At 33.1% G+C, this 144,179-nt stretch overlaps 1 protein-coding gene across 15 annotated transcripts; it reads left to right on the top strand.

Moving 5' to 3' along the window:
• The first annotated feature begins 35,155 nt into the window (after window positions 1-35,155).
• On the top strand, window positions 35,156-130,637 carry RBM26 (RNA binding motif protein 26). Of its 15 annotated transcripts, none has more exons than XR_012487788.1 (25): window positions 35,156-35,312; window positions 48,175-48,293; window positions 48,658-48,794; window positions 49,384-49,680; window positions 54,169-54,257; window positions 55,674-55,891; window positions 58,068-58,328; window positions 59,544-59,783; window positions 63,125-63,265; window positions 64,044-64,199; window positions 73,441-73,552; window positions 74,680-74,839; window positions 82,050-82,214; window positions 82,839-82,970; window positions 84,146-84,217; window positions 92,160-92,288; window positions 98,622-98,696; window positions 99,726-99,893; window positions 101,837-101,941; window positions 104,737-104,937; window positions 107,653-107,739; window positions 119,250-119,363; window positions 121,017-122,224; window positions 123,296-123,351; window positions 127,663-130,637. XR_012487788.1 is itself a non-coding variant. In XM_074299327.1 (23 exons), exons 1-23 carry the CDS (start codon window positions 35,242-35,244, stop codon window positions 127,696-127,698), a joined length of 3,282 nt encoding a protein of 1,093 aa, XP_074155428.1. In that variant the 5' UTR covers window positions 35,156-35,241; the 3' UTR covers window positions 127,699-130,637. The 15 variants fall into 15 exon arrangements, 10 of the variants coding, with proteins under 10 accessions (XP_074155428.1, XP_074155427.1, XP_074155426.1 ...); XR_012487787.1 differs by having other exon boundaries at window positions 123,293-123,351; window positions 127,666-130,637; XR_012487786.1 differs by having other exon boundaries at window positions 123,293-123,351.
• Window positions 130,638-144,179: the final 13,542 nt, after the last annotated feature.

The raw sequence follows: 144,179 nt of genomic DNA, 5'->3' as shown, positions 1-144,179 counted from the left end.
TAGAAATTTGATCTGATTTTTCTAATTACTTAGAAGTATATGGAACATTTTACCCTCTGAGTTATCAATTTCATTTGCTGGATTTGTAATCTGGATCAGGAATAACTCGATTTTTTTTAACCTTACCTTCAGTCTTACTGAATTCTTTCCTCTTTCCTGTCTCCCTACTTCTAACAAAGGCCCTCAGTGTTTCTAGGTTATAAGTATTCTTTTCCAAGTAAAAGATACTGTAATTTTGCTTTCTTTGTTGATCTTATTTGCATACTTAAAGCCCATTTTAGACAGAAACATATTAGAAGTCTTTTTTCATTCTTCAATGCAATCACTACCAAATTAAATTCTGGCTTATCTGTTACCTAAAGGTTACATTCCACAACCAGTTATTTTTAGCTGTTGGCAATTTTTCTCTGTAGTCTTTAACCTGTCATATCCTATTTCCTTCCTTCATTTCTTAAACTGCTTATATTTTATTTTGTTTTATTTATTGATTCTATAAGACAAAAGTGGTATTTGTGTGATCAGTTATTTCAATTTTTTGTTAATCTTAGAACATGAAAAGAACCAATCATCATGTCACCTCCTACAAGGCAGGGAAATCTAATCAGTTATGTCTTGTGAATTAGCTATCAAGGTTGGCCTTTGGTTCACTATGTGATCTGAGACAAATCATTTCATTCCCTTTTGCCTAGATCTTGCAATAATCTCTTTCCCTGGTTTATTTTATAAAGTAGAAAAGATTCACTCATAATTTGTAGATAACATTTGAAGTCTTCAGATTTTAGGTGTATAGCACCCTAATGGTTGCCCTTCAGACTCTCAGGATAAGTCCTTCTCAGGAATGGTTACCTCAGATTCAAGGTATTTAATGAATTTATACTCTTAAAACCATGGCATACAAGCCCCACTGATTTTTATCTTCAATATCAGCAATAGGAGACAATTAAATCAAATCAAAGGCACTTCCTGGTGATGGGGGGAACCCTGAAACTGTCTTCTGACCTAGGGGAGAGAAACTCTCCTCTGAGAGAGGCCCGCTTCAGGGAATCAAGATTTAATGGTTTAAATTCTGTTATCTTGGTGGGACTAGCTGCACCCTTTACTGAGCTAAAAATTAGTCCAGGACCACTCCTACTTAGTTCGAACTTAAGTGGTCTCATTCTACTGGAAATCTAGGCCTGGGGGCAGTAATCTCATTCAATTGAGCTCTCATAAAAAAGGCAATTTTAAACTCATAATTTGCAGAGGTCCAAAGTGGCTTAGCTGCCTACCAGGACCCCTGTCTGCTGTGAAGAGACACTCTTTTCTTGGTGTTAACACCTCTGTTTATCTCTCTGCCAGGATTTCTCTTCTAGGACCTTTATCTCTCTGCTAGGTCCTTGCCACTGAGGATGTCAGTCTCCTAGCAAAACTGACTTCTGCAGTTTCAATAAACTTCCATTTTGCCAGTCTAATGTTTTGGGTTTGTGAATTTTTCACATTGAACCTGCATTGACCAAACGGGGATTCTTACTCTCTGCACTGCCACTAACAGCATCATTTTGGTTCCCTGACCACATCACTGGACAGTCAGACTTTAAAGGAATATTCTACTCTTCTGCAAATATACATATTATCCCTAGGGAAAGAGAGCAAGTATAGAGATTGTGCGTGAGGGCCCCATTTGTGGAGAAAATATGTGAATGGGCAGCTCCAGATTCAGGTTGAGATGAAATCCACTGCTAGGGCATTACATTGCCTTTCTGAAAGGGTCAGAACTCTACCTCTGGGAATATCATGAAGTTTTCTTCTGGCTATAGAGTTTCTGTAGGAGTGAGAAAAAATTCCTATAATAATGTCTTTGAATTCCCCTCTCAAAATGTAAATGCTTTATAATAGTTCTGTTGGAAACTTCCTTGCAGATGGATGGAGAAAGAAATCTCTTGCTTTAAGGCATTGTGATAGAAGCCCTCTTTAAGAGTTTTCTGAGGCTCAGATTGGTTAAATTCAAGGTAACAAAGCTAGTAGTAGAGGCAATATTTGAATCCTGGCTTTCCTGATTTTCAATTAGGGGCATCAGCTAATGGGGATGTGGAGGGTGGAGAGGGGAGTGTAAAGGGAAGCCTTACCAATGCTTCCAAAATTACATAAGACTCAATCATATGAAAGAACGAATACTTTAATTATTGGAGAATGAACAAACATTATTTGAGCTCTTTTTTTTAATACTTAAAATGTCTTTTAATCATTTCCAGAACTCCTCCTTGTAACCCTTGTTTTTAGAATGTCTTATTTATATGATAAGTAAAGTTATCAAGCACTTAGTTATATTTTTAGATAATATATCTTCATGTAATATTACATTGAGCAACATTTATTTTTAGATGAGTTTCATATTTGTTTAGATTTTGACTAGTATTTGGTTTCATATTTGTTCTAATAGTTTTTAGGTGTGTATTAAATTACACCTGGTTTAATAACATGAGACTTTGAAAGTAGTTAATATAAAATATTGCTTATTTACAAAAACAGAATCACTTCTCAAAAACAAAATAATTCTTTTATTTATTTATTTATTTTATTAATTTTATAATTATAACTTTTTTGACAGTACATATGCATAAGTAATATTTTACAAAAACAAAATCATTCTAAAGAAAAATAGATAATATTTTTCTTTCTCCTCTCAACTAAGATTTGTTTATAGATAAAGCATCAGGAGCTTAGAATAGACCCTGAAGGGATAAACATCTTGAATTTTTTTTTTTTTTCACTAGATGATGGAGTTCTTTTTTTTCCTTTCAAGTTAAATATTGACTACCTCTGTGATATTCTTAGCTTATCTCAATTTATCAACATTTTTCTTGCTATACTGTCTCTAATGGCTAAAAATGGTTTATTTCTTTTTATAAATGTATTGTCAAACTGGGGATGACAATCTGGGGTCCTGAGGAAGGATAAGAGAAAGAAGAGGGCAAAATCATGGAATTCAGAGACATTAAATAAATGTAAAAATAGGGAAAGAATGGAATTTTAGAATTATTATGATTATTACAATTCTGGTAAGGACCCAAGAAATATTTTTTGTTAGTTGATAAGAAAATATAAACTTCTTCCTACACACAACAAATGCATTGATACTGATGTCACAAACAAAAATTGTTATGGACAATAAAAGAAAATTTAATAGAAAAGATATTCCATTTTTCTGTAAATGTTCTTTTGATTTGCATTTGGCTTTTAGGCATATGCATTATTTGGCTACATCAGATGGATCAAATTAATTTTTGACTTGGTTTTTAAAATTTTATACCTTAGTTTTTCAAGAATTTATAATTTCATTTATCTGGTTACTTAGTTGTAACTACAAATTAATGTCCCAGCATTCTTTGCATATTGTATCACAGAATATTAGAATTGAAAAAGAACCTTAGGGGCTCATCTAGTTCAATCCTTTCATTTCACAGCTAAAAAAAACAACATTATAAAAAGGTTAAGTAATTTGCACAGTTTATAAGCAACAGAGATGCAACCCAGCTTTGTGCTAGTCAGCTTGCCTGGAGAAAATAGGTTGTTAAATTTTCAGAGTAGGCATTTACACTTAGAAAATTGCAAAAATCAGAGCTTGATTTAATTTACTGTCTTGTTGTTTGTTTGGACTTAAGAAAGTGTGGAAGAGAATGTTAATAATATAGATTAAACTAAAAATATGCTCTGAACTCTCTTTTTTTTTTTTTTTTTTTTTTTTTTTTAAAGAGCTGATTGTGAAAAATTTACCATCAAATCCCTGGGCCTAATATGGATTCTGAATCCAGCTCTTTTTCTGCTATATCACAATTTGTTTTTATACACAAAAGATACATATTATAAATCTTTCATATATTAGTAACTACTCTTGGCAATCTGATGTGACTGAAAATATATTTAAAAAGTGAGAGAGAGGAAGGGTGATAGGAGAGGAAAGTTGGACCTGTTATTTTATTAGTATAGGGACTCTCCCAGTGTGGAAACTCCCTTTACTACTGAAATTCAGCAGCTTATTTGTCTGTAACTTATAGTATTAGAGTTCTCTAGGAAATCTAAAAGTTGTTGCTTGCTATTGGTGACAATGGGTCCTAAGAGGACATAGTCCCATAGTTTCCTGCCTCCAAGAATGATGCTTTAAATATTGCTATGCTACTTTCCTCAAGTAAAAATTTTCTGTGATGAAAATAAAATATCATATAAATCATATTTTATTTTCATATTTCATGAATATTTCATATTTCAAAAGAGAGGAGATTTCTTTCCAACAAAATAAATCTGTCAGGTATTTTGTCTCCTATAAATTGGCCCAAATTAGCTGCTAGGTTCCCCCCCCTCTTTTTTTTTTTTAATATTTTTACTTAAAAAAAAATTACCAGATAAATGAAATTATAACATCTTCTTTAAGTGGAAGGAAAAAGCCATAAAAGTATCTACTAATCACATGGAAATATGTACCATACAAAAATGTATATATATTTATTAACAGAGACTAAAGGAGGTATGTCAAAGGGGTATAATCTAAACTGATATGAATGAACAAAGTGAAAAATAAAATCAATAATGATTTTAATTTTAGCAATTGCCTGCTACTCAAAGGATTTGGAATTTCTTCAGTGTGAATTTTCCTCTTGACAGATTATAACACTTATATACTCAGTAAGTGGTCTTTAAATGATTTGCATTATCCTGCAGTCTACCTGTGCATGACCCTCTCTAAACTTAATCAGGTTGGTCCTCAGACAACAACCATGTGGCTGTGACCAGCTGACACTTGGAGCCTTTTCAGTTGGTAGAACTTGCCTGGACTTAGGTTCAGTGGACAGTTGTCTTCATTTATGCCTTCATCAGAGTTGCCCTTTGGTGGATCTAAATAACAGGCTCTATTGTAGCTAGTAATACAAAAATAAGAATATATAAAATATTTTATTAACATATTTACATTATACTTTAATGATAATAATATTAGTTTTCAAGACTTCGAATGTGCATAAAAAAGGAATTTTGTATGAAAAAAAATTTAAGTACATACTTTGGGCTCCCTCTGCTGGCTGTGTACAGGGAAATGCAGCTATATACACTGAAAATTAAATGGTTTCATTTCTTTATTTCTTCCTAAACCCCCTTAAATAAAATATCAGTCTAATATCAAGATAAAAAATAAAAATGGAACTAAAACCTGTGAATAAAAAAGATAAAATTCATCACAATATTAACTAACACACTTAGACTTATATGTTGCACCAATTAATTGGCAAGTATTTATTAAACATCAATTAAGAGCTAGGTACTAGGCATACAAATAGAGAAACAACCTATCTTCTAAAAGATCCTATATATAGTTCAGTCAATCTGTTCTACCTGATTAGAGAAACAACCCATCTTCTAAAAAATCCTATATATAGTTTAATCAATTTGTTCTACCTGATAGGGTTCACATATACTACACATGGCACTATAATCTTTGTGATATGTACCCTGTGTTTTAAAACTTTATATTTCAATCACTATCAAATTTATAACTTTCTATTAATCAATGCATATATATATTTTTAAATTTTTTAATTTATAAATTTTTTGACATTATATATGCATGAGTAATTTTTTAAAATAACATTATCCCTTGTATTCATTTTTCCAAATTATCCCCTCCCTCCCTCTACTCCCTCCCCTTGATGACAGGCAATCCCATATATTTTACTTGTGTTACAATATAACCTAGATACAATATATGTGTGTAAATCACATTTTCTTGTTAATGCATATATTTCTTAATGAATTCTTCTATTGGATTATTCTAGAAGAACAAGGAGTATTAAAAATACTATTTTTAGTTAAGACAGGATTTAAATAATAATCTTGAAAAGCTATACATTTCATTTTGCATTTTTCTCTTCTGATAGGATCTTGGCTTGCTCATCTATTTTTAATCCATAATTGTTATATTCTTGTCGACACCCTAATGAAATTAGAAACTGCCTTCAGTTGATGTCTGTAAAGTCAATAAGTAGAAATATAAGTCCTAGACATTTCTGGCTTGTTCCTTTCTCTATTTACCTCTCTCTGGACTTTTGACATCTACTCCCATCATTGTGGTTCAACATCTACTGTTTGAAGCTGCAGTTTTCCTACCAAAGTGATATTTCTAAAATACAATACTGTCATTACCTTGATCAATGAACTTTGCTGATTCCCTATTACATCGTGGATTAATTATAAACTCCTTAGTTAGGCATTTAAAGCTTTTTGTAACCTGCCTCCAGCTTACCTTTCTGGTTTTATTATTTATCATTATATTTATTATTGCTTCCCATCATGAATTTCAGCTAACCTGGCCTTCCTGTTCTTCACCTATTGCATTCCATCTCTCATTTCCTATTCTATCTGTTTTTGTAGTAGCTGTCCCTCTCCCCACTCCACTCCTATACTTGTCTATTAAGGACAGCAGGAAGCCTGGACATGAGGCAGTCTACAGTGTTTAGGCTAACTCAATACCCAAAGTGCAAAGTAACATATTAAGAGTAAGAAGAGAAGCTGAATAGGATCCAAGGACAGGAATTCTTCAGTTGAGCTGCTTTTGGCAATGGCACTGTGCTTCAGTAATTTACATAAGCCCTGGTTCTTATTAGCTAGAAAATATGTGGTTCTAATTATCTCTCCCTGCTCCATTCAGATTGATAAAACTATCATGGGCAGAGCAATCTTTATTTTAGAAAGATTAGATGGGTCAAGGTGGAGTTGGAATCTATTCTACAAGTATATCTTAAATCAACTTTTTCCTTACATAGGGATAAATGTAAAGTCCTGGTTTGGGACATGAAAAAAATTGCATGAATACATCAAGGAGCAAATATGGCTAAGTAGGCAATTCCTCTATGGAAAAAAGATCTAAGGGTAATTTAGCACACTGTGAGTCAAAGTCAATTGTATGATAAGGCAACCAGAAAAGGCAATGTTAGCTCCATTCAAAGAGTCTTAGAAAGAAGAAAGCCCTATTATGTTCTTCCCAGGTCAGAACACTTCTGGGTGGCAGAAGCTTCAGAAAAGAAAGCAGAATTTAGGAAGTAAACACAAGTGGCTAAGAACAATACAATTCCTGGCACAAAGGAGATAATTAGCAGATTGATTAAGATTGATTAGAGATTGATTAAGGGATACAGGACTTGAGTTACTCCAATACTAGAGTTGTTGATTCTACTGCAAACTCACTGAAGTTCCTAAGGGCTGCCACAATTCCCCTTGATGATTGGATCAGATTTTGAGCACTGTCATATTTAATTACTTGTTGGAGCCATTGGGCAGTGAATAATGCCTTCATATTGGGGGCATCTGTATTGACTATAAAGGAATGGTTAAGTCTAGCTAATTTAGGAATTACACAGGAGCAGAAGCCCTTTTTGATACTGAGAATATTTCCTTCCTGCCAAAAGACTGCCCAAAGCTGGACCAGAGAAGGAGATGGAACAGGAGATATATGGAGTAACATAAGGGAAAGGTGAAACTCACAAAAAAACTGTAATTGTAGCTCCCAAACTCTGAAAAGATTCAATTCTCTAATTTCAGTATTTTAACACTACACTCATCTAAAAGTCATCCATAAATACTCTCTCCTTCAGGACCTATTTCAGTAAGTTTAGCTTCTTCTGCCTAAGCCAGCATGTTTCCATTTGATGTACAAATTAGTATTCCAGAGATAACCTAGAACTTCCTCAGTTGGATTATCAAAGGGGCCCATAGCACCAAAAAAAAACCAAAAAACAAACAAACAAAAAAGGCTAAAATGGCTAATCTTGTCCAAGTTTCTTCATATCACCGATAAAGAAACTGAGGTAAAATGACTTATTTGATATTATACAGTGGCGAAATCTCTGTGACCACAGCTCTGTGAGGTCTGGTCCTTCATTGACTCTGTGTGTGTGTGTGTGTGTGTGTGTGTGTGTGTGTGTGTGATGCTTCCTGCTGATGGAAATATATCCGAGGTTAGATTCATATATTAATCTTTCCTATAAATTGTTACAAGTCTTAAGGCATAACATAAACTCAAGGATTTGGGCAGTGATGAAATTGCATCAATATAATATTTATTGAAAACCTTCAAACAACTCATCTATTCTCTTAAGTGTGTCTGTATCTGAGAGGAGACAAAGTCTCAGCTCCAGGTTAGTTAATACAACAACCTGTCTTGTTCAGCAGAGCAGGAATTAAAGTCAGGGTAGACATTTAGATTGAATCATTGAAATACCCAATATTTGGGAGGTGGGGGAAGGGAGATGGACTTTGGCAAGAAAAGTAGAGCTAGACAAGCTCAAAATAGAGACTGACCATATTGAGATAAAAAACTATCTAAATTTCAGTTTTTTTGCTATATATGGGACTTTTCTTTATGTCTTTGTATTATATGCTCAATAATGGGATCTCTGGGTCAAAAAGTAGGGGCATTTTAATCACCTTCAAAGCATAATTCCAAATGATTTTTTTCAGAATGTTTAGTCTAACTTACAACTTCTTTTTATAGTTTTTCAAAATATATGCAAAAATAGTTTTCAACATTCACCTTGCAAAACTTGTGTTACATAGTTTTCTCCCTCCGTCTCATGTCCCTCCCCTAGACGGCAAATAATTCAATATAGGTTAAATATGTGTAATTCTTCTAACCATATTTCCATAGTTATGATGCTGTACAAGAAAAATCAAATCAAAAAAATGAAAAAAAAAAAAAACCAAGCAAACAACAACAACAAAGTGAAAATACTATGTTATGATCCATATTCAGTCTGCATAGTCCTCTCGCTAAAGGCAGATGGCTCCCTTCATCACAAGCTCTTCATCCCAAGTCTATTGGAATTGTCCTGAATCATCTCATTGTTGAAAAGAATCAAATCTATCACAGTTGATCATCACATAATCTTGTTGTTGCTTTATTTATACAATGTATTTTTTGGTTCTACTCACTTCATTTGATATCAGTTCCTGTAAATCTCTCCAGGACTTTCCAAAATCATCCTGTGATCATTACTTATAGAACAATAATATTTTCATTACATTCATATACTTTAACTTATTCAGCCATTCCCAACTGATGGACATTTTCTTTCCAGTTTCTTGCCACCACAAAAAGAGTTGCTATAAACATTTTTGCATATTTTTGTACAAATAGGTCCATTTCCCTGTTTTAATGATCTATTTGGGATAGAGACCCAGTAGAAACATTGCTGGATCAAAGGGTATAGTCAGTCTGATAGCCCTTTGGGCATGGTTCCAAATTGTTCTCCAGAATAATTGGATCAGTTCACAACTCCACCAACAATGTAGTAGTGTCCCAGTCCCAGTCTTCTCACATCCTCTCCAGCATTTATTATCTTTTCCTATCATCTTAGCCAATCTGAGAGGTGACTCACAACTCTTACTATATTCATCTGCCTTTTTCCTCATAGTTCCTCCACTATTGACTGTTTCAATTTTATTCATCTTTGTGGTCAATGAAAAAAGGAAGGATGGAAGAAGTGTGGTAACTTAAATAACATGACCTTTCATGATTGAGAGGAAGGTTAGTTATGGATTCAAGAATGAAGAGTTCCAGGAATTGTGAGTTACCTTTTATCATACATGTATCTTATATCATTACTATTATACTACAGGGGTGAGACCTCTCTTCTTACGGATACTATGGATATTTGAAAGAAAGCAAACTTCATGGTTCTTGAGCAAAATGTTTTAAATCAACTATACTTCTTACTAAATGCATCATCTCACTAAATGTCTTTTAAAATATCTTAAACCACTAACTGATTGTTCTTAGAAAGAATACTAAGGGACTTCCTGAACTTCTGTATGAAGTATAGGCTCACAGTTATTCATAGAACTCTGAAAGTGGTAATTAACTACCCTCTGGGAGATCTAATCTACAAGGGAGGGTGCAAGATTGGAGAAGTACAGCCAGAAAGGTTGCTATATCCAACAAAGGAGGAAGTTCAGCTAATTTAAATTGACTATTATAATAAGGAGACCAAAAGAACATTAAAAACATGCCTTAATTTAGGGCTTCTTAAACTTGCAATCCCTTTTCAGCTGAGAGATTTTTACATAACCCTAGGCATATGGGATATAAAATAGGTATTCAAATCAAACATTTTGTAATAATAAATCATAATTTATTATTGATCACAAAATAGAAGATTTTGATTACATCAAACTAAAAAGTTTCTGTACAAATAATACTAATGCAAACAAGATTAGAAGGGAAGTAACAAATTGGGAAAATATTTTTAAAAACAAAGGTTCTGACAAAGGTCTCATTTCCAAAATAGAGAACTGACCCTAATTTATAAGAAACTGAACCATTCTCCAATTGATAAATGGTCAAAGGATATGAACAGACAATTCTCAGATGAAGAAATTGAAACTATATCCACTCACATGAAAGAGTGTTCCAAATCACTACTGATCAGAGAAATGCAAATTAAGACCACTCTGAGATACCACTACACACCTGTCAGATTGGCTAAGATGACAGGAACAAATAATGATGAATGTTGGAGGGGCTGTGGGGAAACTGGGACACTAATACATTGCTGGTGGAGTTGCGAAAGAATCCAGCCATTCTGGAGAGCAATCTGGAATTATGCCCAAAAAGTTATCAAACTGTGCATACCCTTTGACCCAGCAGCGCTACTACTGGGCTTATATCCCAAAGAAATACTAAAGAGCGGAAAGAGACATATATGTGCCAAAATGTTTGTGGCAGCTCTTTTTGCTAGAAACTGGAAGATGAATGGATGTCCATCAGTTGGAGAATGGTTGGGTAAATTGTGGTATATGAAGGTTATGGAATATTATTGCTCGGTAAGAAATGACCAGCAGGAGGAATACAGAGAGGCTTGGAGAGACTTACATCAACTGATGCTGAGTGAAATGAATAGAACCAGAAGATCACTGTACACTTCAACAACAATACTGTATGAGGATGTATTCTGATGGAAGTGGAAATCTTCAACATAAAGAAGATCCAACTCACTTCCAGTTGATCAATGATGGACAGAGGTAGCTACACCCAGAGAAGGAACACTGGGAAGTGAATGTAAACTGTTAGCACTAATATCTGTCTGCCCAGGTTACATGTACCTTCGGAATCTAAAGTTTATTGTGCAACAAGAAAATGATATTCACACACATGTATTGTACCTAGACTATATTGTAACACATGTAAAATGTATGGGAGTGCCTGTCATCGGGGGGAGGGAATAGAGGGAGGGGGGATAATTTGGAAAAATGAATACAAGGGATAATATTATAAAAAATATATATATAATAAAATTTTTTTAAAAAAAATAATAATAAATCATAATTTTATGACTCTCACATTCTGTTACAAGACCCCAAATAGAGTTGAGAAACGGCTTAAGAAGCTGGGCCTTAATTTACAAATACTTCATTTACTTGCCAAATAGTGACAGTAGACAAATATAACTCTGATTTAGGATATAAACTCAATTTTAGGGGCAGCTAGGTGGTGCAGTGGATAGAGCACCAGCTCTCAACTCAGGAGGACCTGAGTTCAAATGTGATCTCAGATACTTAACACTTCCTAGCTGTGTGACCCTGGGCAAGTCACTTAATCCTAATTGCTTCAGTGAAAGCAAACAAATAAACTCAATTATAAAATTTTATATTGAAAGATAATATATCCTAATCAGTATCAGATTAGAGAATACAAATAGTAGAGAAAGCTAAAACTAGTTTAAAGAAAGTTTTTGGGGAAAAGATTTTAGGGATGTGGCACCAAAAATGAAATGGTAGCTACTCATTTGAGTTTTCAACCCTTCCAAACACCTTAAAATAATGCCATAGAACAATTCCTGAAACAGCCAACCCGTAAAAGAACAGGGTGAGATAATTTTCCAGTCAAAGATAACTTAAGTCAACAAGACAGTTCTGTGTTACCTGGGTGAGAGTAAAGCACAGTCCAGCACAGGCAGCACAAGCACAGACCCAGCCCTAACAAACCAGGAGCATGTTTTAAAAGCTAGCCGCTGTTTCCAGAGCTCTTGTCCACAAATGGTGAGGTGGTTGAACAACTGGTTAGGAGGAGTTATAGGGGTCTTTTTGCTAGCACTGGGGCAAGACTCCATTGTTTTGCCCATACTCAGATCTGGGACATAGTCCTGGGTGGCAGGAGGGTGAGGAGGAACACTAGCACACAAGAGCTTGTGGGAGAGGGATGCCAATATAGAGTATAGAAGCATGTATATCTGTAATATTCTTCTCTAAATTATAATGTTCTCTGAGAGCAGGTTTCTTGGGGGGCTTCTGGGAGCAACCTTCATTTCAATTCAGTAATCACCCCAAATGCAATCAGGAGTTAAAGTTCAAATCCTTTATTGTCTCCTGTAAAGTCTTGTCTTTTTCACTTGGAGCTCAGCTAGTTTTCTGGGGGCCTTCTGAAATCTTGGTTTCAGTGGGGAAGCGAAGGAGGAGAGCCTGCTACCGAGGTGGTGTGAGATGGGATGAATCTGTCTGAGTCCGAGTGTTTGTGCTCCAGACTTCAGCCTCCAGCCTTCAGCCTCCAGCCTTCTCTCCGTTTGTCTCTCTCTCAATCTCCCTGGCTGAAGCTTCTAGCGTATATGTCCCACATTGAGTACAAATCAATCATTATATTACTAGGAAACCATTATTTGTTATAAAATTAAATGAATTAACTAGATTTAACCATTGTCTCCTCAATTCCACTTAGTACCTTGTTTCAAGTTCTGGCCCATAACATCTCCTTGTAGGATCAGATCAATCATACTGAACCTTGCTAAATTTGATAACTATTGTCTCTATCAATTCCTCTGACTTAGTACCTTGTAAGAATCCTTTGTTTCAAGTTTAGAGTTCTGGCCCATAACACATATCCTTGGACCTAGCAATATCACTAGTAGGTCTCTATATCCAAAAAAAAACATTTTATTTTTTTTTTTTAAAGGAAAAGGACCTATAGGTCCTTTTTCCTGGTGGCAAAGAATTGAAAACTGAAAGGCTGCGCATCAACTGGGGAATAGCTGAACAAATTGTGGGTATATGATTATAATGGAGTACTATTGTATTATAAAAAATAATAAGCAGGATGCTCTCAGAAAAACCTAGAAAGACTTCCATGAGCTTATGTAATGTAAAATATACTGTATACAAAGTAACAGCAATATCTCAGTAATACAATGTTCCAAGACAACTCTGAAGGACTTATGATAAAAAATTCCATCCATCCCCAGAGAAAGAACTGGTAGTGTCTGAATATTGACTGAAGTATACTTTTAAAATTTTCTTAATTTTTATTGCAGTTTTGTGGGGGGGGGTGTCTATATTTTCCTTTAGAGAATGGCTAATATGAAAATGTTTGCATGATATATTCTGTCAATAAAAAGTTGTAATAAAACAAAGAAAATGTTTGCATGACTACACGATATAATAACTAATACTGAACTTGTTTGCCTTCTCAGTAGGGAGTGGAGGGTGCAAAGGGAGGAAGGGAGAAAATTTTGAACTTAAAATTTTTTTAAAAACTAATGTTAAAATTGGGTTTTTTTAACACTAAACCAAGGGAAAATAAAATACTAAATAAATTTTTAAAAAAATTATTCCTCCCCCTCCTCAAAAATAAATAAAGGAAGCTCCGTAGGAGACCTAACTAAACAAAGTCATTCGAGTGGTGTTTAAGGATGAATGGAAGGCAAATGATATACAGATAAAAGATGGAAAAGATCTGAAAAAATTTTTTTTTATATTTCACCATAAAGGAAAGTGGAATTCTTACTCTTTGATTCTAACATAATTCCAAATATGCTGATAGAGGAGGTAGAAATGGTAATAAAGAGAATAATGATGAAAAATCTGTCTGAATTACACCAATTGATTAGACAAATAGAATAAATATGTCCTAGAGATGACACAATTTTGATAGCTGAAAGACTGTCACAAGGTACTTAAAGAAAAGGGGAAATACCAAAGGCATTGATAAAAGTTTGGCCTCATTAAAACAGAAAAATGAGGTGATCAAGAGAATACTGATCTCTTGATACTGATATACATTTTATATATATATATGTGTGTGTGTGTGTGTGTGTGTGTGTGTGTGTGTGTGTGTATATCAATCATTATATCACTTTTCTATCTACATAAACTTGTTTTTTGACATCTGTAGATAACTAATTTTTTATTAATACCTTTTTGTTTTTCAAAAAAACATACAAAGATAGTTTGTCATTCACCCTTATAAAACCTTGTGTTCCATATTTTTCTCCTTCCCTCCTCACCTTCACTCTCCCCTAAATAGCAAATAATATAATATAGGTTAAATATGTGCAATTCTTCTAAAAATATTTCCACATTTATCATGCTGCATAAGAAAAATCAGCTCAAATCAGTTCAAAAAGAAAAAAATTGAGAGAAAAGAAGAAAAAAAAACAACAAGCAAGTAAACAACAACAACAAAGATGAAAATACTATGTTGTGATCCATACTCGATCCCATAGTCCTCTCCTTGGATGCAGATGGCTTTCTCCATCACATATCTATTGGAATTGGCGAGTTATCTTATTGTTAAAAAGAGCCAAATCCATCGTAGTTTATTATCACATAATCTTGTTGCTGTATACAATGTTCTTTTGGTTCTACTCACTTCACTTAGCCTCAGTTCATCTACATGAACTTTTAAGGGAATAATCTTACATGTTCATAAGCCTAGATATAATTGATGAGGACATTAGTAGGGAACAAGGAAACTTTTATAAAGTAAAAATTTGAAATAGATCACATCTTTACTATCACACAATTAACTGAAACATGCAGTACATAATCCCACTCATAACATCATTAGTTGACTCTAAAAGAAAAAACAAACCACAAAACTTTTGCTTTGCTAGATTAGCAAGGTACTACTTCAAAGGTTTTCTTACAAGGCGTCTCTCATGATTATGTGAAAATTATGCAAACTCTCTTCATAGAAATAATAGACATTGGCTGCCTAAATGAAGACAAGCCACTCACTTCTCCTAAAAATCAACTTTAGCAAAAGCTAAAATTATCAATGGACTGCATAATAATCAAGAAATTCAATGAAAAACAACAAGTGACTTCTTCAACCCCAGAATCACACAGAGTTCTATTCAGAAGACCCTAGAATATCAACAAAGCCTGCAAAATTTTAAAGTAAACACATGATCAGAGAAGAGCAAGAGGTATATACAGTCTATAAAACTGTATCAAGAGTTGGAAAGAGGGCTCCTCTGAGAAAATTTCAAAGCAGCTAACAATCCCTCAGGTGGGGACCTTGAAACCCTGTGGAACAGCAATTCTCAGATCAAAACATCCTAGGAACAAGGACTTTAAAATCTCTGACACTTTCTGAATTTCAAAGATCTGAGGAAGTTATAAACTAGAGGTCAATGGTAGAGGTCAATGCAGGAATACATGTAAGTCAGGATGAGATCAAGCAAGGCCAGTCACTGTCTTCTTCTCCCTCCACACTCCTACCCTTTCAAACAAATAAACAAAAGAAAAAAAAAAACAAATATATCAAAGAGTGACAGAACCCTGACACAAAAATCCTAATTCAGAAACTAAGGCTGGAAATATAAATAAAATAAGATTCATTGAATAGACATATAAGCATATTGGAGTACACCTCTAGTTTATATTACCATTGGCTTTTCATGTCAGGTAATGCACACCTAAGTCATTTAATTAGTATATCAACTAGAATTCTATCTATAACATATCCAATACATGGGCATTCAACTTTTGCTTGAAGACCTTCAGGGATTAGAAACCTACTCTCTCCCAAGATACTCCCTTCTAGTTAGGTAAACTTTAAATTTGTCTCTTTTAAATATGGCAATTGCATTTCCCTTAAGTCTTCTCAAGATATAGATGCTATTTTTTCAATGGACTTTGATTATGTATATGTATATCATGATCTTGAAGTCTTTTAGTATTTTGTTTTCCCTTTTCTATATTCCCTTTAGTTTTTTTCCTAAAGTGTGGTGTCCAGAACTGAACACAATATTCCAAGAGGGAATTATCACTTCCCTAGTTTGGCCCCTAGGCCTTTCTTAATGCAGTTGGATTGTACTATCTTCTGGCTGCCATATCACACTGTTGACTCATATAAAAACTGGAGTCTGCTTAAAACCCTCAATCTTTTTCAGACGAACTATCGATTCCTCCTCCCATATTGTATTTGTGTAGTTCCTTTATTCCCTTTAAATTTCAATGTATTAGAATTGACCCAATAGTTTAGCTCTTTAAAATATTTTTAGAGTCTGTTAGCTGCTCCTTGCAATTTTGTGTCATCTGAAAATTTGATATGTCATCTGTATCTTTTTTTTTTTTTTTCTGAGGCTGGGGTTAAGTGACTTGCCCAGGGTCACACAGTTAGGAAGTGTTAAGTGTCTGAGGCCACATTTGAACTCAGATCCTCCTGAATTCAGGGCTGGTGCTCTATCTACTGTGCCACCTAGCTGCCCCCTGTCACCTGTATCTTTAACGAAGTAACTGATAAATATATTAGTCAAACAGAGCAAAATAAAGATTGTTGGGATACTTCATTAAAACCCTCCATCTAAAGAAATGTAAGATAAATACACTGTATATCCACAAAATTTGTTTAAATATATAGTCATGCTTCAGAGGTGTTATGCATAGCTATTTCTGGAATCTAACCAGATTCTCTCTTAGGAAAACTTGAATTTCTGCCTTAAGAGAAGTAGGAGAAACATTCTGTACTTGTTTCTTTTCTCTGAGGAAGTTTGAACTAGAATAATATCTCCTCATCCCCTTAAATATTGGTAGTTTGATTCAGAAAGAAAGCCATTTCTCTGATTACTTTTTAGGGAGAAGATAGCCTTAGCTTATATTCATCAATATAACTCCTTCCAAGTAAATACTAGTTACATAAAAGATCATCACAAATAATAAACAAGTAAACCTATTTATTCAATTAAAGTATAAACAGATGTTAGAGATTAGATTATACTAAAGACTATACAAGAATGAATGAACTGGTTCAATATTATATTTTTGCTGGATATAATAGTTTTGGTCACAGGCCCAGTTTTTTTGTTTGTCAGTGGATATGATTCCAGGATTTGCAATGTTTTATTGTGGCTGCTGATAATGCCTATACAATTGTAATACATGTAGCTCCACTTAGTTGGAAATCTATTACAGAAATTTTAATTATATATGGGGTATGTGTGTGTGGATGTGTGTGTACATATAAGTACACACATATATATATACATATATATGTATCATATATAATATGTATATAATACACACACATACACACACACACACACACATATATATATATATATACATGTACACACACACACATAATATGTCATTAGAAACTGATACTATTTCTTCCAAATATGTCCTTATCTTTCTTCTTTGTATTATTCCATGGGAAACCTGGGACCTTAGAGGTAAACCTATTAAACAATAAGAATTTTTTTCAACTTTTTTTTTATTAAAGTTTTTTATTTTCAATCATATGCATGGATAATTTTCAACATTCACCCTTGCAAAACCTTGTGTTCTAAATTTTTTCCCTCCCTTCCCCTCCCCCCCTCCCCAGATGGCAAGTAATCCAATATTTTTTTTTAGTATAGCTTTTTATTGACAGAACATATATGCATGGGTAATTTTTCAACATTGTCCCTTGCACTCACTTCTATTCCAACTTTTCCCTTTCCTCCCTCTACCCCTTCCCCAAGATGGCAGGCAGTCATATACATGTTAAATATGTTATAGTATATTCTAGATACAATTTATGTGTGCAGAATCATATAGTTCTTTTGTTGCACAAGAAGAATTAATCCAATATATGTTAAACATGTATAATTCTTCTATACATATCCATAATTATCATGAGGCACAAGAAAAATAAGATCAAAAAGGGAAAAAAATGAGAAAGAAAACAAAATGCAAGCAAACAACAAAAAGAGTGAAAATACCATGTTGTGATCCACATTCAGTTCCCATAGTCCTCTCTCTGGGTGTAGATGTCTCTCTTCATCATAAGACCACTGGAACTGGTTTGAATCATCTCATTGTTGAAGAGAGCCACATCCATCAGAGTTGATCATCATATAATTTTGTTGCCATGTACAATGATGTCCTGGTTCTTCTCATTACTCAGCATTGGTTCATGTAAGTCTCTTCAGGCCTTTCTGCATTCATCCTGCTGATAATTTCTTATAGAACAATAATATTCCATAACATTCATATACATTCATATACTATCATATACATAACATATATATGTTATACATATAACATTCATATACTCATATACATTCATATTTATATACTATTCAACCATTCTTCAACTGATGGGCATCCACTCAATTTTCAGTTTCTTTCCTCTACAAAAAAGGCTGCCAGAAACATTTTTGCACATGTGGGCCCCTTTCCTTCCTTTATGATCTCTTTGGGATATAAGCCCAGTAGAAACTCAGTAAAAGTATTTTAAATGCCAGTATATGCCAGATACTTTGCTAGGTAATGGTAATATCAAGCTAAAAATAAAAAATTGCTGCCTTCAGGGAACTTAAATATTATTGGAGGATTTATTTCTATGGTCATGAAATTTATGAAATGGTAATAATCAGAATCAGATACTTGTACTCTATCTCTTGGCTTGGGGCACTCCTATGGAGCTAGGAAGGAGTTCTTGCCCCTTCCAAAGGACCAAGGATATGAATAACTAGCAAACCTTTTTTGGTCCTTGTGCTGTTATAGTGACTGGCAACAATATTAAATAGCATCAGAAACTGGGACAAAAGAGTCACATCCTCAACAGGATAAAAGTTTTTTTTTAAGGTCCTTTTTTGTTAGTTTTTTATTTACAAACCATATGCATGGGTAATTTTTCAACATTGACCCTTGCAAATTTTCCCCTTCTTCTCCCTACCCCCTCCCCTAGATGGCAGGTAGTCCAATATATGTTAAATATGTTAAAATTTATGTTAAATCCAATATATATATATATATGTATATATATATATATACATATATATATACACATAGCTATACATTTATCTTGCTGCACAAGAAAAATCAGATCAAGAAGAGAAAAAAAAAACAGAGAAAGAAAAAATGCAAGCAACAACAGAAAGAGTGAAAATGCTACTATGTTGTGGTCCACACTCGGTTCCCATAGTCTTCTCTCTGGTGAATATGGCTCTCTTCATCACTGAACAATTGGAACTGGTTTAAATCAGCTCATTGTTGAAGAGAACCACGTCCATTAGAATTGATCATCAAATAGTCTTGTTGTTGCCATATATAATAATCTCCTGGTTCTGTTCATTTCACTTAGCATCAGTTCATAGAAGTCTCTCCAGGCCTCTCTGAAATCATCCTGCTGGTCGTTTATTATAGAACAATAATATTCCATGACATTCATATAAAAAAGTCTCTTTTTTGATGTGCAATTTTGGACTCTGCCTGGTGTCCCTTAGATTTCCAGAAGAGTATAGGAGAGAATTTCTTTCTTTGCCTTAGCAGCTATGAGCATATGGCATCAAGAACATTTGGAGTATTTGCTTGACACAATGAGCCAAAGACTAGATCCTATTTATTCGACTTGCTAGTATCTTTTGTCTTTTCTTCCTGAGCCCTGGTTATGTTTCAATCCCAGGAAATAGCTTCATATGTTCAAGAAATAAGGAATTTCCAAGTCAGTGTCAGTTGTCTAGTGGGAGGTGTTTCTGGCAATTGCACTGCTTAAGGCAGAAGTCATCAACACTAAGAGAAACCACAAGAAGCATACCAAAACTGAAATGATCAAAAAAACTCAAACCATAGCCCGGATTTCTCAAAGATCTAGACTTGTGAATAACATATTCAAGACAAGTGAAAGTATAATAGTTGTTCATCAATCCCACTAAAATACCATTATCTTAGGTACTATATAATAATTATTTTATGTTTTAAGTATTTCTTAATATGCCCTTATTAGATTTTGTTGTTTTAAATATTTTTGTAAAGAAATAAATATTTGTCCTATACCTGAAATCTGCTTTGTACCTTAGATATCCTTTCTATGCTATACACTCTTAATATCTTTTAAGGAAAATCCTAGGTATGAGTCAGCTTTGTTGCAGAGTTTTTTTTTTTCCCCTCCTAGAACTCCAACTTGGTAACATAATGAGCCAGAGAAAGAAATAAAACCTATGGGTCCTCTTTGGGATCAGAATCCCTGAAGACAGATCTTGGTGAGTAGAGCCTCTTTTGAGAGGGAATCCCCTTGGGCCCTATGTAACACAAATACATTCAAAATAATTAGAAGCTAATTGGTATATAGCAAGCACACTAGTACCTTGGAGGATCAGGAAAAGCTTTCTGTAGAAGGTGGCATGAGACCTGATTTTGGAGAAAACAGGTATGGTGAAGGCAGAATGGGAGATTTTAACAAACAGAGATAGGAGATGGAATATTGTGTGGGAAGAACAGTAATACTACTTAGTTTAGATGAAGTGCAGAGTATAAAAAGAGGAATAGTATATAACAAAGTTGTAAAGATAGTCTGGAACTAGGCTATGAAGAATTTTAGAAGCCAAACAGAGGGATTTATTTGATTTTAAAGGCAATTTGGAAATTACTGGAATTTATTGATCAAAAGAGTGATAAGGTCAGATCTGTACTTTAGTGAAATCACTTTGGCAGCTCTTTGTCAAATCATTAATAGCTAAAGAAATGAGAATTAAAATAATCTTATATCCATCAGATTGGAAAAGTTGACAAAAAAGGAAAATGACAAATGTTGAAAGGGTCGTGGGAAAATGAACATAACATATTGTTGGCAGATCTGTGAACTGGCACTGATAGTTTAGAAAATTACTAAACTATGTATATTCTTTGATCTAGCAAAAGTACTAGTAGGTATATATATATATATATATATATATATATATATATATATGTATGTATATGTATGTATATATATGTATATATATATATATTTCAAAGAGGTAAAAGGAAAGAAGGAAATTAACCCCATGTGCAAAAATATTTATGGTACCTCATTTTGAAACAGTAAAGAACTGGAAGCTAAGAGGTATACCCATAAAATAGGGAATGATTGAATTAATTAAATACAAATATATAATGAAAAACTATTGTGGCCAGAAACTGGAAACTACGTAGATGCCCATCAATTGGAGATTGGCTGAATAAACTGTGGTATATGAATATTATGGAATATTATTTTTCTGTAAGAAATGACCAACAGGATAATTTCAGAAAGGCTTGGAGAGACTTACATGAACTGATGCTGAGTGAGATGAGCAGGACCAGGAGATCGCTGTATACCTCAACAACAATCTATATGATGATCACTTCTGATGGATGAGGCCATTTTCAACAATGAGATGAACCAAATCAGTTCCAATAGAGCAGTAATGAACTGAACCAGCTATACCCAGCAAAAGAACTCTAGGAGATGATTATGAACACTACATAGAATTTCCAGTTCCTCAAATTTTGTCCGCCTGCATTTTGGATTTCCTTCACAGGTTAATTATGCACTATTCAAAGTCTGATTCTTTTTGCACAGCAAAACAACTGTTTGGTCATGTATACACATATTGTATTTAATTTATACTCTAACATATTTGACATGTATTGGTCAACCTGCCACCTTGGGGGGGGGACAGAGGGGAAAAATTGTAACAAAGGGTTACAACAATTGTTAATGTTGTAAAATTACCCATGCATATATTGGTAAATAAAAATTATTAATTAAAAAAAAAAAGAAAAGAAAAACTATTGTGCCATAAGAAATGATTAAGGGGACAATTTCAAAGAAAACTAGAAAGATTTTTTGAATAGATGTAGAATGAAGTGAATAGAGCCAAGGTGGAAATTTGTTTTTCTTAACTATGTACATTTATGACTTTTAATAATAATAGCATTACAAAGAACTTTAAGACTTATAAAGCACTTTTGAAATATTAATTTGATCCTCATAACAATCCTAGGAGGTAGATACAGGTATTACCTAAAAGATGTTGGATAGGTATTGTTAAAAGAGGTGTATGAGAGAGTTGGGAATTGGAATAGTCATGATACTTAGAGCTCAGACAATGGAAAGGGAAAAAAATTAGAGGTACATTCTTCAATGAAAAGATCTTAGGACTTATGCTAGGGAACTCAAAGATAAATTGGTTATAAGTTAAACTGAATAAGTGAAGAGGAGGGAGAAATTCCCTCAAATTTAAGGAAACAGGTGAAAAGTGGAAACAAAACACAAGCTTATTTCGAGAGTGTGGGACATCTAAAGAAAAACAGACCAAGCTAAATAAGATTTATTAATAAGAAAACAAGGATAGATAAACAGGAATTAAAAGTACTAAGAAGCTTCAAGTAGACATACATGGACATGAGTTGTGGCATAACATGGAATGATGGTGTGTGGCCTCTTAAAATAATTTCTTCTTTGATAAATTTAATAATCACTCAACAAATAGAAACTTAAAAAAACATAAAGTAAATCCCTCAAATCCTAACTATTTACATTTCATTTTTTAAAAATGAGCATAAATATGTATAATCTTTTCTCCATTTAAAGTCTCTTCTGATGCCATATTGTGGAATGGTGCTAATTGAGCTCCAGTATGCTGTATCAACAGGTAACAAGCTTTGGCTATTACTGTCAAGCTGGAAAAGCTTTTAATTTGGGCTCAGTGACCTACTGTAATTTTTTTTTTTTTTTTTTTTTTGGAGAACCAGGTTAACTAAATTCAGGGAAGTTCATCACCAGATTGATTGCAGTGATGATTTTTTTGGTCCATAACAAATCTAGAAAACTTCCACTAAGAGATGGGTGGGTTTTCATCTAATTAAGTAATGGGGGTATTCCAAAATAATGTAATCAGTTTCTTAAAGTATTGAAATAATATTGAATATTTTAATGTCTTCTCTTGCATATGTTAGGAAATTATCCTGTAATATTTTAAAAATTGGACCTTCTCATATATGTTCATTCTAGCACAAAGATGAAACGTTTGCTAACTATTCCCTTATTCATTTCTTATTTTTTGGTGTTACTATTCTGTTTGAATAGGTCAGATTGGAGTCACATTTTATTAACCAAATTGTTAACAATATAAAAATTTATATATTAAATAATTGTATGCCATATCTTTTTCTTAGCTGTATAGGTTTGTTTCCCACCTCCCACCTCCAACTTGGTATTTATTTTTTATCACCGTTCTAACAAATTTATAGTTTTACTATATACAAATAATTTAGAAATTACCTCAATATTGATTACCAGTAATTTCCCATAAATTATAATAAAATCCATTTTATTGTTAGTAATATTGTCTAAATGATAGTATATAGAACATTTCCTTACACTCTTTTAGTGGATCATATTCACATTGGTGTGAATATGATCCTAAACCTGAATACTTTATTCTCCCTGTTATAGCTATAGGACTGCTTCTTCCATTCATCCTTTGCCTTACCATGTCCTGAGCCTTTGTATAGATCCCACTTAAGGTGCTGTCTTGGGTCCTTTTCTCTTCTCTTCTCTTCTCTTCTCTTCTCTTCTCTTCTCTTCTCTTCTCTTCTCTCTCTCCACATATATGTAAAGGGCTGAAACTCTAAGGGTATGCTTGAATCAGACAACTGAGTATTTAAGGCTAATGACCTATTTCATGTGAGACAATAACTCTATTAGCATATGTTTGGATAAATGGCTCTTCTCACCCAAAGTGCTTGCTGAATGTTAAGATAATCATAGGCAAGAATTGGAAGGCAGAAGGAGAGGGGTCCGAGAGTCATTTGGAGGCAGGAGGAGGAGGAAGAAGAGAGAGGTTGGTGACTCAGGACTCCAGAATCCCGAGGGATATTTGGCAAGCCTTGAGGCAGTTTGAAAGCACTTTTCCCTCTAAAGACCAAGGACTTTCATTTATCCTGACTTTGGCTGACCCTCCCCTTCCCCCAGGCCCTCCAGGGAACTAGTCCGTTCTCTCTGTCTCTGTCTCTCTGCTCTCTCTATATATATTTAGGTAATCTCATTAGATTTATATATTTATTATCTGTGTCCTGATGACTTCTAAATCTTTATCCAAACTTAATCTCTGTTTCATTACAATTTACTTTTCCTGATCCATTGGTTATTAATGGTTTCTTCTTCAAATTACGTGATAGCTATTTATCTATATAAAATTTGCATTCCCTAAAGAGATTGTAAACTCTCTGGATAAAAGGATTGTTAAAAAAATTTTTTTGTACCTCCAATACTTAGCATGGTTTCTCATACATAGGAGGCAGTTAATAACTATTTGAGCTTAATTATATGACTATGGGCAAAAGGGTTCTGTGTAGTATTTAAGCCTTAGCATTTTTAATTTATTAATCCAGGGCCATATTTCCTAACTTGTTTTTTCATCATTTTATTCTATGCCCATTTTTTTTGAAGTCAACAAGTATACATACATTAATATATGTTAATTTAAAATAAAAGGTCATACCAAGTTTTTCAGAGAATTTCTCTACTTTGTTATTCTTTGCAAACAATGCTAGTTAGATTGCTATGGTGTTCATGTTCATCTTTTTGTTTTTGCTCATTAGAAATACTACATAACAATAGTAACAAAATCTACTAACTTCTTTATTTATCTATGTAAGTAGAACTCATGAATCACCTTTTCATTTAGCAGCAACTTCCACATCTTTTGGCTTCTTTTGTAGTGAAAATGCCAATTGCTGATGTGATTCAGTTCCTCTAATAGTATGCTGATTTATTAGATACTGGACAAGGTATCACAGAATATCAACAGTAATGTTAAACACCTCCATGTTACAAGATACCAGAGTAGGGCTTTTATGGAAGAGAATGAGAAACTTTCACAAAATTTTAATACTAAATAACTTTTATCTTATACTGATGGATTTGCAATAGTATAAATGAAAATCTATTTACTTTGTATAGAATAGGACTTGGCTTGGATAGGATATGACTGAAACCACAGGAAATTATGGATCCACATAAAATCATATAGTGTATAAATATAGTATCCCTGCTGGCTAGAAGTGTGGAGATGAAATCCCCACAATAAAAACTTCTGAAAAGTAGCTTGAGATTGAATAAAGCAACATCTTTATATCACTCCCTATATTTTATTTACTGAACTTTGGCAGCACTTCTGAGTTTTTGTGTTCTCTAACTAATCCAGGTTCTCCAATCCCATATAGTTCGCTTAGATGTCAGAATCTCATAATCTGGTAATATAGAGTAGTTTGGCCTCTTTTCATCTTTACTTTTCTTTTTCTTTATGAGATTACTCTTCTTATTTAGTAACTTTTTCATCATTTATAGAATATAAACTCCTTGAAAAAAGGGATTATTTCATTCTTTGCATTTGATTGCTTCTTTCTCTCTAATAGCATAATCATTAGTACATAACAGACACTTAATAAATTTTTGTTAGCTTTTGTTGTTTTTTTTTTTTTTAGTTAACAAATCTTTTGAAAAACTTGGTAATCTGTCAGTTACAAAATCATTCCAGAGAATGTGCTTTATAGTATCAATATATCACAAACACCTGTTGCTCATAGTGAGCTGTTGATCAGGAGATTGGAGCAAGAGTTGCCTAATGAATTTCTAAAAAGGGCTAGTACAATAATTAGCAAAACCACCTGTTGCCCAAAGGTGAAGGAGGATTTCTGGTGATCAGGGAATGGGAGGAATAGAGTGGCTAAGAAATTTCTGAGAAGGGCTGGTGTCATAGTTATAGATGGAGTGATGTAATCATAATGTAAGCACAATTCTTCAATGTGAAGATCTAGACCATCATATAGAATCTATAGAAGAAGAGAAAATTTCATATGGGCAACCTCTTGAAGATCAGAGAAGTCAAATGAAACTGTTCAGGTCTGAGGAGAATCTGTGTCCAAAAGGGAGACTTAAATGCAAAGACTAATCTTTACTGCCTAATCATCTCTGGAATTCTTGAAGAAATGAGCATCATCTATAGAGTCAGAATCACTAGGGACTTCAAATATTAATAGCCAACCTAGTCCATCTATAAATTCAGGATTAAAACTGTAAGCCAAGGTATCTAAGTATACTAAACATATACTATTGTCAAGAGGTCTTTATTAAGGTTGGGATGAAGCATAGTCTGAAACCAGTTATACATATATATGTGGATATATATGTACGCATGTGGATATTGTATGTGTGTGTATGTTATTTTGAGGTGAATTTTCATTCACTAATCATTCAGGACAACTTAATTCCAAGATGAAATTCCAAAACTAAATGAAATAACTCTATGTGGAATTGTATGTTCTTTGAAGTTCCTGGTCCAAAGAATTACTGTCCTTGGAGAAGAAGAGACAAAGCAATTGATGATGTTTATGATGTGCTCTACATACTCTACTTATACACTGTGATGAAATTTTCAAGGACTGTTATTTTTTTTAAACTGGGAAAAGAGTATAGGAAAGTCTGTTATACAATTTTGCAAAACAAAGGTTCCAGATTCACTCTACTATTCTGCAGTTGCTAAGTGAAGCTCTAGGACAAATCATGTGATTCTGATGAGAGTTAGGGAAGGGGAACCCACTTTTGGGTCGGCACAACGATAGTCGCGTTATGGAGCAAAGTCCCCTGTAAAAGGAATTTACAGGCCCAAAAAACTAGATTGATAAAAAGGTTTATTGTAGGGATTTGGAAGTAAAGTTAAAGGTACAAAGACACCAGGGCCAGAGGTGGTCGCTGGGCGGACAGGAACCCTCACATGGCTGGAAGGATACCATGTTTGGGGGGAAGGGCTCCTGCAAAGAGAGAGCTCCAGTTCACCTCTTTTATACCTAAAGGGGCTTGTGGGTGGTATCCCAAGTTGGCTCAGATCCTGTGGGGGCTGGAGGACTAGGATTTGTGAATCAAAAGATCCCAGCTTAAAGGGACCTCAACTCCCATCAATTCTATTAGTGATCAGAAAATCTCAAGACAATAGTTTTAGAGCTGAAAGGAATCCTTTGTAAGAGATCATTTTGTTTAACCCCCACATTTTATATGAAGAAATTTAGGTCTAGAAAGATGACTTGCCCAAGGCTGCACAAGTAGTTAAGTAGCAGAGTCAGGTTCTCTCTTTTTTTTTTTCCTGTCCCACAAGGAGCATGGTGGGAATTGAAAGGAACTTAACGACAAAAATATCAAGAAAAGATATTTCTTTTCTGGATGGAGGAAGAATTCTTGATGAAGAGGAAATAGGAGACTAGAAAGACAGATCCATTTTGAAGTACTCTTTGCCATGCTGACTAGAGCATGGCCATTTTTACCTCATAAAAGAGCTGAAATAGCCTTAAGGTCATATGTTGGTTTGCTAAAGAATTGTAGATATTCTTATTGAGAAAGAAGTAATAGTTGGCAGTAGAATTCCAATGCATAAGTAACTTAGCAGAAAATTCAATGGTGAGGCAGTAAGTGGAAAAAGGAGACTAGCAAATAATGTCAGAAGCTCTTTGGGAAGAAGTGAATGGAAATTGCAGAAAATGTGTTCCAGTTAAATTGAAACCCTAAAAATGAGAACTGCCTAGGCTTCAAGTTTTCCCTATCCCACTGTTGGCTTAAGGAGAAGGAGCAAGGTGTATCTTTGTATATAGGAAGGGAGAAATTTCCTCATTATTTACTTTGATGTTCTTTTTAATTAAATTCCATTGCTTTGAATAATTTCTCCTAAGGTTGGTTAAGTAAAAAGGAGACATTAGGTATGTGTATATGAAGGTAGAGTTATATATATATACCCATCCACACATATATCATTTCCAGAAAACCATATTAAGAACAACTTTGGTCACATAAGTAAGGTATTAACAGGGGCAGGAGAGAATAGCTTGATGTCAAAGCAAGCCTATCATATTAATAATATATATATAACAGAATATGAATGCATTGTGAGAAAAGTAATTTTCTCAGGCCCAGGGAAAAGGACCTGTATATCAATCTATGCCTATTTCTGGGAGAGTCACCTGGAAGTAAATAGCAAAGTCTAGTCTTCTATGTCTAAGGATGCTCTGAATCTACAAAAGAAATATGTTTTCTCTTTGTTTGCCACTTTGATTGCCTTGCAAGTTAGCTTTTCCATAATGTAACCGACTGACTTTGATGCATAAAAATGTAAAGAGAAATTGAAGGAAATGCTATATGGATAAATGGACAAATTTTTATGACAAATAAATAGGGTAATAGAGTGGATTATAACAAACCTGATGGAAATTCTCTGGGGTTATTGGCACATAACAAAAAACTGAACATACTTGCAAAGGTCATGGCCACTAAAGTTTTAAAGTCTTGACCAGATCCCTATGACTTATTGTCAGGTTGTCATGGCAAAGGAAGAAGATTGTTCATTGAAGTTCACTATGAAAGATGTTCAGAAAGGGGGGGGAATTCATGATACCATCCAAGATTAACCTTCCATCTGGTGCAGATGAACCAATCTGGATATCTGACAGGTAGTTTTAAGTACAGATATACCAGAGTTTTGGGGTTTTTTTTTTTAATAGCTTTTTTATTTACAAGATATATGCATGGGTAATTTTTCAGCATTGACAATTGCAAAACTTTTTATTCCAATTTTTTCCCTCCTTCTCCCCACCCACTCCCCCAGATGGCAGGTTGACCAATACATGTTAAATATGTTAAAGTATAAGTTAAATACAATATATGAATACATGTCCATACAGTTTTGTTCTACAAAAAGAATCAGACTTTGAAATAGTATACAATTCACCTGTGAAGAAAATAAAAAATGTAGGCGGACAAAATTAGAGGGATTGGGAATTCTATGTAGTGGTTCATAGTCATCTCCCAGAGTTCTTTCACTGGGTGTAGCTGGTTCAGTTCATTACTGCTCTAATGGAACTGATTTGGTTCATCTCATTGTTGAAGAGGGTCATGTTCATCAGAATTGATCATCATATAGTATTGTTGTTGAAGTATATAATGATCTCCTGGTCCTGCTCATTTCACTCAACGAGAATTTATGTAAATCTCTTCAGGCTTTTCTGAAATCATCCTGCTGGTCATTTCTTACAGAACAATAATATTCTATAATATTCATATACTACAAATTATTCAGCCATTCTCCAATTGATGGGCATCCACTCAGTTTCCAGTTTCTGGCCACTACAAAGAGGGCTGCCACAAATATTCTTGCATATACAGGTCCCTTTCCCTTTTTTTAATATTTCCTTGGTATATAAGCCCAGTAGTAACACTGCTGGATCAAAGGGGATGCACAGTCTGATAACGTTTTGAGCATAGTTCCTAATTGCCCTCCAGAATGGCTGGATGTATTCACAATTCCACCAATAATTATACCACAGTTGTTACTGGTGAATTAATTGTAGTTGTTCCTGTTGAAGTTTAATTATTGCAAAGTTAGCTTTTGTAGAAAGATCAGTTAGGTGACATACTGTATATTCAAATTAGGGTTTCCATGAGCATAACAGCCAATAGATTCAGGTTTTCAGGAATATAGATGACAGTGAATTTGAATTTTGAAATAATGGTCTTTTAATACATTTCTATTTAAATGGCTTCCTTAAAATCCCATGTACTTTTATAATTAGTCTTTTTTCCAATCTTTCTTACTTCTTGCTTTTTTTTTTTTTTTTTTTTTTTTTTTTGCTTACTTGCCCAGGGTCACACACAGCTAGGAAGTGTTAAGTGTCTGAGATCCTGAGTGCAAGGCTGGTGCTCTATACATTGAACCACCTAACTGCTCCTGCCTACTTTTTTCTTTTTTAAATAATTTCCTATTTGACCTGTATATAGTTTGATAGTACATAATTGTTTACATGTTTTGCAATATCTCACCCTTTAGATTATAAGCTCCTTGTGGGCAAAAACTCTTTTGTCTTTCTTCCTATTCCTTTGTATCCCTCCCGCACTTAATAAATTTTTTATTGACTGTACTTTTGCTTTTTATTTTATTTCATTTTGAAATATATCCCTGCTACCTCTCCTATACAATTCAATTTGATAAACATTTATTAAGCATCTAGTATACCCCAAGCACTGTGCTAAACATGGGGATATAATCAGTAAAGAAAAAACTATCTATTCTATGAAGGAATTTACAGTCTAAAAGAGGAAATGATACCCAAAAGAAGATAAGAAATTAAGGTGTTTTGGGTAGAATAAGGAGATTGGGAGTACCCAGCATAGAGGCATCCTGTTCTATGGAGTTAAAAGCAGCAGATACAAAGTGGAAAGAGTTGAGAATTCAATTTCTGCCCTTTGTCAAGAAAGGCACTGAGAGAAGTTTGCTACACCTTAGTTGAACTATCTATTGTAACAAAGAAAAATAGAGACAAAAGAAAAGCAATTAAGTAAAAGTATCCAATACGTTAAAGAAGGTGGAAAATACAGGCAATGGTCATAAGATCCTAGATTTAGAGAAGGCCCTTAAAGTTCATCAAATCCAATTCCCCTCATTTTAAGAGGAAACAGGTTTAGGAGCTGCTAAATGGGGGATTGGATAAACTCCTATATTCAGGTGGCTCTGGAATAAGGAGAACCTAAATTCAAATCTGATCTCTGACACTTAGTATTTACTACTTATGTAAACCTGGGCAAATCACTTAACTCCAATTACCACATTCACACACACACATAAAAGAAGAAACAGGTCGATAAAATTTAAAGGACTTGTTCATAGTCAGAATTAGTATCTGAGGCAGGATTACAAATTCATGGCTTCTAAACTTCAAGTACAGAATTCTGTTTACCATGTCATCTAGTTGTCTTATCCATAACATACAGGGAAAGTATATTTTTTTCAATTATTCTTTTTGACCAAGATCAATAATTATATTTACATAATACCATTTCATATTTTTGCATGTTAACTTACTAGTCATTATGTATATTGTTATTTCTACATATTTCACTTTGCATCTATAAGACTTTGCATACTTCTTTGAATTCCTCATTTTTTCTTGGAATGAAATATTCCATTATATTCAAGCACTACAACTTGTTTAGCCATTTTCTAATTGATTGGGATTTATTTATTATCACAAAAAGTACTATCATGGACAGATTGATGTAATTGAAACATTTTTTTCTGCCTTTGGCCTTCTTGGCTCTTACCTTTAGCCACATCTCAAAGTTAAAGGCTATGGACATTTTAGTCATTTTCTTTGAAAAATTCCAAATTGCTTACCTGAGTGGTTAGACCAATTTATACTTCTACCAATAATGTCGAATAACTCTGTTTTTCTGCAGTTCTTTATGTATTATGGTTGCTCTGCCCTCACTCTCTGGCCTTATTACATTTTATTCCTATAGGATTCTCTGGTACTCTGAGTTGGGAATCTTTTTTTCTGCCATAGCCCCCAGTGAATGTTTTTAGCCCTGTTTTTCTATTGACTAGCACTGCATTCCATTTAACCACTTTATTTCTAAGATATAAAAAATAAGAAAATTCAACTATTCTCCCTCCATTCTCCCTCTCCCCTCTCCCCCAAGATCTCAGGGGAATAATCTCTTCTTTATCTATCCCCTAGATCTTTGAGGAATAGAGAAAATTAGGTTCACAGTTTACCTACACAGCATTACCACTGCCAAGTTTAAGTCAAAGTCTATATCTGAGCTAGTGTCTCTGGACTCTTACTTCTTAGGGCTCTGTTATTAGGTTATAGCATTTGGCCTGGTTCCTGAACTTCCAGAGTGGGTGCTCTCCTCCCAGAACTTAAAGCAAAAGAGAATGAAGTAAAAATGCCAAAATTCCAGACCCATTTTTAGGGCCTTGTCTCTAGGAGTAAGGGGAGAAAAGATCCTAGGGTCCTCTCCTTTACCACACGTTTAAAAGAACTAATTATATAGTCATAGTCAAGGAAAAGAGAGGGAGTTAGGGAGAAGCTGCTTTCAATTAAGTGGCAGGCCAATGCAGAATGCCCATGCATGTACTAGTCCTACATACCCTTTCAGGCAAGTCCCCATTGTCTTCTAAGTGATGAATACTACTTTTGGTCATCTAGGGTCTGTGCCAAGCCCACATTAATTTCTGGAATGACTATTTTCATCTTTTGTCTTTATCAATTTGTTAGTGTGAGAGAAGTCTCAGAATTGTTGATTAGTTTTTTTATATGGTTAAGAGTTTGTAGGTTTTCTTTTGAGAATTGTGTGTATCCTTTGATCACTTATCCACTAGGGAATGTTTCCTGGTCACATATTTATTAGTAGCCTATGTATCTAGGATATTAAAACTAGGATATCCTATCAAACTCTATGCAAAAAAAATTTTCTTACTTGAAAGCTTCCTTTCTTATCCTCGCTGATTTGATTTGTTTGTTCAAAAACTTTCAAATTTAATGTAATCAAAATTATTTATCTTTTGGGTTAAACCTTTTTTTGGCTCAAAACTTTCCTCCAAACTCTCTTTTCAGAATCATTTCTTTGAAAGGTATCTCATCTCATTCTCTCCTAATTTTTTTTTTTAATGGTGTGACCTTTAAATTTAAAGTCTTGTGTCCATTATTAACTTTCTGTGGTATTCTTCATTTCCTATCTAGCTGCACTCATTCTGGATTTCTTTGGTTTTTCTGATTGAATTAATTTTGGACTCATTTATTTGACTTTTCCATGTCTCCCACTGGATATTTTTCTCTGAACTCCTCATAACTTTTTTTTTTATGAATTGTCTTTTCCCCATTAAAATATAAGCTCTTGGAAGGACTTTTTTTTTTTTTTTTTTTTTTTTTTTTTTTTAATTTGTATCTCCAGCATTTAACAATGTTTTAGTCTGGCACATAGCAAGTGCTTAATAAATATTGACTACTGACAGTATAAAATGTTGGTCTACATTAATTAACATGCTTTTCATTTTCCCAGTTTTGTTAATTATATAATTCTTCCCCAAATCAATCAATCAATTAATCAATCAAGGATTTATAAATTACCTACTAGGTGTCAAATGACTGCTAAGTAGCATGCATATTAAAAAGAGGCAAAAGAGTTCTTGCCCTTAAGGGGCTTATAATCATTTATATAATTGAATTTATTGGACCCTGGCTTATTGAGTTAAATTATTTCTGATCTGTTCTTATCTAAACTGTTCCATAAATCTACTTTTCTTGTTTTTAACCATTGTCAAATAATTTTGATGATAATTCCTTTAATTGAGGTCCTGAAGTGGTTTGGCCCTTTTATTTCTACCTTTTTTTTTGTTTACCATTTGCTTTAGATTCCATTTTTTTTTTTTCCTCCAAAGTTGTCCCTTGGTAGTTTGAGTAGTATGGAACTAAAACTATATATAAGTAACAATTATTGCTTCAATTATTTCTCATTTTTTGAGACCTGACTTTGCTTTGATACACTGCTAGACATTTTTTTGCATTTTGCAGTAATTTTCAATGATTTTTTTTTTTTTTTTACTATTTCTTCTTTTTGTTTTTGCTATATAGAAATGGAGATATTCTGTGGATTTATTTTGTATCTCACTACTTTACAGAAGCTATTATTGTTTCAATATACATCAGTTTATACAATTTTCATATGACTGTTCTAGCCAGCTTTTCCAGAACTTCCAAAATAATAGCCAAGATCAAGAGTATCCTTATCTTCCACTTTTGGTAACCTTTTAGTGTTCTCCATTGCAAATAATGGTATAGATTTCAGAAGCATATTGTAGGAGCTTTTTTTTTGTCTTTACTTCTTAAGGTTTTAAACAATTCACAATTCTATCAATTTCCTTTTCTGAAATTATCTACTCGTTAATTTGTTAATTTAGGTTTTCCCTATTTTTGTAGACCTCTAAACAAGCAGGGGAAAGACAAATCTTGACCTGTAGAGCATTAAAAAATGTGTATGACTAGGTTCTTTTTGAGGTAAGCTACGTCAAAAGGTATCTCCGAGGAACTGCATAAGGACAGACTGGCCCGTTAGTACATCTGCAAATTAGCCGAATCTTTAGAAGCTTGTTTTTGTCAAGGTACACACTTATCTGACCATTTTGCCAGTCATCTCCAACAGTTCGGCCACCGCTGTCAAAACACCGGATTAAAAACCACAATATGACCCGTTAGATTTACAGTGTGCAAGTCATGACAATTCGAATTAAGGGAGGGATAACCAAACAAGGGCAGGTGTCGAGTTACAGGTAAAGTAACGAGGGAAGGCGGCGGGTTTAAGATAAGCCCTTTCACTAAATGGCCCTAAAGCTGCAAGGAAGCAACAGCTAAACAAAGTCTTTCCCCAGGGCATGGGGGTAGACGATAGAAGCTTCCCAAGTGTCCCACAACAGCCAGGGACCGTAAGCAGGCTTCCCGGCTTCCGCCCGAGCCGGCCTCCGCTCAGCTGCCCAGGATCAGAAGCCGAGGCGAAGCGCAGCTGGGTAAGGGCGGAAGAGGCCGGGCCTAGAGCCTCCGACGTCGCTTCCAGAAACCCAAGCAAGGGCGGACTTGACGTCCTCCCTGGCGCAGCACGCGTCACCCTACTCAGGGAGAACGTAGAGGCCCTGAGGCCAAAACTTCTCCCAAGCACGCAAACAAGTCTCCCCTGCGGGCTCGGGAAAGTGACTGTCCAACCAAGCAGCTAGGCAGCCCACGCTCCCTCCCTCGGCACCGCCCCACGCTTTAGCTCCTCCCCGCGGGTCCCCCGGCAGTCACCGCGAGATCTCATCACCTCTCGCGAGGCTTACAGTCAGCCATCTTCTTGGGGGTGCTGCGAGCCGGGAAGCCCCCCGGAATCGTTTTCTATTGAATCCTCGCGCGTTCCCTCGTCGTCCTCTCTTCTGCCTTCTCGGTTTTGTCAGTACCCTAACCCAGGGAGCCCCCGCGGCGGGGAGGGCTGCCCGGGGCTACGCGCGCGTCCCTTTCCTGACCCGGGGAGCGCCGGGCGCAGAACCGGGAAGGGGGAGGGCCTAGGGAAACCGCCGCGGCCGCTGCCTCCGCCCCGGTTAGGGGCTGCTTGGGGTAGGGAAGGGGAACGGGAGGGGGGAGGGGAGCGCGGGTGGCACCCCGAGGTGCCCGCGACCTCGGGTGGCGCCCCGCGCGCCTTTTCGCTAAGCGGGGCGAGCGGGATCCTGCCACCGGCGCCGCCCACCGCAGCCCACGCGGACGGCGGCGGCGCGCGGAGGGGGGGAGGCGGCGGGGGCCGGGCAGCGGCGGCGGGGTCCTGGCGTGGGCCAGCAGGGAGGGAGAGACGCGGGCCGAGGGCCACAGTGGATGGTTTCTAAAATGATCATCGAAAACTTCGAAGCGCTCAAAACCTGGCTCAGCAAGACCCTCGAGCCTATGTGAGTATCCAGGAAATATTTTTCTTTGGGGGAGGGGTGGTGGTGACTGAGACACGCGTGACCGTGGATGTATATAGAGACTTACACCGCCGCCTTTCTCCACTATCTCTTCCTGGATTCTGCCGGGAGTGGGGTGGGGGAAGGAAAGGAAGGTGGTCGGGGAGAAAAGGGAAGGCAAGCCTAGGTTCTGGGGCTTCATGGACCTATGTACCTTTCACCTCCACTTCCACCCGCGGTCCATGTGATTCCCTAGGTTTCGAACTGCCTTCTAAGACCGGAACAGGCCATCTTCTGTCCCTCCCGTTACCCGCAACCTCTTCCTCCCCTTTATCTCTTGTTTCCTGCCACTGAGTGGAGAATCCGAGCCCACCCTTTGCCCCCTATCATCCAGTCCTCCTCCCCGAAGCCGTTGCATACGGACGTCCAGATTGATTAGGATCCATGAGGCAGGTGCGGAGCGAAAATGGTTTGGACTTTCAATTCCGAGGGTTGTCATCCTCTCTCAGATTAGCAATGATGCCCACTGCAAGGCCATGTCTTCCTTTTGCCTTTGACTCCTCCTTTCTTGGCTACTAGATGTAACAGGTGGGTAGTTCTGAGGTATCCTCTCTAGAAGACCCTCCTTTTCAGATTTCTCACCTAGCGATGCTCTCCGCATTTTTCTGTCCCTCTCTACCAAGTATCCAACCTATAGGTTTTCCCGGAACATAGAAAACAATTGATTTCTTTTGACATGGGGGAAGTGTTACATTTAGGATATTAAAATAAAGACAGTAGGTGTTTTGGCAATGCAGGAGAATTTTAGCTAAGAAAGAAAATTTAAGAAACATTCATTTGAAAATTTGAACTGAAAGGAAGAAAAAGCAGACACTGAAGAAAGTATTTTTGTCAGAATTGTTTGTCATAAAATAGTTTTCGATGCAGGATTAAATATTATTGCAGGATACTTGATTTCCCCCTGCAAAAATTGAGAATGTTGGCCTAATGAGTATTTTTGTAGTTATTTTTAGTGGTGTGTCCTCCCTCCCCCCTTTAAACAGAGATCTTGATTGTTGAAAGGTAAAAATAACTTATTTCAGTTTATTCACACAACTCATGTTCCTTTAACATTTAGTGCTTATTACATATATTTACACAATTCTAGGTACTGGGGAAAGTACCCTTTTAAATAAAAGATGACACAATGTAGGGATCTGGAGTGCAGCATATAATCCAGTAACTAACATTAAAAAAATGTTCAAAAAAGAGGTGCCAGCTTAAGTACTGACAACAGTTCCAGTTCCCTTTTTAAGCCTTACGCTTTCAAGTGTCTTGTCAGTTTAACAAACTTGCTTTTCTTTCTTAGTGGAAGATTATTAGTTATTTTATATATAGTCATAATTTTTTAAATCTCAGAGAAATCCTATTTTTCAAGTGTAAACTCTTAGTGGCATACTAATAAGCCTCTATTATCATTGTTTTTATTAATAGTTGAGATGTGTTTTAGTGTTGACCTATAATTATTTTTGTTCACTTTGAGTCTTACCATCATCATTTCATTTTATTGTTACTTTTTTTACTTGATGTGTCTTGTTCTTTTATAGTAGTGATTTTCTACCTAAGTTTATCAAGATGTCCCCAGATTCCTTTTAATATATTTCTGTTCATGGATATGACTGTATACATATATTTTATAGATTTTGTATACATATTGTATACATATTTTATATAGATTTGTGTCTTAATTTTGAAGGGAAATAATATAAAAAATAAAAAACCACAAAGATGGGGAGATTTGCTTTAGAGGTTGGACTATCAAAAGCATATGTTGGAATATTTAGTACAAGTTTGCTTTGCAAGTAAAATCTAATGTTTTTTTTTTTTTTTAATCTTATTTGCATATGGTAATTGAGAGATTTTATGCATATATGTATGTGGGGGGAACCAAGGTGTAAATTATTTGAGAATGCTAGGTTGGATTTGGGTTTTTTAAATGTGTTTTAAGCTTTACTTTTTTACTATTATTTTCTTGGAATTTATTTCATTTTATCCATTTTCCCAAGGATTGAGTTTGTTTTGCCTTTTTAATTAACATGTAATTCCACATCAAAAAAAGAACTGACCTCTTTTGGGGGAGGAGGAAGAAATTGTTGGAAAATTTTCTCTCTCTAGATTTTTAAAAATAGTTTTAAATTGAGGCTTTTTCTATGCAGAAATTAAGAAATTAATCTATGAGAAATTAAATGACTTGTCCAGTTCTAAAACTAGCTTTTTGATAGAACCTGAGCCTATTGACTTTACTATGATTCTGCTTAATGCTTATTGATAAATCCCAATTTTAAAAAGTCACTCTTTTTAGTGTTTTGACAGGATAGTTCTAATGAAATTTAATAGGGATCAATATAAAGACTTACACTTAAGTCCAAAAATTTAAAACTTTCTGACTTCAGGATAAGGTCTGTGGATTTAGGCAAATGTTCTAATGAAAAAGAGCTAGAGGGGGCAGCTAGGTGGCACAGTGGATAGAGAGCACCAGCCCTGAATTCAGGAGGACCCGAGTTCAAATGTGTTCTCAGACACTTAACACTTCCTAGCTGTGTGACCCTGGGCAAGTCACTTAACCCCAGCCTCAGAAAAAAAAGAAAAAGAGCTAGAGGTTTTAGTAGATTGCAAACTCAATTTGATTTGACTTAATGACATAACCAAAAATTGATTGCAAACTTTGACTACTTTCATAGAAGCACAGTACCTGATAAATTTATGTGAACATAAATTTGCAGTGTTAATTTTCACAAGAACTTTTGAGAAGCTTACACAGTTTAATCCAAGCATGGACACAGAATAGTCCTGATGATCATGACTTAAAACAAAGAAAAGTTTAAGGAATTTCAAATATTTAATTTGGAGAAGAAAAAAAAAACTTAAAAACGATGATAATCTCCTGGTATTTTTAGGGTGTCATGTGGAGGTGAACTTGTTCTCTTTGGCCCTAGGGAACAGAACTAAGTTGATATTAACCAGCCATTAAAGCTATCCAAAATGGATAGTGGAATGGGATAACCCTGAATGTAGTTTGTCTTCTAGAGGTTTACTGGTGACTGTTAATATGTAATAGGGATTTCCTGCTTAGGCTTCTAGGACTATATATAACCTGTTAAGTTGTATGGATACTTCGTTGGTTATTTTTCTCCCTTGTTGCTACACCTTTCTTACCTACTATAAAATGACCATCTATCTAAAACCAGTTCCAAGAATATTTAATGTGGACTGTGTATAAACACCTGACCCTAATGACCTTTAAGGATATGTCAGTTTCACATCTTTGTTATCTATCACCTTTTCTCTACTCACATTGCCACTACTTTTAAGTTCAGCCTCTAATCATCTCTCACTTAAGAATATTGCAGTAGTCAACTACTTAATTGATCTTGCCTAAGTAATTTTTCTGAAGCTAGGTGCTAAAGATACAAAAATATAAATAAACAGTCTCTGACCTCAAGGTAGACAATTCTGCCAGATTTCCAGGACTTGTGTTTTTCTTTGGATGGTACAGTGAATGGATAGAGTACTGGACCCAGAGTCAGAAACACCCAGGTTCAGATGTGTCCTCAGCTGCTTATTAGCTGTGTGACTCTGGGCAAGTTACTTAGCTTCTGCCCATTTCCTTAACTATACTGGTAGCTCCTACATAGAAGGGTTGTTGTGAGACTCAAAGGAGATATATGTAAATTTAAAGACACTGCCTGGCACACGTAGTATGTACTTAATAAAAATCATTCTCTTCCTATTTCCTTTCTTCCATCTCCTCTGGAACCTGACTACATAAATTGTTCTTCAGTCTAGTTTCTCCTTTGGCTCCTACATTTTTTTGTCTAGACGTACTCAAATCTTCATCATAAAAAGCACAGATGAAAAACTTTCTTTAGCTTACCTTAGCTTATTTCATCTATTCAATCGTTTACCTCTCTATTATTAAAATAAATTTTTGTTGTTGAATCTGTACAACTCTTGTTTGCTTTCATAGACTGATCTCCAGATATCTTTTGCATTTTGTAGATAGTCCTTTTCTACTATGTTTTATTTTTATTACATAGAAATGTTTTTGCTGATTCCCTAGGGATTTCCCAAATATACTATCATCAGAGAAGTAGTTTTATCTCCTATTTACCTATGTCTTTATTTTCTTTTGTCTTTTGGCTATTGCTAGCCTTTAAAGAACTGTATCAAATAATAGTGGGGAATATAACACTAAATTTTCTCTATTTTGCACAAGGCTAGTTACACTACACTGCTATTTCCTTATTCTTTTCCAGCTAGTACCCCAAAGCACCTTACTGTTCATTTTGGGGAGGGGGGCATTTTTCTTTAGCCTTTGAGTTGGAAATTGCCTTAAAGGCAATCTAATCTAGTTTCTACAAAATGGGCTTTGACTTGACTCCAAAGGGATGTGTGATTAACCATTCAAAACTGGAAAGTCTTATGTTTGTTTTAAGATTGCCTCCACACTTACTATAATCCCTCTTCCAGTTTTTCCCTTCACCCAAGTTAACAATCTCTCCCTGTATGGTGCAGTTAAGCCAATGATAAGGTAAATCATCTTTTAAGAGTGATCAGTGATCAGTAAGAGCTTCATCTTCCCTTCATTTTGGGAGGGTTGCACAGGAAGAGCAGGCATGTGTGATTTTCATAATGCATCAAAGATAATATTTTAATCACATTACCTTTCCCTTAAATTCTCCCTTTCTATTTGTCTTTAAAATGTTGGTGTCTGACTCTTTACTCTCTTTTACCCTATTTATACTTCCCCAGTATCTCTCAAATTTGACACAGCTAGCTACTCTCCTAATGTAGTTGTTTTTGTTAGCTCTTACATGGATTATTGTAGTAGCAATCAATTAACAAGTACCTGTTAAGCACTTCTGAAGAAATTGCTGCTCACAATGAGCTTGCTTTTTAATGGGGAAGAAAAGTATGTATCAAAACAGATACAGCTTAAATATAAAGTTAACATAACATATGCAAAGTAAATAAATATACCAGCTAGTTTAGGAGGAAAAACACCAGCAGTTGCAGGGATCAGGAAAAAAAACTTTTAGAAGGTGGTACTGCTGCTTTTTTAGAGTCAGAGAGGGACTCTCATTAGAGGCAGGGAAGATAGCCAATGCAAAGGTATGGGAGATAGAGTGCGCCTAGGGTGAAGAATAAAAAGAAAGCTAGCTTATCTGGATTGGAAAGTATGAGATGTGAAGTATACTGTCCATTGAGATTGGAAAGGAAGAATTAGGTTGGCCTCTCTTTGACACTCCAATTCATCTTATAGTCATCTTATAATAGCTGTCAAAGTGATTTTCCTAAATTGTAGGTGAGACCATGTCTCTCATTTTAGACACTTAGCTCTTTAGCGACTGTAGGATCAATTACTTTATCTCATGTATTATAAATACCTACTTTTGAGTTTTGTAATGTACTAATTATTAGTACAGTAGGACATATACATAATTTATAAATAAATGTAAGCATTAGGGGGTAAAGATATTTTTAATGGTAAAGATGTGATCAAGACATTTTGAAAAACACTGATCTGGCCTCCCTTCCCCCCCAGTCCTCCAATATATTTGTGCCCTTTATAGAGAATCTCCTTATGAATAATCCTGGGTCACTATGATTTCTTCCAGTAATTGCTTATTTTCTTTTTCAGTATAGAAAGGTTTTCTTAAATGCTTACTATTTACCAAATATTTGCTATTTGTCTAAGGTTCCATTCTACATTTGGATAAAAAAAGATCAACTTCCCAAATAAAGGCTGGGCAAAGCATGATAACATTTTCTTGCCCTGCAAATTCTAGTGTTTCCTGATTAATTTAAAGTATTATTGGGCATTTAAAGCTCTTTATGATCTAGCCCATTCCTACCTTTCCAGTTTTAGACTTTGCTTCTTTCCATGCATTTTCTGATCCAGATATACTCTACTTGCTGTAGACTCTATAGTTATAGCTGCTGTTCTATATCCTAGGCTCTTCACCTTTTTCTCTGTCACTCATGTTAAAAATATTCTTACTTCCCACTCTTTGTTTTCCTGACTTCCTTTAAGATTCAACTTAAATTCTACCTTCTGCAGGTGGTTTTCTCCTGTCCTCCTAGTTTACTAGTATCTTTCCTAGTGGGAGCACCTTCTGTTTGGTATATGTCTTGTATACCTAGTAGTTTACATGGTTCTCTCATTAGAATATGAGCTGCTCATATTCCTCAGGGGGTTCTGCCCTAAACTTGGGCAGGGATTGTTTTTTTTTTTTCCTTTCTTTGTATCTTGAGCACAGAACTCTATGCCAGATAGTAAAAATCCATTATAATGATTGTTTGTTGACTGAAGAGATGACGAGTGATGGTGGGGAGGACAATGATAGCTTTCTCTGTGTGTGTGTGTGTGTTTGAATGGTTATCATGAGACATATAACTTACTCTGCTTCATTCAAGAGAGCGAATAGTAATGGGTAGAAATGGCATGTAAGCAGATTTTTGACTTCATTAAAAAAATTTTTTTTGTTTTTATATTACCATTACTCCCTGATATATCTTCTAATCCTCTCCTCTCCTGCTGTCCCCTTGTTCCGGTCTTTTTTTTTTTTAACAAGGAATTTAAAAATTTTTTTTTTTAGCAAAATTAACTAACAAATATTTTACCAGTATATGCTATGCTCCTCATTCATGGTTTCTTATATTAGCAAAGGAAGGAGAGAGGAATTTTCTCATCTTCTGATCAACCCTAAGTATTATAATTAATTATGCAACATTCAGTCTCTCTTATATTGTCACACTGCATTTTTTTTTCCTGGTTCTGCTTTCTTCACTCCATTTCATATAAGCTTTATGCTTCTCTCAATTCTTAATATTCATTGTTCCTTATTACAAAAGACAGTACATTATGTTCATATACCACACATTTTTAGCCATTCACCAAACAAATTTTGTTTCTAATTCTTTGTTACACAAAAAGTTCTGTGCCTATTTTTAACTTTTATTTTGGTGCCTATAGGACTTATTTTATGACTTACATCCTTGGAATTGTCAGAGTTGTGGAGTCTCTGGTTTAGAGGGTATGTTATATATAAACAACATGCACAACAATTTTAGGCACTTTCTTAGCCTAATTACAAAATGCTTCCAAAATAGCTGAACCTGTTTATAATTCCCATCATTGTATCTTTATGTAGCCTCCCTACGTTGACTAATTCTATATTGCCTTTGCCAATTTTTTAAATTGTTAAGTAAAATTTTAGAATTGATTTTTTTTTTTTCATTTCTGTTATCAATTCTGATTTAGATTAGTCTTTTCTGTGGTTGTTAGTTCATTTCTTTTGAGAATTGTTTTTGAATATCTTTTGACTACTAATCCTTTGGAGAATGGCTTATTCTTGTCTTGTTCCATATGTATCTTGGATATCAGAACTCTTTATCCCAGATATTTGGTGCTAGCTCCCCTCCCCCCAATCAGCTTCCTTAATCCAAAATGCAGTGATTTTTGTTCTTGAATCATTCTTTTCAAGTTTCATACATTCAAGTAATTGAAATTATCTTTTGTGATCATTTCTAATCCTTGTTTTGAGCTTGATTTGAAGGAAATTTCTTTTTAAAGTAATTATTAGTGGCTAAAAGTGTCTGGGTTTGCTTTTAACTCAGTATTCACTCTCTTTCCTTTTACAGTCCCTTAACATCATTCCCCATTCTGTATTTTTTTCAGGTTTCTGATGGAGATGGCTGTTATCTTTTTGATGGGCTTTTTATCTGTTTTCTTCTTCTTTAGAAAATTATTTCCATATTCATTTATTCTCTATAATTTTCAGTCTGTCCCTACATACTGGTTTCTCCCAGCTATCAAATGCCCAGATTTTCAACTTTCACTAACACCTATTATTCCATCCAGCTATCTCCTTGTTTTCACAGCCAAAATCCTAGAATAGCTTTTTTTATTCTGTTGATAATATGATAATTCATAGAAGCTGATAGGGTTACCAAGGGAGAACATATAGAGGGAGAATAGAGTCTCTCCTTGGGGGAGCATTTACAGTCAAGGTAATAAGGAGGAAAACCAGAAGAGGGTAAGTGTTAGGAAAACTCAGAAGTAAGAGTGTACTAGAGGAATGTCACTCATGACAAATGCAACAAATAGGTAAGAAGGATGAGAAATTGGGGGGGGGAACACAAAAAAACATCATATTTGGCAGTTAAGATATCACTGGAGACTATTGGAGAAAGCCGTTAGATTTAATGATGAGGTTGATAGCCTGTTTGAGTATTGAGGGGTAACAGGAAGAGTGGAGATCAGAAGCGTAGAGAAGTGTTTCCAAGAGTTTATCTGGATAAAGGGAGGATATATATATATATATATATATATATATATATATATATATATATATATATATATATATATATATATATATAATACCTCAGAGGACTTACAAAGTTGAGTGAAACTCTTTTAAGGATGGAGGAACTTGAACATGTTTGAAGGCAGTAGGGAAGGAATCAGTTGAATTTGAAATTTTGCTAATAGGATAATATGGGGGATATTGGAAACAAGTGCACATGTAGTGAGTGATGTTGACCTTGGCAGAGAGAAAGACCTGTGTTCAAATCCTAAAATACTCATTCTAAATATCAGTTTCTCCATTTGTAAAATGGGAATGATAAAAGTTATCTATTGGATAGGGTTATGTTGTTTCAGTCTGATTCTTCTTGACACTATTTGGGATTTTCTGATTAAAAATACTGGAATGGTTTGCCATTTCTTTCTCCAGTTCATTTTATAGATGAAGAAACCTAGGGGAACAGGGTTCAGTGACTTGCTCAGGGTTACACAGGTATTAAAGTGTCCGGGGGGGGATTGATTTGAACTCAGAAAGATGAGCCCTGGCCCAGCACTCTACTTTACCATGTAACTGCCTTGTTAAGATTATAATGAGGATCAAATAGGATAATAAATGTAAAAACATTTTGCAAACTTTAAAAGAATTATAAAAGTTTTAGTTATGTGTTATTACTTGGGTTGTTGTCTGAGTAGAGGTTGTTATACTCTGAGCTTTTAACTTCTACACTGTAGTATTGGTATTTTTCAAGTTGTTTTCAATACTTCTCCCTCCTTCCCTCCCCTCCCCCCAGCTAGGCAGTGATACAAAATTCATGCCCCTTAACCCCTAATAAAAGCCCAAATTCCGAAAGCCTCCATGTGGGGGGTGGGGGGGAAGGTCTTTTTATTAGAAACAGGTACTTTAAAAATTTTTTTTTAATCTTAGTTTTTGTGAATTCCATCTTAAATTTAGTTGTTTTTTAAAAAGTATACTTTTAAAACTATACAGTTAAGTAATTTTGAGGCTACACAATGACTAGAGACTTGGTTTTGGAGTTATGGACATCTGTTTCAAGAAGTAATTCTGCTTCAGAATATCATGTGGCTATAGATCACAACTTCTTAGTGCCCATAGATAGATATCTCTTTAAAGAGTCAGAGTTTGAATGGTTCCTGATCTGCATTAATAAGGGGAATGTCTATATTGGAAATTTAATGAAATTATAGGTCTGGGCAATAATAAATAAAATGTAATATAATTTTAACTTAAAATAATTGTAATTAGTTATAGGTTCCTTAGGTGGTTCTTTTCAATATTTTTCTTTATTTTTGAATGATATATATATATATATATATATATATATATATATATAAAATATTTTATTTTTTTTTTTTTGCTGAGGCTATTGGGGTTAAGTGACTTACCCAAGGTCACACACCTGGGAAATGTTAAGTATTTGACATCAGATTTGAACTCAGGTCCTCCTGACTTCAGAGCCGGTGCTCTATCCACTTAGCCATCTAACTGCTCCTAAACATATTTTAAAAAGTCTTTTTATTTTATTTTTAGTTACCTAGAAATAAAATTGCTATTTTTGCCTCCATTCTTTGTTTGGTTAAGAATTCATCTTTTAGCCTTAACTGTGAAAGATACTTCATCTTATTCTCTTCTAATCTGTTTATGCTGTGTGCTTTAATATTCAAGTGATAAATCATTTTTGTGTTTGTAGGATGTGGTGCAAATTGTTGGTCTAATCATAATTTTTATCAAACTGCTTTCCAGTTTTTCCAAACAATTTTTATAAAATAGTGATTCTTCCCTCCCCTCCCCCAAGGGAATTTTGTTTAAAAGTACCAGGTAGTTTTTAAATAGTTACTTATTTGGTAGAATTTGAGGTCTGAATATATGCAGTTCTTCATTCCTACTTTAAACATAAAACAAAACAACAACAAAAAAACATTTTTGTAGGTGTTTTCCTCCAAATTAGTTTTCTTATTTTGTCCAGATGTATAAATTATCTCCTTGATATTGATTGTTTAAACAAATAAATCTTTTGATTAGGTAGTTAGAGAAATGTTTCATTTTTGAGCCTTACATTGTGAACTTTTATTGGGATAATTTTTATTAAACTTAGCTCTCCATTCATACTGTGCTTTTTTATATTAAAAATACATTAGGAATGCAACTGTTGTCTCTTAGTTTCATCATGATTACTGTAATCACCTTTTTTTTTCTGGCAAGAAATTGGCAATATTGTAGGAAAAATTCATAATCTATCACGAATGGCTTTGGGACATAACCATTTGAGGTATAATATTTGGAAGCAGTTGAAATTTGTTGAAATGCTCTTTTTAATAATAGTTTTTATTCTATATTTTGGTGCTTTGGGAAGTATTCCATGATTGTGAGGAAAAAATCACTTTTATAGTAGGATTCTTGGTTAATGGAACCCTTAACCAGAATGTGCTTATAACAGCATGCAAGTTGCCAATTTGTAAAGAACTTTTGAAGCAAATTATTTCACATTTCGTTTTGAACAAAACTTCTTGGGTTAGTGAAAGATTAGGTGAGAATGGAATATATATTCTAAGCCTGGACTAAGAAACCCTAAGATTGAGGAAAGGGTTCTGTTTTATTCTTCAATAGAAGAGGCAACAATAGAATGGTTGAAAGAACCCAGATGACCAAACTTTGGAGTGACTACGTACTTATCTTAAGAGGCTCTATAGAATTCTGGAACTTGAAGCAGAATTATAATGTCATCTTCCAGTAAATGTTGAAAGCATCATAACCTATAGCAGCAGTCCTTAACCTGGGATCTGTGAAGTTTCCCCCCCCCCCCTTTCCCTTTATAAATCTGTGCATTTTATTGTATACATTTAAAACCAGGGATCTAAAAACTTCATCAGACTTGTCAAAAAGTTCCATGACACAAAAAAGTTATGGAAATTATCTTTCCCTTTGAACTCCACTGCCTTTTTTCTGTAATATAGTAGACACCTGTATTTGCCATAACTTTTTACATTGAGATTTCATTTCACACATTTTGAAGCAATGATCATTTTGCATTAATTTTGTAGATTATTAAGAGTATAGAATAATGATGCAATTTATATATCAAAATAGATAGAAAAGATATATTAAATTCTTCCCCATGGTTATGTCCATCTATTTTAAAATCTAAATCATGACTATTTGGAGGAAGCATAACATGACCACAAGTATTTGGAGGATCATGTCGTTAAAACTACTTATCCATGTCTATACTTGTGTAAATGTGTACATAGTATATGTATATGTATATGTTATCTACATGTGTACATGTACATATAGAGGTATGTATGAATAGATATCTGCATATCTATATCTATATATACACACGTATGTATATATACAAGTGCATATATATCTATGTACCCATCTATCATAAATATATAAGAACAAAATAAAAAGTGTTTAACAGAGAACAAAAAAATAACCTACAAGGAAGCAAAGAAAAATGGACAGTCATGAATATATTTTCTTCTATTATATGTGCTTTCTTGAATGGAAATTTATTATTACATATTTTGAAATTCTTCCTGATGTTCTGGGCACATGACAGTGTTTTTTAATTTTTCCTTTTCTGGCTTTTTCTAATTTGCTTAAATACATAAAAATTTAAAAAAGTAAAAATAAGTAAAAAAATACTACATATTTATAAATTGTTTCATTTAAATAAACTTGGTGAAAAGATTGTAGCTACTAGGTCTTAGATTCATATCATTCTATTGAGAGAAAGAGAATCATCTCTGGATTTCTTACATTGTCTTAGTTATTCAGTGGTGAAATAAAAAATATAAATATATACTATGATTTTTGTCCATATTTTATTAGGTTATCAAGCTATTTTAACAAACTAACTTCTTTTTAAGTTTTGCTTTTGGTCTCTTTTTCACAGTTTTTTGATTATTCAGTTATCTATGTTAGACAGGCATAGCCTGGACACAGGTTGGAGGGACTTATGTGTAATATCTAGAAATTTTATCTGGCAACCCAGAATAAATGAAATCTCATCCTAATGTTATAGAAAAAATTTGTAGGATAAAAATATTACCAGATCTCAGCCAGAGGTCCTTTTTTATAAGACTATAGTAAATATTCTTTGTCAACTTCTAGAGGTTATGACCTATACAATTGATATTTAAATCATCAAGATAAAAACTTTCCTTCATTCAGATTTTTGTTCTTTATGTGGTATTGCATAAAAATCTTTCTAATAGTTAAAGTCCTTATCCTTCTTTATATTTCAAATGTATTTTGACAGAGGACCTTTGGTCATGGTTTTCTATTATGGTTATATATCCAGACTCATGTTACAAATAGAATATTGTAAAAACTTAACGAAGGAAACACTATTTGCACACTAATTTCTACTTACCATACATACTAATTATTACATGATAAGCCCATAGAGAAAGATATATGTAATTGAGTTGATTTTATATCTGCAGATGTTTTCATTCATACACATATTGAAAATTCTTTTTTATTTTTAGCTGTGATGCTGACCCATCAGCTCTAGCTAAATATGTTCTTGCTTTGGTAAAGAAGGATAAAAGTGAAAAAGAGCTGAAGGCTTTATGTATTGATCAACTGGATGTATTTCTTCAGAAGGGTGAGTGGGAATTGTTGTACTTATTTTAATAAACTTTAAAAAAAAGAAAAAAAAATTAATCAACTTGAAATATAGGTGGGATACAGTTTTAATAAGCAGCAAATAATAGCATCACTTGTCATATTTAAATTTTGCTGACATGAAAGACATTAGCCTCTCTAATCATGGTAATATGTTTTTTTCAACTTGGTCTTTTTTACTTAGTTATATGAAAAAACCTGCTGAAGCTATAAAAATGTAATATTTAAAATTTTATTGATTAAAAATTAAAAAGCATTGTCAGAATGCTGGCATAACTAATATTGGATGATTAATAGCTTATTAATATCTCTTAACCCATAGATTTTCTGATTTCTCTTTTTAGAGACACAGATATTTGTAGAGAAACTTTTTGATGCTGTGAATACGAAGAGCTACCTACCTCCACCCGAACAGCCATCATCAGGAAGTCTAAAGGTAGAATTTTTTCAACACCAAGAAAAAGATATAAAAAAGGAAGAGGTAGGAATTTGGGTCATATCTTACAAGCTGTTTAAGTTGTCCATATGACATCAGCATTTAATTATATGAATTTTATTTGCCATATCCTGTTCTTTGGAGGCTTATAATCATATACCATTATTATATATTTTAGGATCAGATTTTCAAAATACCTTTTTTACTTTGTAGTATTATTAGATACACATATTTTAAGAATCTCTTTTTAGTAAAAGAGCCAAAAAGTCAGGCCTAATGTCCAAGTGATGTAAAAACTCTTAACTACACATGTAAAGGATCTCTGAAATAGCATTTTTCTGTTTAGTTTTTTAGGCTTTTTTTCATTTTATTTAACTGCTGCCAGTTAAAACTGAAATTCTAGTAGCCACTTATTAGTTTTTGAAGATTGCAATATTAATTCATGATAATTGAACCATCATGTGTGTTCAGGTAGAACTATTATGTTATTAGATTTTTAAAGAAATATTTGGGGCCAGAGGGATAGCAAGAAAGGGGTAGGCCCCTTGCTTGGGGTGGATGGTATGTTGTTAACGATGGCAGAGAGAAAGTGGAACTACTCAACTGCTATTTTGCTTCCGTCTTCTCTGTCAAGGAGAATGATCTTCAGACTGGAAAGGATAGAACAAACATGGTTAAAAGGGAATTGGAGCCAAAGATAGGTGAGGAGATAGTGAGAGAGCACCTAGCGACTCTAAATGAGTTCAAGTCTCCTGGCCTGGACGAATTACACCCTAGGGTGCTGAAAGAACTCACAGATGTGATCGCTGAACCGCTGTCGGTGATCTTTGATGAATCGTGGAGAACGGGAGAGGTGCCACGGGACTGGAGACGGGCAAATGTCCCAATTTTCAAAAAGGGGAAGAAGGTGGATTCCACAAACTACAGACCGGTGAGCTTCACGTTCATCCCAGGCAAAATTCTAAAACGGATTATTAAACAGATGGTTTGTGAGCACTTAGAAAGGGAAACAGTGATCACTATGAACCATCATGAGTTCACTAAGAACAAGTCATGCCAGACTAATCATTTCTTTTTTGACTAGGTTATTAGAACATGAAAATGCTATAGGAAATTATATATCTGGATTTCAGCAAGGCATTTGACAAAGTTTCTCATGATATTGTTGTGGACAAGATGGAGAAATAAGGAATGGAAGATAGTACAATTGGTTGGATTCAGACCAGGTTGAACAACTGAACTCTAATGTTTATTGATTAATGGATCTCTATGAATCTGGAGCGTGGTCTTTAGTGACTTGGCCAAAGAGCTTTGTCTTCTGCCCTTTTTTATTCAGCATTTTTATCAATGACTTGGATGAAGACATTGATGGCATGCTTACCAAGTTTGCAGATGACATGAATCTGGGTGGGATAGCTAATATACTGGATCACAGAATTGGATCACAGGATCCAATATTACTCTCATTGGGTTGGAATTATCATCTGAATCTTAATAAGATCAAATATAAAAGATACACACACACATATACACATATATGTATAAAGGCTTGCATTTAGGTTGAAAAAAATTAAACTGTACAGAAATTCAAATTGGGGGTAAATATAATGACTAAAAAGTAGTTCAAGTTTTTCTTAAGAAAGCTCAATGTGTGTTGATAGTGTTATTTGGCTACCAGAAAAACTAATGCTGTCTTAGGCTGCAATAATGGAATTATAATGTCGTGCACAAGTAAGGGGCTAGTTCTACTGTATTCTGCCCTGGTCAGACCTTAGCTTCAGCATTATGTTAAGTTTGGATGCCATGTTTAAAGTTGAATGAGGCAAAGTCATGGGGTGTCCAGAGAATGATAACTAGAATAGTAAGGGCATTGGAAACCATGTCAGGATAATATGTAAATGAATTGAGGGTGATTAGCTTGGAGAAAGAAATACTATGATAATTGTCTTTACATAGTTTTAAGAGCTTTCATGTAGAAGGGAAATTAAATTGTGTGTAGCTCAAAGTACAGAACAGGGAACAGAGTAAAAGGCAAAAATATTAAGGAATCATATTTTGACATATAAGACATATGTCTTGAAAGGAAATGGGCTTTTCAGCAAGCTTCTCATCACTAGCTATATTCAAAGCAGGTAAATCATTTGCTATGGTGGTCACAGAAGAGATTTTCTTTAACTTCTCTTAGATTACTAGTCAGCCATTGTTAATTTCATGCACATTTGTATCCCCCCCCCAAAAAAAAATTGGGCTGGTCTACCTTTATAATTTTGACCTTTGCAGATTATAAAACTTGTCAAAGGAGAGCCTGATGGTGTATTTCAGTATCTTAAGATAGTCATTAATTACAGGAACTAAAATACTTGAAAATGCTAACAAATGTTTATTGAAAGCATTAAGTAGAACAAATAAGAGTTATTTATTTCTGGGGTTAGAATTTAAAAGCCTGAATTTAAACTATAATTTTTAAAAGTTAGGAATTGTGATAAAATTGCAAAGATATACAACTAAATAAGTCGATTCTATTGAAGAGGTATCATGGGTAACTTTGGCATTTGTTCTTTCTGGGACCCCATTTAACTCAAATTCAAGGCTTAGGGGAATTGTCTTCCCTTCAGTCTTCTAAGCAACATCAGCTTTAAGTTTCCTATTTTCTTTGAGTGGATAAATCACTTTTTTAGCTCGTGTCTTCCTAACCATTCCCTTTAAGCAGAACCTCTGCATGATCTTTTAGTCTGCCTTCATGTCAAAAAGTAATCTGAGCTAAAAACACCAAAAAAACTAATGGCCTTTGAATTTGACTTTGCTAGTATTGGTTGAAGAACTGGAGGAATGTAGGCATATCACTTTACACAAATAGAGGAAATAGGTCAATGCCAGTTGACATAAATAAAGTAAGTGCTGTGGCAGAAGCTCAAGTGGGGAACAAGTGGAATCAGTATAGAGTTGGGTTTTTTGCTTCCCAGAATGTGATTAAGTTCTTTTGAATTTGTATTCAGAGATTCCTCTTGTGAGTTATCATGCCATGAATTCACACTCAGCAATGCTCTAAGAATTGCTGCTTTTGGCACTCTTGAAGTTAGGGAAAGAGACAAGAATGATTTTATCAAGAATTCAGATGCAGATTGAAGGGGTCAGTGAAAACCTCTTGGGTGAACACGATTTGGAGATGTAACTATGCTTTGAGAAACTGTTCCTTCTGCCGAATTATTTATCAAAACCTTTACTTCATCTGAACTGTTGATGTTTATTTTCAACTTTTTGGCTATTGTTTTAGTCCTGGTCTTTTTATCCATTGCATTTTGAGGATATCAATATTAGTTGGCTATCTGGGCTAACCATTATGAATTGTTTTTGATATGATTAGTAGAAATCCTCCATGAAAATTATTTTTTAAGAGCTACTGATCTAAATTATCTCTTGAATGAGGCTTTGAATCAGAACAAAAGAGGAGATAGATTGAGGTGAGTTTTCTGAGTAATTTTGCATGTTTGTAAGAGCTTTCTTTGTCCCTAACTTCAAATGTGTTTGGAGATTAAAAATACAAAAGAAGATATAGGGATGGAGATGAAAATAGATTGGCTTCATAGTTACTTTCCTTGAAGAAATTAAGATTTGAAAAGTAGGATGGCTGAGATTAGCTAAAGGTTACTCTTAGTTGGAAATTATGAGTTTGTTTAAAGAATATAAAAATGATGACTCTCTAGTCATGTAGACATGATGGCAAAAATAATAATTTTCTAATTGCTATGTGTTTTAAGAATAACAAATATGGCACTTAACTGTAAAAAGTGAATCAAAATAATCATTTTTGAGTTTTTTTTTCTCAAAGACTTCAAAGTGATCAAGTTTATTTGAATAGAGGAGTAAGAGATTTAATTGGTGACTGTTTAAAAATATCCTGGTAGACTGTCTGTCTTGGAGTTGTTAACTTTATTTAAGTATCTGATTTTTACCATATTAAATTCAGTAATTCTTCATTTGTTCTAATCTCTCCCCCTTTTGTGGTTTATTTAGATTTATATGTGTATTAATGTCCAACTCCAGAATTGTAACTTTTTTTAAAAGCCTCTCTTTAAAATATAAATGCACTTACATAACTTTAAATTGTGAGCAAAATTTACTTTGGCCTAAAATTAAGAAGTATCTCATTAAAACAAAACCAAAATCTCAGCCATTTAAATAATTCTTTGAAAAGAATTATTGTTCTTTTAAAAAATTATTAAAGTAATAGAATTCAACCTGTGTTTTCCAACAGTTTTCTCATTTTTGGAGAAATGTTGGCAAAATGTGTCACTTTTAGAGGATGAATGTTGAACAGAACTAAGCTAAATTGTATTTATATTTTTAAATTGTCTTTTCTTCTCTGACTATCACACTTCTGTAAGAAGGCTTATATTTCCCTTTCCCGATGTAGCAACTCAGTACCTACTTACCTTACCATATATCAAGTAAGGGATAGTTTACCTTAGCTCCCATGTTATTAGTTCCATCCCATCTATAAGTTGACTTCAGGACTATCTTTTTCTTCATCTTTTGCATGCAAATCCTTGTTGATTGATTGGTGTAGTACCCTTATCCACTTGCCCAGTAATTTACTTTCTGTCCCTCTTACCTTGCCCAAATATATCCTTTTCCCCTCCTTCTCTCTTTGTAACTTCCTAGGGAAAGAAATGAGAGATAGGGAAATTACATGGCACCAATACAATGTGGAATTGGAATTTAGAACTTACATGGAATTGTATGGAAACAGCATGGGGAGTCTTTGAGAATCAGGATTGGGTTGCTAGAGAAAACAAAATGTTAGAGGAGAGTAAAGATTAGAGGAAAAAAAGTGCCCGATTTGAGCTTTATATGAGGATTTTTTTTTCTCATTGTATCATGAGATGAAAGCCAGCTAGAGGATTGATACTGGATCATCGTGGTATATTAGTTGTTACACCAGGACTGCTTCATATTAGGTACTTTACTATCTTGCTGAAATATTTATTTTATGATAGTCCTACCAAAAACTAATTCTTTCTTACACTTCCCTTTATGTGTTAATGAATTTGTCCATATCATTAAGGCTAAATGTTCAAAAATATTTTCTTTGTGAAGAAATGAAGCAAAAAATTTCCTTAAGTATCTTTGAAAATATCTTCACTTTATTGTCCTTACTAATTTTTATGATATTTGTTGAGTTTAATTATTTTTAGATACTTTTAAACAATTAATTGTCATTTATCCTTACAGTTAATTAACTGAATTAAATAACATGCCTAATAGGTAATTAAGTGTATATTTTCATTTAACGTTTATTGTAAAGTACATAAAATTGTAAGTTACCTTATTAAAATTTTAATTTGGTAGTATTCATTGCTGAATTTTTAAAAATAATTTTTGCTGAATATTTTTTGAAAAATTCTTTCCTAAACTGCAGATCACAAAGGAGGAGGAACGAGAGAAGAAGTTTTCTAGAAGGTTAAATCATAGTCCTCCCCAGTCAAGTTCCCGGTACAGAGAAAATAGGTGATAAATTCATTATAATTTGTTAAGCTCAAATGATTAAGATTGTTGAATCCTTATTTTAGACTTAAATTAGCTCTTTATATATAGAAGTTAGTGATTGGGAGTTTAATTGGACCCAAAATATCTGGGATTTCTTTCTATATAATCTCTTTAAGAACTTTCAGCTTCATATTCTGTGATTCATTAATTTGTTCCTTTCCTTAGAAAAGATGGAGATGATTTAGACATGGTCTTTGCTGGCATGAAAGGTCTTTTATGCAGCCAGATTTATGTATGCCAATTAGTGGCAGCTTGGGTAGAACACCAGGCTTGGAGTCAGGATTTAAATTCAAATATAGCTTCAGAGACTGCTTGTGTGGCTAATAGTTCAGTTAACCTCTGCATATCTCAATGTCCTCATCTGTAAAGTAGGGATAATAATAGTACCTGCCTCCCATGTTTGTTGTGAGGAACAAATGAGACAATTGTAAAGCATTTTGCAAAGTTCCCTGGCACATAGTAAATACTATGTATTTAAAAGTTTATTATAATTAGTTGCTTATACTGTACAATAAATGGTAATACAATAGCTATGCAATAAGAATCCTGTACGTTAAAGATCATCTTAGACAAATTCCTTATTTTGTAGATGAAAGAAAGTCATGAAGATCTAGATAGATTAATCAGTAAGATTAAGGAAGATTTCTTGGAAAAGTTGAATTTTGAATTGGTTTTTAAAGATGGGTAGGATTTCAAAATAGTTTAGGAAATTAAGGTATTCTAGACACAGAACAGCATGGAAATGTTATCTCTTATAATTATATTTCTATCTCTAGGGGACCTCTAGGTCTTTGTTATATTTCTTTCCCACATTAAATGCCAATCAGTATTTTGAAGTTTGGGTTCTTATTTTCTTTTTTCCATTAGGATAAGTAATTTTTTAAAAATTTAATTTAAAAAAAATTTTTAAAAATGATCCCATTCTAGGATGTGGGTAGTGGAATATAACTTTATTTACATAATGGGAAATTGAAGTATAATTTGTCTTATATTTTAGTTCAACTAAGAATTAGTTATAAAAAGAATATCTTTAATACCATGAATACCAAAAGCATGAATTTTGTATAACATTTATTTAGAATTTCATATTATAATGCAACATTTTTTACTTCATTTGGCCTACATTTTTCCTTTTCAGTATCTTAACTATGAAAAAACCCAAAACATTTTAGAGTTCTATTTTATATGATATGTAGAAGTGTAGACTATTCAACTTTTTATTTTGGATCATCAAAACCTTATCTATAATTTGATTGTAGAACTGGTTAATGCTTTAGATATGAAATTTGGTGGTAAGTTTTAGATTTTTAACTGACAATTTTGTATCTAGTAGCCTAAATTTTTAAGTATCCGAAAAATTAGTAATTTGGTTTTTAGGAGCCGTGATGAAAGGAAAAAGGATGACCGTTCTCGAAAAAGAGATTACGATCGAAACCCACCGAGAAGAGATTCCTATAGAGACCGGTATAATAGAAGAAGAGGGCGGAGCCGAAGTTATAGTCGAAGTCGGAGTCGGAGTTGGAGTAAAGAGCGCTTGCGAGACAGAGATAGAGACAGAAGCAGGACGAGAAGCCGAAGTCGAACACGTAGCAGAGGTAAGTAAAAATAATGAATACCCTTCTTTCTTTATTTTTCTCTTCATTTTGGCTACCCAGCATTTTATTTTAGATTTTGATTAAAACTTCTATTAGCCCTTCTTCATATTTACAGCAAACATTTACAAACAACATTTTCACTCTCAAGATATAGTTTTTATAAATTTAACAGTTTGTTAAGAGAGTAAGATTACTATTTTTCTTAACTGATTACACATTGGGTAAAACCTTTGCATTGGTTTTTAGTTGAGTGAAATGTGTATGTTTAGGTGAATATAATTCTCAATAAACTTACCTAAATAATGAAAAAGTATGATTGGTATCATCCACTGTTGATTTTATTTTTAATTTTGGTTATGCATTTCTGAGCACTTTTTCTTTTATAATGACTTGGTTCTCTACCTTTCTGTTATTTCTTTTTGGAGTATTCTCTTCTGGCTCAAGACTTACTATGTCACTTCAAAACTTAGGGGAACATGAAAAGTGATTTAAAGTTACATGGAGCAGTGAAGGAAAAGGAATTAGTATAATAGACTCACTTCTGTTTTATTCCATTTTCACTTTTTTTTAAAAGCTTGAAGATTGTGAGTGGGGCAGTATATTCAGTTGTTCAAATTACATAAGAAATATTTTCTGTCTTTTTATCTCTTGTACTTTGCAAATAAAGAAAACCTTAAATATGAATACTTGACATTTTAAAATGTAATATATTTAGTTTTTAAATGTGAATTTCTTGTTTCAATTTAAAATTGCTCATTTTTAGATGTATGGGCAATAGCCCTTTCTTATTTATATTTACTTATCATCTATTTAGTGTAGTGCCTTGCATTTAGCAAGCATTTATAGGCTTATAAGTTTTAGGACTTGAAGGATACTCAAAGATGATCTGGTTCAGTCCTAACATTTTACAAATGAGGGAACAGGCCTAGAGAGGTCATGTGGCTTCTTCAGGATTATAAAAGATAATGGTAAGTAGCTCAGCTAGGAATTGAATTCTAGTCCTTTTTGACTCCATTACACCATGCTCTCTCTCTTAAGTAAATGTTTGTTAAACTGATATTGAAAGAATTAATAGTTGAATGAATGGATGATAAAAGTTGTGACTCTAGAAGTTAATGTGAAGTCTCCAAAGCACATTCATTGGAAAACTTTAAAACAAGACTTTTATAGAAAAATATATATAGAAAAATTTTATAGAAAAAATCACTGAAAATAATTGATTGTTTTCATAAATTATGCAGGCAGCTAGGTTGTGTAATACAAGTGTTAGACTTGGAGTCAAGAAAACCTGAGTTCAAATGTGATCTCAGACACTTATTAGTGGCATGATACTCTGGGAAAGTCACTTGATTTATCCATATATCAGTTTCCTCATCTGTAAAATGGGAATAATTGTACTAATAATTATATTCCCCAGGGTTGTTCTGACAACAAAATAATATTTGTAAAATGCTTTGAAAACCTTAAAGTGATACATAACTGTTAGCTGTTTAACTAAAAGGTGTTCAAACTAATTAACGAATATTTCTTCTGAGAAGTAGCATGATGGTAGTGGTAGAGGACCAATTTTGGAATCATGAACCTGAAGTAGTCTTTTTTTTTTTTTTTTCCCCTTAGATAATTGCGGTTAAGTGACTTGCCCAGGGTCACATAGCTAGAAATGTTAAGTGTCTGAGACCAGATTTGAACTCAGGTCCTCCTGGATTTCAGGGCTGGTGTTCTAAAGCTAAATGCTCCTCTCCCGCCCTTTCCCCCCCCCCCTTTTTTTTTAACTCTTACTAATTGTTTGACCATGGATAAATCACTTACCTTGTTTGTTAGTAACCCAAACAATTCTTTTAAGACAATTTAAAAGTCAAGGACGATTTGATTTGCACTGATGAAAGTAATTTCCATATTGGGAGTTTGTCTTGTCTCTCACTCCCATAAAATCAAGTATTGCTCTATCTACCTTCATCCTGTTTAACATAAATGATTACACTGAAGTATGGGTAAGAAGCTTTAAAAAGTTTAAGAGGAGGATGTTACAAAGAAAAGAGAATGATATGTATGAAGTTTTGAATTTTTGTTCAGTATTTATATGGTGTTAGAAGCATAATATTGTTCTTGAAAAGGACATTTTTTCCTAAAGCATCTTTTACTATAATGTATTTTTGAAAAAAATGTTTTCTTGTAGAAAGAGATCTGGGAAAACCAAAATATGACCTGGATAGAACAGATCCATTAGAAAACAACTATACTCCAGTTTCTTCTGTAACTAACATTTCATCCGGCCACTATCCTGTTCCTACTTTGAGCAGTACTATTACTGTTATTGCTCCTACTCATCATGGTAATAACACTACAGAAAGCTGGTCTGAATTTCATGAAGACCAGGTGGACCATAACTCTTATGTAAGACCTCCAATGCCAAAGAAACGTTGCCGAGATTATGATGGTAAGTCTTTCAGCTTTTGTATGCTAAGTACATTCTACATGACATAATACGTTATACATATCTAATTCAGATACATGTTGCTGATAGTGGGAATAGTTGAAATTAGTGTTGGTGAAATTCCTCTTTTATTAACCCAAAATAATGTTGTCCCTCTTAGTTAAATGCTTCTTGAGTTTTGTCTTTTCCCCCTTCTATTGAAGCAAATGATTGAATGTCAATTTTTTAAGTACCATTTATTTTAAAAATAATGCTGCTTTTTTCCCCCAAACCACAGTAAATTCCTATGAATGTGTTTTTTTCAAAGGAACTGCTACTAAAACATTTTTTAATTAACAGGGAAAAACCTCTTAGGAAACGGGAAATAATATACACATATTGGACCTAGACATTTGAGTGTCTCCTATGTATAAGAAAAGAGATGAGAAGGTAGATGAACAGGGAGCTTTGGAGGAAGATTTTACTGTGAATGCCAAACTTCAGTACTTCAAAAGATCTGTTATTTCATCAATGTGGGTACTCCCTCCACCAACGCAGATGGCACCCCTTTATGCCTTAGTGTAGAGAGTTTCATGAGCTGCTAGGGCTGAGTAAATTAATCACCTAGTGGTCAACCTTTTAGTAATGTTTCTTAGCTAGTCTGGTCCTCAAATGACATTATGCTACTGGGCCTCTTTTTGAAGCCCTTCTATCTTTGTAAGGATTATGCTAGAGCTCTTGTTCCAGTGGCTTAGCCTTTGACAAGCTAGGGTCATTCTTACATGATAATTAGCCATTGGAAAAGGGCTTTAGTGGAAGAAATGCTAAGCACTGCCAGAAAATGAATGCTTGATTTTTAAAATTAGATACTATGCTTGCATTAGAACTAATATGTGCTAGGTATTCTGCCTTATTTATATTTATATGTGTAAATATTTGTCTTGTTTTTTTTTTTTTTTTTTTTTAGTATTATATATAAAACACTTAATTGATTGGTCTTTTATCCTTAAGAAGCATTAGGGAAATGTTACTATTTGAAATGACCGTTTATACTTCCCCAATTAAAGTTAAAAAAAAAACCCCACAAAACACCCATGCAGAACACATTTTTAGAACACTTCTAATATGTTAGCTCACATAAATTTTTGCAAAATGGTTTCAAAATTACCGATGTTCTTTATTCACATTTTCTTATGGCTTAATTAATAAGGCTTTTTTTCTTTTCTTTGTCTCTCTCAGAAAAGGGTTTCTGTATGAGAGGAGATATGTGCCCTTTTGATCATGGAAGTGACCCTGTAGTTGTAGAAGATGTAAACCTTCCTGGCATGCTGCCATTCCCAGCACAACCCCCTGTTGTTGAAGGACCACCCCCTCCTGGACTTCCCCCACCTCCACCAATTCTGACACCTCCACCTGTGAATCTTAGACCTCCAGTGCCACCTCCAGGTCCATTACCACCTAGCCTTCCTCCTGTCACAGGTAAATAAATGTGTTTGTGTAAAATTTATGTGTTTATATATCTATATACTCTTATATAGCCATATCTAGATATAGCTATGTAATGCCTTTATGGACTTTGTTATGTACTTTGATTTGTAAAATAAGCTCTTTTTGCTAATTGATTTTTTTACTTTTATTACTTTTTTTTTATTTTATTAAAACTGATATTTAATGTTTTGAACCTCAGGAAAATTTTGAAGAAAATCCAATAATACTCAATTTTAGGGAAATCAGGAAGGAAAGCTTAAACTCTACTCCCTTAGTGGGATCATTTGACCTTATTTTATCTTCATGACTTTTTCTGTTCTGGATTTTATAAAATATTTAATCTCAGTTTCAGATTAATCATGTCACTTCTTTTCTAGAGAAAATGAATTTTTAAAAATTTTCTTTATGAAGAATTCAGATATTAGACACATTAATAAATAAGGGTAAAATTATTTGTGGCACCCAATTGAGGGCATTGAATTAGATACTTAATAGTTCAGATGAGTGTTGAAAAAACAGTAGTTGTGCTATCAAGCTACTTGTTTTTCTGATTATCTTGCATTTTACTCCTGAAAGAGCCAACCAGTTTCATAAAAGATGTTTTTATTTTGTAATAGAATATTCTGATCATCATGGAATCCTAGAGTTGTAGGGGAATGCAAAGGGCATCTAGTATAACTAAGGCCTATGTTTTGCATCCCTTCATGTTAATCCTTCATGACTTCCATGAGAAACTTTGGATAAGTTTTTTTTCTTGATGTGGACTTGAAATCTACTTTCTTTTTGCTTCATCCTCTGATTTTGTAATCTATTTTTGCATATGATAACTCTTCAGATACTTGGTCTTTTTCTTCACATGTTCTTTCTTCCTTCCTTAGCAGTGTTTTTGGTTTTCTTAACATTTTGGGAAGTTCCTAACTCCTAATGGACCTTAGCTTTCTTTAGTTATGCTTTTGTGGTGTCGTCAGCTGCTTTTGCCTTCCTTTTCCATTCAGGTTCTTTAAAAAACAAATTATAATCTTATTATCAAGTCTTAAACTTGCTTAGGAACTATTTGCATTTCTATTAATTTTAGATAATAGAACTTTTTTAGGCATTCCTTCTTTGTGCCTCCATCAGGATTCTTTATCCATTCATTCACATATTCTATGGTTGTTTCATTATACTCTGAGATTCTTGAGACAGATATTACCTTTTGCCTTTCTTTGTATTCCCTGCTCTTATAGTGGTGCCTGGTATATAGTAGGAACTTAATAATGCTTATTGATTGATTTAATGTAGTTCTTTTTTACCTTTTTTCCTCTGTTCCTCCTCCCACCCCCATTTAATTTCTAATACAATTTACTTTTTTTTTTTCTTGTCTTAATGACACTTATAGTCAATTATAGTATTGTATCACCATTTATTCATGCATTAACTTGTTATTAGATTGCTGCTTGGTTTTTTGGTTTGTTTTTTTGGTAATTAAAAATACTGCTACTATGAAAATTTTGAAAGGGTTGTGTTTTTTTCTTTTTTTTTTTGATGGCACTTTCAGTATATACTATTATAAATGAAATTTAGGTCAAATGATTTTTTTTGCATATCTTTATAAAAAATATGAGTTACTTTTATATTTCCTTTTCAACCTCTTGGTCTTATTTTTCTTCATGAAATTTCCTTGTACTTGATTTTGTTTTTTGAGAGCCACCCTTTCTTTTGAAATTCATTTCCCATAAAATGTTTCAGATATTGGGTTCTTCACTATACTTTGAACTCTGAAATCTAAATTTGCTATAATTTAAAAATCTGTTACTCTATTTTTATGAAGCCTTCTAGAATAGCATTACCACTCTCTTCTATAATTGTTATTTTTACTTCACTTCCCTATTTCTTTTTATTGATCAGAATCAAAACCGAGTAGCTATATATCAAAAAATTTATCAGATACTCTGCTTTTGCTGAGACCATGTTTTATAGTGGGAAGACTTGGAATTGAAGTCAGGACTTGGTTTAACTCTCATTTCTTAACACTTAATGGCTTAGTAACTTTGGGCAGCCCTCTTCACCTCATTTCTGGACTAGTTCAGTAGCACTTGGCCTTCCTGACTCAATTTTTTCCCCCTCTCTCTCTCCTCCCAAAGTTATCAGCTTGATTTTCTGAAGATATAGATCTAATAATTATATAGCTCATCAAACTTTAGTGGCTTCCTATGACTTACAATGATCAAATATAGGTTTCTCTGGCTTGAAGTCCTTTACATTCTGACTGCATCCAGCTTTTCCAACTTTATTTATCTGTAGTACTTCTTAAATTTTAGCAAAAGATGCCTTGGTGTGGCATCCTGTGTCATTTCTACTGATTTCAGTATCTGTTAACCAAAAGCTGAAAAGGTACAGATTAACGTTAGATGGCGATTTTTACACCATCAGTTCCCCATATCTGAGATGTTCTACTATTTTATCTCTGTTTTAGAATACATTGTTAATTTCAAATCCAAATGACATCAGAGATTTCCTCTGCCCCCTACTTTTTAGTTAGTTGCTAGTTTTCTTGTGTTATGCTCCATTTACCTTGTATTCATTTTGTATATTTTTGTTTGTATCTGTGTTGTTTCCCCAGATAGAACGTAAGGTCCTTGCAGGCAGATACTATTTCATTGTTGTAGCCTAATTGTTTTGAGCAGTGCCAGGTGCATGGTGTTTAGTAATTATTTTTTGATTGATTATACTACTGTCTGTTGTCCTGTTTTAATTAGGTGGTGCTGTATTCATCTCAGTGTCTTACTCAAGATTATTAGACTCCAGTGAGATGATTTATGGCAAAATTTTGGCAGATTACAAAACATAAATGTCTGTTGTTTTGAGCCCATCAAGTCTCTATGATGACTTATGAGCATACTCCATTGCTTTAAAATTTCAAATTCTGTTCTAGTTCCCTTTATTTCTTAGCCATATGTTGTGAATTGGTTTAGTGACACATGAGACTTTGACTTGCGTCATTGTTCCTCTATTTGGATATTGTTTCTTTTGAATTATTTGACAATTCTGTTACTTGTTTTTGTCATAGTTGTTAATGTTTGCCAAGTGGCTTGCCTTTCTTATCTATGGATAGTTTTCTTTTTTTTTTTCCTTCTCAATTTAAAGCCCTTATGATGAAGTCTAGAATTCTCTAGATACATATTCATTTCTTAGCAAAGAACTCATCTTTGTCATGTGTCAAAGAATAATTTCATCTTGTTTGTAATATTATAGGTCATATCAGAACAATGACCTGACCAAAGGAAATATTTTGATTAGCCTATATTTAGTTTATTTACTTTCAGTTGATAATATTTTATTAACTTTTATAGGACCACCACCTCCACTTCCTCCTTTGCAGCCATCTGGAATGGATGCTCCTCCAAATTCTGCAACCAGTTCTGTTCCCACTGTAGTAACAACGGGTATTCATCACCAGCCTCCTCCTGCACCACCCTCTCTCTTCACAGCAGGTGCAGTATGGACTTAATAAGATTATCAGTTCAGTCATAGAATTTTAGGATGAAAAAACTTAGCTATTATCTAATCCATACGTGGAAAGTCAAAAGTTATTTGTACAGGATGACAATTCATATTGTACAATATACTATTTTTACAGCTGGGGGACTGTCTAGTTAGTCTTTTTACTACCAGTAAAGTAATCTAAACCCTAGAATGGTTAAGAGATGTGTCAAGGGTGTCTATTATCATGGATGATGAGGTATAGAGTTGCAGTCATTCATTTTTGTACTGTTTGCAATTATATCTGGAACATTATTCTTGGTAAAATTTTATACTGCAGTATAAAAATTGTCACTCTTAAGAATTTTTGGGGGGACTACACACATGTGCACATACATGTGCACACACATACTCTGCTACATAGAACATAGGATGGAATGTTGGACTTGGAATCAGGAAGATCTGACTTTAAATTTGGCCTAACACACTTAGTAACTATGTGATCCTAGTTAAGTCACTTAACCTCTTTGCCTCAGTTTTCTTACCTGTAAAATGGGAATATAATAACATCTGCTTTCTAGGATTGTTGTGAAAATAAGCTGAGATAACATTTGTAAATCTCAAATTGTTGTATAAGTGTTTTTATTGTGATAGTGACTGTTTTTGATACTAGTGATGAGTGAATTATTTTTTATATCTTTTCAGTTAACATTTCATTTAGTATTTTTTATGTTAACTATATGACAAAATGTTTCAAAGTGGAGTTTTATAATTGTTGTTTAATTACAGTTTTTGTATTACCAGATACATATGACACAGATGGCTATAATCCTGAAGCCCCAAGCATAACAAACACTTCCAGACCTATGTATAGACACAGAGTGCATGCCCAAAGGCCTAATTTGATAGGACTTACTTCAGGAGATATGGATCTGCCACCCAGAGGTATTGTGACTTAAGTTTGTTCTTTTCATCTTCCCAACATCAGAGATGAAAGGACATTACTATTTGTCAGTTGCAGGTCTCGGGTCAACCACTGGAACTTTGTGCCATAGCCAGTTATTTGTGAAAGAAGCATGTTTCCTTTTATCAGTTGTGAAGGATCAGAATGAATTGGTGGTTATGCTGTTGCTCTACATTCTTCTGTTTTGATCCCACAGAAGAGTAAATATTGAGTGAATTTATTACTTTTTAGTTAAAATTTTCTGCTTTCACACACTGGATTTAATTTTTTTAGACTACGTATCTTTCTTTTTTGTTTTTTTTTTCTTCAACTTTCTATGAATGTTTATCTTCTGTTAGGATTTTCTCCCTTAAGATTATAATGGAACATCTTGAACAAACATCTCTTTAAGTATTTTTAAATTTATTTTTTACCTTTAATTAATAATATTTTACTTTTTATTTTTATATTAAATTAGAAGTAGTTTCTATTTAGGAGGTGACACTCTGTGCTTTATTCTGTTTCTTGGAAGAGATGGGCATTTACCATAAGGTAAAATATATGTTCACTATCATAAGGGAAAATATTGAAAAGTTTCATCCTTTTTTCCCTAATCAGAAAATGCCTCTTATATACACTTTTATTATAATTTTCTTAAGCTGTCTCTTGAAGTGTAATATCTTTCTTATTCCACATAGCCAGATAAATCACTTTTTCATATTGGAGAGGAATAAAAATGCATCTGACCCTAAACAAGTTATAATAATGATAATTATAGTAATTTTTTTTTTATACAGAGAGAGAATAGTTTGCTCGATTTTCTAATGTCTTGGATATTAATTCCTTGATTGTTCTGAACTTTTCTGTAGTGTCATATGGCTATGAACATTCAAAAAATACACGTTATACATATTTATTTTAATTCAAATGTAACTCTCTTTGAGAAAATAGGAAATCATGTAATTTATGTGATTTGGCTTGTTTATACTGCATGGGGAGCTAAAACTAGTTAAATATACTCATTCTTCTTCATTATTGTTGATCTTACTTTAAAATAGTTTTTCCCCCTTTTTCCTGTTTGTAATGCATTTTTGAGATAGAAAATTTGTGTTTGACATATATCTCATAGGTTTTTTTATACATGATAGTGTTGGTATGTTTTATACTTTGGGTACGGGATGATTCTTCCCTCCTTACACCACAGTTTCCTATTCCCTTTTGGTTCAGCCTTAACCAGTGACTTAATTAGGGTAGAGTATTTTTGTTGTGGAAACACTTTAATATTGTTGATCATGGACATATGATTATACTTCTCAAGAATCACCTGGTGATTTTGCTTGGGCAAAAGACATATTCATAGGGCCTAGTATATGTTGGGGGAAAGTACTTTAACCCAGTAACTTTTTGGCTACAAAGTTATCTTTCTTATCTGCTATTACCATGCTGTCAATATGGTTGGCAATCACTAAATGTTTATAGTAACATAATTCTTTAGATCGAGTATTCTGTGTAAGATATTGCATTACAGCTAGGAGTCTCATTACAATTGTAGAATTATTAGTGTATTTGTAATAAACTACAAATTGTTAAATTATATATGTTCATTTGTTCATTCCCTTAAAACTAATTAAAAAAGAATTCTGAATGCTTTTACTTTTGAAGTATTAAGTTTTGGTGTTAATTTAAAGTAATAAGTAAATTAGGAATTAATAGCTAGCTACTAACATACTTCAGGAAGTATTTCTACTAAATATACAATATAATAAATGATATATATTTGGTATATAATAATATAATATTATATATGTATGTATATAAAAATATTAAATAGAAAATACTTATATTATATTTCTTGCAGCTCCTTACAGTGTCATTGTGGCACTGAGTGGTAAGTGAGAAGGATTGAGAAGAGTGGAGTACTACATTCTTTTTACATATTCCTGAAGAGCTTTAGATTCTTTCACAGAGTCTGAGTTGGAAGAGATCTTCCCTATTAGTTATCTAGTCTGACCTACCTTTAACATGAATCCTTTTCATAAGAACCTGGTTGAAATAATCATCTAGCTCACATTTGAAGTCTTCTGGTAATGGAAAAATTAGCTTATTTTTGAGATTTTGGGTACAAGAAGTTCATTTCATTATTTTGTAAAGCTTGAGTCTCCTATCATTTTGGACCATAATTCCTAGTTTTGCCCTCTTGGATCAAGTAGAGCAAATTTCATTCCTTATCAATAACTCAGATTCTTTAAAATATGCTATTTTATCCTTCATATTTTGGATTTTTAAATTTAATTTTTAAATATAAACTTGTTATAAAATTACAGAATTTCTCAATGTATTCTTTTCCCACCCCCTCCTAGATTGTTACAAATGTAATAAAAAGAGGATACAGAATTGGTTTTGCAAAGCCCAGAGGTTGTCTGTGTGCTATGACTTCTCATTATCTTTTTATTGTAATCACACTTGCTCATTATAATCATAATTCAGTTTAATTTGTTTTTTTAATTCCTTTATAATCCATTTAATTCCTTTTGTAATCCTACATATTTTCCTAATTCTGCTTGCTTTTGTCTATTTCTATGAGTCTTTTCTTGTTTTTCTGTATTTTTTCATATTTAGCATTTCTTATAGTATGTAATAGTATTTTATTACACCCATGTGCAACAACTTGTATCAAGTCTCTTTGATTTATGGATTAAAGTAGATTATGAAGAAGAGTTCATAAAAGAATTAAAAAACTATTAAATTACAGTAAAGAGTGCTCCAGGTAATAAATAATGAGAGAAACATACCACATTGGTAAAGGCTGAAGAAGAGGCCAGAGTAGGTAGATGTTATAGAGATTTTGAAAAAAGGCATATTAATACAGTCTTGGTGAAGCAATGAATATTCAACAAATACAGGAAAAAATTTGGAATTATTCTTAAGTCACTGATACTCTTTGATCAAGAGTAGGCTTATGTTTTATCTCGAAGGAGGTCTATGCTTATAAAAAGTACTTTTTGTATTAGCAAAGAAATAGAAAAAAAATAGATGCTGGTCAATTTCATAATGACTCAAATTAGTTATGGTACCTGAATGTAATGGCATATTTCATTTGTTGTCTTGCATGGTTTCTAGTCCTCTCAGTCTCCTGGTTTACTATGTATTATGTTTGTCATTCTTCCTAAAATTGTGGATCCTAGAACTAATATTGTGGATATGATCTATCTGATAAAGGAAGAGTACAGTAGGACTAGCCAAATTTGAACAGGCTTTTTTTTTTTTTTTTTTCTATTATGTCACCCTATTAAAATCAACAGTTCTAGTTTATTTTTCATCAATAGAGTGAATTCTTCTAACAAGACAACATGAATTATATACTGAGAGGCTGTTAAACAGTGTCAGGTAATATATTTGAGAGACTCTAGGAAGAGAAAGTTCAATTTAGCAAGCATTTATGGAACAGGTGCTTATATAACATTGTGCTAGAATTTGGGGGAAAAGAGAATTTATATTTTAGTGTGTAAGATAAGAATTGTACATAATGACCTATAATAGAAATTTAAAAAGTACCTAAAAGATTTTTTTAAAATGATAGAAATAGAATTTGGTTTTAATACCGCATGACTTTTTTTTTTGCAGATGATAAAGTTCATTGTTGGGGAGCGTTGAAGATAGTCTGATTTTTTTTTTTTTTTCTGCCGCCTGAGAATCCTGAGCAAAAAAATAAAGTAAAAGGACTATCATAGTGCCATACTATTTCAGTATCATTGATTATCTGAAAGATGAGGGAGAGTTGAAAAGATGATAGTTGAAAAGAAAGCCTTTTTATTTCTCTGTAATGATTTGGAATTTTGGGATTATCTATTTGTAGCCATATAGAAGAGTTCATTTCTGACAGTTAAAAACTCTTTACCTGAGAAATAAAGTAGGGAAGGAATCTCATTTGAGTATATAAATCATACCAGAGCAGTGGAATTCAGAACTGAAGTTCATATAAAAGGATAATTTTACAAAACCCTACCAATCTCCCAGGAGTTGGCTCCTCTGCTTCTGAATCTATTAGTTCATACTGTCATGTCACATTAAAGAGATTACTTAAAGATGATATATAATTATTGTTATATAAAAACATCATGTATAGAGAAAAGAGCAATAGCTTTGTGCACAGGAAATCTAGAAGAGTTCTTGGAGGACATTTGAATCCCTTAATTTTACAGACCAGGGAACTGAAACCCAGAAGGGAAATAACTTGTTCAAGGTCACATAAGTAATAAAAATTGAATCCAAGTTCCCTCACTCTAAATCTAGCATACTTCATTTTTAATTCAAATTATGACCTCATCACTTTATCTGTTACTTAACCTTTCTAAGCCTTAGTTTTCTCATTTGTAGTACTTGTGTAACTGCTTTTTAGGATTGTATTAAGGAAAGTAAGTACTTTATAAACTTACATTATTATTTAAGTGGGAATTACTTTTACCTATATCCATTTTGGGGCTTCTTGGTATATCATAATGAAAAGAAATATGGATGACACATCTATAAAAGTACTTGATAAATAAATGTATGCTTTACTTTTAAGATCTAAATATGTATAATTTGGAAACGAGGTATTCTCATACAATGGACTTTTGTCCTAATCTGGAAAATGCCTTTATATTTAATAAGAAGAATATGATTGTAGCTGTAACTGGAGTTATACATCCAATTCCTTGGAGATCTCTGAAGTAGGAGCTATTGGATATTGGTTCATAACTATTTGCCCTGCCTTTTTTTCCTGCCATGTAGGATCATAGATCTTATGGGAGAGGCCAGCTAACCCAATCTTTTTAATTTTACAAATGAAGAAACTTAGGTTTATTTCATTATAGGGACCTGCTCACTGTCACAAAGACAGTAAACAGCACAAGTGGCCTTTGAATCTGGGTTCTCTGATCAAAACCAGTGTGCATGCCATCACGTTTTTTGTAACATGAGGAAATGTGTGAGAACATACCAGGGCAAAGGGATAAATAGACAAATATCATTTAGTAGAAGTTCTTACTATTTTCAGAATTTAAACAAAAATTGTACCTCATCAATTTAATAAGACAGCTATCATTTAATGATTAATTATGGACTATTGTAGATTATAGTATCTTACTATATTTAGATATACTTAAGGTAGATAAGAATGCTGAACCAATACTATTACTTGTTACCATTTTCCTTGGAATATGGAGGCTCTAAATATGTTAGAAAAGATAGATTTAGAACCCTCTCTAAGACAGGGTTCTTAGACTTCTCAAACATAATTTTAAATATCCTCACTTAGCCTATTTAAATATATAGCATGATTTATATGACTAAATATATAGTCAGTCAAAAATCTGAAAGGAACTGAGGTTTAAGGATTGCAATTACAGAAATTCTGTGATAGACTTGGGTTTCACATTCTTTATAAAAATTAGTTTTGACAGTATCTTTTATTGTGACATTTCAAATCTTTTGTTTTTTCCTTCTTTTTGTTTTTTACATATTATATAATCATAGCATGCCAAAGAATAAGTAAAAAAAAAAATTTCTAGTGGTATAAAATTATATCTTTTTACTGACAGATTTTATAGTAAGCATATTCATGTTTTACAGAATTTCAATGTCTTTAGTCAGATTTATTCAGATTTTAATTATTAAAAGATACAGTTCTCTTACCTTTGTAAATTTTGAAATTTTAATCTGATTATGTTAAATTTAAAAGACATTAAACAAAGTTTCTACTTTTTATTCAGTTAGGAAAGGCTCAGTATAAGATTTAATAACCTTAGAATACCTTAAAGGAAAATTGCCTTTATAAAGCAAGAATTCTTAATCTGTTTTTAATCCAGAAAATTTCCATAAATTGGTACTAATTAGCTTTAGATTTTAGATTTTAAATTTAAAATCTTTTATTCTCAGAGGAGTGCCCAAATAAGTAATTTACTAATAAGCATTTGTTTAATACTGGGCATGTCTAGACCCAGTCCCAAGTGTTGAAAATGAAGAGACAAAAACTGATTGAAAGGTTGCTGAAAGATACCCCAAGGGTTGCATTATAAAGCTATGTAGAAGAAAATTGATTTGTTCAGCTAGGTGACAGAGTGGATAAAGTTCTGGTCCTGGAGTCAGGAAGACTCTTGGGTTCAAATCTGACCTCAGACACTTAATTATATCTATGTTATACCTTAGGCAAGTCACCCAACGCCTATTTGCCTTAGTACCTCATCTGTAAAATGATCTGAAAAGATGGAAATGGCAAACCTTTATGTTATTTTTGCTAAGAAAACACCAATTGGGGAATGAATTGGCAGGCATGACTGAAACAATTAAACACCTCAAAATTTTGTTTAGGAAGCACAAAGACTCCAGAAAGGCCTCATCACTATTATTGTTACTATTATTAGCCTTTAGTTATCTTTTCTTATGTTCCTCAATACTATTTTATTTTTCCAGTACATGTAGATAACCTTCTTTCCTTTATCTTTCCCAAAATAGCATGTTATCTGAAATTGGTTAAATATGTACAATTCTTTTAAACATAGTTCTATATTTGTCATGTTGTGCAAGAAGAATTAGACCAAAAGGGGTTGTTGATTACTATCAAGGTTGCAGTAAGGTCATATGATACATCATGGATGGTTATTGCCAAAAACGTCTCAGATTCATTATGTGCTTGATTTTGTATTGATTTTTGGTCATTGTGTTCAGAAACCTTTTATTGTTGCAAAAGTTTTTGCTACTAACCCCATATTCAGTTATTCCAAGGGTTACTTTTAAAAATCTTGTTAATAATAAATTGATTAGACATGGCTTGGGTTAGTATTGACTATTTTTATCAATGTGTTTTCTTCAGTTCTACTACTTGGAAATATATAAGAAATAATTGAGCTTAGTATAACTTAATAAAGTGTCTTATTCCCCTAAAAGTAATCAGAAAATAAAAGCAAGGAACAGCAAAGTAGGTCCTGGAGTCAGGAGGATATGAGTTTAAATTTAGCCTCAGACACTTAACATTTAATTGTGTGATCCTTGGCACATTTAACCCTTATTGTCTTGCAAAAGAAAAAAAGAAAGTGTAGTAAAATAATTTTTCTTTCTTTAATATCCTTCTCCCCAATTCCTGACCTTGCTTTATTTTATCTTTGAACATCTCTGGGTTTTTCTTTCTATAATTATCATTTGGTTTTTCTTTCAGTAATTATCATGGTTTTGTTCTTTTAAAAATGTAGTTCTTCAGTATAAATTATGAAATGTATATATTACTCCTTTGAGGGCATCTCTATGCTAGAAAATGTCATTAAAATGTTTTTAAAATTATATTAAATATATCCATTTAAAAACAGATAAGTTTTGCTTAATAATGTTTTACTATATTATAAATTAAACTTGTATTTTTTTTTTATAATGGCCTTTTATTTTTCCAAATATATGCAAAGGTAGTTTTCAACATTTACCTTTGCAAAACCTTGTGTTGCATATGTTCTCCTTCCTTATTCTCCCTTCTTTCCTAGACAGCAAGCAATCCAATATAAGTTAAACATGTGCAGTTCTTCTAAATATATTTTCATATTTGTCATATTGCGCAAGAAAAATCAGATCAAAAGGGGGAAAAACACAAGAAAGAAAAAGCAAACACAACAAAAGGTGTGAAAATAGTATGTTTTGTTCCACATTCAGTCTGCATAGTTCTCTCTTTCGATCAGATGTTTCTTTTCATCACAGGTCACCTCATTGTTGAAAAAGAGCCAAGTCCAACACATTTGTTCATCATATAATTTTGTTGCTGTATGCAATGTTCTCTTGGTTCTATTCACTTAAGATATCAGTTCATTTAAGTTTTTTTTAATCAGCTTGCTCTTCATTTCTTATAGAACAATAATATTGCATTATATTCATATACCATAACTTACTCAGCCATTCCCCAACTGAGAGGCATCCATCTACTTACTTTCCAGTTTCTTGCTACTACAGAACATTTTTTTGCACATATAGGGTCCTTTTCCCTTTTTTATCATCTCTTTGGGATATAGAACCAATAGAGATACTGCTAGATTAAAGGATATGCATAGTTCGATCAGTTTACGATCCCATTAACAATGTATTAGTATCCCAGATTTCCAACATTTATTATCTTAGCCAATCTGAGAGGTGTGAAGTGGTACCTCGGTTGTTTCAATTTGTATTTCCCTAATCAATAATGATATAGAGTATTTTTTCATGACTAGAAATGGCTTAATTTCCTCCTTTAAGAATTGTTCATATACTTTGATCAGTAACTTAAACTAAATATGTTTTATTATTCTTTATGTAAAATACCTTATTTCTATAAAATTGTTAAGCTTTGCAAAACCAAAAAAAATTTGTTCAAGCTATACTGTAAACAAATCTGAATTCTTGATCAATTATATGTATTGAGAGATTATTGTTTCTAGTGATTGTTATTTCAAAACAGCCATTTCTTTCATTTCCTATCTTAGTTTTCTCAAACAAGGAAGGTTTTTAGTCACATGGCTTTATGTGCTATAAGGATTAAAACTGCAAATAATTTAACTTGTGATAAAGGAAGTAACATTTGAATTAACATAAGTTCATTGACTATAGGAAGCTGATAAATGTAAATAACACTTTTGTTCTTTTTTATATTTCCATGAACTTTTTAGGAGTATAGCCTGAGTTTTCTCCTTAATCTACAAATGGTTACATTGTGAAAGATTTTTTTATAATATAAATAAATAACTTTTAAATCAAGAAAAGGTCTACTAGATTGATCACTGCTTCTCAAAGAGTAATGTTTTCAAGTTTGTCTTAATTGTTCATTGAATTCTCTCTAAGTGCTAGTCAACCAAAAACACTTAGGTTGAATTATGGTGGATTATGTGATAGTAAATTGTTTTATAATTCCTCCCCCCCTTTGGTTATAATAAAAGGAAATAATGATATAACTCATTGGGCCATTTTCCACTAAAGAATTAATCCAAAGAGAGAAAAGTTTGGGAACTTCTTGATACTGTAAATATATGTCCATGAGATTTACTTTCTGCATTGCAAATTAGCAAATTGTGGTGGAAATCTAAAGGATAGTTCATTACTTTGAATTAAAGAAATTTCTGTTTTGAGATCCACTTATTTACCTTTCTTTTTCTTTTGCTTGTTCTTGAATTAATCATATTTAATTTGAATTTAAATAGTTGGATTAATGATAAGGTAAAGAAATGCCAGTTGATACTGACTCTCTCCCCACAGAAAAGCCTCCTAATAAAAGCAGTATGAGGATAGTGGTTGATTCAGAGTCCAGAAAAAGAACTATTGGATCAGGGGAACCTGGAGTTCCTGCTAAGAAGACTTGGTTTGACAAGTAAGCTGATGGGGGTAACATTGAGAAATACTACTTTTTATTTACTTTCAGACTGTTAAAAATATTTATATAAAGGTACAACTTTTTTTGGAAACATTTTAGATTATATAATCATCTAATCTCTAGACTATTTTTTCAATGTGAATTCTATGTTTGGAACTCTGAATACATTTTTACCTGTATAAAAGTGTTATAAATGGTTGTAAGCTTCTCAGACTAGTCCACAAAAGTTTGTTTGAATCATACTGTAGTTGAACTATCTTAAATCCTTTAAGCTATTTTGTTATTATTTGTGTCTATAGCCTTTTGGTAAGATTTCTAGGGTGAGTTTGGGGATAAGTATTTTATTGGCAAAAAATCCTTGGAGCATCAAGTTAGAAGGCTTCAGAGGCCTTTCTCCTAAATTTTCCCTTTCCCCCATTTTGTTTTTTGTTGTTTTTGGGGGGCTTTCTTTGTTCTTTGCTTTTTTTTTTTTTTTTTTTTTTTTAAATGTAGTTGACATCAGAGTATAAAAAACTCCTTTGGAACCTAGGACAAAAGATTTGTAAGATATAGTAACAACTTTGGCCTAGTAGTCATAACGTTCATATAAATCTTATGTTCCCCATCTCCATCCTAATATGTTGTTTTTTGAGATCTTTGGGTGGAGTTAATCTAGCTGTTGAAAATAAAGTTGTTCTGAATTATCTATTCATGATGCCTTTGAGAGCTTAGCTTCACTCAAGGTTTAAGGCTTTGCTGAATGAGAGAAAGTAAAAGTTAGAACAAAGCTGGACAAGTCATTATGTGTTTTGTGTGAGAAACTTTTGTTTCTGAATAGATTTTTGGAAGTGAGCTAGTCAAATCTTACTTTCCTGGTATATCATAGCACTGTCATTTTGGTAATATTCATATGAGACACAAGAAGGGAGTTGAGATTTGGAGAAAATAGATCTGATAGCCCGAAGGGGTGGGATAAATACACCAAGGAAGGCCGTGGAAGTGATCTAAGGCTAGTACAAAAACACATAGTGTTGGAGAAAAATCTTTTTCCTTTGTGGCTTTCCATGAACAGTGTTGTTATCACCAATATTGAGTAGAAAAGTCTCTTTATTTTGCACATAAAATAACTTTATATTTTGTTATAGGCCAAACTTTAATAGAACAAATAGCCCAGGTTTTCAGAAGAAGGTTCAGTTTGGAAATGAAAATACCAAACTTGAACTCAGGAAAGTTCCTCCAGAATTGAATAATATCAGCAAACTTAATGAACATTTCAGCCGGTTTGGAACTTTGGTCAACTTACAGGTAAGAATTATAAAGGAATTTCATAATCTTTAGTTGTCATTCTCAACATATTTGTGCTGATAGCACTGTAATCTCACTGATACTGATAGTTTCTATTAGTGCAGATTACCATCTTTCCATTCTTTTTCTTCCTATGTAATCCTTAACCATATTCATCATATCCATAGTGCATTCATCTAGCCTTATGGAAGCTTTCTTTAGGACATTTTGTAGATGCCAGTCTCAATTGTTTAAAGGTGTTTTTTTCCCTTTATTTTGTTAATAATCACTTCCATACATGGATCAATTAGTAGACAGGCCAACAGATGTTTTATTTAGTACTTACTCTAATCTAGAACAATGCTTAGCATTAGGGAAAGAAATAGAAACAAGGGACAGTTCAAAGAGCTTACATTCTCACAGAGGTAGACTACACAAAGAATTGGAAAAGGATGGTGGGGTGGGTAAGAGATTTGGGAACTCACTGTAATATGTCATTGAATGGGCAAGATGAGGCATAAGCTGACTCATCAGAGTAGAGGGGTCTAGAAGCATTACTAGTTAGAAATTAGGAGAAGGTGGATGGGATGGTTTTCTTGGATCAAGCCAGGAAAACTTTTTTTCTGAATGTAACTTGTCTTTAAGTCTTGTATGCTATTTCTTGAAGGTGAAAAAGTATTGATAATGATTTGTACCTCTTCTCTCCTTTGAGTCAACTGTTGTGAAGTCCAGGTTAGCCCCTTGGAGGCCCCAGAATTAGCTGGAGTCAGGATAAGCAAAAGTCCTTGATCTTTTAGGGAGAGAAGTGAAGGGGATGGAGAAGACTGCCACAAGCTCTCCACAACCTCCCTTCTCTTGGACCACCTCCAAAATGACTCTGGCTCATCTCACTCCACCCCCAATCAATCCTTCCTTTACAATTCTCCTTACCCCAAGCATTGAGCTAGCATTAACTGTGAGAAGAGAAATTCCAAACATGCTAATAAAGTTATTGTCCAATAGGTAATTAGCCTTAAGTGCTTGGTTGTCTGATTCTAGTGCACCTGTTCAGAGTTTCAGCCCTTTACAAACTATAATTTTCTTCTTTGGAGATTGTAGTCTTTTATTGTGTAAACACCATATAATATTTTGGTCTTGAAAATAGTGACTTTTGTTTCAACTTTTTTAGCTTGAGACCATGGAAGAGACAGCAGTTTTCTCAGATACATACAGACTGACATTTTCTCTTTCTCCATTCAGCTCTTAGGCTCTGAACTAATAGATCATTGTCCATGTTTTTCCCCCTCCAAGTTTTATGATCTCATATATATATAATCCAATGGATATGCTTGATTTCTAAGTAAATGAACATAGCTCATCCACTAGGTTTTTCCTGTATAGCTTGGTAGGCCAATCCATTTTTAGTGGCCATTAAGCTTATTGAAGATCTCAATCTACTGTAGTTAGTATACCTGCAAACAAGCTTCTGGAGTACTTCTCTACAGGGAGTCTCACTTCTATTTGAATTTGAATTTTGGTTTGATATATTTGATACCTTTGATAAAAATGTCTACCAATAATTCTTTGCTTTATAAATTGAAAAAGTGTTAAAAGTTCACTGAACTGAATATCAAGGAATCTTCTTTGAGAAGATATGTTCCCTCTGTATTTAATACTTTTAGTAATTATGTAACAGTGGCCACAGTTGGATCTTGCATTTTCTGTGTCTCAGTTAATTATGTGAATATGAAGATTAGGTCTTCTATTAAAAAAAAAAAAAAAAAAAGTGCCTTTCTCTTTGTATTCTGAGTAAGGACATTCCTAGTAATAGCTAGCATTTATGTAGTGCTTTTAAGGTTTGTATATGTTAATTCATTTGTTTTTGACCACACCCTTGTGAGGTAGGTGCTTATATTAAATGAGATAGTACTTCTAAAGTATTTAGCACAGTACTTGACATATACTAGGTGTTTTATAAGTGCTTATTTTCTTCCTTGCCTTTTTATCTTCATTTTACTGGTGAGGAAACAGATAGAGGCTAAAAAATTTGCTTAGGATCATATAGTTTATGTGTGAAAGAATCATGATGTGAACTTAAGACTTACTGACTTTTTAAGTCCTTTATTCCCTCCACTACAACACTTAAATAGCTGTCTGAAGCACATACTTAAGACTATTCTTAAAAAGATTTTATAAAGAAAGAATAGGTATATGTTTTGGGAGTTTCTTATGTTTTCCTGATGAGCCTTTTTCTCATATTAATAACTCTGTGATTATTTGAATATTACTTAAAATCTTGAGATAGCTTGAAAATTGATCTGTGAAGAAGAAGAAAATGAAGCTTGAAGTGGTTAAATAGTTTTCACAAAATCATTTTTGGCATAGCTGCTAGTGAATGCAAGTTTTCTGTTTTTCATTACATATAGCAGATCAAGATTGTTGGTTTTAAACTGTTCACTTTTTCTTTTAGCATGTTGGCTACTAAAATATGAGTTCAAATATATTGAAATGAGTTCAAAATACTGAAATATAATTTCACCATTTTCTATGATAAGGATAATACTAAAGAAATACTGATCTGAGTTCCTTTCTGCTGCTTTTAGTTTATGAGAATTCTTTTTAGCTAAATCTAGCTTAATTCAGTTTCATGCTGAGTTTCTACATACTTTTTCATTCTTTTGTGAAAGGCTAATGTTCATAATTCTGTGCAATTCTAGATGCTCAATAGTCATATATAATAAAACATTTCCTTCTTTCTAAAATTGATCTGTCCTTCCGACTTCTCTCTTACTGTTGAGGCATTTGTCTTTCCACTAACCCAGATTTAAAGTCTATCCTCTATTCTATCACTTTTCTTTACCCTCATAATCCATTTAGTTGCTGCTAAGTATTATCAGTTGTCTGGATGAGTACCCCTTTGGGCTTCTCAATCACCCGGGCAATGGACCTTTTGCTTGAGCTTTAAAGGCAGAGCCTTCAAATTAAACCTCCTGGCTTTTACTCTCTCTTTTGTCCTTCCCTTAGTCTACATAGCTGCCAAAATAATCTCCTGGTTAAGAAGCTCATTGGCTTCCTTATATTGCCTCTTGGATAAAATTTAGATTTGTAGTTTGATTCTAGAGTACTTTATCAGAAGTACTTCTGCCTCCCTGCCTTTAAACAGGCTATCACTTATTCATTCTTAAAGCATCATTCCTTCCTTATGTCTATTAAAAAAAACAAAACAAAAAACTATTTTTTTCAAAGTTTAGCTCATCTATTTTTTTTGAAGCCTTTCCTCCTTAAATTATTATTGCTTTTCTCCTACCTTACCATATTTGTACTTAAAAATATAAGCACCTTGGGCATAAGAAAGTTTCATTCATTCATTCATTCATTCATTCATTCATTCAGTCATTTATTTATTTATTTATCTATTTATTTATCTATCTATTTATTTATTTTTTACATTCATTCATTCATCCATCCATTATTCATTCATTCATTCATTCATTTATTTATTTATTTATTTATTTTTAGTCTCTGTAGCTCTAGACCTAGGACATTTCTTGTTGAATTAGATTGTTTGCAAATTAAATTACCCTTGCCTTCCCTGATTTTCTTTGTTCCTTCCCCAATTCATCTTTTTTGTGTGTGTGTGTAATTAAAAATATTAATGGCACACAAAATGAGGTTGTGTAATCTTCATGCCTTCAGTGTCATTTATTTCTTAATTCTTAATCTTGGCCAATTGTGGGTTTTTTCCCCTATCCTCATGTTCTCCTTTGGCTGATTCTTGCCCCTGTTATTTCCTTCTCTGATGACTCTTGTGCTAAGATCTTATAGGGTTTGGGCCTCCTTACATTGGCTGTCATCTCCCTCTTGTATTCTCTCTCTCAAAGTGCTCTCAGTGTTTTGGCTTTATTTTTAGGTAGTCTTGGACTGAATGGAGGAATTGTTCTTTCTTTCTTTTCTCTTTCCCTTTCCCTTTCCCTTCTTTTTAAAAATTGTCCTATCTGGTTCTCTTTCAGATGGGAAAGGGGCATTTTGAAGAGAGCTAGGACTATTCATTTTCCCATTTTAACCAGAATTCTCTTTCCCCCCATTTTTACACCTTAAAATCCTTCAGTATTATCCATCATTCCTTTTGTAATTCCTGTCTCTGATGAATAAGCAGTCCTGTTTTCATCAAAATTAACCCTTCTTCTATCGTTAATTCTATCCTGTCCAATAGTAAGGCATGTTTGTAGACTTGACCTTCTGTATTAAACCAGTTTTAAATCTATTTTGAAATATTTGTCCATCTTTTGGGATAGATGTTTAAAACATTTGTACTTTAAGATAACACCAGGGGGCATGTTTAATTATATATATTTTTTCTTTATTAAAACTTTTTTTATTTTTCAAAACATATGCATGGAAAATTCTTTAACATTAATTCTTGCAAAACCTTGTGTTCCAGTTTTTCCCTCCTTCTCCCATCCCCTCCCCTAGATGGCAAGTAGTCCAATATATGTTAAACATGGTAGAAATAATATGTTAAATCCAATATGTGCATACATATTTCTACAATTACTGTGCCGCATAAAAATCAAATCAAACCAGAAAAAAAATGTATAATGCAAGCAAACAATAAAAAGAGTAAAAAGGCTATGTTTTGAGCCACATTCAGTTCTCACAGTCGTCTCTCTTCATCAGTAAACCATTGGAACTGGTCTGAATCATTTCATTGTTTAAGAGAGCCACATCCATCAGAATTGATCATTGTATATAGTCTTGTTGCTGTGTTCTTCTCATTTCACTTAGCATCAGTTCATGTAAGTCTCCTTTGGACTCTCTAAAATCATCCTGCTGGTTGTTTCTTATGGAAAAATAATATTCCATAACATTCAGGCATATTTAATTATAGCTACTTGACATTAGAATTTAATTTCTCAATTTCTTGACTGACTTTTGGAACTTATATGTGCTTATTTATTAGTTTTTTTTTTTTTTTTTTTTTTTGATTGACACTTTGTCAGTTTTGTTTGTGCAATAGTTAACTTTAGACCTGGAGTCAGGAAGATCTAAGTTAAAATTCAGCTTCACTTAGTCTCTGTTTGCCTCAGTTTCCTCATCTATATAATATGGGAACAACAGTTTATATATATTTATATAATATGGGAACAACAATGAGATTTAGATGAGATAATAATTGTAAAGTATTTAACACAGAACCTGGCACATAATACAAACTATATAAATACTTATTCCTTTCCCCTCAACTTAGGGAGGGGAATGAATAAGCTTAGAAAGGAGAATTCCGTTCAGAGCAGCCTTTTTAGTAATCTTTAAAACATGTATAAAGTATATATAAGGGGAATAAGTATCACTTGTTAAAGACTATGGAAGAAGTGTAAGGTGAAATTTTCCTAGAGGACATGAATTTATTGCAGTCATTATACTGAAAATTTAGATTTCCTAATTTAGTTTTTCCCTGGATATCCTTTATGCTTCCTCTTTTCCTTGGTTTATGCTAAGCAGAGATAGTCTTTTATCAGTTCCATAAGGACCAATCCTTTATTTGTTTTAAAATCATGTTTATAAGATATGTACTCATTATTGTTTATTCATCTGATAGAAGAGATCTAGCACACAGTCCAGGTTTGAGTCCCAGTGGATGATGAAGACTTCCTGTATATAGATTTTTACATCTTGTTTTTGGATCAAGCCCTGAAATATTGTAGTCCTTCTGGGAAGAGAGTCTGAAAGGAAGATTTCTAAATTTTTCTTCCAATTAGCATCTTTAGAATATCATCTGTATCCAATCGACTCCAAATTTGAACACTTGTTATATTGATACAGCACTGAACGAGATTAAAAAATTATATAGATCTTTGTTATGTGTTCTTCCTTCAAAGAGTTTTTATTTGACATGTTCTAGCTCTCAAATCAAATTTTAACCAAAGCAATATTTTGAAGATTAAAATAGTTTTAAGAAGTAGACCAATTTTTGGCACTTTATAAAATTATGTTGGATCTAGAGATACTGAGTGTAGACATACTGTTAAAAGTCTTTGGTTGAAATTATCTGCTTTAAAAAGCAATTCACTTATTTCCTACAACTCAAGAAAAATATAGTCATGGTTAGTGAGTTCATTTTTACTTAGCATAGTGGTAACTGCAATCTGAGAAGTTAGATTTGACTGGAGGTCTATAAATTGTAGATCCTAACTTCCTATCCTATATTAGATCTTCAAATCTCTTTAAAATTTTTTCTTCATTACTGATAATATATTATTATTTTTGAATGTAGGACATACTGCAGTTGAACTACATTTTTTGTTAGAAATAACTAAATAGTGGCATGTGATATTTATAGGATGATTTAAAGTTGGTAACATGTTTTACATTCACTATCTTATTTGAATTTGACAATGGCGAAACATTCTGATAGCTTCAAAGAATGACCTAAGTTGTCACACACCTAAAGAAATATCAGGCTGGATTCACATCCAGCTGCAGTATAGTGCTGACTATTCTATGTTACTTTTTATTTTAAAATGAAGAATAATAGCTCACTACTTTTTTCTGCTGACATAATTGATGTGTCTGTATTGCTTACCTTTACTGACATTGATAAGCTTAATTTTGGGTAGAAAATATGTGTATGATATGATTTACATTTTCACCATAATCTGCCTTGGCAAAGTTCACATGATTATCTATTAGTATAGTTTCATTACAGAATAAGGTTAGAAGGATTTAAAAGAAGGTTATCTAAAAAATATTGGTTTTTTAAATTTTTGTGACAATTAAGGAAGACATTTTGTCTTTGAGTAAAGAACTTTGGACTTAGAAGCAGAAGTGATGATTCCAAGTCTTGGATCTGTCACTTAACCTCTTAACTTAGTGTACATTGTTATTGTGAGGAAGGCTATTTGTAAGCTGCCAGGGACTAAATAATAAAATGTGGTGCCTTCCTACTTTTGCAATCTTTTTTCATATTATTCTCTTTAACACACTCTTTTTGTTCTAGTCATACTGGATTTGCTAGCTTTTTTTGTGTATAGAGGACATTCCATCGCTCTTGTTTGTCTTTGCACACACTGTCCTTCCATCCTGAATTATATTCTCTCCTCACTCGAGATCAATTATTAAGGACTACCAGTTTTGTTGTTGTCTCTGTTACCTTTCATCTAGATCACTATGTCCTATGTTTGAATCAGTCGAATTGGGAGTTATTTAGAGATATATGTTTAAAATGTCCCTTGTCTTCCATTTTACATTTTAGGTTGCCTTTCATGGTGATCCTGAAGGTGCACTTATTCAATTTGCAACATATGAAGAAGCAAAAAAAGCAATCTCTAGTACAGAAGCAATTCTGAATAATCGTTTTATTAAAGTCTATTGGCACCGAGAGGGAGCTGCCCAGCAACTGCAAACATCTTCCCAGAAAGTAAGAGGAAAATTGTGTGGGTGAAACAATAGTTTGCTGTTTAATTTCTACATGTATCCAGAAACACAAATGAGGTAGACTTAGTCTCTTCAAAAGATCTGTAATATGAAAATCAAATGTTGGGAGTTTATGTTTAAAAATCTTATTTTGGGGGGCAAGTAGGTGGCTCAATGGATAGAGCACCAGCCTTGAAGTCAGGAAGACCTGAGTTCAGATCTGGTCTTAGACACTTAATATTTCCTAGCTGTGACAGTGGACAAGTCACTTAACCCCAATTGTCTCAGGAAAAGCCAAAGCAAACCTTATTTTTTTGAAAATCATTTATTGAATAATTTTGTCCTGATAAAACCACAGTTTCTCTTAGCCTTTTAAAAAGATTTAGGGGAAAAGATCTCTAGGCATTTGTTTTACCTGTGTACTTAAGTATTAATTTTTTTGTTATTTAACTTAAAACTTTATCTGAAAACATTTAGAACTGTGAAAGAAATTTGAAGGTTAAGTTTGTGATAATTTGAAAGTCTTTACATGATTTAGTTGATTCTTATTTTTCTCAGTGCAAATCACCTTAAAATTAATTGGTTTAAAATTGTTTTTGTTTTTTGTTTTTTTGTTTTTTGTCCTTAGGTTATACAACCTTTAGTCCAGCAGCCCACTTTGCCTATTGTGAAGCAGTCTGTGAAAGAACGATTAGGTCCAGTTCCTTCAAGTAATATTGAACCTGCAGAAGCCCAGAGTGCCAGTACAGATATTCCTCAGGTAATGCCTATTGATCAAAATGACAGTTCTTTAATTTATTTTTTAAATTATTCATTCTTATTTTAACCAAATTAAATACAGGTATTCAGGAATTTCCACAAAAACTTGCTATTATAAATCCAAATTTTTGTTAGTGTTGCCATCTAAAATCCAAGTTAAGGCTATTGGAATCCCTCTTTTTGTGAAATAACAAAACTTTCTGAGAAGTAAAATTTTGCTAATCAATTTCTGTTTTCTTATTCAATTTAAAATTTTATCCTTATTGAAAATTTGCTAGGAAACTAGGTAAAAAAATTTCAGGGAGGATTTAAAAGTAGAGGATATTAGCTAGACTTTTCAGAAATTTGTATCAGTTTTCCCGCTCTAACAACTCCCTATTTACCTGCCCTGAAACCTGGATCATATGATTTTCCTCCATATATGAAGAGTCTTGTGATTCTTTATGTACAGTTCTAGTAACTGGGTTTGCATCTCTTCTCAGTACTTGTACTATCTAATTGGTTTAAATTATGGTACCCCATTAAATCTATCTAAATATATTTAATTTAAATATATTTAGTCTGAAAATTCCTTAAGTGCCTGACATTAGGGTAACTAGCCATTTTTTGTGTCTCCAGAACAAAGGATTTTGAATCTTTAATCAAATGGAATTAGGTGTTAAAATTTTCAGTTGAATATAGAACCTGTTTAGCTGGATTTTAAGAAAGAAATATTTTATCTGGGGATAATTAAAAAAAAAAAAAAGCTTTAAAGCATATTTAAATGTTAAGAATTTAAAAAATTTACCATTTAAAGCAATCAGTTAATTTAATAGTAAGAATGATAAATAAAATCATAGATTTCTAGAGCTAGGTAACCTTAAAGATTAGCTACTCCAGTATCCTCATTTAATGTTTTTAATTCTCAGTAGTTGATTATAATGCATGCTGTTTTTTTTTGGTTGATGTCCTCTCCCCCAACAATTTATTAGAAACTTCCAAAATATTCTTTCCCTTTTGAAAACCAAGGCAAAGCAAATTAAAACGCCATAAATGTTGTTAGTACCTTCACTCATACTAGTTAAGTTCAGTATAGATTAATACATTTTAAACAGTGGCAAACAAAATGTTTGTAAGTCCCAACAGAATTATGTATGCTTGGGGAAACACTGAATGTGTCCATTTTAATTTTTTTAGAATGTAACTAAGTTATCTGTGAAGGACAGGTTGGGTTTTGTATCAAAGCCATCTGTTTCAGCAACTGAAAAGGTAAGAAGAATAGCATGATATGTTTATTTTGGCTTCCTTATTGTTTTCAGTTATGATTTCAGGTGGCATCTTGATTTTTTTATTTTTTTTTTAGTATATGCTTTTTCCTTGTGTTTGGAAGATACTGTTTCATTGTACTTTTTAGTCTCAATTTTCTTTAAAAATGTTTTACTATCAATTCCATGAAAAAGAAAGTAACTCATTTTTTTTCTTTCCTTTTTGTACCCAGCTTTTAAAAAACTTTTCTCCTGCTTTATACTTCCCCTGTTCCTTCTCTGTTTTTATTGTAATTTCTTCATTTGCTAAATGTATGACCTTGGGCAGGTCAGTTAACCTCTCAGAGTCTCAACATTGTCATCTATTAAATGAGAATAATAAAAATTCAATTCTCTACATTGTTGGGTGGCTATAAGAAAGACACTTTGAAATATTATAGACTATTGATGTAGGGTGCAATTACCCTCTTGTCTTTTTCTCCTAAGAAGTGTTCTAAAATATCATCAGTATCTTTTTTGTATCTCTCTATAAATCGTTGATTTGTTCAATTAAATTTATTCATCATTTTAAGTACAGGGAAAATCAGAAAGATAGAATTTTTGATTGGGATGTTTTATTCCTTGACATATGTGGCCTCTTGTAAAGTTGGGACTAGTTTTCTGCAGGACCTTGGGATTAGCCCAAGTCCTTGGTCTTAGTGGAGGAGTGAAGAAGGCAGGAGGGCCATGAGGCTGGTCAAAGATAGAGTCTGGAATCTAGTGTCTTCTCTGGTGTCTGTGGCTGAGAGGGCATTCCAGTTGTCCTAGCCCTTAAATACTTCAGTACGATTACATCGCTATACTACACTGAGTAAGTGCCAGCTGTAGAACATTATTACATCATTACATCATATTAAGTACTAGCTAGAGAATCATTATCTCATCAATCATACTGAATCTTAAGTATATATCTTCAGAGTTCCGGGCCACTACAGCCTCTGACATAAACAAAATTGCTCCTGTAGGATTTGTTATTATAGCTGACACTTGATGTCCAGTTTGTGTGCTGATTCCTTAGGATAATAAAATTTTAGACCTGAGATTATGTAATCTCACTTTATACAATAAAGAAATCAAAGTTCAAAAATCAGAGAAATGTCAAAAGACTTGCCTAAGTCACTTAGCTATCTATTTATTTAGTTGGGAGTGCTGAAATATTAATCTTCAGATCTCCTGATTATTAATCACTTTATCCCACACAGTTAAGAAGAGTATTTATTGAATCTCCAAGTTTATTCAACTTCTCTCCATCTCTGGCTATTCTTTTATTTGCCAGTTCTAAGAATTTGGGATTCTTTTAAATGCCAACTGGATTTTCCAATATTGTACTGTATTTTTCTCTCAAATGATCTGTTCCTCTCAGATTCCCTATCTCTGTCAGTATTATACATTTTAGAATGTACAAAAAACTTCCATTCCTTGGTATAATTTTTAATTAATTTTCTTCCTTATTTCTCATCACTTGTCTAGTTAGGCTGTCTTTGCTTAAAAGTATCTTTGATTTAATCACAATTTACTTTTTTATTCTCCCTGCCAGGCCTTTCTTTCATTACACCTTTAATATTGCATATGATTCTTAAATCCTACTTTTCTCCCCTCTCCTCTTAGGTATTTTCCTTCCTAATCCACACTATTTATTTGTGCCAGGTTTCTCTCTTCCTTAATCATCAATTTACTTTGTGTTAAACCTTTCATTTATAAACCTAAATAATAGTATTATTTTATTACTACATTAAAAATCATCCTTCTTATGGTTTCCATAATTGAATCTGGTTTTACCTGGTCAAATCCTTTCTTATTATTCAGTTTGCCTTCATTTTCTCACTATATATTGAACACATGAATATGTTTATTTCTACCTCTGTGTAGGTCATTTTCTGTCTTTTATTTTTATTTTACTTCACCCGAGTTTAGTTATTTACTTTTATTGTGAAGCATTCTTCCTTTCTCCCCCTTATTTTCTTAAAATAATTTTACTTTTTCAATTATTGAGCATTTATTTCCCCCCTTTTCTCCTTACTGGAAAAAGGAAAATATTGTCACAAATTGACATAGTTGAGCAATACGAATTTCCATTTTGGTCATGTGCAAAGATATTTGTCATTTTACATATTAGTCTGCCACCTCTCTGCCTGGAAATGTATAACATTCTTATGAAGCCTTCTTTAATTATGGCCCTGCCTATTCTGGTCTTCCCTTCTCCTCTGTCCTCAATATTTATTTATATTTTATATATTCCATATTCTTTCTCTTCTCTCTCTCTCTCTCTCTCTCTCTCTCTCTCTCTCTCTCTCTCTCTCTCTCTCTCTCTCTCTATATATATATATATATATATATATATATATATATTCTACAGTCATTATATTGTCTTGAATCATAAACTGTTCTGTATGAAAGTTAGATTTGTCCAGTTAAATTCTGGGCTCCTAAAGATGAGAATCATATTTAGTACATATTAAACATTCAAACATTTTTGTTTTGATTGCAGCTGATCAGATAAGATTCTAAATCAGAAATCTTCAGGAATATTTCTGCTCTTAATAATGCTTTTCGGGCATTTCATTAGATTGAAAAAATCTCACTAAATCTAATTTGTATTTAAATAGTTTGCCTTCATTCTGCATTTTGTCAATTTGTCAAAAACCTATGCAAAATTGTGAAAACTAAAATTTATTTTTGTTATTTTCCTCCAAGATTTCCTAAGGAAGGGGGAGTAAAAACAAAACTGAGATGAAAATAGTATACATTTCTAAGAGAACAAATTATATCTTTACCCTATTTATCTTATTTGATAACTTTGAAAGTTCCATGAATTAATTGTACTAGGTACTACTCATATAATGAACTGTGCATTTTTGTTGTCACAGAATCTCATAGCTAGAAGAGATCTCAGAGTTTATGGACAGAAGTCCCCTTATAATATCCCTGATAAGTACTTGTCTAATCTTTGCTTAAAGATCCTCATATATTATTTTTCAAGGGAACTTATTCTACTTTTGGACATTTTTACTGCTTTAAATGTTAGATTGTAGGACTTAAAAAAAATGAGCCAGAAACATCCCTGTCTTCAGTAGAAGATATTGTTTCTTCCAATTTTTACAAAAACAAAATAAGCCTTCTGTATCTTTTTCTGTTTAGAATACTTTTTACATTGAGGATAGAAAATAGGGTAAAAAGAGCAACAGAAAGATGAATAGTAGAGTTTTAAAAAAATCATTACCTAAGAAACAAATTGCTCTGATTTCTTCAGATAAAAAGATTGTACAGTGCAACATTGTGAAAATAAAAATCTCAATTTGGAGAAGGTTTTTAATTAGCCATCATTAACATTTATGATTTAACACATTTGTGATACATCAATTACAGTTTTATGTGTGTTAGGCACTCTTATTGGAATAATGAATTTTTACATTACAATCAAGAGGACTTACAATGGTGGTGATACGTTATGAAAAAATAACTACTGGCACTGACTTGCATTCACTTCTCTTTATATTTTCAATTTGTAATAAAGAGGGGTGTGTGTGTGTAGTAATAAGCTTGAGGCACAGGGGTATAGTGGCCAGAAAACTGACCTCAGAATGAAGAAGATCTGAATTCAAGTCCAGCTTTTGGCATATATGCTCCACCAAGCATGTTACTAAATGTGCATCCTAGCCAGCTTTCTTAAGACTCAAGTAATAGAAGAGTAGCTGATGGTGATTTACCATATGAACTTATCTCATTGGAAACTTCCTACACCAACAAAATAAGATTTGGTCCAAAAAAACAACCAAAAAAAGAAGACAAAACAAATTTCTGCTATCTACAAAGGATTATAATGACTAAAGTACTTTATCCCTTTCAATTTGACCTGTCACTAACAAAGCCTATATATAGATTTGAGATATGTATTTTTAGACATGGCCAACATAGGGATTTGTTTTGTTTGTCTATGTATTTGTTGCATAGGGCTCTCTTGTTTTCTAAAGAGCAAGAGTTAGAGGGAACGAGGAATCGATGCTTATTATTTGAAGGGAAAAGTTGCAGAGAAGCTGCCATCCTGCATTAGCAGTTTCCTCTCCCTGTCCCAGATCTATCCTGATTCAAAACAAAATGTTTAAAGCAACACTTTCAATGTATGTGCATAGAATTTTAGAGCTGAAAATTTGTTTCAGGTAAGATCATCTAGTTATCCCCTCACTTTCTAGAAGAGCAAAGAGAAGTCTTTTGTGAAAGGTATTACAGCTTGTTTTCACATGCTCTCCTCATGCCTTATGTATTTGTATAGATTCCTACTTGCACTCTCTGAAATTATCTGAGAAAATAAGTCCTCTTTCCCACCCCACACCTTTCTTTTTTAGTTTGTTCTTTTTTTCCCCTCCTCTTCCTTTATTTTAATATCATAATAAGTTACCTGAATGTTCTTCATCTTATTTGGTTTTCTCTTATCCATGTCAGCATTATTGTTATCTGGGCATGCTGAGATAATTTGTCACCTACCTTTTCCTTCTTTTTCTTCCCCTCTTCATTAAAAATATATTCTTTCCTTATAAAGTTTTGCCCAAATGTTTTGTATTTGCTTTTTGTTTCTTTTTATTCTCCTGTGTTTTCATTTCAAAATTTCTACTCAATTCTGGTCTTTATATTAGGAATCCTTGGGGAACTTGGGTTTCATTAAAATTACATTTTCCTGTTTGTAGAATTAAGCTCAATTTGGTTGTAAGCCTATATTTTTTTATTTTTGAATTGCTATTGGTTAACATGCATTCTGTTCCTTTATAGCTACTAAATCTTTTGTGAATCTATCTAGATTCTTGGTATTTGAATGTTTTTCTTTTGCCCTACTTGTAGTATTTTTTCTTTTATCTAGAAGGTCTAAATTCCACATTCTTGGAAATTGCCATTTTGAGATTTCTTTTAGGAGTTAACCAGAATATTTTTATACCTACTCCTAACCTCCCCTGACCCACCTCCCATTTACTATTTTTACTTTCTGATTCTAAGATGTTGATAAATAATTCTCTTATGATTTCTTGAAATATGAAATCTGAACTTTTTTTTTGGTCATGAATTTCAGGCAAATTCAGTGTTTCTTAAGTTATTTCTCCTTGAACAGTGGTTTTGATTTGAGATATGCTTTTTTTCCCCCTTTAATTTTTCAGTTGCTTGACTTTGTAATATTTCTTGTTGTCTCATAGAATATGTTAACTTTTATTTGGTCCATTCTAATTCTAGGGACTCTCTTACCTTGAGTAAGATGTTTATTACTTTTCTTATTGCTAATTGTCTTTCCAAATCTCCTAGATAGTTTTCATTTCTTTTCTAATTCTTTCCTTTCTTGCTTTCATTTTGTTTTGACCTACTTTAAAATTCTATTTCTTAAGAAGTCTCACCTAATTTCTTTTTGGCAATTTAATTATTCTTATAGGCAAGACATTTTTCTTTGAGATTTTGTTTAGAAGTGCTGAGAATTATTCTATTTCTGCACTTGTGCCATGGATATCCATGGCCTCATATTTTTTTGTTTTTTGGTTTTTTTGTGTGGTTATTCTTTCAGTTCTGGGCATCTTGGTGTTGCTGACTAGAAAGCTCTTGGAAATGATTATATTTTAGGACCATCTGAACTGATCTCTTTATTGCTCAGCTGCTGTCCAGAGAGGGGAGGGGGACTGTGTCCACGATCTTTTTTGGAGAACCGAAATTTGGAATTCTAGGTACTGAGTTTGGATTCCTACCTTGTTGGAGACCATCTACTCCTGGTATGGGTAGGGAGGGGAGTCTAAGATCTCTTCTGATCCCCCTGTGGTTCTTCCCTAATGCCAGGACCTAGATACTGACTCAGAATTTCTTCTTAGCCCCTTCTGGAAGGCTTGCCTAACTGGGAGCTTCTGGGTGCTGAGTCTGAGCTTGTGAGCCCTCTAGAAGATGCAGCTCTGCTTACCTGGGGCTGAATTCAAAATCAGCTTTGGACATTTTTGTGATTCTAGTCTTGTTCTGGGCCCATGTCTGCAATATCAACCTGTTCGGAAAATACTCTATAAGGCTGCCTTAGCTTGAGACTCTGACTCCTGGGTCCCCTGGGAAATTCAACATGCTGGCAAGGACCTAAGGCTGAGGTCAACTTGAGCATCTCTGCCCTGCTGGCCTAGCTCAGGTCTTAAGTGCTTTGACCACATTTTCTTCCCTATAGAAGTTTTATGCTGCTGGTTTCACTCTGGGTTCTGGTCATTGAGTTTGGGTTTTTGAGCTCCTTGCTTTTGGCCTGAGCCAGGGCCTGAGTCAATGATCAGCTCAGCTCTGGGTGTTTTGCTCTGTTGGCCTACTTCTGGACTCTGGAAGCAATCTTTTTTTTTTTTTTTTTTTTTTTTCCTTCATAATCTTAAGAGATGGACTGCACTACTCCTCCTACTCTACTCTCTTGGCAGGTCTCCTCTCCAACTTAACTGTCTTAAAAGTGTTGCCTTGAGCAGTGAAAGGTTAAGTTACTTGCCCAGGGTCACATTGCCAGTATGTTAGAAGCAGTATTGGAAACCAAGTCTTCCTAATTTCAAGGTCAGCTGTCTGTCTGCTATGCCATGCTTCTTTATTTATACATGTAGATATTAAAAGCATGCCTTCATTTTGTAGCCATTTTGATGTTTGCCACACAGGCCTACTTAGGAAAATGTGACGTTTCTTTTTTTTTTTTTTTTTTTAAGATGATAGTGATAATGAAAAGTTAATATGAATATGGTGTCTTGATGACTTAATTTGAGTAAAATTTTTATTGTGTTAACATTAGTATTTCCTTGCTTTTCTTTAAGGAAAAACTAGGTTCCTTTTCCTTTGCAAGTTACTGCTGCATTGTTTGCCTAAATAGGTAGTCCTGTTTCTATTGAGGGCCACTAAAACCCAGTATTTAGCCAGATGGAAACAAAAAACATGAGTAGTTTGGGGGAGGGAGGAGTTGCATAAACCTAGCTGAAAAGGAAAAGAAAAAAGGAAGAGGAGAAGAAAAGTAGATAAATGACTGAAATAAAACAAGAATCGCATAAAGCAAAAAGAAGACAGTTGATTGAATTATAGGAGAAGAGGATCAGTTGGTTGGAAGGTATTAATTAGTGAATTTCACATCACCCTCTGCATTCAAGAGCTTTCATGTCACTACCTCACCTTTTTTCCATTACCTTGGAACCTATTGTGTCCCTAGGAATTTAGAAATAGTTAGGGCTATTATATTTCTTAACAAAGAAAAATAAGGTTAACAGAAGTAATGCTTCTGGTGGATGATTAGGAGTTCTTTTTTTCCATTTCCTACTCTTGACTGACTTTGTTACTTTTAGGATGTTGCTGCTTCTGTTCCTTAGAAATGTTAAATTAGTGGATGAGACTCTCTTCTAGGCTTTTTCTGTTATTTTGCATTAAAAACTTTATTTAGAGTAACCATAACTGAGGGGAAATTATTTGACAGTGATTTTAGTAAAGTGAAATATATGTAGTCTTGAAATTGTAAGTATCTAGGAAATGCCTGGAGTTTATTTTCTTTTTATCTGTAGGGTACAATGGCCTGATCTATATTAACTTAGCATTTAATTCAAACTCTACGATGTTCCCCAGCACTGCACTAAGATTTAATTTTACCTAATGATGTCTTTTTTAAAGAGACTGTGAGATAATATTTTTGGTAGTGTGCTTGTCAGACTTTTTTTTGCATTCCCTGAAATTGTTTTTCTTTTTCTCCCCTTTCTTTTTGCTTGAAGATTATTGTAAAATTAATGTACCATTGGTTACCTTAAAGCTGTTTGTTTAATGTGAAGTTTTATGATTTGTCAGTTATGTTATTATTTTAGATATATAAAATATTAATTCTAAAATAGAGCATTATTATTTAAGTGTTTTGTAAGAAACAACAGATTTAAGGGAAAATAATTAATTTGTGTTGTTAGGTGTTGTCTACTTCAACTGGCCTTACAAAAACAGTGTACAATCCAGCTGCTTTGAAAGCTGCACAGAAATCCTTACCTGCTGTTTCCATCTCTACATTAGATAACAGTGAAGCACAGAAAAAAAAACAGGTAAAAGTTTAAGATAGTACAAAAAGCTTGTTTGCAGAATATATCTTTATAATTGATTTTTGTGCTTATTTTATTATTAGATCTAAGTAAGACTGGGGGAAAAAAGCCTTTTTACTTGCTTTGTAGGTCTTAGGCATCTCATGTTCATTTATAAAATTAGTTTAATGAACTGCAGTATGGCACATCTTTATAATTTCTATGTAGCATAGGATGATAGATTTAGAGTTAGAAGGCTATTAAGGTTAATCTTCCTTTCTTGACTTTAGCTCCAGTGTTCTGGCCCTTCTATACCACATTGCATATAATAATCAGGCAGATATTAGTAAGTACCTAATATGTGCTAAGGAGTGTGAACAAAAGTACAAAGTGTGAAATGAGGCCGACTCACAGTGAACTTACCTTGTCATTGGGAAAACAAATTCTTATAAAATCCTTATAACAAATAAAAAATTACACACACACACACACACACACACACACACACACACACAATTAAATGCCATGTACTTTGTAGAGATCATTAGTAATTGAGATATGTGGCTGGAACCAGAAAACTTTCATGCAGATGATTATTCCTTAACTATACCTGACAATAAGAATAGGACTCTAAAAGGAGTGGTAAGGATGAGAATGTATAGTCCAGGAATGGAGAATGTCTAGTGCATAGGCATAAAGATAGAAAATGGACTATCATGTGAGGAATAGAAGAATGGTTATTTTGGCAGGATTGCAATGTTAGTTATTTGTTATGAACCTAATGTGTTTCAAGAACTGTTCCAAGAGTTGGCAATGAAATATGAAGGTGATTAGAGGAGAATATTCCATGAATAAAGGACCTCAGTGAAAATGCTTGGGATCAGGCAGGAGATAGATGGAATGTTTTGTTTGAAGAATGGTATTGAGGCCAGTGTCACTGCATCAAAGTGTACAGAGGGGATGGAGTGTCTAAAAAAAGGCAGGAAAGGAAGAGAAGGGTCCCTATGAGGTAAGCATTGAATGCCAATCAGTGGATTGGCATCTTGGTGGTGATACTCCCTGGAATTTGTTTGGGTGAGATAGGACAGGTAATAGCTAATGCCTGTGCTTTAGGAAAATCACTTTAGTATTGAGTGGAGAATGGGTGGGAGGGGGAAGAGATTTGAATCAAACAACAAGACAAATTAGCAATCTAATTCTGTTTAATAATCCAGACGTGATGAAATGAGGGCCTGTACCAGTGATGGCAGTGTCAGAGAACAGAAGGGGGCATATATGAGAGATGTTAGGAATACAGAAGTGGCTTGATTTGATAACAGATTGGATGTGATGGGGTGATGTGATAAGAGTGAGGCATCAAGGATGACACTGAGATTGGAAGTCTGGATGACTGGAGGATGAAGGTATCTTTAACAATAATAAAGAAATTCAGAAGGGGGAGTATTTGGGGAAGAGAGAATTATTTCTGTCTTGCGTAAGTTAAGTTTAAGATATCTTCAGGATCTTCTGTTTGAGATGTTTTAATAAGCAGTTATTAAGGCCAGGAAACCCCTGTAGGTACCCACGGTTAGCAACTATGATTTGAATAAAGATTCTCCCAAAGAATTCTAAGAAAGAGTAGTCATATGAATAAAGAGAGAAAATATTGCAAAATCCCAATGAGAACAAAGTATCAAGGTGAAGAAGCAGATCTACAGGATAATAGGGTGCAAAAAGCTTGAGGATTAAGAAAAAGCAATTAGATTTGGAGACAACAATTTTTGTTGAATATTAGGGATAGTATCTAGACTAAAAGTAGGAAACAAGAAATTGAGAGGAAAGAAAGGGGAAACACCCATTGAAGTGGCATTCTTTAAGAGTTTAGCCACAAAAGGGAGGAGAATTATAAGACAATGTTGGATTTCTTGATCAAATGAAGGTTTTTTTTTGAGGATATGAGAGATATACATGTGTTTGTAGGTACTGGGTTAGTAGAGAGTAGATCAGGAGAGATTTGAAGATAAGTGAGAGAATGGAGTTAAAGTGGACAGGTAGCTGGAGAAGACAAATTGAATGATTTCACTTTTTAGCTTTGGAGAGGAGAAAGATCACCTCATCAAATAGAGCAGGACTTATTAAACTTCTTCCACTTGCAACCACTTTTCTCCCAAGAAATGTTTGTGTTCCCAGATATAAAAGTATATAAAATAAGTGTGCAAATCAAACATATTTAAAATAAATCATAATTTCATTATCCTCACATTCAGTTATTTAGTCCCATATGGAGTCACAACCCACAGTCTTAAGAAGCTTTGATATAGAGAGGAGTGAAAGAGATGATGGCAGAAGGCATCTGGTTGATATGGGAAAGGAAGGAGGGGAGAAGTGAAAGCTCTTAGTAAATAGTCTGTTTTTTCAGGAAAGTATAAGGAAAGGCCCTCTCATCTGAGAAAAGTGAGTAAGTGAGAAAAGTTTGAGGAAAGAGGAAAAGGAACAGAAAAGCTACTATGGTGTGTGGAATAGTAAGCCAATTAAAGAGGTGTAAAAGGAAAACCTTCTGTAAAACCTAGCGGAGATTATGTAGCATAGATTTTTAGTGGATTTAGTCAGCAAAGTTAATTTTTCAACTTTTATTTGGCAATGTGTGAATAGGAATGAAGACAGCCAATGATAGAAGTAATGGAAGATGCTTAAGAGAGCAAAACCAGCAGTAAGATAAAAGGCCAAGGGATACTTGGGAAAAGGAAAATGTAGAGTTGAATAGGTTCAGCAAAGGGATTAGATAAGAGAGGACTAGTTTAGAATGCAGAGATTAACACGTATTCAGAATTTAGGGGTTGAGGAATTAAGAGGTCTTGGTGAAGATGATCAACAGAAGTGTAATGACACAGATTATGATCAGATTAGGGAAACATAAACATGGAAATAGAGCATTTGTGAATGATGGCAAGACCAAGAATATTATCATCTTTATTCAGCTGTGGTGGTTTATAGGAATAGGTCATAAGGAACAAGTTAAGAAACTGAAAGGTAAGGAAAAGTGTGTAGAGTATTAAATACTTACATTGATATTTCCCACTTAGTCCAGTGAGGGGGTGGGGAATGAGTGAAAGGGCAGCCAGATTAGTTGTAATATCCGGATGGAACCAGGTCTCAATGGAAATAAAATGATGAAAGGAATGAGGAAAATATTTAATACGAAATCAAGTTTATTTTCTATGAGAGTAAATATTCCAGAAAGCATAATGGAAGGGAAGAATAGCTTTAGAGTAGCTTACTAGGGAGTTGAGTTGAAGGGAGTGGGAACTAGGGAGCAGATAAGTAATAGGTAAAGAATGAGATTTGAATAATGATAAGACAAGGGATCAGAATCATTGAGATTTTTAGAAGGAATGACTGAGTGAGGGAGAGTTATAGAGGAATGAGTTCTGGTGTATTGTAAACATTGAACACAGGATTGAGTTCTGTTAGGCTGTCAAGGAGCTTGTGAGAGGACCACTTTAGAGTTAGCTATAGGAATGACATTTCTATTCTAACCCTTCAAGCAGACCATGTCTTGAGGTAGTTGTAAGGAATAGTGTCTGTTTCTCTATCTTCTTCAATCTGCAAGAGTTCCCTGTAAGTGGCAAGAAGTCAGTGTAGAAGATTAGGTAGTCAGTGGAATGGCATTTTTCTGTTTCATAGGCAAAAGATTCTCTGAAAGTGGGAAAAGGTCAGTGTAGGAGAATATCACATACTGGATTGGCTTTTGAATTCTTATACCCTGGAAGCAAGAAGAGCCAACCTAGGAGACTAGCTACACAAGGGAATCACATCTCTCTGATCTCAAATAGGCAGGAAAAGCCAGTCTAAGAGAACAGCTTTCTTGGATATGTACAGTGCAGGAGGGAGAATAAAGTAAAACAAAGGGATTTAAATTTTTTTTTTTCCTGGAAGCAGTAGCAATTTAGTTTAGTTTTTTGATGAAGGAAGTCCCTTTGACAAAGGGAGTTACTTTGGCAGAAATCTACAGGATATACTAGAGTAGTGGAAAACTTGAGGAAAGATCACCAATTGTAGGGCTGTTGTAATAATCTAGTTGATGAGATGTGAAGCGTGCCTAAACTAAGGTGATAGGAAGGCAGAAATGGCAATATTTGGTAATTTAATTGGCTATGTGAAGTGAAGATGGGTAAAGCATCCAAAATAATACTGAAATCATCAATATTAGACACTATGTCTTTGCAGAAATAGGACAATTTGGAAGAGGGAATCTCTAGAGGTGTAAAGGGCTAAAACTCTTTGAGTCAGTGCACTGGAGTCAGACAATCAAGCACTTGAGGCTAATTACTGATTGGACAATACTCTATAAGTATATGCTTGGAAAATAGCCCTTCCCACTATCCTGTGCTGGCCCAATCGTTAATACAGAGAATTGTGGGAGGGAGTAGGAGGTGCAGTGAGACTAGCCAGGATCACTTCTGCAAGAGAGATGGACGAGGTGAGGTGGCAGAGATCCTACCCATCCACTCTCTTCACTTCTACTGCTAAAGACCAAGAATAAAGACTTTAGCTTCTCCTGACTCTGGCTGATTCTAAGGTACTTGAGGTGTTAATGCAGTCGCCACAAGAGGGAATGAGTTCAGTTTGAAACATCCTGAATTTCAAATGTCTCTGGACATCAATTTGAAATACCCACTAGGCAACTAGTAATGTAGGTTTGGGGACAATAGATTGGGGAATCTTCTTCATTAAGATGATATTTAAAAATCACAGAACTTAAATGAAGTTACCATGAGAAGATAAAGGGAGAAAAGAAGAGGGAGTAGGAAAATGTCAGGGAATGCCCACAGTGAGAAAGATGTAAATGATTTACTGATAAGCCAGGATGATAAACCAAAAAAAAAGAGACTCAGAAGGACTAGTCATGCTAGTAGGAAGCAAGAGGAGGACAGATTAGTGTCTCTAAAACCTTGGTTGGAGAAGATGTCTGATTCAACAGATAGGATGACAAGAATGAGGAATGAGAAAGGACCATCAAATTTAGAAATGAAGACACCATTTAAGTGAACAGTTGCAGTTGATTCATGAGATTGAAAGCTGGATTTTTAAGGGTTGAAAGAATGAAGTTAGAAAAATAAGAGGAATTTGAAACAACCCTTATAAATGGCACTTTTAAGGACTTTGGCTAAGAAAGAAAGGAAGGAGAATAAAGGTCATTGGTTTAGAGGGAGTGATCCACTTTATCTAGGTGGAGATTCATGCAAGAAGAGGGAGATGATTGAGTGTGGTGCAATCCATTGGAGAAAATGAGAAGGGGATGAGCATCAGGTATAAATGGAGGTGGGTTGATTTTTGGCAAGACAAGGGAGCTTTTTGTCAGAGCATGAGGAAAATAAAACTTTTCTTTGATTAAAATACATAGCCAAAATAATACCAGGCTTAGTATTTTGATTTATTTTTTTTTTTTAATGAGTATTATTCTTAACTTGATTTAGTGTTGTCTAACTTTTTTTTTTTTTTTTTTTTTTTTAACCATTGATTTGGGTAATAGACATAATTAACATAGTTTTCAATCTTGCAGATTATATACAAAGTTGTGAAGGATAAGTGAGATCCTTTGGACTATAGCAACACTATCCATATAGAATATTAATAGGCTAGAGCATTGAGTCTTATATCAGATGTAGGCAGGAACATAATTATGCAGCAGTTTATCAGAAAAAGACACTTGAGTTTCAGTGAAGCGAGTCTTGGTTTGTTTTGAGAGGTTGTCTTGTCTGGAATAAGGAGGTGATTATCTCTCTATGTACTCTGCCCACTCTATGTACATCTGCAATATTATACTCAGCTCTGGGTGCTACAGTTTAGGAAAGACAGAGAAACTAGAGAATATCCAGATGAAGGCAACCAAGAAGTTAAAGGCCCTTAAGTTGTTAAATGAAGAGGAAAAAAGAGAAAACTCAGTGGGGATGTCGTAGCTGGCTTCAAGTATTTAAAGGATTATAGAAGGAGGGATTTTGAACTTAATCGAGAGCCAAGCATGACAGGATTTTTTTTGGTAATCAGGAGAAATTTGATAAAAAAAGGAATTATTTTCTAGATGAAGTTGGCTGTGATAGCAGGCAGTGGGTTCCTCTCATGAAAAGGTCCTAAAAAAGAAACTGGATCAGCATGGTATCTTGGGAATTCTCTTTGTGAATGGATTGGACTAGATCGTTAGTGTGTACATTTTGGGATTGTGAACCATAGTGTATATATAGTTTTGAGTTACTATACTTTATATTTTAATTTTATTTATTAAAACTAGATTTGATTATTCTAAATAATCATCTATCATGAGATATGTATATTGATATTTTGTAATTTATTTTTTTCTTACCCTGCCTTCCCACATAGGAAGCACTAAAACTGCAACAGGATGTAAGAAAGAAGAAGCAAGAGATTTTAGAAAAGCACATTGAAACACAGAAGGTAATATGTCAGTTTAATTTGAGTATATATTTAAAAGTGGTTTCTGGTTTTCAGTGAATTTTAATTCTATTTTTAAAAGTTAATTGTTTTAAAAATTATTTGGAAGAACAGTTGTGCATATAGTTTAGCATAACTATAAAGAATAATAGTGGGAAAAATTGGTAGTTTTCATGTATATGTGTGGCATTTCTCTCGTCCTTTACTTTAAAAAAAATGACTTTTTAAATTTATGTGCCATATTTATAAAAGCATTTCTTGATTATTTGAAGAAAAGTGTCATGACTTAAGTTAAAATTATGAGTGGCTTAGATTTCTTTGGGATTGTACTTAATTTCATTAAGTATGTGATTGTTACTCAGATTTCACAGCTCTTTAAACAGCAGTTGAGTTATAACTAAAAAAGCTAGTTATTTAAGATTTTTTTTTTTTTTTTTTTTTTTTTTTTTTTTTTTTTTTTTTTTTTTTTTTTTGTAAAAATCATTGGGGGGAAAACATAAAGCCATCTTTATTGAGAAGGATCTGAAAAGACATTTTCCTTATCAGTTTTTTTTTATTTTTTTTGCCACATTCCCTTTTAGACTAGTTCTGAGCACAACTACCCTTCCTGAGCTTATTAACTATCTGATTCACATTTCTTCAAAAAAAAAAAAAAAAAAAAAAAAAGAAAGAAAGAAACAAAGTTTTTGATTAGTTATCAATTTACAAACTGAAACTTTTCCTGCATTCCAAATGGAGTAAAAATAGACAGAAAAGTCACATTATCAGAGTACATAAAAATGGAATTTATCTTGATTATATTCTTTTGAATTGTTTTAATGTTCAGTTACTAAGAGATTTTTTAAAAAATCATCTTAATCTATTGAAATAAATCTGATCATTTCAATTGAGAACAAGTTCATCATTTATTAAGTTCATCATGAGTTTATTAACATTTTGATGTTTATATGTACATATTCCTTTAAAGATATGTTCTTTCCTACGTTGTTTATATTCCTCCTAACAACTTAACAAATTTAAAAAATTTGATAGATGTTAATTTCAAAACTGGAGAAAAACAAAGCAATGAAGTCTGAAGACAAGGCAGAAATAATGAAAACTTTGGAAGCTTTGACAAATAGCATTACTAAATTAAAAGACGAGTTGAAAGCTGTTTCATCTGGAAGCTCCCTTCCCAAAAGTGTGAAAACCAAAGCTCAGGTATTTTATTCAATTAAAAATTTAGATGAATTGTATCTTAAATCATATCTATAGCATACTAATGCATTATCTATAAAAATATACAGCATGTCTTTTTTTTTAATAAGTATTCCTTAGGAAGTTCATATTTTTCTAATCTTTATTTTTTAGGTAATCTCATAAAAAGGAGAGGTGGTATTATTCCAATTTTATTTTAAAGTTATTAAAGTTATGACTATTAAGTGAGCCAATGGCATAAGTAGGTAGCAGGATTTAAATCTCTTGACTGTCTTGTTTCTTAACTTTTAAGTATTAGAAATTATTTTTGTTTAAAGCTGTAGTCTAGGACTGCTTGATCTAAACTGTGGAGGGTTACAACCAAATTCTGTAACCCAAAAGACTTTATGATGGAACTTCTGTTCCTAGAATTTTCTGATAGGCTTTTGTTAGGCATTTAAAGAGTTTCAACTTGTCATTTCATTGTGTAGAAACTCCCTCTGCTATTGCTTATAAACACCTCATCTATAACTAGAATCTTAGATAATTGCCTGAGACATTGATAGGTGAAGTGACTTGTTTTTAGTTTTTATAGTTTATTTGTTTCAGAGCCAAGACTTGTATCCAGTTCTTCCCAGCTCCACGAGTGGCTTTTTATTCACCATAACTCTCTGGGGTATTGCTGGTATTACAGAAATTGCTCATAATCCATGCTGGGAAATTGGATTGCTAGTTGCATACTGACATTATGTTATTAAATTGAGGCAGTGGGGTTAAGTTGGGAAGTCCAGTCATTTTAGTTACACACTTCTGACACTTAACCTGTTTTGCTAAGGGATAAATTACCTTACTTGAACCTTAGTTTCCTTTTAATAATACCTGTGTTTGCTACTTTAAAGGGTTAGTGAGGCTCAAATCACATGTATGTACAGTTGCATGTCTTAGACTTGTATGCTGTGGAACTCTACATTTTAAAGAATTCTTGAAAATAAATTTAAAATATGGAAATAGATTTAAATTTGTGGCCAAAGGAAGAAATTAGATTCAAATTTTATGACTAAATGAAATGAAATCCTAAGGACCTGTAACTTTCTCTTTCCTCAGAGTGTGATAATTCCCAGTGTTTCTCAAGTTTCCTATGTTTCCTATGCACCTACTTGGTAGGGACCATTTACAAAATAGTCCCTAATTACAGTTTGGTTGTGGTGATAACATGTTTATAGTTCTCTTACCTTTTAAGACCCTAAATGCCACAGAAACACAGAGAAAAAAAGAGATAAAGGCTGGTGTGAAGGTGGAGTGGAAGTAGAAATCATTGTGGAAGGAGTTGGAAGTATTTGATTTGGATCTTGAGGGAAAGGGCCCCAAAGTGTTTCTTCTTAGTAGTAGTATCTTACCAGTTCAGGAATTCTCAGAAGCCCCCAGGCTACCTGTCAAGAATATATTTACAGCTTGATGAAATTGCTAGTTGCCTACTGACATTATATTGTTGAAATTGAGGCAGTAGGGTTAAGTCGGGAAGTCCATTCATTTTAGTCACACTTCTGATATTTACCTGTTTTGCTGACCATATTTCTCTGGCAGTTTATTGATTTTGTTTCAAATCTTAGTAATTTTTAAAATTTAAATGATACCGAATAAAGTGATTTGTTAACCAATAAGTACTTATTTAGCCTCTCCTATGTGTCTAGGACTCTGCAAGGTGCTTTGGGCAGTATGGGGTAGAATTGGAGAATGCATTCCTTAAATGCAGCAAATAACATATAGAAGAATATAAATTATGTGATGTAAATTACAAGAACTGGAATTTCAAAGCAGAAAATGATCAATGAATGCTGAAATTGGCAGGGAAAGCTTCATGAATGAATTGAGCTGGGTCTTAAAGGGTTAGGTAAGATTTTAACAGATTGGAGGGAATTATAAATTTAAACTAATACCTCAACTGTTTAGTCTTTATGATTTTTCAGATGCAGAAAGAATTATTGGACACAGAACTGGATTTGTATAAGAAGATGCAGGCTGGAGAAGAAGTCACTGAACTTAGGAGAAAATATACAGAACTGCAGCTTGAAGTATGTTTCATTAATATCATAAGATAAAATGATACTTGGACTTGCATTTTTCAAAAATAGTGCTTCTGTGTTTGATAGCAACAATTAACACCTGCCATATATTACAGGTTATGGCATACTCACCACAACCTTCTGGCAGAATCTGTGGGACATTAAAACCCCTGGTTTCCTAGCACTTAGGTTTGTAAGGGTAAAGAAGCATGACTGCACTATCTATGGCCCCAGTTTCTACGTTTTGGGGTCTGGGCTTTGAAGGAGGAAGTTAAAAAAAAAATTGTTGATAGTGTAGGTAGGAGAGAGGAATCAAAACAAAATGCCTTATGCCATTATCTCAGGCCACCTGTATTATTACCATTGTTCTTTACTTGTGTGACAGTAAAATGTGGTCTTTGGAATATTATAGTCCTATTTTTATTAAAAACAAAATGAAGCAAACTCAGATATGCACTAAAGTCTAAGAAAAAAAGTAATTGATTGTACTTATAAAGTTAGACCTTTATAATTTAGCATTTTTAAAAGATAGGCTACCTATTTTTTAATATAGTAAATTATATAATAAAGCGAGTTTTCATAATTAAGTTTTGTTGACATTTTAATATTGTTTTAATATAGTTTTAGGTGATATGTACGTTCTAGCCTTTTTTCATTCTAAATCATCACATATAAATCTTCTCAAATTCCTTTGAACTCTCCTTGTTATTTATTATGGAGCAATAATGTTCCATTTCTTTTATATAATCATAATTTATTCACCTATTATTCAGTTTTTATATATATTTACAACTAGTCCCTAGCCTATGGAGCAGTGTTATTCTATAAGAAAAGCATGGTGCAGTTGACAGGACACTGAATTTGAGGGTGGAAGATTTGTGCTTCATTGGTTTATGACCATAGTCAAGTCACTGAACTTTTTGTGCCTCAGTTTCTTCATTTGTAAAATGAGGGGCTCAGACTTTTCTGGTCTTTTCCTATCATAGTGTCTGGCGTATTATACTTTATAAGTATTTATTGAATTGCAGCTCTAAATCTGTGACTTTTTTTCATGACTACTTTTTATTGTAATGTAAGAGATCAGGATTTAAATTTTTTCTTAATTGGAAATGGGGATTTCACTTTTTTTCTTTTGTAAGTTTATAATTTAGCACACAAAGTCATCCTCACCTTATTTATTGAATTGCACCATTTCTAGTCAATTTTGTATTATTTGAAATGTAGTAAGCTGTATATAGTGAAAGTTTTGCCTATAGGTGGTGCTGTGGATGTGTACAAAAACAAAATGCGTAATTTCCTTTTCATTTGACTACTTTTTTATTACTTAAAAAGTTATTAATTTTATCAGCATCGCATTGAGATTTCTGGAGTTCTTATGTTGATTTTTTTAAATTAAATATTTGGAAATGGGGTAAGAAAAATAAGCCTCATTAATGGTGGTTCAGTGATAATTGATAATTGCTACATAGTTTGGAGATTTTGTTTTATCGGTAGAAAAATATTGGGATTCCATTCTTGAACATTTGCACTAATATATTAGGATTTTGAAAAGAAAGAAATAAGACAAATTTCATGGAAAGATGGAAAGGTTGAATGTCGATGTTTTTAATAGTGTTATACTGGTTTTTTATAGCTTAAAAGATGGATTTAAAGTTTTAATTTGCAATGAATAAAGTATTTTAATTGTTATTCTTTAGAATAGTACTCCTACATGCAAACTTGCTTTTCGCTTGTGTTGTGCCTAAAATTTAAATTGAAGTTAATACTAACTCATCTTCAGTGAAATATATAGATTTTAGTTGATTTTAATTTTAAAATTAAAATTTTTCTAAAATCTCAGATTTGTAAATTAATGGTACAGATATAAAAATTCCTGCCTTGATGGCTACTCTCATTCAAATTTGTCATTTGTTTTCTTTAATACTGGGGGAAAATATTCTAGTACTGTTGTTATTTTTGTGGTGGCTTTTGTTGTGGTTGTTGTTGTTTGTTTTGTTTTAATTAAAAATTAGAATGATCTGGGTGGCCTCTGATATATTCTGGCTTTTGATTGTGAGTAAGCCTATCAGCAGCCTAGGGTCCAGGGCCAGACTGTCAAATCCTACTCACAACTCCTTTTTTGTATGGCCTATAAGGCCATACACTGTAAAAGCAATTTTTACATTTTAAAACACAATAAAACTTCATGTAAAAATTGTAAGCCATTCTTAGGTCCAGGCCATTGTAGTTGCTAATCTGTGTTGATGAGATGAATTTCCTTTTCAAGAGTTCCTTATTTGGATGACATTTAAGTATCTGAGATTAGAGAACATATTCAATAATTTCAGACTTTAACAGTTTCATTCTTTAGGCAAAGGAAGCAAATGAGTTTAAGAATTTCCCTTTAAAATTTGAAAACTTTAGTTCCAGCTTAGGTGATCGTTAGTATATGTCAAGTGTTCTGATAGAAACAAAAGAAATTTCAAGTTTTCCTATCAAAATATAATTAAAAAAAAAACATTAGTTTATTATGAAGCAACTAAATGGCTGAACTAGGAGTTATTAGGAAGACCTAAATTTAAATGTTGGACATTTAATTATGTGACTCTGGACAAGTTACTTAATCTCTGTATATTCCAGTTTTCTCATCTTTACCATAATGCCAAATTTCAAGGTTGTTATGAAGATAAAAGGAGATATTTGTAAAGTACTTTGTGAGTCTTTAATGCACTATAAATGCTAGCAATGATGATAATGTTGATGTCAAGTGATGGGTGTATTGCTTAAATGTAAATAAATGGCATGCATTTTAAAATCTGTTTTAGGCTGCAAAAAGAGGGATTCTTTCATCTGGTCGAGGGAGAGGAATTCATTCAAGAGGTCGAGGTACAACTCGGGGCAGAGGAAGGGGTCGTGGTCGAGGGAGAGGTGTTCCTGGTCATGCTGTGGTAGACCATCGCCCAAGAGCATTAGAGATCTCTGCATTTACTGAGAGTGATAGAGAAGATCTCCTCCCTCATTTTGCGGTAATAATTTTGATGACTATTTTATCTAAGAACATATATTGGGGGGAATTAAATTACATGTGTCATAGCTAATTTATTGGTGGTTAAAGAAAATAATTGCTTCTCTTGCTTTTGAAGTAGAATATGTGTTTTGCTTTTCGGGATATAGACTAGTTCTCTGTACATTGCTTCTGACAGCCTTTTTCTTTTCTTCTTCCCCTTTCTCCCCTTCTTTCCTTTTCTTCCCTTCCCTCCCTTCCTTCCTTCCTTTTTCCTCTCCTCTCATTTCCTCCCCTCTCCTCTTCCTTTCTCTCAGAATAAAGCCTTGTCACCAACTACTGAATTTATCAGGTTTTTTAATTTTTATGATTTAAGAATTCACTTTTCTCTCCTTTTATGAAACTGTTAATATATATTAATAGATTGCTTTTAATGGTGATATTTTACAGTACCATAAAAAATGACTTAATATTTAAATACTTAAAAAACATTACACAGTATTCAAAATAGTTTAGTCCCAACATTTTATTAAAAACAGAAGGAATAGATTTTGATGCTGTTGAGTTAAGGTTGTCCTAAAAATTGGAAAGGAATTGTAGTCAAACATATCTGAATTTAAAATTTCTTCTACAACATAACTGAGTGGCTATCTATCTATTGCTAAATTCGGAGGGCACCCTATTACTTCCCAAGATACCCTCTTCTATTTTTGATTAGCTAAGTTTATCAAGAAATTTTTCTAAGTATTATTTCACCATAAGTTTTCCCTTTGTCACTTTTATGTAACCTTTGCTCTTTGTTTTGCCCTTGGGAATTAACATCAGCCTCTTAAATAGTCCTTTAGGCTTAAATAGTCAAACTTCCTTCAACTGAACTTCATATGTCATGAACTCTAAAACTCTTCACTATTTTGGCTGTTCTCTTAAAGTTAATTTCTTTTCTAAAAAGTGATGTTTTAGGGCAGACGGACAGAGTACTCCACATGTCATTTGGATGAGATAGAATACATCACAATCCTGGACACTATCTCAGTATATCCTGAGATTTGCATTAGCCACAATTTTGGCCCATATCAGGTTTACACTGGAATATTTCTAGGTCTTGAATTGCTTGCTTGCCATGTTAGTGCCAACTTATATTTGTGAAACTGTTATTTTGGATTCTCAGTATGAGTATCAGAAGTCTAGAGCTAAAATGGACTTCAGAGGCCCTGTGGTTCAATCTCCCCAAAAATAATTGTTAAGAGTATTTTCACATATATGGGATCATTTGACTACTTAGGTTATTTGTCTTTAATGGTAGGGTCTTTGGGTCTATGGATAGAACTTGGACTAATTTACAGCTCTTCATGCTCCTGTCTTCTGAAACTCCTTAAGTATTGAATATTTCTCTTTTTTGGTGGCATCTCTCTTTCCATACCTCACCATTGGAATTAATCAATTTTGTGTCTTTAGTATTTCCTTCTTCAAAGTTTCTAATCTCTTCTGTAAAATTTTAGATTTTTTTTTTTTTTTTTTTTTTTTTTTGATTCTCTATATTTTCTCTGGAACCATGTACTCCCAGCAGATGGGAAGGAATACATGTCAGAGTGTAAGAATTAGATGGCTCAGTAGGTAGAACATTTGGTTTTAGAGTTAGGAAGACCTGAGTTCATATCTGGCCAATATATCGATACTTTCCATTTGCATAACCTCCAGCCTTTGCCTAGGAGTCAGGTTGGTGGATCTTTGGAGCCAGGGGCCTAAAGTCAGAAAGATCTGAGTTCAAAGATATTTATTAACTCTGTGAACCTGGCAAGTCACTTATCTCTACTTGCCTTAATCCCTTGGAGAAGATGATGACACATCACTGTGATCCTTGGGGTCACAGAGATTCAGTCACATTGAATACCACAACCAGAATGTCAAGACTGCCTATCTTTTCACTGTGCCATCCTTTTATTTTTCATTGTTTGCAAACAAACATTTGTTTTTAGAAATAAATGTATTCAGAATAGCAAATAATTGTTTACATGGGTTATCATTTTATACTCAGATCACTTAAAATAATCTTGATGGTGGCTTTTTTCAAAAATGAATTTTTTTTACCTTTGCTATTAGCAATAATAAGTTTTAGGAGAAAAAAGATACCTGTCATCCTAATTTTAATTTAATTTTAAAAATTGAATTTATTATTATAGCATATTATAGTATTATAAGACTGAAAAGCAGTTAATGTTTTTATCTGCCAAACAGTGGACAATGAATTAAATCATTTATGTTGATATGAAATTTATGTTTATTGAAATATGGGCTGTGTCCTTAAACTGAAAATGCTATGCTTTAAACAGAAATGTTGCATACATAAATGTATTTTTGGTCTGGACTTATGATTAGTATATTCTTACACAAAATTTCCTCTACTATTGCAATTCAGCAATTTGATTTGCAACTTTATAGTCTTTGGTGTATTAGTGCTGGGACTTGATGAGAATTTAGGTTCTGACTTTAAGGCTGGTACTAGGTCCAACATTATACTGTTTATTTTCCACACACGGTATACCCTGCATATGTGCATGCGCACACATGTACTCATTATGTACAAATAAAATTTTGCAAGAATACTGATATTGATATGTTATTATTATTCTTATAATTTATTGTAGTATGGATTTATTTGTATGATCTTATGTTTTTAATAATGTTTGATATTTTATATTGCATAGCATTTAAATAGAGAATTTTTTTTTTTTTAAAGCAATATGGTGAAATTGAAGATTGCCAGATTGATGACTCCTCTCTTCATGCGGTAATTACATTCAAGACAAGAGCAGAAGCAGAAGCAGTAAGTCCAACAATACTTTTAACTGTTTGAAAAATCCATTTTGAAAGTATTACTGGTATCTTATTTTTTAGTACTGCCATAATTTTCCTAATAATTAAGTTATTTTTTCTGTCTTGTGCTAGTTTCTACCTTTGTAACAAAGAAAAACAGTTGAACAAAACAGACAGCAATTTTATCTGAGACCATATGGAGCATTTCCATAAAAGTTCATTGCTTTTCTTTCCAAGAAGGTTGAAGTATGTTTTGTCCTCTGCTTTCTTGGACTATAATTGGTCATTGCATTGAATCTGAAATCAGCTACCTTGCAGTTTTGTTTTTTCCATATTTACATTGCGTACTTTTGTTGTTGAAACCAGAGTTTCTTAACATAGAGTCTGTGAACTTAAGTTTAAGGGGGGAAAAATTTAGGGGCGGCTAAGTGGTACAGTGGATTGAGCACTGACCTTGGAGTCAAGAGTTCAAATTCATCTCAGATAATGTGATACTTACTATCTGTGTTACTCTGAGCAAGTCCCTTAACCTCAATTGCCTCAACAACAACAAAATCAAACATTTTGATGTTTATGTTTCAATATAATTTTTTCCCCTTCATAATCTTGCATATTTTATCTTTTTTTGCTGGGAGGAGGGGGGGGAGCAACTAAAACATTATTTTGAGAAGTGCGTAGGCTTTACCAGACTGCCACAGTGAGATTTGTGACAGGAAAAAACTGGACTGGACTGAATTCTTCTCTTGGTTCTGCTTTTTTGATCTCTACTTAGATCATGTGAACCCTCCCCAATTTTTTCTGAATTTGTCATATTTATCATTTGTATCAGTATACTTATCCCGTCATTGTTCAGCCATTCTTCAGGTGACAAACCAAATTTCCTTTTTTTCCCCCCCTTTTACTTCCACAAAATGTATGCTTCTTATGAATATTTTGGTACATATATGACCTTTCAATCATTGACTTCCAATAAGGTATCCATGCTTAATAGTAAGATTTCTGGGAACAAAACATTAATAAATAATTACTCTTTTTGCATATTTCCCATTAGTTTTCTAGAACAATTGAACCAGTTCACACCTCTAATAACCCTTTATTAGTCTGTATATCTTGGTATAGTTTCTATAAAAGACTTAATTCTTGTCATTTTTGTCAATTTAATAGGTGTGATATTAATCTTCAGTTATTTCCATTTGATTTTTATTAGTAAATTATTTGGAGCATTTAAAAATTTTATTGTTTGTATTTCTTTTGAAAAGTGTTCTGTGCTTTGACTACCTACCTTTTGGAGAATGTCTCTTCATCTAATATATTTTCATCAATCCCCTGGATTTGTGATTTTGTTAAATTTAATGTAATTATTTAAAATGGAAACTAAAGAAAATCTGTAGTTCATACAATTAATTGGTTGAAAATTCATATTTAAGAGGCTCTGGGAAAAACTTTTTTTTACCATGGATAAAACATTGTTGACAGCTTAGTAAATATCTACTTTTTTTTATAGGTAACATAAAGTGCATAAAAACAACAAAATATTATCATTAAACAATTATTATTCCTGACACATGACATTTTAAAGTTTGTAAAATGCTTTATATACAATATTGATTTTGATTCTTGCAACAACTTTGTGATATTGGAACAATTATCTCCATTTTATAGACAAGAAAATTGAGGCTGAGAGAGGTTAAGTAATTTGCTGAAAGTCACATAGACAGTAAATGACCAAAGCAGGATTTATAGAAACTTAGGTTTAAAAGTTGTAAGAGACCTCAGAGGTCATAAGTCCCATTTCACCATTTTATAGATGGAGAAATTGAGGACCAAGAAGAGGACCTGGTCAGATGACACATCAAGATTTGATTCTTGATGGATATATGAAAGAGTTCCTCCAGACTTTTAGAATTAGCCTAGTTGCCAGAATATGAAGCCACTGAAATGAAGGGAAGCTATCTGGTGTTCTAGTTGTAATCTTGATCCTTTGGCCCAGATTTAGAGAGTTCTGTAGACTTATAGGATTTTCATGGGCTTATTTTATATCTCACTACTTCGTTGAAGCTATTTTATGCCTCTCTTTGTGGATTCTCTGGGATTTTGCAACCAAACCATCATGTATATAAAGTTAGAAGTAGTTTATTTCTTCTTGGCCTATGCCTATGTGTATGTCTTTGATTCTTTATCTCTTGCTATTAAGATTCTTTATCTTTTGCTATTACTAGCATTGCTAAAATTCTATCACATAATTGAAGAGTGAAACTGCTTTGCTTTTTTCATTTTGATGATAAAAGTTTTTGGTTTTTTACTATTGCATAAAATACTAGCTTTTGGTTAAGGATCTCCTTTCTTTTAAAAATCATTTTAATGTATTTTTTTTCCTTTCTAGACTCTATAGAGGGTTTTGTGTTTTGTTTTTGTTTTTTATTAAAACACAAATGAATATTGCATTTCAACAAAAGATTTTAAAAATTAAGATGATATGTCTTTGGATATTTTCTCCTTTGAATATGCTTAATTATTATGTCTATTGGAAAGTAACAATAATTTAGGTAATAGTTTTAAAAGTTGCTTTAGTGCACTTTTTATTTTCCCCTAAAGATCTTATATTTATATTAAAGTCAAATTTTCTCTCAGATTGATTAAAATTTCAGTCTATGTTCATTGCATTGTCCTTTTAGTGTGCTCTGTCTTATTAAACTTTTATTTACAGGCCTTCCTTAAGAGTTTTAGTAGAATGTAGAACAGTCACAACTTAGTTCCTTTTTGCTGTCATGCTTTCAAAATAAAGCCAGTTAGTTTATCTATTCATTATATTATAAAATTGACTAAGAAAATGCAAGTGTATTCTTTGTCTACTTTTATTTTGAATGTCTAATGAGCAAAAGATGGAAGTTTGAGCAGTTCTGCTCTGATCTCACAGCATAGTAGAATAGAAAAGAGGAGGAAAATATAAAAGAACAACATTTAACTGTTGTAGGAAGAAGCATTTTGGAAATGAGTAATAAAAATATTTGTCTGTTTTTCTTATTTTGGATAGAAGTGAAATATAGATTACTGACTTTGAACTTTGCTAGTACCTTACCTTTTGTCACTCTTCTTCCACACTGTCCCTATTTGTGCATAATATAGGCAAGTTTGTATTAAAATCATGACCATTTTCAGAACATAGCTATATATTTGTAAATACACATATGTCCTCCGTGTAAAAACATTGAATCCTAGATAAAATAGAATTTTAGTGGCTGTTGAAATTTGTCTAATGGATTTCTCCAGTATATTATTATTTGATAGTATTTAGTATCATGAAAATAAAATTGCTCTGACTCAATTTGATTAACATTTTATATTATAGGATAAGTTTTAGTGATAATCATGAATTATTTATAAGTATAGAAATCTTTTAATTGTCTTATTTCTATTATACTCTTTATTTTTCACAGATTATTTTAAGAGATCCAAATTTTATAAGATATAATTTTTTTCTTTTATTATAACATTCTTTTATAAGTCATATAAGAAATAGAATATTGTTTTGATTTTGTATTAACTTTACCCATTTCTGTCAATGCTAAATCTAGTGAGGAATGAGTTGGTGATATAGTTTTGAGGCAGCGTTGCATGGAGAAAGTATAGCCTTTGGTGACTCCTTGGGGCATAGTGAGGTTAGTAAGGAAGATGAGGTAATAAACCCATACTAATATCATTTGCATTTTTCTCTTCACTTGCATGGTGTAGTTTCATTTTAAGAAGTAAAACAGGGTGTGGCGATGTGTTGCATTCATTGTACAAAAGGTTAAAATAGTGTTCTATTCCTGTGCTAGGTTAGACCTTAATAAAAATTTTTAAAATGGGTTGGTCCACCTACTTTGAGTCCAGAATTAAACTACTATATCTTGAAATTTTATAATAGTCTTTATCCTTCATATAAACTTGTAACATCATAACTTCATGTGTTATATACTTATTATATGTTTATCCTATTCTCCCTCTCTCCTCTCCCCTCCCCCTACTGATTTTAGACTACTTGATAGTAACTAAATATATCCCTTCATCATCTAGAAAAGTCCTTTCTAGACATTGAGTCTAAATGTTAATTGAATTTTACCAACATCTTGTCTCTTAATTTGGGAGTTTGCTTGTATAGTTTATGTAGTATTCTATTAACTTACTATAATATTGCTCTTTTCCTAGTTGTTAGGTTTATGGAGTTTTATAAAATTTTCATTATGCACCAAACTAATATAACATATATAGGATTAGTAAAAAAGGACCAGGGTTAGCATAGAAGGAGAATTCTTAAACATTGAAAATCATATATAGGTGCAAGAAAAGTGACAATTGCAGACAAATGCAAATTAAAAAATATTCCCACTTGAAATTTAAGGAAGGATTTCATTTAAGTCACTTGGAAAAATGGGGCAGAAATGAGCATGAAAAAACTTTTTTTTTTTAATTTTTAAAAGTTTTTTAAAGATAACTTTAATATACATTTATTTTTAAAACTGGAGTTCCAGATTCTTTCCTCCCTCCCAACCCCCACTAAGAGAAGTTATACAGAACATTTCTATAAGTCATATTGTAAAATAAAACATAGTTTTTTCTTCTACCTCAAAAAAAAACCTTAAGAAAAATAAAGGGTTTTTTTGTTTTTTTTTTTTAAAGTATGCTCCAATCTGTATTCATTCACAGTGAGTATTATATCTGGGTATGGACAACATTTTTTTGTCATAAGTCTTTTAGAATAGTTTTGGATCACTGTATGGCTGAGAATAGCAGTCATTCATAGCACGTCATCCCACAACGTTGCTACACAGTACTTTTTTTTTTTTTTTTTTTTTTGCATGAGCTCATGGAGGACCTGAAGTTTTTCTGAGAGTATTTTGCTCATTATTTCTTATAAAATAATAGAATTTCATCATTGTCAGATACCACAATTTAATTAGGTATAAAAGTTTAGATTCTTTTTTCACCCATGAAGACATAATCATGTTTTAAAGGACAATAGAAAAATTATTAATTTATTAATTAAATTTGTTAATGCTATACCTGTAAGGACAACAACTCTAGATGACTGGTTTTATTCCATTATTTTTATATTGAATAGTTTTTAAAGATCTAAGGCAGAAATTTAAGTAGTTGAAATTTTAAAGCCCTTTATAGCTTGAACCCTTCCTTACTTTTTAGTCTATTGGTTTTCATCCATGCTTAGAATTATGTTCTTCCCTAATTTATCTCTTGTCTTCCTTCAAATCTTATCTAAAATCTTCCTTTCTATAAGAGGGGTACCCCCGTCTCCCATACTGCTAGTTTAATAGTACCTTCCCTCTGTGAGTATCTTCAATGTATCTTGTCAGTGCATGGTTTTTGCATGTTGTCTCCCCCATTAGGATGTCAATTTCTTGAGATTAGGAATTGTTTTTGCTTTTCTTACTATTAAGAAAACATTGCACTGGACTTACTCCATGGTTGATACTTAATAAATCCTTATTTACTTTGACTTGATCTAGTTGACTGAAAATTGGTGTTGTACCTAAGGATATTTCCATATTAGAAGATATTGAAGTACTTAGTATAACTTGTTAAATAGTACAATTCATCTATTTATTTATTTAGTTAGTTAGTTTTTGAGGGTGGGGTTAAGTGACTTGCCCAGGGTCACACAGCTGGGAAGTATTAAGTGTGTGAGACCAGATTTGAATTCGGGTCCTCCTGAATTCAAGGCTGGTGCTCTATCCACTGTGCCACCTAGCTGCCCCTTCTTTCATTCATTCATTCATTCATTCATTCATTCATTTATCTATCTATTTATTCATTCATTCATTCATTCATCTATTCATTTATTTATTTATTTATTTATTCATTCATTCATTCATTCATTTATTTATCTATCTATTTATTTATTTATTTTTTGTATTTTTTTGTATTTTTTTTTTTTTTTTTTTTTGATGTTAAATAGTATAATTGCTGAATCTGTGATGTCTTTGGTATCAGAAACTCGTAGATTATAAAATTTCTTCTTTCATTTATAGCTTGGTACCTTTTCTTGATTAAATGAAAAATTGACCTGTTCAGAGTCATACTGCCAATATGCATTATAGTCTGAACTCAGGTCAGCATGACTCTTGGCAAAGCCAGCTTTTCCTGCTGCACTATGCTGCCTCATGTTTATTACTTAAAATGTCTTTAAAAATTAAATCAAAACAATAGCTTTTCTATATTGTCCTTTTTATCATTCCTTATGCCTCAAAGTGCCCTTTTCACCTTGGGAGATTATTAAAGGCATGGCTTTAGAGTTGCCCACCCAGGCAGGAAATTTTTAAACTTTTCTGGCAGTTTGGTCATTGATTTATGTAATCAGATCTTTAGCTTGCTGTATGTCAAATCAAGTCTCCATTCAGCCTCAGAGTTCTCAGGCTTTTCTTTAGCTAGTGTGATAATCTCTTCCTTAAGAAGAAAAATCACTTTCTTCTTGTCCTTCTGACCTATCTCCTGAAACCTGTGCCTCTAATTGTTGATTAGGGTATAAATCCTGGGGTCTAGTAATGTTGCCTATATAGCAGAACCTCTATCCTTTACCTTTTGGAGAAAATCATTCCTTTTTTTAAAAAAGTCTTAATTCTGACCTTTTCTGAAAGCTATGCCCAGATCTCTGCATTTGGGATGCCTTGCCTGTGGCATGTGATTTGTGTTTTCCATTTACCACCGTCCACCCCACCCCAATTATAACAATATGACAAATTTGTTTTAAACTTGTTCTTTTGGGTCATTCATATTTTTCAGTCAACAGACCCCATAAGAAAAAATTTATATTTAGTTTTAATTCATAATCAGAACATTGTTTGAAAGTTTTAGATTTAGTTTAGTTTTTAGATTTAGTTTTAATTCATACTTAGACTATTAGATTTGTATTTAAAAGACTTGGGTTTGATACTAGCTCTACCAAGATTGTAAAACTTTAGAAAAAGTCTCTTAATTCCTCTCAACTTCAGTTTCTTCATCTGTAAAATGGGGCTTACTATTTAACTTCTGTAAGAAATTCTTGAATAATAAGGTCCTTTTATAATATTTCATTATCTGAATACCTTTTGTGATAAAATACATTAAACTCCTACAAAATTTCATCCTCATCTGGACTTAACTTTTATTTGGAAGTTGGTGACAAAATGCTCATGTTTAGCCCAGATTCATAGCAGTTGGTTTCTTTTTATATATATATATATATATATATATATATATATATATATATATATATTTTATAATATTATCCCTTGTATTCATTTTTCCAAATTACCCCCCCTCCCTCTATTCCCTCCCCCCGACGACAGGCAATACCATACATTTTACATGTGTTACAATATAGTCTAGGTACAATACATGTGTGTGAATATCATTTTCTTGTATAGCAGTTGGTTTCTAAGAGACTTGATAGGAATGTGTGGAACAAAATGCAACTCTTAGATATATATGATGCCTTGGGATTTTGAACAAAAGAGTAGGGTTTTTTTTGTTTTTGTTTTGTTTCTTTTGTTTTGGAGGGAAGAAGAAGGGACTTAATGAGACCTTAGAAGTTGGGATTTAAGAAATGAGATGAAATCTGTTATAGAATCAGACCAGGCCTGGGACTCTGAAGACCTTGGCTTTAGTTGTTGTTTTACCTTGCTAGTTAATAAGTTTTGTGTAATCTTGGCTAAGAGACCTCATATATCTCTATACCTTGGTTTCTTTATATTTAAAATGAGGTAGCTGGACTTGATTTCTATTCTACTTGAATCACAATAAAATTTGCAGCATAGTTCTTGCATTTTGTAGAGATAACTATTATATCTAGAGAAGATCAAGTTAATGTAGATGTTTCGAGTTTGTGTTCCTACTCAGTTCCTAGATTGGTGAAACAGAACAAAGCTTTTAAAATGTAAAATAAGAATAAGTAAGATCTAAGTGAGGATTTGAAGTTCATTTTTCTAGTGTATGAAATCTAAACATGGACTTGGTGACATATTTCCTTGCAGTAGTTGAGAGGTGTTTTTTTTAACCCCCCTTTTATTGATAGTCATGCTTTTGATAATTCACAGTTCTTGAGTAAGTGAAATACAAATAAGATTTGATTTGTTAGATGTTTTCAGAACATCTGTGGTGGGTTTTTATTGATTATCTCTACTCATATATCATCTGGAATATTAGAGGTGCTGGTTGTCCCAAAGTAGTTGAATTAAATATTAGTATTTTTTTAAAAGTAGCACCTTATTAATTAATTAATTAATTAATTTATTGTTAATGGTTAGAGTAAATAGAGACCAGAATATCTGAATTTGCCTCCAGAATCCTTAATATTAGAAGAGAGGAAAGCCCCAGAAGAAAAATTCAGGATTTAGGTCTGAAGGGGGCAAGAAGAAAGCAGTAAGAGCCACTGCTAGAGGTGGAAACAATTACAAATAGAATATTTTGTTGGGAAATGACCTTAAATCCCTCATCATGTAGATAAGGAAACTGAGGCTTCTAGAAGTTCTGGTTTATCTTTGAAATTGAACAGTTAAAGTAAGTGATTAAGTTATGTAACTTCAAGTCCAGTGCAGTGTATTTTCCCTCTCCCATGCTACTGCTTTATCATGTCTCTAGAATTTCCTACTATTTTCTGTTTGGATGCTGTTATAAAAACAGAAATGTTGATGTGATGAAAGAAACAAAATTAAACCCAATTTATTCTGTTAAGTGAGTTAGGAACAAACTAATACTTGCATTGTTATCACTGCCTTAACCTACTCCATTAACAAACACTTTGAAATTTCATTGGGGGCAGGGAGGAAGAGGGAAGTTTCTTATATTTCTACTTAAGCTTTATTTTAAAGTAATATCAAATTTCTTGTGGACTTTTACAGTTGTCTGCTATGTTAAATTTTGGGGAGATACTTTTTCTTTATAGATTGATGATGTTAAGAATCATTAGAGAAAAGCCTAACTTTGTATATTAAGTATTTATCAAAATGTTGATACCCTGATTGAACTTCAGTAGAAGTATCTTGGATATTAGATTCAAGTGGGAGAATCTCAGAAGTATTGGTTTTTAGAACTTTCTAGCTAGTGTTGGAACAATAAAACTTTTATGTAAAATGCTTTGCAGTATACATTTTGTTGCATGATACTAATTTATATGAATATATAATTTAGCATAAGTTTTGGATCAGATTCAAACTAATTGAAAGGTTATTTCATAATTTTTATGTATCTTTATGCTTTAAAACCCAAGTCACAACAATGATAGCAAAGTCAGTTTTGTGGAGTTTAAAAAACATTTAGGTATACTTTTATAACTGAGAGGCAATGTGGTTTGTTGAATCAGGACAAGATCTGAATCTTGCTTGCAGCACTGACATGTTGTGTGACTAAGGGCTAATCACATAAATTCTGAGCCTCAGTTTCTTAATTCATAAAATCGATATTTTAATACTTGTTTTACTGAGATAATGGTGAGAAAAGAACTTGGAAAACTACAAAGTATTATGTAAGTGTTTTAGTAAATGTAAGTAGAAAAATGTAATTGCATATAGTAAGAATTTTTATGAGAGTTTATTTTGTAGAAAGTTTCAGTAACCTTTTTAGCTTTTCCAGTGGGGAAGAAAGGCTTGTTTTATGAGAGTTTATGTTTTAGCTTGGAAATAAGGTAAGATCTTTTACCATAAAAATGTTGCATTTTCATGTAGTAGTCATTGTTTGAAAAGATTACAAGTTGTTCTTGAACCTAAATGTCATGTATAAGTACATTTTAAAAATTCCAGTTGTGTGACATTGTGATGAGACCCTGGACTAAAAAGTCCAGAGCTGCATTTTAATAGGCTTGGAATCTTTTACATTTATCATAAATTTATATGTACAGATTTAAAATTTATACCTGGGGATTTTAATATCACACAACTCATGTGCAGATGTCATTGAACATGTAATTGTTTCTACATTTCACATTATGCTGTAGTTTGAGATTGTACTATAAATCTTTTGTGACTGTGATGGTTATTTCGGTATGTTGCTAACACTGATTTATGCTAGTTCATGTTACTTTAATTTGAACATACTATTTCCAAAGCAGCCACTTAATACAGCTGGTAGTTAGAAAGGCATGAATATCCCATAAGTTAAAATTTTTACATTTTCAATTACAAAGACTTTACAGAATATGGAACATTTTCCAGAATAGTTTATAACAGCAAAGTTAAATTTTTTTCAACATTGAAATATTTTGTATTTGTGGAATTTGAAGATTCTCTTTTTCAAAAGAATAGTATTGTGTTAAGAATATTATAGCCCAGTTTAATGTTTGATGTCAGATACAGCCATTTGCTATTACACATTAATGGATACTCTGAAAAATAAGGTCACCTTCCTATGGCATGATTGTGAATAGTAAGTTTCCTTATCTGTCTTATTATTATCACCTTTCTACCTACCCAACTACCTATCACCCAATCAATATCTATTCCTAATCTCCCTTAAGTTTCATTCTGACATCAGCAGCTACCTTTTGGATATTTTGATTGGATATCTTATAAGGATCTCAAATTTAATGTATCTAAAATAATTCATCTTTTCCCCTTAAATCTATTCCTCATACAGCTTTCCCTGTTATTATCAACAGCAATACTATCTGTCCAGTCACTAAGGTTTACAATTCAGTTATCTTTGACTTCTATCTCATCTCACACATCTAATTGCTTGATTTTTGTCCATATTCTATCCCTTGTTTCTCTTGTATCTTTGCATACAGGCTCTATCGTAATTCAGCTCTTAGCAATTCTTTCTTAGTAATACTTAATAATTCATATCTCTTAAATATTGAAATAATCTCCTTTAATATATCTTCTTGTCAGTCTTTTCTCTAATCTAGAATAATATTCCTGAAGTTGCAATCTGACTATGATATTCTTCTAATTTAGTAAAATACCAGAACTCTTAGTGATCTCGGGTACATATTGGATAAAATATGAACTCTTCTTTTTTACATTTAAAGCTCTTTGTAGCCTATCTCCTACCTTTACTGCTCTTGATTATTGTGGTGTTCCTCCTAGAAGACATTTCAAATTCCTTATTTCTATGTCTTTACTTGGTTCATCATCTTTGTATCTTAGATTCCCATTTCTTTTGTGCCCATCTATTATCCTCCCACTTGAGACCTTTAGTAGCCTCCAAATATAAATGATCTTATATAGATTTTTATAGGTTTACATAGTCTCCCCTGAAAGAACTTAAGCTCCTTGAGTGCAGGAAACAGCTTCATTTTTGTCTTCATGCTTGATACATAGTAGGCACTTATGTGTTTTGATTGATTTAAAAAATGGAACGGCACCAGAAAGGATCATAGATATTTTCTAGCTTAACCCCTTGGCTTAGAGAGGTGAATCCACTTTAAAAATTCAGAAAAACTAAACCAAATACTAATACTGCAATTTAGTTACATTATTTTAAGTACTGTAATTGTCAGAAGAATTAAAGTCTTTCTCAGAGGTATTAAACTAACATTTTTACTCTTTTTAGGCTGCAATTCATGGATCTCGTTTCAAAGGGCAAGATCTTAAACTGGCCTGGAATAAACCTGTAATTAACATGTCAGCTATTGAAGCAGAAGAAGTTGAGCCTGATGAGGAGGAAGTAGGTCATTTTTGTCCTTGTGTGGGTGGGGAGGGGTCTAGGAAGTGTTATAGATTGTCAGCTTCAGAAATTAATCCTGAGCCCTGTGATGGACCTAAGCAGTGATAGTAATGATACTTAAAAACAATGAAGCCAAAAACCATGGCTCTAGTCTTCTCCAGGAACTATTTACTATTATATGAAAATGTTTGTAACTTAGTACTTATGGTGGTAAATGCTTGATGGTTTACATGGTGCTTCCTGACCACTACCCTGTGATTAGAGAGAATAAATTCTATTATGCCCATTTAGAAGATGAGGAAACTGAGGCCCAAAGAGATGATATTACTTGCTTAGGCACACATACCTTGTAAGCACCAGAGCTAGGATTCACTTCTGACAGGGAATGTCAGAGTTCTTTTTACTTCCCTTTGTTCTTCTTGCTTGGTTAATAAGAAATCTTATAATCTATGTAGTTTTAGAATAACTCTATACCTAGTTCCTGTGACATCCCAGTTTTCCCTTTATTTGTCTTTCCCTTTCATAAAGTCTACATCCTTGTTTTGAAGGCAAAAAACCCAAGGTAGGACAGTTCTGCTTAGTTTGCTGCTTTATATCAGTGTAAGATGATTCTCTTTTTCAGCATGTAGTTGTTCTGTGAGAAAAAGTTAAGCATGGGAAGGGAAGCCTGTTGGGGAAACTTAACAAGTTTCTCATTTTTATCCAGTTCAGATCTCTGTGTAGGGTAGCTTTGATTTCTTTTTTCTTTTTTCTTTTTTTTTTGTCACGTGAATTCCCAGATGATCAGATAAGTCCTTATTAAAATCAAAAGTATAGAAATGCTTTTTTAAACCAATTATATATGATTTGGCATTATTTGATAATAGAATTAATAATAGCACATAAAATATAGCACTTTAAGGTTTACAAAGTACTTCCTTCATAACAATTGTGTAAAGTGAGGAGGCAAGTACTATTATTCCCATTTTACATATGAGGGAACAAAGTATTGGATGGTCAATGTCTTGCCTTATGTTTCAGGGCTAGTCAGTAAGAGCCTGGGCTAGGATTTCATGCCCAGTTCTTGGATGACAAGTCCCAGTACGTTTCCCATAATACCAAATGACTCTCTTTCCTGCCATAGGAATTAAATATCACATAGCTATAAAATAACTTACACTATTAATTGCCTTTTGGGAGTGTGAAGAGTAGAGGAATTAATATAAAGACACTGAGAAGTTTCTATCCATTAATGGTGAAATGAATTACAGGAAGTATATGCAATAGATGTAAACACATTAGCAGCTATGGTGTATAAGTGCTAGTAGTGGCTACTTGTATGATTAGAAACTAGAGCATGATGGGCAAACTTTTAAAATGGCAGGACATTTTTTTAGATAGAAAAGGGGAGGGTATTAAAAGGCATGGTAATGGCATGTACAGACATGATTTTATGTTCATTGCTCGTTATATGCATACAAATATATTAGGCTATAGGATCTCATTTGTCCATTGTTTTTTAGTTTGATGGGCTGAGGTTGTTGCTTTCTCCTCAGTTGTTGCTTGAAATTTCTGTCAGATGAGATACATTTTGTATTCAACTCTTTGCAAAATATATATAAAAGTTTCCCACTTTTTGTTTTGGTAAGTTCCTAAATACATTTTAACCTAAAGTTTCAGGAAGAGTCTTTGGTGGATGACTCATTGCTTCAAGATGATGATGAAGAGGAAGAAGACAATGAATCTCGTTCTTGGAGAAGATGATTTGACTCATCATTGATCTGCAAATGCTAGGACTCTACCTGTGTTTCATTAGTATTACCTAATGTACTTTTACATATTTGTAAAAACAATTTTTTGGTAAAATGTGATGAAGATGGATTTCAAAAAATAGACTAAAGAGAAGAAACTACCTTCTGATCCTGTATTTTGAAAGATTGCTGTTTTGAGTTTTATTTCAGTAAACAATTGCTAAAGACATCACACTAGAAACATATGCAATGTTTTTATTACATACTTCTACTGAGCGTTACAGAATTCTTTGGGTTCTTTGTAATTTAATGAATAGGTCTGAAAAAATATATGACCAATACTTGTTATAACTTAGAGGATTTTTGTTTTATTCCAAAGTATCAGATGGATTTGCATTAAAAATCTTAAATGAATGTTTCCAAAAATGAATAGATAACATAGTACTAAAGTCTCCAAGTTATGTATTCATAATATTGCATAGTAGTATGCTTAGGCTTTACTATGTACTAGCCTTTTGTTTAACTTGTGTATGTATTTTACAAATGGGTTTTAATGATAATGGTGTATGACTGCTTTGCATATAAATCCTTATGACTTTAAGATGTTTGGAAAAAAAATAAAGTGGAATGGTCTCTTTAAAAAAAAAAAGAAAAAAGAAAAAAAGCAATAACCAAAAAAAAAAAAAAACAAACAAAAAAAAAAACCTAAGGCAATGTTCCCTAATTTAAAAAAACAAAAGAAAAGAAAAGAAAAAAAAAAAAGCTAAAATAAAAAAAAGACCATTCCAAATGGTGACCACCCCTTTCCCCCAGTACTCACAAAAAGAGCTATAATCACTAATTTATTCATAACAGTAGTTTAATGGTACCTTTACAATAATGTACAATCCAATGCCTAAAATATTATACCACTTCAGTTTGGTTTGATCCTTTAAATTTCCAACAGATGTCTTAAAATTTAAAAGTTAAAAGCAGGCTGATTAGTTTGGAACCACACTTCAAGTAGACCTAATTTGATGAATAAGAAAACCATCAGATTACTTTTTGGATATATGAAAGAAAACTTGACCTTGTGAAGATATATGAATAAAGAAATGTACTATAAATTAGTACTTAGGAAAACATTGTTTGGTAAGTACACCAACCTCAAATTTTTATAGTGTACATTTGTTGTACCTGTATAAAGATCCTTGACTTTTACAAAATCTTTACTTCAGAATATTCTTTATGGAGGCAACGAATCCAGTTATCAAAACTTACATAGTATGAACCAAATGGAGAAAAACTTTCCTTTTAGTAACATAGTATTCCCTCTTCCTCCTAAACTGAGTTTTTCATCTTCAGAATGTTTTTTTTTTTTTTTTTTTTTTTTTGGTTCTTGCCATTTGAGAGGTTAGTTCTTAACTAGTTGTGGGATCCATTGATGCCTAGGATGAATGTCATTCTGTATATTTCACTTCCTTCTTATTGTTATGCTGAGGAAGTCATCTTAAGTTCTCAAAATGTGTCTTGCTTGATGACTATCATAGCTAAGATCATAAAGATTTATTCCCCAGAAGTTGGCTACCAAGTAATAATTTTTTTCAGTGTAACCAACTCATATTAACAATTTACTAATAAGTCATAGAGATGTTGTGATTGGCATTGTAGAAGTGATACTCACATGATTGGAAATTTCTAGTCTTCAAAGTATATTTTACATTGGGCATATAATAGCAATTTTAGAATTATGTGCTAGTTCCTGTCTTTTCCTTTTTGCCGTCTTTTCCTGATTCACCCAGATTCTTGTTTTTTTCTGACCACTCGTCCCATTTGTATATGTATACTACAGTATAGGTCTATATATGTTATTTGGATAATGGTACTTTCTGATTGAATATTTTGACTTTAAATTTGATATGCTGATTTCAGATTTCATTTAGTTTAATATTTCTTTCTAAATGTATATTATGTCTGTGTGTGTATATATTGTGTATATATTATGATATATACACACAGACATACATACACACATATATATATATTTATATGCTATATTTAGATCTGTGGTATAGTTATACATGACATTGTTATCTAGTCTATTTATGCTTGTGCTATTCTGGTTCATTAGGTAAGTGTGTTCTTTTTTCTTTTTCTTTCTTTTCTTTCTTTTTTTTTTTCTTTTTTTTTTTTTTTTTTTTTTTTCTTTTTAAATTTTAGTAGTCATGAAAGATGCCAAATTGACAGAGGCACAAGTTCCTTCTCTTTGCACCAAACAGGTACTACAGCAAAAATAAATTTTTTAGCTTTAAAAGCCAGTTAATTATCCCTGGTGATTTTGGCTTTATTAATTTAAGAATTTTTTGGCTAGTGGTTTTTGTATTTATAGAAAATACTGAGAAAATAATTTTCCTGTTCTAAAATCATGTAATAACTTAAAGTTAATAAGTACTTTGTATCTTCTTGCTTTGAGCTCAGTAACCAGTAAGATTTGAAGGTTGTTGATTTGAAGGAATCAAACGATTTAAATTATTTAACTCATTTGACTTTGGGTTTTCTTGACTCTCCCTTGGATAAAATAACTTAGTTAGGACTCACAGGTTTGTTGGCCAAGGTCATACGAAATGTGTGTAAATGTGTTTTTAAGTGTAAGTAGCAATGTAAATGGAACCTGCTTTTGAAAATTTCTCTTTGAATGTATGAATGTGTGGATGGATAGATACAGAGATAATGAGTGAATGATAGAATGTATGTCACTTCTTAACCCTCAGAAATCATATCGTACAGTTTCATACCTATTCCTTTACTTTAAGTGCATGAAAGTTCTGAATTTTACTTTAAAGTAGTACTAATGTGTTAGGAATATTGTTAGATGCTTGTAAATCTTTTTCTCGAGTCATACAAGTGTTAAAATTGTTGTGAGAATTTTTACATTTATAGAAAGTAATGAAAAAAAAAATGGTAATTTAGCATGTCTCCTCCTTAATGATGAGAACTCTCTTGATGTAGTTCTCCTACATTGAAACAGTTCTAGAAATTGTCATGAGGTGACTTTGCAATCACTGTTTATACCATTATGTAATTTATGATCATTAATATAATCAAAAGTTCTTGCAAATGAACTATCCTGAAATTTTTTTTTGGGGGGGGATAAAGGGGTCCATGTTGGTTTATCTTCAGAAGAAACAGCTTATATTCAGAGGACTTCCATAATATTTCTTGACATAATATCGTAAAAACTTTCTAAAGTCATATTTTTATATTGATTTAAAGTTTAACACTTTCTCCATGACTGATATAGGTAGTAAAAAAAGTATTATGATTCGAACTGTCAACAGAATTTGCAAGTACACCTACAGAGTCTAAGTCAGTATTAACCATACTCACTCTTATTCAAATTCAGTAAAAATACCACAAGACTTTACTTCAACTTAATGTGGTATTATCAATATTGCTTTACAAATACAAAGCATATTTCAACTCTTTACTTTAGCCTTTCCCTGTATCAGCTTCTACCTAAAACAATAATAACGACACCACAGGGTTTTCAACAAATTCTTTAAATTCTACTCTTATGTAGCCTGCTACTTGTGGCTATACTGATATGGAGGTACCCTCCACAGCTACAGATAGCAGCTCATCCATGCCTAGTCATTCTGTGAAACTGTACAAGTTCTTTTATGAATTCTCCTTACATAAAAGTCATGTGTTGGAAGCTTTTGTGCACTTTTCCCCGACACAGTCAGGTAATCTATATAGAGCACTTAAGAGTTTAGATTCCTTTAACTCAACCACATAGTTACATAACCATGCTTCTGTGAGAGTATGGATATTAAATATGTGTAGGAATATAAAATACGTTAAAATTTGAAGTGATTGCAAAAGATTTGAACCCATTCTTTACTGCGAAGTATATTTGAAAGATTAATTGAAATTACCTCATGATAATTGGTTGTAACATTTTTAATATTTTTATTTTTTTTTCAGTTTTTTCAAGTATCTTTAAAACAATATAGCAATAAATTCAGTTTTTTAAATAAGTTGTAATAATAGCTCATTTATAGTGGTTTACAGTTTACAAATTTCATCTTTCACAGATATTTTGAGGTTTATAGCCCTAAGTAGTCTCCCTTTACAGAGGAGCAAACAGATATTCAGTTTAAATGACTCAAAACACAGTCACTGAGTTAGCCTGGAAGCTGGTGCTTAAACTTTAGGTTTCCTGATTTCATGTCTTTTGCTTTTTCATATTACCATATTGTTGTTATCTCTTATCAAAATATTTGTTCCCTTCCACATCAAGAAAAAAAATTTCATAATTATATATCCAATAACATTCTTCTAAGAGTGGGAGATTGCTATTAAGAGTTGTAATGAATCTTGTTAAAATGAAATTTTCTATTATGAGAAATTCAGATAAAATATCTTTTTTCAGTTTTATTCTGAATAGTAGGAGTGACTTAGATATTACTTGTCATGTTATGATTTCCTAGCATATTATAGAAGCCATCCTCTTATTACCAAAAGCTTATCTTATTATGTTAAATAAAAAAGAGTTGATTTAAAAAAAAACAAAAAAAAAACCAACTTAAAATCTGGCTAACTACCAGTTAATTCATGGTTCCTTCTTCCTCTTCCTAACAGTAACAGTCTTAAGTTGATAATTAGACACTGGTTTGCTACTTGATTTATATGAAACCAAGCACCCTCCTTCAGTCCTACCCCATCTTTCTATCTCATCTCCCTTCCCCAACTTCCGCAACAGAAGCATATTAAATCAACAGGTAATTCTATGAATCATGAATTTGCTTGTATGTCTGTAATTTTGGAATGTAAACAAAAATCTTGAGAAAATCAGTTCCTTCCGAGTATTGAAACAAACAAGTAGCTATTTGAAAATAACACAATACAAATGAATATGATATGATCTCAATCAGTGTGGCCAAGTGCCCTAATTTTTAAAAATCATCCTCTTTAACAATTTAATTATTGTCTTGATAATTTTTTGCAGTTCATTGTTTTTTTTTTTTTTCTTCCCCTTGCTTTGATGTGTTCCCAGACTATTGTATCTTTTTTCTTTTGTAAATTTTACTTTTCCTGTTCTAACTGATTTTTCTTTCTTACTGCATTAATCTTTTTTTCCTCTAAATCTTTCTAATTATAATTTTTGGTTTTCTGATTACTTATTTACTTTATCCTTTCTGGACAGGTTTTTATTTTATACAATATATTTTTAAAGTAATAAGAGCAACTTTATTGAGCAGCTTATGAAAACCAGTCTCATTTTTATTATTAGACAACATGCATTACATAGATTTTGAAATCTATTTTGAGAATCTTAGAGTAATTTGCTCCTCTAATTTGAATAGAGATAACTTATCAAAACTTAGCAAAAGCAGTAATTCTTTGAGTGACATAATCAGTTTTCAAAAAGAATTCAGGCTAGCAGGATGGATGGAATTTAATTTTAAAATCATCACGTTTTAATGTAAATGTAGTCTCATATTTAGATTTTTTAAAACGCACAGAATGGAAAAAGGTAGAAAATAATTCACGTGAAAGAAGTTTGTGATTTTAGTTACCTATAAGTGCAATTATGAATGGGTTTAATGCAGTTGTTCTTAGACTGTATTAGAAATAGGGTCTGGAATCAATGAGGTTAACATAATAGTCACACTTCTCTCATGCTTCTCTTAGCACTGATTATCCCACATTTAGAGTATTGCATAGTTCTGACCACTTCATGTTAAAAAGGGTCTTCCAAACTGTAGTGTTTCCAGAGGAGGGTGAAAAAAATCAAGAGGAGATTCCAACTCATATCAGGGCTTTGTAAACCTTAAAGTGCTAAATAAATGTGAGTTATTAATACTGTTATCCAAGGGGTTACTTCATGGGGCTGAATATGTTATTTACCTTGAGAAGAATAATTATAGTATAGTCATCAAATAATGGAAGAACTAATGTGGTATAGGGTCTAATGAGCTTCTCCAGTGGATGAAACCTAGACCAATTGTTAGAAGTTAGGATAGGGAGGCAAATTTTGGTTTATATGAATAATTTTCTATGAATTAGAGCTTTCTAAAAATGGAATGAGCTGTCTTGTCTTACAAAGCTGCTCAAGCACATCTTGAATGGTTGTCAAGTATGTAGAGGAGATTCATGTATTAAGTGGGATCTACCGCTAAAGTAAATGTTGCATAAAAGATTCTATAACATAAGTTTTTGCAATTTATTTGGCTTACTAAGAATTTTGTTCATTAGAATGTTAATTTTGTTAAATTTTTAAATATTTAGGTTTACCCACCCTTTCATATTCCTTACCTCTTCTACATTAACTGGCTAGATTTTTGGAAAAAAATCTGAATTTTAATGTAACATTTTAATACTGCTCTCTTTTATCTTTGAACCTTGTGTTTTTTGCAGTATGTTACCATCTTTGCCCAAGTAGTTCTCTGTATCCTAATCTTTGTTTAGTTTGCATTACAGTTTTGGTTGGGATTTTACAATTGTTTATATACAAACTTTTATATGTAAGGAATTTTTTAGGATTTTCTCTTTATGGATCGATTAATTCTTTTCTCTTTCTCCAGCAGAGTTCTATCAACATTGGCCGAACTTTAGCTTAGAGGCTACATTGACAAGATTTGTTCCTGTCTGGAAGAAGACCTTTTATAAATATGATGTGATACCATTGTATACTTGTCTCCTGTTAACTTGAATTAATGTTTGGTTTTGATGCATAATTAGCTTTAGTTTTTTGTAGTATGAAAGGAAACAACTGTTTATCCCCTGAACTCTGTGTCTGAATGAGTTTTGTCTTTGACTAACATTATCTTTGAATACCTATTTTGGTTTGGGTGTTTTATGTTCTTCCTTTTAAAATCAGGTTGCTATTATTGCAAATACATGAGGAAAAACTATTAATTTTAAATTTCTTAACTTCAAATATGTTAAACATGAGTCAAGTTGGAAAGCTTTGTTTATAAAGTGTGTCTGCAAAGCCAGTTTTTTTTTTTTTTTTTTTTTTTTGTTGTTTTTGTTTTTTTTTTTTTTGTTTGTTTGTTTTTTGTTGTTGTTGTTTTTTTCCTTAGCAGTTGGGAATTATGAAAATTGAAAAAGCTTAAAGTTGCAGTTGGTTTATGGAGATGGCTTGGATCTTAAGTTTTCTCTGCTTAATGGGATCTGGAAATAGGGTAGTGACTATAGGCTATCAAGATTTTGTTTAATAACTTTACAAATTCCTTTAAAAATGCCAAAAGGTCTTCTCTGGATAATTGTTTTTCGGTTGTTAATCCTTCAAAACAGAGAGTAACTTCACTGTCATTTCAAGGGACATGTTTTAACCTGGGGAATTATAAATATTTTGATGTCCAGTTAGCATCTTTGCATTTGAGAAGTTTTCATTAAAGACTGAATTCCAGCAGACACTAAGTGAAGTAATGGCTTGTTTGTTTTTAAAAGATTATATGCTTTTTTCTATTTCAAAAAGTGTATATTTTGCTTAGATTTTAGAAGGAATATGGTTTTAATATTACTTTGGGTTTTGTTAAAGTAATACAGAATACTTGTATAAAATCTCATTTAAAAGTCTCAATCCCAGATTGTTTTTCAAAGTATATAACTTCTGAATAATGATCCTGGGTAAATACTTATATAAAATATGTTAAAAGGATGAAGCTGCACATATCACAATGTCAAGGAGAGAAAAACTAAATGATTTTCCATTTCCTTTCACCATGCTCTTTCGTAATTCACTTGCTACACAAAGACTGCTTAGGAAAACACTCAGGTTTTTTGTCTTATTGCCTAATTAAGAAAATGCATAAATAGAGAAAATAAGAATTTTGAAAATATTTGTCGTAATATGGGCAAGTTCTTATAATACTGATTTGCAATAGTGGAAAATGTGATATATTTAAGAGACTAAAATAAAGTGCCTATTTTAGATGGCCATCAAGTGAATTTTAATTAATAGCCATTGATTTAGCCTACATTTGTGAATCAGCAGATAGTCTATAACTCATAGAACACTTATGCAGTTTAGGCAAGATAGCTGGTGCTTTAGAGGTTTTATTCTAAGTAAAAATTTGGTCACAACCTGGAACCAGATACGTCTGATTGTTTGCTTGCCATTCCATTTTGGGCTTTTCAGCTGGGAATTTTCAGTATGATCAGTGGTTTTTGTTACTAAAAGGTCACTAGTTTTAGCTATATCTAATTATTGAAAAGTAACAATATTGTCAGAGGATGAGGGTTTGCTTTTATCAATATAATTCAACAGGATTCTCATAAAACTGTGTAGATAACTGCACACAATTACTTTTACATAGTTGATTGAAGTAATTCATCTCCACATGACTGAGTCTTTTTTTAATATTAAAAAATTAATGTGTTTATTATTTTATACTTTCAGCTAGTATAGCCATGCTATATAGTTCTGTTTACATTTTTACATATTTAGTTTCAAAATATTCTTACAAAATACAAATATGTAGACTTTTGTATGACTTTTGTCTTGCTTACAAGACTATTATTAGTCCATAAGTGTGGCTTCTACACACGTCAAAAAATTTTTTTGTTGGTGCTACATATTAGCCCTCCAACATTTGCTTTTGACTCAAATTCCATCACTCATTTACTTCAGCATGCTCTTTGAACAAATATTCCATTAAAACAATACATGACTACTCAGTGATTTGTAAGTTGGGTAAAGTGTTCAGTCTTCTGAACACCCAATGAAAACACAAATGTAATAATGCAAAAAATAAGATAATTTCTTCTTTTTAATTGTGTTACTGCTTTCTCCCCCCCAAAAAATTCAGTTTGTCATTAGCTCCTATATTAAGTTTTCTAAGAGGTGTAAGGGATGTTAATCCTGGTCTAATTTCAACCTCCTTACAGTAAATTAATAATAATGTTTATTTTTCCCCTAAACTATTATGTAACAATGTTTTATGGAGTTATTATTTCATGTAATGGTGGTTCTTGAGTACATATTTTTAAAAGCTGATGAACCATAGAGGGGTGTAAGAAATTCATTAGTATTTTTTTTTTTTTTTTTTTAAGGGATTCTCAATTCAAACATTGCAAAGAATGTTTTTAAAGAATCATTTTTAGGGAACATTATATTGGTGTTCAAAATCCTACACTGTAGTATATTAAAAGACTTGACTTTTTTTTCCTGCTTTTTGTTTAATTGAAAGTCCCAACTCAGTTTCTGTGGATTGATGAATTCTGCACTCATGAATGTCCCATTTCAAGAAAGTCCCCAGCATGGGAAATATTCCCTGCTCTTTGAAAAGAGCAAAAGTATTGGTTAAGCTGTACCAGCTTTTTTTTTTTTTTTCCCCCCCTTGTGGGATGGGAAGGGACAAAGGTTGTATTAAAGTGATGATAAAAACTTGAACTAGAATACTAATATTATTTGCTTAAAATACAGTATTATGTGTTCAGTTATGTCAATGTTTTTGTTATTTATAGCTGAATTTGCTTTGCTTGTTAAATATTCATGCTCGTTATTTTTATATTTTGAGAACTTTTAAAATAAAATTTCTCCTGAAAACAATTCTTTAGTGTAGTTTTTCCCCTTCCACACTCTGCCACACAGGGATTTTTTAAAATTTCTAATCAATTAATTAATTAATTAATTTTTGTTAGCAGCACCAAATAACTAGACAAAAAAGAAAAATAGCGGAAAAAAAGGTTCTGATGAGATAAGATAGACCATACATAGCCTCTCTTTGGATCTTCATACACTATTTTGCTCTGCCCTTATTTGAGTAATATCAACCTTTCAATGTGGAAAATGAATCCACATTTCTATGATACACATCCATGTCCCTTACTTTTCCTTTTTTAAGTGCTTATAGACCATTATTTTTTTTTCACAATACACAACATCTATTCCTCCCCCCCACCCCCCACCCCCAACTTCTCTCCCTCACTTTCCCTTTGTCACTTTTTTTCTTCTTGTGAAATAAAAATTTACAAAGCCCTACTCTTGGTTAAGTCTGGTGATACATGTATGTTTTGGGAAAGGGGAAAATATGGCAAGTTATAAAGCAACTTCTAAAGCTTTTGAAAGTAGCCCGGTTTAAAATTATGTGAGGGAGGATTCTATAAATCAGTTCATTTTCTTTTGATTAAAACATTTCCCTCAATTATTAAATGTAAATTGAGAACTGTCTTTTTCAAAATCTTTTATATTACCAGCATTGTAATAGGATTTTTTTACATTTTCTATAACATTTTAGCAATATTTTGGATCATAGGATAACGTATAGTGGCTACTCACAGGCCACATTGCACTTCTGTTTGTTTATAATTTAGTTTGTTCCTTCCTCAGGCATTGAAGTGATCAGTTGGGTTCCAGAGAGGTACCATATTAATAACTGAATTTAGTGCAGACCCCCAATATGAATACCCCTCCACAGCTCAGAATTTCAGAACTCAAGAGATCTATCAGTCTTACTCAACCTTCCTCAGTAGTTGGGGTTACAGACATGTGCCACCACACTTGCAACCTCCTTGTTTAAAAAAGTGTTTTAATGGAAACAGATTTAATGAGTTCCCTAAATTAAGGAATGCCAGGGACATTTGAACCCAGGTCCTCTAACTCAAATCCAAATCTTAATAAATGGCAATTTTTTTTTTTTTAATTAAAATAAGTCACATTCAGAATCTGCTTTGTTGGAGCTTTACTTTCACCTATCTGGGTGCTCTTTCCACCTGTACAGGCTATAGTCCTTGACCACAGGTGCTTCGTAGATTCAAAACTTTTATTCAGTGAGTGAGTCAATGAAAAACTATTAATCACATGTTGAGTACTAACAGGTACCTTATGCACTTAGCTATTTTGGTCTTTTGACTACAGATATGTGATAGGTCAGTTATTCCAGCATGTGTAGGATATGCCAGAACTCATGTTTTAGTTTAATTTATCCTTAAAGGATACATAGTCACCTTCATGCTGGGAAACAAGACTTAAGTAGTTTGGTTGCTCTAATAAGTAATTGACTTTTTTCTTGGAAAAACCTTGCACATAAAACCAGTGATGTTTGAACTGGAACGGGATCCCTTTTCATCTCCATGTCTCTCCTTGTCTACTCTGCAGATAATTACATAGACTTAGCACGAAGAAGTTTAATGAATTCATTACAAAGACTTTTTAACAACTCAATTTAGGCCAACATGCCAGAGGGCTGGGGCTTGTTGATTCTTTAAACTTGGGAATCTTAAGCTGAAGTAGGCAAAAGCCAAGTTTCTACACTAAATCTAGCATTAATATGGTGAGCCTGAAGCCCAGGATCTTCCAGAATAGTCAAGAAGGGAAGAAACTTCCAGATTGACAAGTAAGAAAAGGTCAAAACACTAGTGCTGCTCAATATTGGGAAAAGGTCTGTGGATAGATGCTATACTACCTACTTTAGATGAGATAGGAGATCCATTCTCTCTTTTTTTTTTTTTTTTTTTAAATTTTATTTTATAATTATAACTTTTTTTGACAGTACATATGCATGGGTAATTTTTTACAACATTATCCCTTGCACTTACTTCTATTCAGATTTTTTCCCTTCCTCCCCCAACCCCCTCCCCCAGATGGCAAGCAGTCTTATATATATTAAATATATTACAGTATATTCTAGATACAATATATGTGTGTAGAACCGAATTTTTTTGTTGCACAGGAAGAATTGGATTCAGAAGGTAAAAATAACAGTTTACATTAATTTCCCAGTGTTCCTTTTCTGGATGTAGCTGGTTCTGTCCATCATTAATCAATTGGAATTGGATTAGCTCTTCTCTATGTTGAAGAAATCCACTTCCATCAGCATACATCCTCGTACAGTATCATTGTTGAAGTGTATAATGATCTTCTGGTTCTGCTCCTTTCACTCAGCATCAGTTGATGTAAGTCTCTCCAAGCCTCTCTGTATTCCTCCTGTTGGTCATTTCTTACAGAACAATAATATTCCATAACATTCATATACCATAATTTACCCAACCATTCTCCAATTGATGGACATCCATTCATTTTCCAGTTTCTAGCCACTACAAAAAGAGCTGCCACACACATTTTGGCACATACAGGTCTCTTTCCCTTCTTTAGTATTTCCTTGGGGTATAAGCCCAGTAGTAGTATGGCTGGGTCAAAGGGTATGCACATTTTGATAACTTTTTGGGCATAATTCCAGATTGCTCTCCAGAATGGTTGGATTCTTTCACAACTCCACCAACAATGCATCAGTGTCCCAGTTTTCCCACAGCCCCTCCAACATTCATCATTATTTGTTCCTGTCATCTTAGCCAATCTGACAGGTGTGTAATGATATCTCAGAGTTGTCTTAATTTGCATTTCTCTGATCAATAGTGATTTGGAACACTTTCATATGAGTGGAAATAGTTTTAATTTCATCATCTGAAAATTGTCTGTTCATATCCTTTGACCATTGGAGAATTGGCTTGATTTCTTATAAATTAAAGTCAGTTCTCTGTATATTTTGGAGATGAGGCCTTTATCAGAACCTTTAACTGTAAAAATGTTTTCCCAATTTGTTACTTCCCTTTCTAATCTTGTTTGCATTAGTTTTATGTGTGCAGAAACTTTTTAATTTGGTGCAATCAGGAACTCTTAAGAACATAATAATCCGAATAATGTTTTTCAAAGGGCTCCTCTCTCTTCTCTGTGCCCTTAGACTACATTGGTCTTTAAAAAAAAGTTTCTTTTAAAGCAATCAGTAACAAAAAGGAGCAAATACATTTGAGCCCTTAGGAAACAATAGAAAGAACCTCTTTAATTGGATCCTGTTTGGCTCAGAACCCCTCAGAAATTTGGCTCACACCCCCTACAAGCTCATAATACCAGTTGGTGAAGACCTTCCTTCATTGTGGAATATAGAGAGCTTGCTATAGGTTATAGAATGACTATTATGCCATTCCCCCTGGAAGCACTGGCTCATTACCTCCTGTCTTGACACAATTGTACTCACTGGATATCCTTTTTTGCAGTCACTTGTTCTCTTATTATTTTTAAAAATTATTTTATTTACATAATGTGATATGAAATATACCTATTTTAAACACACTAATATAATATTATGACATTATTATTAGTTTTATTATTCATTAGACCTGGAACTTCTTTGTGATTACTCAGATAAAACTCTCTATCCACAATTTTAACAGTTATTTAGTTGCTCCCCTAAGCTGGCTTTCCATCTATATGGTTTACCAACTAGAAGTCTAGAAGGAACATATGTATCTTTGAACTTCCTTTTTTGTACAAGAATGGATAGAGGTGGGTAGGAGGCAGATGGGAGAAGACAAAAACAGACTTGACCCCTCAGCATTTGTAGATCATATGATGTATGAGTCTACCATAACTGTAGCAATAGTGCTCTTGTTCCTTTTTTCTATACAGCTAGGATTATTTTTATTGTTTTGTATGTTTTACTGTTGATGCATTTTTACAGATATAGATTATACATATCTAGTAAGTATGATACAACATTCATGGATTATGCATAGCATAATTATATGTAAATTCCACAAAATAAATTGGATGATACATGTAAAATCCTTTGCGATCTTTAAAATTCTATGTAAATCAGCTGTATAACAGAGGCCACCACAGAGCAGAATTCATATAGTTACCTCATATATATATATACATATATATATATATATATATATATATATATATATTATTAATTCTGTGGGCCATCAGTACACAAACATACTATATGACTCATGTCAGCAAAGATTACCAACCTATATGAATAGCTTCCTTAATATTCCTTAATTCCTTAATAATTATTCCTAGGTTGTTATGTGTACAATGTTATGTGTTATGTATAGCTGAATTATGTTGTGAATTCCTATATTTCTAAATACACAATCTTCACCTCTTCTTCATTAGAGCACATGTTTTTGAGGCTATTTATCCCTAAGCCTAGATAAAAAGTTGTATCCTACCCCTAAAGAACCATACTTTATTACTAGTCCCTGTTTCCTTGGGCCCTCTAAAGCTATAGTGAGCAAGAAAGGCATACCAAACTTATCACTTCCCCTCACTTCAGGAAGTTTACCTTTAATCTAGAATCAGCTATGTCATCATTCCCAATCTCCCAAGAGTATATCTGAATTTAATTTGTTCATCTAAATTTTTACTTGCATCTTCCTTGTATGGTTCATTTCCTGATGCCAAATATCTAGCTGGAAATTTGTTATCACTTAAATGCCTACTTTCTAGGTAGTCCAAGTACTGCATCACATTTGTAAATAATACACTAAGAACTTGTAGCAAGATTCAGATTAATTTCCTGACAGTAAACTCAAGCATTATACCATTACCTTTTCCTTTCCCTCTTCTGATTCATAGTTTTAATAGTAGTCCTTCACCTATTCCTTTAGTCGTTACCTACCTCAGTTTCTTTTCCATTCACAGAGAGTTCAAAGGACACTTCAATAAATAGCTATTTCTTCCCAAATATCAATGAGTGTATGACCTTCATTCTATATTTAACATGCTTCTCTTTATCCTTGATCTCTCCCTCTTGCATATTTTTGGGGGCTTAAAAAAGCCCAAAATTAATTGGCATAGTAGCTAGAGCTCTGGGTCTACCACCAAGAAGACCTGAGTTAAAATCTAATCTTAGAGACTATTAGCTATAAGACCCTTGGCAAATCACTTAATCTCTGCTTTCTCAACTGTAAAATGAGGATAATAATGATACCTATCTCCCAGGATTGTTGTGAAGATAAATTGAGTTAATATTTGTAAAGTGTTTTACAAACTCCTATATAAAAGTTAGTTACAGTATTATTATTAGTCATCTAGTTTAGTCTGTATCTGAGAATTCCCTTTGTAACATCCAGATGTTTTTTTCTCTGGGTTAAATAATCAAATTTGCTTTAACTGGTCCCCTTTCCTGGTAAATTTATTTATTTTTAATACACATTGCTTTATGAATCATTTTAGGAGAGAAAAATCAGAGTAAAAGGGAAAAATCATGGGAGAGATTAAAAAAATGTAAATGTATGAATGTAAATTCAGTCCCTTTAGTTCTTTTTCTGGATACAGATGGCATTTTATGTCCAAAATCTATTAGGATTGCTTTGGGTCACTGAACCACTGAGAAGAACCATGTCTTTCATAGTTGATCACTGCACATTCTTGCTATTACTGTGTACAATGTATTCCTGGTTCTGCTTATTTTGCTCAGCATCAGTTTGTGTATATCTTTCCAGGCCTTTCTAAAATCAGGTTGTTCATCATTTTTTTGAAGAACAATAATATTCCATTACCTTCATATACCTCAACTTATTCAGCCATTCCCTAGTTGATAGGCATTTACTCATTTCCAATTCTTTGACACCACAAAAAGAGCTGCTAACAAACATTTTTGCACATGTGGGTTTCTTTCCTTTATTATTTTCTTGGGATACAGTACAATAATGGCTGGATCAAAGGTATGCAGAGTTTATAGCCCTTTGGGCATAGTTCTAAATTGCTCTCCTGAATGATTGGATTATTTCACAACTCCACCAATGATGCATTACTTCCCAGTTTTTCCAGATCCCCTCCAACATTTATCATTATCTTTTCTTGTCATCTTAGTCAATATGAGAGGTGTAAAGTGGAACCTAAAGTTGTTTTAATTTGTATTTAATCAATAGTGATTTAGAATACAAGGGATAATATTATAAAAAAAATTACTCATGCATATATACTGTGAAAAAAAATTATAAATAAAAAAATAAAAATGGAAAAAAATAGTGATTTAGAGTATTTTTTTCATATAACCATTATAGATGGCTTTAGTTTCATCATCTGAAAATAATCTGTTCACATCCTTTGATCATTTATTAATTTTGGAAACTGGTCCCTTTTATGATATTGACTCAAGGCCCTTCATCATCTTGGTTATCTCTCCCCAGACACGTTCCAGCTAATTATTGTCCTTAAACTGTGCCTGAAAACTGAACACAATATTCTATGCATGATTTGACAGGGGCAGAATATAGTAAATTGTTCTAGTCCTAGCCACTGGGCTTTTCTTAATTTAGCCAAAGGACTGCACTAGCTTTCTTGTTTATCATTTCACTCTATTGACTAAAACTGAACTTGGAAGTCAACAAGCACTTATTAAATACCCACTGTGTGGGGGATTCTGAGAAGATGGTGGCCAAGATGAAGAGAATCTCAGATTCCCTGAAGTATGCTACTGGGACTTACGAGATACACCAAGTTGTAGAAAAAATGACCTCCGTTCTTCAATCAAACCCAGATGTCCATAGAGAAAGCTCCAGAGTACTGCAGAGATCCTGAGATAGACATGCTATTGGGGTAGGTAGACAACCACATGCTAAGAGTGAAGGCAGGTAATCATCACAGGCACCTTGGAGCAGTCCCAGCATCCCCTGACTGAGTTATGAGTTGACCAGATTCAGCTAGGGAGCCTTTCTTCGGTGAATGACAGCAGGAGAGTGACTTTGGGTAATTCTGGGTAGATCCAGGATAGCATTCCAGGCAAGGAAAGGACTGATTCTTTCCTAACCTGTGATGGGTTGCCTAAACCTGGCAAGGAGCAATCTCACCAGGATTTTAGAGTGGGATCAGTTTAGCACTTCTGAAAATAGTACTTGAGGATGGCAACATTTCAGTGAGACCTCAACAGAGCCATGATTTAGCAGAGAGAATTATCAGTCTGTTCTGGAGTAGAATTCAGCAGGATACCAGTGCCCCTAGCCAAGAAGCAGAGAAAGGCCTCAGGCAAATTCAACCTAAATGCAGTTCTTTCTCTGGTGGCTAAGAATTGGAAATCAAAGGGATAGCCATCAATTGAGGAATGGCTAAACAGACTGTGATATATGATTGTAATGGAATATTATAATGCTATCAGAAATGACAAACAGGATGATTTCAGGAGTATCTGGAAAGACTTACACAAACTGATTCAAGAAGTGAACAGAACCAGGAGACTTATTCACAGTAACAGCAATATTGTTTGATGAAGAATTGTTAATGACTTAGTTTCAGCAACTTAATGATCCAAGAAAATCCCAAAGGACTTATGATTAAGTATACTATCTACTTTCTGAGAAAGAATGGATATTTTTTGAATATAGTCTAAAGCATGCTATTTTCACTTTCTTTGATTTTTCTTTTATTCAAGTTTTCTTATACAAAAAGACTAATATGGAAATGTTTTACATGATTACACATGTATATATTTAACATGTATTGGATTATTTGCCATCTAGGGGAGGGGAAAATTTGGAACACAAAGTTTTGCAAGGGTCAATGTTGAAAAATTATCCATGCATATGTTTTGAAAATAAAGAACCTTAATTAAAAAATGAAGAAAAATGATGACATGTGTAATGTATATCTGATTCTTTTTTTTTTTTTTTTTTTTTTTTTAGGCTGGGGTTAAGTGACTTGCCCAAGGTCACACAGCTAGGAAGTGTTAAGTGTCTGAGACCAAATTTGAACTCGGGTCCTCCTGAATTCAGGGCTGGTGCTCTATCCACTGCGCCACCTAGCTGCCCCCTCTGTATCAGATTCTTTACCATCTCAGAGGTGGGGAGAGGAAAAAGGAAGAAAGGAAAGGATAGAATTTGGAACTTAAAAACTTAAAAAAACCCAAATGTTTAAAAAATTATTTTTAACATGTAATTGAGGGAAAAGAAAATGTACTTTTAAAAATACAGCCCAAACATCTTCTGAAGCCTGTGATGGGAACCCAGCACCAAGAAGGAGGGACTTGAGCAGGGAGGGTCTAGAGCTCAGTGGCAAGAGAGCCCTGGACTCCAGAAGTTCCTTAAAGCCCATAATTACCCTTTCCTTTATTTGGGGCCCAGGAAGCCCTCCTCACACCTTTCAGTTCCAGAGCTTTTTTTTTTTTTTTTTTACAGAAATAGGCCCTCACTTTGAACAAAATAAAGAAAACTGTGACTGCCATGATGAAACACCTTTGAGGAATGCCCAAAGATAAACCTTTCCCTTTGGAAGTTTTCATCTTGCTTTCTTTTAAAGCATGGGTACTTACAAATTGTTTTGTTGCCATTTCTGTAATGCTTGTTTGTTTTATGTCTCATTGTTTGTTTATTTGAAAACTGAGTTTACATTCTAACATTCCCTCTTGGATTTTTTTGTCTCAATATCTCTCCTCTATTCAAATTTTTTTATTAGATACACCTCTATGCAATTTGATCCCCTCCTTTCCACCTTTTTGGCATTCATTCTTTCTACTGTTCAATTTTTTTTTTCTCAATCAAGCTCTCCTGAGACCAGATCATTTTATCATCTTCAAGCTGGGAAGTATGGGGGTTTGGCCAGGTCCCTTTCCAGTTTAAATTCCATCCAATTTCTGCTTCTCATATTTTCATCTTATCTATAGAGAAATGAGAAACTGCCAAAAATTATATAAAAAACTGCCAAAATTTATATAAAAATTTATTAAAGTATGATTATGGCATTTCTGACCTATCAGACTAGTAACAGCATATATACATTATATATAGATGTGTGTGTATGCATGGATATGCACATAAATACATATGTGTGCATATGTACATACACACACCATACTATATGTATATATATTTTAAACAACAGGTAATATAGCTAAGTAGTTAACTAGGTAAAAAAAATAACCTTTGTTCTAAGTTTTTCTGGTTAAGATATTAATTTACTTATTTCAAAATTAGGTTCAGTATATCAATACACACACACACAGATATATATCTTTTCTACATTTTGAAAGATGAAATAAAGCAAGCCAAGAATTTATTATCTGTTCTAATTTTGACAGAGAGGATGTTCTAGGAGACATCTAGATAGATAGACATCTACTCTCACCATTGTCATGTTTCTGTACTAGACTTGCAATCTGTTTCTTGAATTCCTTATTTAGTGCTCCTGTGCAGGTGATCTGTAGTATATTCCCATGACTATATTGTTTCCTTTTTCCTTTGTGGATCTTTGCCTAAATGCTCTCCATAGTAATCTCTCTGGCTCATGTATTTTCTTATAATTATACCTTATTAATATATAGTATTATATAACACTACTCCTATTTACCTCTTCCAGGATAAGGATATGTCCTTTTAGAATAATATTTGAATTTGGCATTCCATTATACTAAGGCAGTCAAATTTCTCTTCTTTCTTAATATGCACACTTTGTACATTTGTGCATAAACATCTCAGTTCGTGGTTTTAAATGATACTTTATTGGATTTGTTGTATGAATTACTAGGAAACTTCATTGCTCTTCTTATTTTGTATTAATTTTTAGTATCTTGCATTCGTGTGTATATATATATACACATATGCATATTCATGTATATATATATATATATATATATGTATGTATGTATTTCTATATATATCCAGCATTCTTCCTCCTTATTTCTTTAGAAGTTTACGATTTGAACAATTTAAAATTGTATGAATCCTTTTCATATAATATTATTTTTGGTGTGTATGAGTTGTAACATATGTGTGTTAAAGTTTTCAGGTTTTTTTTCTGACTATTAATAGAAATGCATATTTAAAAAAAAGTCTTTGGTAATTATCCTCCATAAAATATCTAATAAAATAATCTTTTGGGAATCGGGCCTTCACATCTAGGACTGTACAAATGTGGTGACTTTGCTGTCCTTTATTATGAAAATCTTTACACATACTTTCCATTTTTCTTCTGTTTGTTATCTTCCTTCACATTTTTATCCTCAAGTTCTCTGGGGTTGACTTTGCTTAATTGGGCCTCAAGTCAATTTTTCTTTAAATTGGCTTCTTCTACTTCTCTCTGTTTTATGAGATACTATCCACCATCTACTATAGTCCTTCTTTGTAAAATTTTGAAAATTAGTTTATATTATATTCTACAACAATGTTATTTTAGCCACCATTTCTTTCCATTTGTAAGATTGCCTTGGTGAGTGAGATTCTTTTTAGCAGTTTGTTTGGTCTCTTTGTTATGTTATATATATGTTAAACTTCTGTATGAAATTACTGTAATTGATGTCTACTATCCGTTTCTAGTTTTCCCTATCAATCATTTGTTTAAGTAGAATAGTGTTAAGCTGCTTCAATGATACTCTTTTTCTCATTTTTCTTATTTCTTTTAATTTTATTCTATACTGATCTCTACTCTAATAAGTTTATTGCCTTTGTAGGCAGCTGATTCAAGGCTGACTCCCAACTCCAACCGAAAGGAGTACATTCCTTTCTGTTAAAACATAATCGATGTATTTTATGTGATGTTATTTGGTGTTTGTCACGTCTAGTGGCTACTAAACTATTTCTCAAATAAACTGTTCATAGTGTAGAAGATTTAAATTCTGCATCAAAATTTTTGACCTCTTTTATTCCTTTCGAGGATGTCTATGACTGTGGCATTAAAATAGATTGTGTGAGCCAGGCAATTTGGATCACATGATCATAAGTTGTAGAGCCAGTGGGGATATCAGAGGCCATCTTAGTACAATCTTATTTTACAGACAAGAAAACCTCTTACTCTTTCTGATATATCACAATGTCTCTGAGTAGGATATCTTTCTATCCTATGTTTCATGCTTACCTTATTAATATTTCGTCAGGAAAAGAAATTTGATTTAGATTTGGAAAAAGTTCCAGGAGCCTAAAGATCATCCTCATTCCATTCTTGCCTTGTCTTTCCTAATATTACAGAAGCTTTGGGCTTTTTTTGTTGTATAATCTGTTTCTGTTATGCTTATAAATTCCCCCTGTTGGTTATAATTGAAAGACACAAAGTAGTTACTGTCACAAACATGCATTAAGCAACAATAACAACTACAGTATTTTAACAAGTTCATTAGTTAAGTAATTACTAGTTTAATGAATAATATTTTATTATTTTAATCTATAGAAGCTTATAATTTAAGATAGAAATTTAAAAAATCCAAATATCCATAATATAAGCAAAAATTAAAATTGCAAAGAAGAAATATGAAGAAAATACTAGGAGAGATCTGAGAAGGTATAATCTCATTTCATCTATGGGTCTTGGGGAAGGCTTTATGCAGGAGGTGTTACCTAAATCCTTAAAGGCAAACTTAAGAAGGGAATTTGAGAAACTTCTGAGTAGAAGTCTAGCAGAAATTTCTTCATTATCCTATTCTTAATATTATCCATCTGTAGCCAGTTTCTACACAGGAACTTAGATTTAGAACTAGAAGTGTCCTGAGAGGCTAGTAGTCCAAATCTTTTATTTTATAGATGAAGAAAATGAGCTCCAGGAAGATTATTACTTTTCCAGAGTCACATAGGTGATCAGCATGAGTTGAAATTTGAGCCCACATCATCTGATTCTAGAGCCAGTACTTCCCCCCCAAACCTGAAAGTAGATGAAACTAATTTTTCTTTATCCACAGATTCAGAAATTTTATACAAATCACTATTACTGACTGTAATTTAGTTCGTAATTCTTTCATCTTTTATCCATTAGTGATTAAACTGTTTGCTGTCCCTTGTCCAAGTAATTTATTTAACTTCTTTAATCTCTTCTCTGACACTTCCTGTTGTTGTCTTCTCTGAAGTCCAATTCATTTGCTTCAATATGTCTAGTAATGAGGTATCCTGGGTGTTGGTTCTTTGAGAATTTACTTATGTTTTCTACTCAAAGAAAGGAGGGGGGAATGAATTTAATTTTAATTCATTTCCATTTTTTCTCTTCCTCTTTTATGCCACTTTTGGAACACTAAGAAGAAACTCATTTATTCCTTTGAGGGAATTTTAAACTAGTTTTTAGGAAATAAAAACAAGTGAATTCTAACTATTCCTTAGGATTTTTTTTTCCACATAGACATATCAGTATTACACAATAAGAGGCGTGAAACATATACAGTATATAGATAATTCAGAAAAGAGTAGCAAATAGTTTTGTGACCGTTTTTGCTGCCAGAGGTTCAGGCTCCATCATTAAACAAATGGTGAAAACTTGAGAATTAGGAAAAGAGTATTGATTATTTAATAACTGGAAAATATTTAATCTTAGCAAAAATTCCACTGGTGCTAGCAACACTAGCAAAGTGATAGGTGTCCTTGAATGAGTCTCCAGGCTAAGAATTTTTAAGTCTCTTGAGTTTCACTGATTTCATCAACACACTGTCAAAGGCTGGTTGACATCTTTCTGTGCATAAATGATAGTGTACAAGTCACTATACCTAACCAAGAAGCCAAGAAAAGCCATCCAGAATGCCCCCAGTATAATATTAATTCACTTCTTTTGATTATTTGCTGCTGGTACTGATTCAACATAGTCCCCACTGACTACCTGATTTAGTATTACAAAATTCCTTTTAATTCTTGTGACTCCTGATAAGAATCCTAAGCTCCCAAAAGTCATTCTCAAGTTCTGTTAACCTTTACTACCTCTTCATTGTCCCACTTCAAAAAATTCCCTTCAAAAGTTTTGTAGAACTTGGGGAGACAAAGTATTCCCTAACCCCAAATTGTTTTTGGTTACCATGGAAATGATAAATGAAGTAAAAGGGAGGAAAAAAAGCTAAGGAAGAAGGCAAGCCTTAGACATTTACTTACTGTATGACCTTGGCCAAGTCACAGCTTTTCTGGGCCTCGGTTTTCTTGATGATCTCTATGATCCCTTTCAGCTCTAAATTTATGATTTCTTTATTTTCCTGGATCACAGTTCTGTTTTTCTTATAAAATATTTTCCACTAGTAACAACTGTAATGAAACACCTCGTGTATACAGTGTAATCTGGCCAATGTCCCTTCACATAAAGAGCTCAAATTGCAGCAAGTGAGCGTTCTGATCCCATAAGCTCCAATGGTTCAATTATCATCAGCTGATGGTTCCCAGGTCTTTAGATCTTTATATTTAACTCTAACCATTTTCACCAACTCCTTCTTGGATATCTTGAACTCCATCCTCCCAGTGATATAGGCTCAGAACCTTACAGTTATTCTCTTCAATTTCATTCACCCTATATCTAATGTACTAAGCCTTGTTTGAACGTTCAAAACATCTTGTTTAAGTTTCCTTCTCTCTATTCAAAGTCAATATTTTGGTGTAGATCTTGACCATCTCATACCTGACCTGATGAGGCAATAGG

The sequence above is a fragment of the Sminthopsis crassicaudata genome, chromosome 3, assembly GCF_048593235.1.
Source record: "Sminthopsis crassicaudata isolate SCR6 chromosome 3, ASM4859323v1, whole genome shotgun sequence".
NCBI lineage: Eukaryota > Metazoa > Chordata > Mammalia > Dasyuromorphia > Dasyuridae > Sminthopsis > Sminthopsis crassicaudata.
This window is presented reverse-complemented; position numbering and strand designations above follow the sequence as displayed.

Bases quoted from the DNA above. Each gene is read 5' to 3' on its own strand.
- RBM26 (XM_074299323.1), top strand. From the start codon at position 35,242: ATGGTTTCTAAAATGATCATCGAAAACTTCGAAGCGCTCAAAACCTGG. The intron at 48,294-48,657 runs GTGAGTGGGAAT...TTCTCTTTTTAG, and splicing joins GGATGTATTTCTTCAGAAGG to AGACACAGATATTTGTAGAG. The intron at 82,215-82,838 runs GTAAGAGGAAAA...TTTTGTCCTTAG, and splicing joins TGCAAACATCTTCCCAGAAA to GTTATACAACCTTTAGTCCA.